The sequence below is a fragment of the Ciconia boyciana genome, chromosome 14 (assembly GCF_034638445.1).
Source record: "Ciconia boyciana chromosome 14, ASM3463844v1, whole genome shotgun sequence".
Classification (NCBI taxonomy): Eukaryota; Metazoa; Chordata; class Aves; order Ciconiiformes; family Ciconiidae; genus Ciconia; species Ciconia boyciana.
The window spans coordinates 7,874,978-8,015,099 of record NC_132947.1 but is presented as its reverse complement, the minus strand read 5'-3'; the positions used below and the strand labels follow the sequence as shown (position 1 = coordinate 8,015,099).

The window sequence follows — 140,122 nt, the reverse complement described above, 5'->3', positions numbered from 1 at the left end:
AAAGGATATTTTATGGTAAGGCCAAGGGTTAAACAGCATTATCAAGAGGGAAAATACTGTCATGGATTTTATTTCCTTTATACTTCTTCCGTGGAGTTTTTCAAATACAGTATAGTTTTACAGACAGCAGAAACTGTTTAACTTGCTATGGCAAAGCAGGAGGAGCTGACAACCATCAAAAGGAAGTTGCATGTCATATTAAAAATGAGCTAGAACTGTCTGTAGTATTAATAGACAAATAGAAAAAGGGAAAGTAGCAAGCAAAACATTACCTGGAAAAAAAAAAAACATTCTCAAACCAAAAGCAGAACTTTTGAAGAGCTAGATCCTCAATTTGTGTCCATGCCTACGAAAAGGCAAAGCAGATCAGTAGACTAATTGATCCTAGAAGCAAACTGAATCCTTGTTAGGGATTTTGTGCTTGCAAAAGAGGGTGGAGGAAAGTCAGGCAAGAATAATTAGCAGCAAGAAACCCTTCTCCTCCCTGAAAAACCCACATCAGGTCTGAGATGGAAATTGTAAGAGAAACCCTGCTTCCACTTAAGTAAATAGGAACATGCTGATTTCTTTCACGAAGATTAAGATCTTAGCCTAAGTGGTGGACTCATTTCTGTAGGTACTGAAGATTTACTGCCTCTAACATAGGAAAAACACCTAAAATGACTAGGAATTCTTAACATTCAACAGAAAAACATCTATTTGATGGAAGGAAACAGGCACTGCCATCAGAGGGACCAAGCTGGGGTTTTGCCAGGTGCAGTATCTTAAACTATCAATGATGTCCTGATCTAAAGTTACAACTGTGCAGGAAATTCAGGCTCCCAGCCTGTCCTGTGCTCAGGGCATCCAAACCCCAAGAGAAATGAGCAACAATGAAGTCAGCAGCCAGCAGAACACATCTATAATGTTAAAATAATATTTGCATTTTTATTTTGTCCCAGTGCAGCAGAATAGTAGGGGGAGTGTGAGATGTACGCGTTTAGACTGGTGAAGTGGGGGGCTAAACTGCAGAGGCCCAAAACCACACACCACCAGTGATTCATATGAATTAATTCTTGTATGCCAATTTTCTGATTTTTACTATTCCATTATCTGGGAAATTCTGGGGAAATCCTGAATCCTTTGGCATCAGTAGCAAAACTTATTAATTTCAAGAGGACAGAGTGAATATTTATACCAAAGACAGATCCCCACAGTTACCAGGTTCCATATTCAAGACTATTTCCAGGATTATGAGAATTAGGCTGAATTTAGATATCTTTATCCCTGTGTGATATTTATTCAAACCAGATGCCTCAAATTCCTTACGAATGCTTACAACAACTATTAATCAAGTATTCATATTGTACAGATTGTAATCGAGTGTTCAGATCTGCAGTCTGCTTCAGATATCAAGAAACAGTGATTTTTTTTAAACTTCCTTCGCCAAAAAGGGATCACGGAAAAATATGGTAAACAACACGTAGCTCCCATGAACTACCACACAGAATCAGCCTGAAAAATTCCTACAGAAAAGAAAATATTAGTAGTAATATCTTGTATGATTTGTGCTGGGTAGTACTCAGGAATCCCAGTGATGAATCAGGACCTCATGAGAATCCTAACGCAGACTGAAGAGGTCCTGTCCCAGAGGCACCACAGTTTAGAGATTACAGGGCTCTAAATATTAAACTACTTACTGGGGTGTGTTTTCTTTAGGGGCCAGTTAAGAAAGTAGTACCTACAAGACAAATGATATGGTATGTGTTCTTTCCAGTGACATAGTATCCTACAGACCACAGCTTCTGCAGTGCGGGCTTTTCATTGACCAAGCTGCGATGCTGAGGAGTCTTAAGCTGAGTAATGTAAATATACCCTGAAATGAATAAAGGGGGCTGACACATACCTTATTCACACCCTGATGCATTGTTTGTGCAATCTTTAACTTTAGAAACAATTCAAGCAATACTACTAAGTGTAGAGGTGTAGGGAAGAAGTATGCCACGGACTGCAGACCGTGGGCAAACAACAGACCTGATGACTGTTCTTGGTTTAGAAGAATATGTAAACAAAATGGCCATAAAAACCCGAGTTATGCATGCTACGTATTCACCTAAGCATAACCGTTCTGTGGAACAACCAAATCCCAGTGTATGCAGGAAATAAAGTTGTCTAACAGGATGTTATCAGAAGGAAATAAAATAACTTAGTTTCTTAGCTATACTTACTGCTAGTTGCTATTCATTTTCATGAATACACACAACCGAGGCCTTCAACATCATACGTCAACAGGATGCTCTGAAACACTCACTGATTTACTTTCAGGCAAATAAGGTAGTAAGTCTATTAGATGGCTAATTAGTATGTTTAGTTGTAAAGCAAGCTGTTTACAAAAAGAACATGTTCACCCCAAAATATAATGAATGATAATAAATTATATCCACCAATTCTTTAAACTCAGATAATAGCCTAAAGAAACTGAGGCTATTACACAGTAACAAAAACCCAACACTGAAAAAGCTCCTTATTGCCTCTCAGGCCTTGGCCCTCTGTTTGGAAATGTGGAAAAACATATTTCTAAGATGACTGTCTTTTGTTACGGCAGCATGATTACATGATTCTAGTGGTACCACAAGCACAAGAGGAGAAAGAAGCAGTGCTGAGGTGCGCTGGCTTTCATCACATGCATGAAAGTAATTCCTGTAATACACTTTTGCGTGAAGAAAATAAGATACTTCAGATATGTCATTGATTGGAGCGTCATATCTGAAGCCCAACTGTTACATCAAGGGACTTTCTATTCTAATTCTTTTGTTGCCTCATAGTCAGTTTTTGTATTAAAAACAAAATTAAAAATATTAGTCTTCTGCTGAATTTTCTCAGGCTGACTCTTCACCCCATGGGTGCTAATTTGGCAGGTTAACTTCTATTCGGCTGTTTTGGTTTTTTGTTTTCTAATTTGCACAACTGAAACTCAGTCAGTCAATAAGCTGGTACACCAGCCCTGACTCAGCTCTCAAGTATGTCGGTGTATCTTGGGTGTGACTCCACTGAAGGCAATCTGGTATAAAATGAAAACAAAAGTGAGTGCGAGAGGTACTCTGAGTGCCTGATGCGTAACAGCCAGGGTAACGTAGCAGCGATGGAGCCCATTCCGGAGGGTCTCCTCCTGATCTCCCGGCGCGTACAGTGCCCCTCAGCCTGGCAGAAGTGTTTCCCACCTCCTCGAGATACAGAGCATGGTGAAGAGCCAAGCTCTCAAACCCAGAGGATGTCACCAGTAAAACATCATGTACACGCACCTAAGAGAAACTAGCAGATAGCAACAAAGCCTGCTGAGTTAAAAAAGAATCATCTTCAAAAGGTCAGGGACAGAGAAAACCGAAATCTGCCAAGTCCTGCCTGCCTGATGGCAGACACCCTCATTTTTTGGTTTCATCTTTAGGCAGCTGTAAAAAACAAGCCCCCTCCCTCCCCCTTCCTGGCCATGCAGGCGTTTGCTGTGCGTTCTGCTGGGACATGAAGAATCTTCCTCATTCCCAGTGCCGCAGCGGGACAGCCGGGAGAAGCGGGATCCAATTAAGGTGGGGCCCAGCCTTACCCAGAGCATCGGCTTCATGGGAGAGGCAATGACACTATCGAGCTCTTGCAAAATAATTAAGGAAACTGTTCTTCATATGAGAGGCCGCTCCTGGCTGTTAGAAAAGAAAAAAAAAGTTCCTTTAGCAGCACAAGAAAATGAAGGTTATTTTAGCCTAGGCATGCCAGTGTAAAACTGTAAGCATTTTAAATTAGACCTGCTTTGAAAGGCATAAAAACTAAATAGGATCACAACTTTTCATTAAATTGTTGCTTAAATTGTTCCTGTTTTCTGGTCTGCAGTTGCTCAGGCCCCTGGAAATTTGGCACCAGAGACAACTCTCAAGTATATAGCTTTCCACTTATAGAAAGGCTATATATGTTCCCCACAGAGAGACGAACCTAAAGCTGAGAGCATTCTCTATACTGTCATTAGATTGTCATCAGTGCTTGCACTGGGAGCTGAAATGGGAAGAGTACGCCAATTATATATTTTTTTACTTTTTTATTTAATAAAACACAGTGAACCATGTGCTTAAAGTTAAGCACATGTTTAAAGTGCTTAAGGAAATAGGAATGGCTTAATGTATGTCTTTGGAGAGACAGAGTTGATAAGACAGATTACAGTTTCACCACAGAACTGACACAAAAATGGATTCAAAACCTCTTTTGAACTAAAACCAGCTATAATACAATCTTTGTCTACACCAAAGACTTTTGGCTTCATAACCAGCAAACTGGATTTTTATTACATAAATTTCCCAAAAAAATGTTAACCGTGCCCTCATACCGTTTTTGTTAGCTCTTCTGAAAACAAATCATAAAATCTTATTTATATGGTTCTGACATCGTTGGTACAGACCAAGTGGTGAATTTAAACCACTCCAGTTATATTAATATAACTTCATTGATGACTCTTCATTTTGGAAAACAGGCAGTCAGCTAAGTACAGTTGTGTAAGAGTAATTCAGTAAACTAGAAAAATTTGCTCATGTAGGCAAGCTCACGTGACTTTTAGTCCTGGCATACAATCCCTTAGTGTTGGCAAACAGGGCTTCTGGGGGAAAGGACTTGTCTTTCTCTTTTAGTATTTTACAGTGTCTAGCTCAAAAGCTCCTGATCCTGCACAGATTATGCAATTTTCCATACAAGGAAACTGCACGAATTAATATTAATAATTTAATTATTAATAACATTATTAATTGGGAAGCTACAGCTAGTCCCAGCACATTCTCTCCACTGCAGCCTACAGCCCTGCAGAGCTTCGTGCTGGCACGCTCCTGAGGGACAGCACAGTATGTGTGAATGGGAAAACACACACAAAGGAGGGGACAACAGGGTCCCCTAAAACGGCAATAGAAGGAGGACCTATCTATTCAGGCCAAACCTGCCTGTCTCCCCTACTTGTCCTGCCAAGGCAATAGCGGAATAAGAACTTAAAGCATGTGGTGGAGTTGCCTGGTGCAATGCCCAAGCGCAGCAGGGCGTTTTGAGGGTCTTCAAAAGACAGCAGGCACAAGCCCAGCTGCACATACAGCTATTCCCTAGCCCCAGTATGCCAAACTGACCCCACATAAGTAAAGAGCAAGATTAAGGCAGTTCGGGAGTGACCACACATGCCGTTATATGGCCAGAGGAGAGCAAGTAACAGCCTCAGGCAAGAAGTAAGGACCCTCGTCCACCAGCTCAGCCAAGCCAGGGCGGCACATTTGTCCACAATCTGAGTTTCTTTCCTTTTCTGCCACCCTTCTCTCTTGCCTACCAACACCAAAAAAAGGTCAGTATTAAAATTAGAGGTTGTTAGGCAACTTAGCTAAATTTATATCCATGCTCAGCACTCTACTGCTTCCTTAAGGGAACAGCTTTCCTATCGGAGGGCTGTTGGTTTACATCTATCATTCTCTTTTCCAGCCTGTACAATGGTAAACACCTGTTCATTTAGCAGCTGATGGAAGACATAATAGCTGTGTAACTGTAAATAGTCAGCAGCTGTAAACGTTGATGCAAATCATACCTAAATGATTGAAAGAGCTGACAGAGCCTATTATGCATCCTGCGAGCAACGCCGCTCCACTCTCGTGGCATTTCATTTTTCCTGAGCAGTGACAAGCCTGGTTTTGCTCAAGTTAGGGGATGGAAGTACATTCTTCATTAGATCTAAGAATCTGTAACACCTTAGTCCTGTGGTTAAAGTTTTAAAGTGATCTTTTGATAAGAATTACTGCGCTCTGGCTCCTGTCCCAGCTCTACTGAGGGCAGAGGCTGAAAGATATATTTGAAGTTGCAATGCTAGAAAATTAGCTGCGGGTGGAGGAGAATGGTGAAACCGCCTGTTCTAACTGAAAATGACACTAGTTTCAAAAATATCTATAGTAACACCGTTTAGCAAAACCATTTTTAAAAGCAGATCAATGCAGGCAAACTACCTCTCCCAGGAGTTTTTTGGCTCTATACTTACTATGCCAAAGCAGGGAACAGCTTTAACTGAAATGCACACACATGCACACACATCCCCCCTTGCATACTGCTTTTCACAGCTAGTAGGAAGCAGTATGGTTTAACAGACACATCACTGGAGTGGAGTTCAGGAAGCTTTATCTGTATCAGGGCTGTTAACTCGAGTTGTGTCCCGCTCCTCAGGAAAGGGCCCTCGGGGTGCTCATGATGCGGGGGACAGGGGCAGCACCCGCTGGGTACGCTGTGCTCTCCTGGCTGCCTGACGTTTATCCTATCTATCTGCCTTGTCTCCTGAAGGCAGTTTTTTGTACAGAGCAATGTTTTGCTGCTGACGGTAAAACACGTTTTTCAAGCAGTTCTTCAGCTGTGGCCATGGCGTTCGTCCTTCCACGCCGGAGCCACCGGAGCTCACCTCTATCAAACTCTTCTGCAACGAGGGGAAAGGCTGATGCAGCATCACCAAAACACACCGGGGAGTTCACCCGCAGGGAACGGCGGAGCGTGGGGCATACTGTGCGGTGGCTGCTCCCACTGAAGCCATCCAGGGTCTGGTCTGCCACGGGCAACGGTGGCACGACCTCTCCCTGTCCTTCCTTGCTCGTGCTTGCACGGGTGCCAGACCGGGGAGCCGATCTGGCTGAGGATGAACACAGACACAGGGAGGATTTATGCCAGATTAAAGCTACTGTAAAACCACAGCCCGAAGGCTTATGTTTACATTAAAAATGCCACCCAAAAATGTCATAACCTGATTCAGCATGATTATATTGACAAACGTTTCTTCTGAAGACCTGCCTAGTATCTTGTAAACACCTTAAAGAAATTAACTAAATTCATCTAAATTCAGAGATACAGGTTGAATATGTTTCTGCATCATTCACTGCACGGATTAAATATTTATGGGCAGGGATTTTATTATTGCATTATCTGTTTTTATAAAGTCTAATCTAAAGAAAGAAACCCATAAAAGAGGAAATTACATTTTTAAGCACTCTTCTTTAGCAATGACTGTTAAAATCTTGAGAATTTTACCTTTTAACCAATGATACAATATTATCCGTGACAACACAAAACCCTGTAAAGCATAATTACTTGCAAAGCATTGCTTGTAAATATTTTTACACAAAATATTGTTTATTTAAACACTGATTAATTAATTTAGTGTCATAAAATAATGTATCGTTATAAATAACTGCATTGTCTAACATCTTTAAGCTGCATGTCTTCTTTCTTTCTGGCTCCCTCTTCCTCCTACTCCAGTAGTGTCAAATTGCACTGAAGTCAATTAAGAACTGCTCATTTATTATACACACCTTGTTAAAGCAAGAAGGATAATTGAATGCCAAGACTCCCTTTCCTTCATGTCCATGATTTAAAGTAACACGATAGGTAATAAGGATTTTTGAGATTAGATGGCTTATAAATAGATGTATAGGATTTTTTTTAAAAAAGGCCCCATTGTAAGAAGGCCCATTTCTTTGATTTTAACTATTGAAGTGTGCATTAACCTGTGGGGCTGATGTTGCAGGACGGGGGGATTAAGCCCTTTTTTTGAATTTCTGTAAGTGAAAGGTTTTATTGGAGGAGGAGAACGAGGAGGGTGGCAAAGGCAAAAAGACAGCTGGGGAATGAATGATGAGCAGAGTCCTTTGTGCCACCATTTGGTTTTAACACTAGGATTGCTGTGAAATGGTGGCTGTTGCTAATGCAGTGGCAGCACAAAAATATCCCAGCTGTGATTCCTTCTGGTTAAGCAAGGTGATGTAAAAAGGAGAGAGAAAAAGAATCCCTAAAACATCTTTCTGAAAATGCTTGCTTTTGACAATTATGAATACAAAATGAAAAATAAACTTCTGTCGCTTATGCATGCATGGCTAGGTCCACCTGTATTATGTCAACATTACCAAAAGGACTAAGGATGAACTATTAAAAAGTGCACTCTGTTGCAACACCCAAACCTGGATTCCATCTAGCAACTTATATATATGTTATAATATAGCGTTATAATATAGCATATATAGGTAGTTATGCTATAATAACGTATAAGAGATTCTGGAGAAGTACTTTGGACCCAGACAGATAGCCAGACTCATGGAAACAAGTTTAGTTTTACTGGTCTGAAAGCAAATGGAAGGCCCAGTAGCCTTATCCACTGTGATGGAGAGAGCTGCCTCTGGGCAGTGATTGTTTGTCTGTGGGCATGCATGAGGAAGTCTCCCTTTCATGAAAATCTCCTATTTCATAAGTGTCTTTTGCCAGAAAAGGAGAAGGATTTAAAACATAAAATATAGGCACTTCCTCCCCCCCCCAGTGCCTGTTTTCATGCTGCCTTCTTTTAGACCACTTTCCTGTACATGCAAAAATCTGAACAGTCACTTTCCCCTGCCCAAGGAATGTACATACAGATCAGATAAAGTAAGGTTCAGACTACTGAAATTTGCACCCATAAATTACAGTCCAGACAAGAAAGCCTTGCCCAAGCCACGCTGAAAAACATCTCCTTAAATGTTCCTTCCTTTTAAGCAAGAGCAGTCTAGTTCATTCAAGGTGACTCATTTAAATACATATTTAAGGCCAAATGTCATTCCACTATTATTTATTAGCTGAACACAAAGTCCCCAAACAGAATTGGAAAGCCCCAATCCCAAACTAGAGGAGTTTGCAATGCACTCACTACAGATTTATTTGGCTGTTTCTGGGAGAGAAATTTACTCCAGAGGCTTTAAAATATTAATTCTCAGGTGTAATAAAAAAAAAAAACAACCAACCCTTTTGAAGAACAGTTACCGGTTCCACATACCAGCTGTCTGGAAAAGTTAAATATGTTAGATGTTTTCTCAACCAATACGAAGCAATTAGGCTCGATTGTGGTTTAATGATTCTCCAAATGCCTTTTTCTGTTCTGTTCCTTTGTCCTGAGGGTTCTTCCTATCACATCGGGCCCAACCGAGGGCGGATGATAAAGTGCACATGTTTGATTGGGAGGTTTGAATAAGAATTCATTCCTAACTGCTTTTTCCCCTCAAGGAAATAATGGTATGAAGTAAATAAATAAACAAGCAAACAATTAAGAAACTGCCTCTGTCCTATTTCCTTGAAGAAAGCAGAGCTGCCTTTTTTTTCCCCCTATTTTATTTGTATTTTGCTGCTTTGCTCGTGGGCCTCTTTCCCCAGACAACCCCTCCTGGGCAGCGGGGCAGTTTAGTGTATTAAAGGTTTCAAATACTGATGTTTAAATGTTTTCAACGAATATGTTAATTACAATGGACGAGCCTTTAGCACTCTGCTAAAACAGCAGCCTGAACATGGTGTATTTAGCAGATCCTGTAAGGTGGTGACAGCTCACAAGGAGTTGATAAACGCCATTCCTCAGGAAGATAAATGTAAACCAAACCTCAAACCTCTGGCAATTTATTCACAAATCCAATTATTTTATAATAACATTTTAAATTTAAGGGACTGTGAATTTTGAAAAACAACAATAGAACTTGGGCTTGGCTTTTCTTTATAAGCATTGAGAAAAACCTGATATAAAATGCAAAAGTCAAACCAAAAGAAGGTTAGGAGGAGGACATTAATATTCTCTACTTGTATGGGTCCTGGTTCCCCGCTGCGATGACTTCACATGCTCGTCGTAGTAACTGACTCCAAGCAAGTTCCTAGCTTTTTCAAAGTAATAGTATCTTTAAAAGAGTTGAAGGAGCAGGTGGATTTCAGAGCTTATCTAGCTAGAGGGCTACAGCATAACTACCATGAGCACACTCATGCTAATGTGGACTCTGAGCTTCATGGGGACCCCGTAGCCCAGATGCCTGACAGCTGGCTGTAGGATTTGGGCAGCCATGAAGCTTACAGGTGTTGGACCGTGTTCGTCAGACTCTGACAAACACAGGAACCACAAGAGGAGCGACCGAGCGTTTTTTAAAGTACAAAACTTCACTTAATGATCCCGTGCTACTGCAGAAGCAGCAGTTGCCCAAAGGTGTGAATATTCTCTCACTTTCCAGGTGAGCAGTCACTAGGGAGCGGGTGACAATACAGATCAGATCTTTCTTGCATGGATCTGCGCATCACAGTGTCCCCACACAAATCTCTGGTCCTCAGGACCATTCGGTGGAGTTGGGGCAATACCTGGAGGGTTTAGTTCTATAAACCATTTTGGCAGCTTGGTACAGGACCATAATTCTGCTTAAAGATGTTTCTGGGGCATTATGCTCTTCTTACAGATAGATTCTCATATAATATTATGGTTTATTTCTTTAAAAAAAAAAAGAGATTACTTATATTTTACCAGCAGACTAAAATATGCCTCAGTGGTTTTAACTTTCTGTGGAAACCTCAGACTTTGGTCATGAGAATGCTAGGTGCAATTCTCTGTTAACTTTAGAAAATGACATATGTGGGAGCCATGAAATGGAAGCTGCTGACACACACACCACAAAAAAAAAAAAAAAAAAAAAAAGGGAAAAGAAAAAGGACTGTAACCCCTGCTGCTTTCCTTTTGAACATAACTGCATGTAAACACAGCGAGACAAAAGCTCAGCCCAGGCTTTGGAAGATGTTTGGTCAGTTGTGCTGTGTAATACTGTTGGCACATACAGATCTGCTTTTTCTTTTTTTTTTCTCCAGTGTTCATACACTAAAGTGCTCATAGGTTTTTGCATACCTGAATTGCATAAGCTAAATATTTGCTGTGCACATACAATGTGGGTCAGCGCAGGATCAAAAAGTTAAGGGCCTCAATTCAGAACTCTGCTTTGTGAATCCTGAAGTTCAGTTAAGTGATTTTTTTTTTGGCACTAGTTCTAAAAGAGTAATCCTTTGGGTTGTATATTTTCAGGAATACCTCCCGTAGCAAAAAAGCCCGCTCCATAAACAAAATGTGCTGCTTCTTGAGAATGCTCTTCTCAATTATAAGGATAATTGTGTTTTGGGATAAGCAAGGGAACACTTCTGTGCTGGGATATCAGAAACTGAAACCATGAATGAATAAGACATGTAACAGAGACCCAAGATACACATAAGCGTGCCTCAAGTCACGACAACACGTTACTCTGCTACAGCTTTGATGAAATCAAAGAAATTGCACCACTGATAAATCTGTCCCCCTGGAAGGACACATACTCAGCCTGCTTTGTGAACCCTTCAACTGGTACTGAAACACTGGGATGTTGCACTTGTGTGTACAATACACCATCACATAATTGCACGAAACATTCTCAAATTCATCCTGGGCTATTTTTTTACTACTAAAAAATCGATGGAGCTGTATCTGTCTATCAGAGCCTGCTGGGAAAGGATGTGTGGGTGTCTGAAGCTGTAAGGCAGTCTGTGTTTTGAACAGGTAGTGCTTGCTGCTATCCCAGACGGGCAGCTCAGAGAGCACATAAAAGAAAACCTGCTGTAATCCAGGGATGAGGTCCCTGAAAGCTCTTGCTTCTGCAGTGCCACCCCAACCACCAGTCATACCTCAGTTAAAACACACTTTTTATTGATTCCCCAAATTGACAATTACATGTAACTGCATTTATATGCTTTGCTTATATAGGTATAGAAGTGCTCATGCAACCACCATGTGAGGCTCCTACAGTGAAAATTTTATCTTAATTGATAAATTTAATTTAATTATTATACCTGTTGACCAAGCAGAACCACATCTAAGGCAGAAGTTTCTCATTCTGATTTCAAGAAGGAGCATGTGATGAGAGAATCACTTGCTCTACATAGTTTAAAATTCTTTCATACCAATTGCTCTACTTATTTGGCTCTAGTGGAGGTTTTGAAATAGGTGCCATGCTCATGGATTTGATTCATACAGATTTCGGACACACGTGTGAAACCATTTAGAGAGATTCAATACTTTTTTTTTTTTAATCGGCATCTTAATGACTCATTTAGAGTGATTGCACACAAACTCACACAAAAACCCCTCAAGCAACGACTTACAGTAAAAATGTTTAGGGTATGTGTCAATGACTGTAGAATGGGTAGCATTACAATTTGTTAAAAGCTATTTGGTGTCTGGGCAAGATTTCTGACTAAGAAATACTTCCTGTTATCTAAAATATTTTGGGGTATTTTCATTGGGAAAATTTGAAACATATTGTCATCTACTGCATCTGCCTACAGAAGGGAAATGTCATCATTCCCACTGATGTTACAATTTGTTCAGCTGCATGCGTGAAAGGTGGGAGTCTTTGTTTAGCCAAAGCTCTACCGAATTTCAGCATTTTTATCCTACGTCAGCTGCTCTGACCACAGACAGCAGAGGCCAGTTCCTGAAAAGGTGCTATGCAGAGTTTGTTAATAAAGCAGTTTTATCAAGGAAGATACCAATGTCCACATGACTGAGGTAGAAACATTGAGGTACAGATTACATTATTTGCTTGAGATCATAAATTCTTTCAGTATCACAGAATAAGAATACAGACTTCCTAACTCTGATTATAAACCCTATGGAGTAGTCTATTTCTAATTAATTTTTAGTTGGTATATTCCACGTGCTGTTTCTATATTCTGAACAATGCAGGGTCTCCCAAATTCCAGCTAAATGTTTTGTCCCACTCAGGACACATAACTGCTTTCTAATTATCCACCCTATTTCTTGTTGCAAGATAACACCCAAATTCTCTTCAGTTTTAAGCACCCTATTTTCTGATTGTTGATTTTTTCCCACATATTAACACTTCAAACTTATGAGACTTATAGTAAAAATTAACATTTATGCCTTGCTTTATATTACATCTACTTTAATTGTAATGTTAGTAAGCATGGCAATAGACAAATAGCAACACAAGCATCGCGGCTGTAAATAGTATATTACTTTGCATAAAAATGTGTTATTTATTATTGTCCAAAAACTCCCACACATTAAAATATTTCTTAGCCCAACAGTCCCTACAGAAAACATTTCTAGAAAAAGCTTAGTTACTAACTAAGAATGATATGTTACTTTTGTTTCATGCAAGTACTGTATCTAATACTGTGGCTGTTTAGATCTTAGGTCATGGAAAGAAGAGAAAAGAAGATATTAACATATCAATGAAACACTCTCCTCAGGAGCCATGGAGTGGGAACAATATTTGCATCTACAGTTTGTTAACAGCACAGGCAAAACTGCTAGTGAAATTAGGGTTTAATGTGATGGTCTCTGTTTTCAAAAGAGAAACAAAAAGCCACCACAAACCCCATGTTCTCAGAAGTGGCTTGTTCTGTGTAAATATCACAGTAAATCACCAGTGAAGACCTGAACCCCTTTTGGTTAGGTAAAGAACAAACTCCTATAATAACAAATTAATCCAGAACTGCCTTGCTGCAGTCATCTTGGGCTCCCAACTAGGAAAATTACGCAGCTAATCAAAAGTAGTATTGCTCAAAGTGCAGTAAATTAATTGTAGTATTTATCTGAAGAAATTACTACTACATACAGGTACAGAAACCACCACACTGAGTAAGACCTCAGTAGATAAGCATCTTCTCCCTAATGTTGGCCAGTTCAATGTCTGGGATATTCAGGGATCTTGTAGAAAATCCCATCCATAGCAGATTTGTTTCCTAACCCACATCTGTTAATAGTGTCTTATGCCTTGGAGCTTGAGAAGTTATAATTTATTTTCTTGCCCTATCTAATGTACCTATGACTATTTCTGATACACATCTAACTTTTTTTGGCTTCAAGAACACCTTGTGATAATGAGTTCCATGGAGTATTTGTGTTGCACTGCAAGAAGTATTTCCTTTAGCCATTTTAAACATGTCACTCATCTCTTAGCCACCTTTATTTATGAAGTACTTCTTGCTGAAATAAGATTGAACACAGTATTCCAGATGACATCACACCATTAACATTTTATATTTTATTTTCTATTGCACTCCTTATACGGTCTAATATTTTAAAAAAGAAATTGAAATCCTGACTGAAAGCTGAATACAGATCCCATTAAACTGTCCTCAATAATGCGCAGGTCTTTTTTCATACTTGTAGAGCTCACTGGAAAAAATAGACCTTTTCTTTGGAACCATATGTCAATGGCATTGTTAGCATATTCACTATCCTTAGTTATATTTAAAGATATTGTTAGAATGAAAACAAATATCAAGACATCAGAGTTTTTCACAAAAGGAAACTGTTTTCTGGAGCACCTTGTCGGCTTGCCTCCATCTTCCAAAACATTATCCCCTCCTTAGGGCCAAAAAGCAGCAGAAGCTGAAGGAAATTCAGTATTTCTGAAGTTATGGCCACATATTCAGGAAAATAAATATGGAATTAGGGGACTCTGCATTGCCAATCGTTTCTGAAAACCCTTAATTGGGTGATTTTATGTAGTGCCAAGAACTTAACTAAAATTTTAACTTTTAAACTATGAGTTCAGGGCCCAGTTTTCAAAGTGATGAGCACCCTTAGGTTCTACAAAAGCCACTGTGGACTATAGCACTTCATAAAAATCAGGCCTCATGTTGTTTATTTAATTTATTTTTTAAAGATTTTTTTTGCTTTAGTCCACTAACAACTAATTAAGCTGCCTCCAGATTAAGAGGCTGAGCCAAGAATTACAGGATATACCACATGCTTTCTCAAGGCAACTATTTACAGTTGTTTGTTGGGTTGATGTCTTTGACATCTATCTTCTACACATAGGCCATTAAAAATGCAACATCACAAAAATCACCACATGACATTATGTGAAAGATTTGCTTTTTGAAAAGCAAGATGTATTCAACGCCAGCTTGCAAATTGTTTTGCAGATGCTATTTCTATAATGCTGGCATGGCTCCTTTTAGCAAGGGGGGTTGGTGGTGGGGGGGGGAGAGAGAAACATAAAAGACTTAGATCAAAGATTCTTTTTTGGTAGGCAAAGGCTTCTGGCTTCTTTTTCCTAATAGAAAAAGTTTGTGATATCAGAGGAGACCGCACATCAAGCAGGGTTATGCAGCCCAGCTTTAGCATTCTCTATTCGTGCTTTGTGCTTGCTGCCGCTCCCTTGTCACTGTGTTGGTGTTTCATGGGGGCCTCTGCGGGATTTAGAGAACACAGGCAGAAAACACTGTAGAAATAAAGACTCCTAGTAATTTGTTTATCATTCCTGTTAAACTAACCCTATGACTGACTGTCCTCAATAAGACTAATCCAGTGAAAGGCTCCAATGGCTTCTCGATGCTTTCAGTAATCACAGAACGCCTTTATGCCTAACGGTGGCATGGCAAATGCATCCCTGCGCAGGAGAAAGCAAACTCCTCAGAGCAAATGCAGCCAGGCACTGCCTGTCCTTTCTAAAATGACATGCATCTCTGATTTCAACAGAAGTCAATAACGGCTTGCTCCTTTGGAAGAATCAGACAGTTATGCAAACAGGAATTTAAGGTAAACGGACATATGTATAGCATGAGGCTGTCCAGAGCACTCCTCATTGCCTCAGTTCTGCAGCCATTCAAGTTTAGGATAAAGCTCCCATTTTCTCCGTGGGCAATGCCTAGTGTCCACATGTCTGGCTGAGGCGGTGACCAAATGCTTTCCCGGCAGGTTGCAGACATGCAGCGTGACCAGATGGGGCAGTTCCCAGCGTCCCCGCGCTGACTCCTGCCGTGGGACTGCAGACTCGCTGAAGGCAGGCCGCTCCACGCACGCCAAGTGTGGATAACACAGCGGTATGTGCCTCTTCCAGCCAGCTCAGCAAATGGAGTCTGTCAAGTTACTAAAGATATTAAAGTATAGACTTCAAAAGCCTCTGATCGGAAGATGGTGACAATGAAGGACACCATGCAAACAAATTATCTAACACTGTAGACCTGTTTAAGAGCTGGAAGAAGTGTAGAGAAGATTTTTCTCTCCCTCACCCCCATGGTTTTCAGGAAAAGGTCTTTGAACTTCTTTATCTGAGCACTTATATTTTTATTACAGGAAATTAAGAGGCTGAATGATGTGTGATTCAACTGTAGATCCCTGGACATGAAATGAAGCCATAATAAAACATTTTAATATGAAATCAAAACCATAAGCTTGACTCTCTCCTACTTCTGACCTCTGCTCTATGCAGGGGCAAGTACACAGCGGGAGCCAACAATTGCTCCTTCATTGTATTTCACCAATAAGTCTTTAGACAGGTCATGTGCTGCTTTAAATTATAATACTGGCCATGGAGTTTCTAAGAGCAGATCTCTGTTGCATAACAGAAGGCAGCCCAGGGATGCCTGGCCAGTGTATGCCCACGATGAGGTAGGATACTAGTGTGGTTCTCCACGACCACATACTGCATGTGCGCTCATATGCCTGGCTGGTCTTGAAACTCAAGCCTGTGAGTCTCAGTCCATTAATTTACTTTGCCTCCTCCTACCACAGTAAGATGATACACTGAGAAGGTCTGAGATACAGATTTTGGTCTTAGCTTCAGAAGGATAAAGTCAAGAAATGAGATTAGGCAAGATAAGGTTGCTTCAAAGATCTTTTTTTTGCTTTGAATATTGCTACTTAGGAAGAACAAATGCAGACACTTGGTGTCATGCTGCTGCTAGCTGAGCTGGCAGAGAAAAACATGTGAGAACTGTAAGCATTAGTCAAAGAAATCGAGCTAATGCTCTAATCAAGTACAGCTAAAATCTGTAATGTCCAATAAAAGACAATCAGCATAACTGGAAGAGTGCCAAACAACCGAACAATACAAATTTAGTTTTCCAGGGAGGGCCTCTCACATTAAACTAAAAAATCAACAAAGGCTTCAGTCTGACATTACAGCTAAACCAGTCCAATGGCTCACCCCACTGCAAGCTCCCTTCCCCTACGTTGTGCCAGCTTCTCTGACCGCAGAGATCTGGTTCAGGGAGCTAAACCAGCCAAATACTAACATTTTTTTCTGACACTCAGGCTCCCTGATATGACAAACAAGTGTCGGTGCCAACGCAAGGGAAGTGGCAAGAATATATAACTGTGCACAGATGAGGAAAACCTTATCATTAGACTGGGTACACTTGATGTTGCCAGTAAGGTGACGAGGAGAACCGAAGCATCCTGCCTGTACTCTGTCCGGGAAACCGAACTAGGATTTGCAACAGAACAGGCCACAGCATGTGTGCAACAGCACAACAAATTTACACTAACTGCTTTGAATTTATAATTGAACTGCAGTTGTAAATCTGAATAACTAATGGTAGAAGCAAAACCTCACGTCTGGACCTCCAGAACAGTTCTCCAGTGGGTCATTTACTTCTGGCTTACTGGGCTGCCTGACCTCCGAGGGAGTGTTTGGAGTCACGCTAACGTTTAAATAGCAATCTGCTTCCAGCAGCCAAATACAGTGTTTCTCTCGGTCTTTGGAAGTCTGAACAAGCCACTCCAAGAGTTCTCTGGCAAATAAATCAGGTGTACATCTGTAAACTGGGCCCCATTTATTCATTAAGACTGTAACAGAAACTCAGGGGAACTTGCATGATAGCAGGAGGTTAGACTAGATGGCCTTCTCTGTTCCCTTCCAATCTGAATTATCCTACAGCCCTATGATCCCATGAGAGTGATTTTGTTCCTACCTTTGTTCACAACAGCTACTTTGGATAGAAACTATTCACCTGCGATCCTGGAGAAAACAGCTCTTCCACCCTCCTCATGCAAGTCAATGAGGCATATAGTGGTCAGTCGGGGGGGGGGAAGCGAAGATTTTCTTCAGATACCTTTTACCAGGCATAGCTAGCTAAATGGGACACCTTGCTGCTGCTCCTCACTCTTCATAAGGCATCCCTCATTCTGCCTTTCATATCAAATTTCTGCTCAGAGATCTGCTCCATATTCATGTACCAGATCTTTTGGGCAGCCCCTTCCTTATTCCTTTATTAAAACGGAAATAACAAGGGTAAACAGGGATACCAGTGTTAAGCCAGTTTTATGTCACCTATATTGAAGAGTCAGAAACTAATAGTTCAAAACACTCCAGACAAAAACCACTGTCTGGCACTCTAAAATTAAATAGTCACTTGGGCACATTATACCAGAAATGTAAATTAGGTGACGCAATGACACAGAGTGGGACAACCATCCCTTATGCAAAAGTCTGTACTTCAGCTCATGTGGTATCTAAAGAAAGTGCACATTACCAACACTACGAGCCTTAGTTATGCAGAGAAGCAACACCACCAGACTTCTCAAACCTGGGTGACAAAGGCAGGCTGTATGCTCACCCTGTGCAGGACGGACGGCAGGATGTGAGAAAGCAACGTGAGAGCACTGAATTGATTAGCACTGAAAAGTGATAGTCAAAGAGGGCAGAAACAAGACATGGAGAAGTGAAGTGATACAGAAACAGAGACAAGGAAACAGAGCAAAATAAAAAAAAACCTCAAAGGTTGTTTTTCTGTTACTCAAATCTGAAGTGAAGGATTTGTTCTTGTTCCATGTGGGCTTTGCCTTCTTTTACACTCCTGCCATCACATATGCTGTCCAGAGCGCTCAAATTTATGGTCAGAAGCTGAGAGGATGCAAAGGACAGGAGGACAGGGACTGTTGGTTTTGGTGCAGCACCTGCAACAGTGTGTTCCTGGTTTGTGACCAACAATTAAAAAAAAAAAAAAAAGAAAGAAAAGAAAAGACACATCTATCGAAACAGCTGATAGTACAGCATCTTTGTCACTGCTTCAGGCTCAATTCATCCACCTGTAATGCTTGGCTTTCCATTTACACTTAAAAGGATGTGAAATATACAATAACAAAACAGTATTAGAACAAATAAGCCCAAGGAGACAACTAAAAGAGGAAGTGAAAGGCTTAAGAAATAAAAATAAGAATGAGACATAGCATTTGTCTCTGGCAATATTTGCTGATATGTTCAAATTGAAATGTCATATGGAAATGGTGCAATTTTTGTTTTAGATATGAGTGAACTTGTCTGTCAGATGCTTTCCTCTTGTCCTCAGTAGTCCACATACAAATGAAACCGAGGACTTCTAAGGTGGGTAACCTGTTGTCAGCTTTCCAGGCATAATGCCATGAAGCCAAGGGTTTTCCATGCTATAGGAAATCTTGGAGTAGTTTTTATTTCCATTCCAAATTAGAGGTAAAGGAAATTTGAGAACATCAGAGTTTTGCCATGAAACCTAATAAATTCTCTATCAGCCAGCTGTACTAGAAATGCTTTTCCCAACCATCTAAGCAAGAAGTTCCCAAGTGTAGCTCAGTTATTTTCTCCGAAGGCCATAACGGTGTTGGACCACAAGAGCAGAAGCACATGGTGCTATGCTGGTTTGCATGACTGAAACATGCCTCCTTCCCAAAGTTCTCCTCTCACATGGCAGAGAAAATAGTGGCAGCTACTGAGCCATGAGTGTGGCCAACTCCCGTCTCCACTGGGGAGAAGATAGCAGGATCCATTATTTGCTTGGTGTACCACTTCAAAATGGCTTGTGTATCACTAGCAGATCTAGGCTTGTGTTTAGAAATTCACAGTTTAGTTTACAACTTATACTGCGATAGCCCCTAGAAGCCCTGAACTTGATCAGAGTCATAAGATATCCCAAATCTTTCACAGTCCAGGTAAAGGACTTGTAGAGAAAATCCAGATACCAAATGCAGGTACCAAACAGAAGGTGAAAGCCAGATAACAACCAGGAATAGGAACCAGTCTTCCCCAAATCCCGGTCATCCCACATTCACTAGATCATATCGCCTGTGCATCCAGCTTGCATGGATCAATCACTAGAGGACTCTTACTTCATATTGGAGCATCTACAAGCTGTCATCAAGTATTTATAGCTTCAACCAGACTTTTGTGCAATGCGAGCAGATTGTCAGGTATTAGAGCGAGTTAACTTATTCAGGAGTTGAACTCTTCAAAGTTTGGGGAATGCTTCTCAATTCATCATCAAAACATCTCCTCAATTCATACTGCATATTTGAAGCCTCAGCCTGAGTTATTGGGGTTATCAGAAGCCCATTGACCTTTTCTAAGCACCTCTAAATCTATCAGCAGAACTCAAGAACAGAACAATGAGGATTCTGACAGTTGTAATATAGAAGTTGTCTTTCCTTAATTTTCATGGATACATGCAAGATACATGGCCTTTTTATTAAAAAATATATTCTGAGAAGAGAGCTGAAAGAAGCCTCCTCCTGCTCCCTAACTGTATTTAGAAATGCAACTCCTAAACCTGAACACTTTCTGATAGATACAGGCTTAATGAAATAACAGTATCACAATAGCCAAAACCAAAGTGTAACAGTTAAGAAAGGAAGGGATTTTTACCTAAATAGCATACAACAAATGGTGTTATTTTTGTCAAACACTTTTAAAAAAGTTATCAACTTACATGTTAATTAAGGGACATTCTGGCAATGTCCAAACTGTCCTGTCACTTCAAGTAATGCAAGAAATGACAAAAAACATTTTCACACTTCTTCAGAGAGGACAAAAGCTTTGTTGCTGTTAAAAAAACCCCAAACTTAAAACAAAAAAAAACCAACACAAAAGAGAAGAAATTAAAGGCAAATAATTTTTAGAAGTGCCTACTTCTCAAAATAAACAAAACCTAAAGCTCAGCAACCCCCTTTTGCCAACTGCGACTTTGTAGGCCTTTATAATTAGGAAGAATAATTTAAAAAGCCATAAAAAAATCCTTTGCTGATCTTTTCAGAGTCTTTTCAGTTATACTGTATAAATCTCCTGAACAAATCTCCTACATTACATACCATCATTATTTAGGAAGCTTTTCTGAGGTTATTTCTAGGAAAAAGAAACTAGGAAATTACAATATTTGCTGTTGTTTCAGTACCGGGTTTTTTGGTTTTCTTCTCTTCTTCTTCTAATGTGGTCATCCAGAGATGACTGGAATGTACAGGAGCAACCCAATACTCAGAAGAATAAAGTTCAAAAATAATTTTATCACAGACCCTGAAAAAATGCAAGCCTGGTAATTTTTCCTAATTCCTTCTGCCAAGAAATAGAAATGCTTTCTGGTTCATTGAGCAAATTGGTGGGTCTGAATTCCAGAAATTCAGATATCCTCACAAAGGCAGCATTATGACCGAACAGGTTACGTGTTCAGAATTCTGGCCGGGTGCCACTTTGTTAATAAATACAAGTGTTGAATTCAGCTGGATTTAAAGCTTGTGTTCTTTGCTTGAGCAAGTCTGAAAGTGCCAGAGTTGTAAAATTATCGTCGTAGCTTGTGCTTTGCAACTTGGAGACACCATCGCAGATAAAAACTGTCTCTGATCCTGCAAAGAGAATCAGATGGGCAGGTCTCACACTGAGCCCAGCTGACTTCAGTGACCTAAAACAGTGGTTTGCTGCATGGAACTATAAAAAGAATGCACAACCTGTAACAAATTAAACACTCAGATAAACTTCAAAACATATTTAATCTGGATTTTAATTTTTTTAATTCTAATTTTAGAAATAGAAGACAAAGCAGCAAAAAACCATGATTATAGATCAAAGCTGAAATTGTTTCTTTTTGGGTTCTCTGTGCTCTGCTTCATTAAAAAGAATTTAATTTTCTTCAATAAAATGGATATATTCCATCATCAACAACAGCAATCAACTAGAACTTCAATAAAACAATAAAACCCTCCCAACAGTTGTTTTTTGGGGGTTTTTTTTGGTTTTTTTTTCTTTTTAATTTAAAATACAGTTGATCGATTGCTTTAAAAAAAAATTCTTCTATGTCTTAATTACACAGGATAAGATTTAGATTTCATATCATACAATGGCAGTTATCAGAGCTGAACAATTCCAGGCAAATGATTTATTTTTCTATCTGCTCCTGTTCATCAAAAAAATCTGAATTACTCAAAATATATTTGTTATTCAAAATTAGTCAGTAAGTACTACTTGCAATTAGTGGTTAATAACTAGACAGCATTTTTTTTCCTGTGTGCAGAATTACTAGATCCATTTTACAGATTAAAACCTGAGGCACAGAAAGGCATCTAACCCTGCACAAAACCAGCAGCAAATATCATCTTCCTGTTGAAGCACTGGACCACAGCGGTCAAGAACGGTCAGATTCTTTGCAGGTACCTGCCTGCGCACATTTACTTAAGGATAGTCATCCCTGGATTTTATGCATGCTTACATATGTATCTATGCCAACACTCAAGTTTTATCAATACCAGTTTCTACATATGCAAGGCTGTTAACAACTCGAGCTTTGTTTTTAATTTTTTGTTTTTAAACAAGTTTAAGTGCCAAGGAACTGCCGTCACTTATGTAGGCTAGAGGCAATTCCTCCTTCATTGTACATCTTAGTTCTTCTAATTGCTTTATACTGTCTTTCACTCTTCCTAAAAATTTGAAACTGCACTGCTATTAGTAAGAAAGAGAAATTTTTGTCCTCCATCCCCCAATTCTGGTACAGCTAGAGACTCAGGCTCTAGTGAAAGCCTTGTTTCATGAGAAAAACAATTATTTGATTTGAAATGACTCAAATAAGAATTCTGTTCTGAATGGCTTCAGGGAAAACTGTTCATAAGATCCTCTTGTTATTAGCAAAGATAGTTTATTATTGGCGTACTGTAACAAAGAAACCCATCTGGACTGTCACCGTCTGCAAGAGAGATACAGCTCTTCCATCAGGTGCTGAATGCTCTGGCCTCTGGATTAAAGCATGTTGAACACAGCACAGCTCCCTGTAGAAAGCTGAACCGAAACTTTACAACCCGTAGTAGCAAGATGCAGACAGGCACCTAGTGGGAAATTTAGAAAATTCCTGCTTTTCCTTACCCTTGAAATGCTTAAGTGTTACAAGGAAAAGATACTGAGCATCTCCTAGAAGAATATGGTGAAGACTCCTGTGCTGAATGGGCCCTAGTAGTAAGGATGCTTGCTTAGTCTTTTTTTTTTTTTTTTGCTTTAAAGTGGCTGTAGATTTAGCAGTGCCCAGATTCCTAGGACGCGTGAACTGGCTATGCACCGACAGCACCCCAGAAGCACGCAGTTTGTCAGAGAATCGGAAGACAGCTTTCTGCCTGGGCTGGAACGGAGTTTAGAGCAGGAGCGAAAGCACAGTTTGAATTCTGTGTTACAGGGACAGCTCAAGCCATTATTAACATCTCAGAAGTTCCTCACAGCCACTGAAGGATTTAATTGCAGCAGCCTAATGAAACTGTCATGCCCCCATGCTTCTTCCTAGGGCCTGGGGGAGGGGACGAGAGGAAGGGAAAAGGAGGAAAACAAAAAGATCAGAAGTACATTGCTTATCTGAACGCTTTGCTAGGTGCTTTTCATTACATTGTGGTAGCTAATCTGGTCAAAATAATCCAAAACATCTAGTGAAAGAGATCACTGTTTGCACAATGAAACCTTGCAAGACATTTGCTCTTCTTTCAGACACCACCCACATACCTTTGAAGATTTCCACACTTTTCCCCCAATTAAGCACATTTAAAGTCACAGATCCTCCAGCTGTACCTCATCATTTACATTGCTACATGAAATCAACGCTTTCTTTGTAAATGAAAGTGCATGTAAATATACATATGCACATACTTACACCCAAAATGAAATACATTTGCAGAAGTGCATGCATGTATTTACCAAGCTGTATATTTTACTTCTGTATTTGTATAGCTCAGAAAAAGGAACAGTGTAGCTTTAACATGGTTATGCTTATGACTTTAATTCAAATACTTGGGAGATGTGTATATTACAACATCTCATCGCAGACATGTTGTACTGTACTGTCTAAGAAGAGTGGGGAAGCATTTTTATCCATAAAAATGTCACTTATGAGAGCTGTCTCACCGAAATGTTTTGTGCTCCTCAGGTGAGGATCAGTCACAAATAATAACTGGTTTGATATTTAGTCAGCATCAAGATGCTGCTGGAAGTTCGTGTCTGTCTACATCAGGGATCTACTGGATCTATTTCGACATTAAAAATACATGGAGAAACTTCTCTTACTCTAAGCTAGAACAAAGAGCTTTTAATTGCTTTACAGACGACTTGACGGTGTATACCACATCAGTGAGCAGGAAAAAAAAAACCTGTAATGACAGCTCAGTGTCTATTTTTGTTCCAAGATACACTTGAATCTGCAGGACAAAGTTCTCAGATCTTGCTTTTTCCTTCCAAATTCACCTTCTACCTCTCGGTCTTTGCAGAAAGCAGTGGGAACTGAAAGGGGAATCAGATATTCCACACAGCCCGGATGGAAGAATTTTGCTGTGGTATGCCTTTAGCTAGAGCTTTTATGGTTAACCTTCAAAAATCTCTCACTTTCTCCTCACTTCTTATCCTTAATAACATTTTCAGTATGAGCACCCCTATATTAAATTGCTGTAGTCAAAACAGAACTACAAGGATCTTAACACAGAGTCAAATGAATGGTTGTTCCTCCTCTTACCTTGTCATCTAAGTAGTAAAATGCCCTTAAACTATTCAAAGATCATTTTCAGGGATGTGAAAATGTTCTGAGGTAAAAATAACTTTTGCCTTCTCTTGACTTTAGAAGGATCAGATCAATTTGATTCAATTCATTGTGAGAAAAAAAGGTTTTGCAATGATTACACACATTGCAGACCTAAATGTCTTTCTCCAGAGTACTTCCTTAACATCAGCCCAGTCTTCTAGCTGTAGGCTGCTTGCCTGACAATTTGTTATATTTACTTTTTGCTCTTTTCCTCCACTGTTTCACTGAAGTGTAGCCCACTAAACCCAGATAAAAGAAACAAAATTATTTAACTTTGAGAGATTTACCAAATATAATGAGACATTAACCTACCAAATATTCAGCCCCTTAGCCAGCTGAGCACTGAGCTTATGGTTTCAGCTGTTCTGCTACTTTTTCTTCAGGAAGTGCAAATTTTGAAAGTTTGGCAGATAATAATACACAGACCCAGGTGTTTTTTTTACCCAATGATACAAAGGAAGTGGTTTTGTTGCTAGCAGGTACCTTGTTTGGGATGTTAAGATAATGAAAGTTCATCATGACAGACAAATTGTGACTGCACCCCATTCAATCTGACCTCAAATTGAGTTACTGAATGAAGAGACATGCATTTATAACAACCCTCCCTTATCCCCCAATAAATCAAATTCACCTCCCTTAAGCTGTCAGAAGAAACTGAACTTTTATATACATAGATTTAAAGGAGGAAAGAAGAAAATCTGTGAGAAAGAGCAGTTTCAATGGTGCTATATGCATGCAAATAAAAGGCCAGTTCAAACTTTAATCACATTTATTTTTTCTTTCTTCCAGCAATTGCTTGGTTACTTATAACAATCATGTTTCCAAAAAGGATGCGCAGGGAGGGATATCAAGAGAAAGGAAACATTACGCATTGACCCCCAGTTCTGCAAGGCCAGTCTCTCACTAAAAGATTAGCTGCCTCCACAGAAATAGTAGATTTTCAAATAGTATAGGCAAATAGAGAAACATCCGCACGTGTGTTAATCACAGCAACTGAATAACTGGGCTGAATAAATACCAATCAAAGCCACTCCTAGATTTTGCAGGCACTCCTATAAAAGGTCTTCTATACAGTCAGTACTTTTCTAGTTATTTAACAGCGTGTTTTAGTGCCTTGCTAGAGTGGGTGTGGTAAACACAAGGCAATCTTGCAGGCTAACCTGGTAACCTTGCTAAAGACACTTTCTCTCTAACCTGAAATGTTCACTTTTCCTGACTAAAATGGGTAAAAAAATAATTTATGTTGGTGGTTACAGATTAAATAGTCTGGTATACTTCAAAAGCCTGTTTACCTGTGATTTAAAACCAGTATCTTTTGATCAAAGAGATAAGCTGTCTCCATGCTGTCTGGTGATGACTACTTTCCTAAGGCCTTTTCCCCATTTAGTGAACTTCTTTTAGTTTTACTGGAGTATGCAGGATGCAAGTTTCAAATTTGTCCATGTAAGTTTACATACAATTTTGCTAGGGTCTATCATACTGCATCGGAGATAATGTTTCAGCAATTTAAGATTTAACAGCTGCTGCCAAGAATTGCAATTGGATAATCTCACGCCTGCCGTTACTTTGAAGTTGCCAAGTCACAATAAAACCCACAGCTTCTTGTGAATGCTGCATTTGGGATTATTACCAGTAAATTGGAAGATCTTTTGAAAATATTGAAAAGAAAACACTAAAACATATTCGTATTTTTCTGCTAAATTCAGCTTGAAACCTGCAGCAAAATGAATCAAAACTTTATTCTTCTTAATGACAGCGTGGAGTAGAAAGGAAGAGATGAGAGTTTGACCTGACTTCCTTTGGTGCTTGTTTATATCATTGGAGCAGAAAGAATCTCAGTGCTTGGCAGCCCACTTCCTGAAGGCAGAAAAAAAATAACCTACATTTACTGCAAATTGTATTGAGATCGTGAAGCTCTGATATCTCAAGTAATTGATCTGGTCAAGTGTTAAAAGAGACATGTGATACTTCCCCTTTTCAGTTACAAATTCCAGCAGAGGAGACAAGAAAACAACTATTTTCCTTGCCACCAGAACGTGTTAACTACTGAGGGAGGGAACCCTGGGATAACATTTTTCCTCCTTGTGAGAAATACCCACATTATTTTTTTCTGATAGCGACAAACAATTTGTTAAATATAAAATGCTGTAACTGAGCTACTCAGAGGGCATCAACACTGATAAATATTTACTCGAAAATATCGTCAGAGTTGAAACTTAATTGAAATGCTAAAGCTTTGTTTGCTTCCCCTGCTTCAGCACAGCTGAAACAACAAAACCAGTCAGGCAACTTTTTTTTTTGGTCAGGTATGTGCTGAATTACCGACAAAAAGCTTTGGGGTTCTCAGAAGAGCTGCAACACCCAAAGGATTTCTCCCAGCTCCAGACAGAATGACTTCATTTAACTGTTTTGGGTGCTCTTTTTGTGCTTGCCTTTCACCGGCTTGGACTGAATGCCTATCTATTTTGTGGGCAGACATAGAATTTAGTGTGAAAACACTACTGGAACACCCTTTTCCAAAACAGTAAAAGGTTTACAAATGAGAGTTTAACGTTTCTACATAAGCAATTTGTGAGTATAAAGGGACTGGGTTTTGTTTTTGCTGTAAACCTCCCCCTTCACATACATGAAGACTGTGGAGATAAAAACTGTGTTCTTTATATTCCCCTCCCTATTTTGTTTGTTTTCTGGATAAAATGAAATTTCTGAAGTTCCATGGTGGGTTGTAACATTTTGTAGAATCCTTATGTTTAGTAGCTTCATTTTTTTAAGCCTCTAAAACTTTTTTTTAAAGCTTTTTAAAGAGATGGCTAGAGTAGCTGTAATTACACAGCGCAGCCTTCCATAAAGTACTTTTACACCTCTTCTGCGTAAGCGTGTTAATATCAAATAAGTGCTACCGTCTCCATTTTACAGATGGAAAACTTTGACACAGATCCTCAAAAGCTACCTAGGCATTTATCTTTTGATCTCCTTCCCAGGCTGTGACTGGTTAGGCAAGCCTCCACTGAGCTCCTCCAGGCAGATCCCGTGGTTGGGCACTTAACATCCTCCAGACCTTACCTGGCTCTTTTCTTGGGTCTGGGGGTTCCAGCTGGAACCAGAGCTTGATGGACATGGATGGAAGAAGAGGTTTCAGTGTGTAAAGGAGAAGGAGCAATGCCTTAGAGTATCCTGAATACACTTAGAGAACTTTTTCTTCCTGCTGATTCTTCACGTTGCTGCTGTTTACCTGTGCTACCTGAATTAAAACCCACAACAGCTAGTATATACTATAATACTATTCTTCTTTCACTCTGGCATAAATGTAGACTTAGTTTCTACTGCTCCAACGCTTATAAGACTTAACTATCTTAGCCTAAAGTAATCCAAACTGGAGAAAGCTTATAGGTCAAGATTCAGGAAAATGAAGTCTAAATAAATGAAATATTCCCGGTATTCCTAGACAAACTGATCTTCCAACTGAGAAGAGGGGGAGTAGACATCTAACCTGCTGAGATGCCTGAAAAAACCCAGAGCTGACCAAGTTCCACAGTGTAGAAAAAATATATTACACTCTGAGTGTATTGTGTATCCTGGCTTCATGTTTTCAAGTTTTCCTCTTAGCTCTGCAATACTAGAAACATATATAAACAACACACAGACACAAAAAAAACCAAACCAAGAAACAAAAAAGATGTCTTAGCCCTGGCAGGCTTGCTCTTCAAATTAAATACAAAGATCTTCATGAAATGGTAGAAAAGTAATGAAAACCATGACAGCTTGAAAGATAGCAATTGTTTGCAACACTAATGTGGGGTGCAGGGTGGGGAGGACTAAAGCACAACAGGGGTTGTTTTGGCTTCTACAGCAGTTACAGTAGGTGAGAAAATGAAGCAATAGGAGAAATATGACATTTTTTTTAAAGAACAGTTGTATCTGAACAGCACACAAACTAAATGGACTGAAGAGCATGCCACGTTCCATAGACAATACTTTTTCAGAAAGGTTTTTGTATAAGACTTTTTCAGTACAGGTATCTCACCCCTCTTTTCTGCAGGAAAGAGGAGAAAAATACAAATTACAACTCTGTGTGTGTCTGATAATATGTAAAGATTCTCTTCTGTTTCATACAGAAAATGTGGTGATGCATACCAGGATGTGGGTGACTCAAAGGTTAGCGTTAATATTGTGCAAAAAACACATGTAAGAGATGGGGAAATAAAATCTACCGAAAAGACGTATAAAAAGATTTCTGGAACCCTCACTAGAAATTCTCACCCACACAAAACCAGACAAATATTCATGTTTTCGCCTATTTTTCAATAAGCTTTTTTTCTGTAAAAAGCTTTTTAAATGGCTGGCAGCGTAATCACCACCATCATCAGAGTGTGTCTCTGATTGCTGTTCTATGAGTTCTCAGGTAAGGGTTTGCAAACAAAGCAGAATATAGGCGTTCAGAGCTTCACAAGGCCATACTCAGTACAGTACAAGACAGACCAGTAAACTCTGACCCTACAATATGAAATCATAAATTGAGATCATTTAGGGACAAATGTAGCATCTTATTCCACATTTATTGCCACCACCTGCAATAAAGTAACTTAGCAAAATGATTAAGGGCAGGGATAAAGGTATTCTGTTGTGAAGCGCTGATCATATCAATGCCTAAGTGTTAGGCAGTGTCTAGTCTAAAGAAAATGACAGCCACAAGACCTGCATCAGAAGTGTGCAGCAGAAGTGCCACAAGACCTGCATCGAAGGGCAGCAGAAGTGTGCAGAGGCAGGGGATGTGTCATCTGCCTTTTAGGCAAAACTTTTGGTATATTAAGAACACTCAGTATCCAAAAAAATTATCTGTAATTCTCCTTATGAGGCTTCCTTTTAGGGTATTCACACCTCATTCTGCAGATTTACAGTCTTCTGCACTTAAAAATTAAACTACAAGATTAATGCTCATTTTGTGGCAGTTTTTCAAGAACTAACATGTTGTGCTGGGGAGCATCGAAAACTCAAGAGTAAATTTATAGAGCTCTGCGTTTTTAAAGTTATGTTCATAGGAGACTGCGATCCATTTAGGAAGTGGAGTAAGTGCCTTGCCATTTTGGAGAATGGCTGTAGAAACCTACTGGCATTTTGATACGCATAAGTGTATTTGTTCTCTGTCTGGAAGCACTTAGGATTTCTGAAATGGTAGTGTAATAGTGGAAACTGTAGCTTTACGTTGTATTTTCGGCCAAAGCAAAACTAAAACCCAAACTATTTATTGGCAGGGGTTTTCCCCATCCACCCAATATACCAGGGAGATTATGGTGATGTTATACAGCATGCTGGAAGACTCTCCACCTGCAAGTCAAAAAACTAAAGGTAATGAGTGGGTGAAAAGAATCACCAATGTAAACACTAGACTGCAGAGGAAGATAGTCCATCTTGATAAGAAAAAGCAAATCAAAAGCACGATTTCAGAGGGCTAAACTGTGCAATCTCAAGAAAAAACAGCGTGTTGTAACACTCTCTGAACACTGGCCCCAGAACAGGGAATTCTGTACTGTCTACCTACGTCCTTCTCCTACCTTCTCTTTTAAAGCATTTCATTTGCCATTCTTAACAGAGCAAAAGTCAGCCTGTGAAGAGCTCCTGCAAATAAATCCCCAAGCTAAATGACAACCTTACGCACCCTGTAGCACAGGGGTGAATTTCACTCCCATTGCTGGGCTAGTCAAATAGTGTGGCACAACTGGAGGCTGAAGAAAAGTGTTAGAGCTCCTTTGTGATACATAATTTGTCTCTGGGGTCTCATGTGCTTTTGATGCCATGAAGACATAGCTAACAGAGGATGAGGAGGGCAGCTAGGCCTTAATGATTTATTTTTCATAATTTGAGAATGTCAGTTGTACCTTCTTTTCCCATAGTGGGAATCCATTATTAATATTTACAAGCAATTCTCTAGTAAGCAGGTGAAGGCTCATAATCAGAATCAAATTACTGTACTCCTGATGATATTTCACAAGATGAGCACTTTATTAGGAAACAAAAGCTTCCAGAGAGACTATTTAATGATAAGTACATCAGTTTCTTTAATACTCTAATGGTAATTGCTAGTGAGACAATTATTTTTCTTGCCCAATGATTTTTTCCCCCCTAGTGAGAATTGTTGTACTCAATGCTTAGAGCATAATATAATTATTCAGAGTTCATTAATAGACAATATTGCTTTTCCTTTCATTAAACCAGATTTATGCATTTGTTTGAATAAGGATATATAAGTCATCAACCATGCAGTACATAGTTTTTAATTTTTTTTAACTGTTAAGGAAGGAACAATGTGAACCTGGCACTTACTATTCAATGAATTGAGGAAACCTGACTCCTAGTTACAGCTTGCTGTTCATGGTAGCCTGAGCAAGTCTCTAGCTCTCAGCACATCTGCTCCGCTTCAGTTTCCCACGTGTCAGACAAGGACAATTCTTCCCCAGCTTTGTAGGAAGCTTTGGGAATTTAGAGATGAATGATAGTAAATGACTTGCACTCTTTCTGAACTTCTGTCAGGCAGTATTGAGGACAAGGAGCAGTGATCAGGCATGATAATATGGCCAGAAAGATGGGATGAGCCTGGTGGCTCTGTAGTTCCATTGGCCTTTTGGTACCAAGAGGAGAGGAGCTATGACAGTGACCATCATTTTGGAGTGCCTTTTGCCAATGGCATTCCTTTCCACCACAGGATTTCCTTATGAAGTCTTCCTCAGCTGGATAAGCCCCTGATACAAACACAGTGGTTAGGCTCCTGCACTGGATTTAGGTGGATGGAAGTAATAGTCAAACTTTTCTGCCTTGGCACACCGACTCCAGTCAGCCACACTCACAGCGGATGATACTAACGAGAACCAAGGGCTAAGTAAAGCGGTGTTCAAAAAGGCAATAGGCAGATCAAGAAAGTGCTCTCATGGATAATATCAGCACAGTGTGTCTCTCACTGGGGCAGGAACAGAAAGAAACATCAGCTATATAGGTAATTTAAGGGACGTGCTTCACCTTGAAATATTGAAACAGCCTTCTCCCCTTGTTTGAGCTCTCCTTATGGCACTGCAGATTAGCATTAACTCCACTGTATGATTAAAGACAGTGTGTACCAATTTTTCTAAAACCTTGTAATTCTTCTTAAAAGAAATGTATTAATTCTGAAGTCCTTTGATTCAATTTGGCCTGTTTGCCCCATAAAGGCCTAGTCTTATTTCAAGTCAAGTTAAGCAATCAGAGTAGTGGGAAAAGCAGTTCTGATGCCGACCAAGCAGACCAAGGCAAGTACTTTTACTGAATGTTCAATGTGGTGCCAGTAATTACTGCCAGTAATGAGGGAACAAGCTAACACATCCATCTGCAGTTGTATCATAGTACCGCAGCACATAATACTGTTTGCATTTCCCTTCTGTATGTTTTGCATGCTAGGTGCTGATAAAGATCTTTTCCTCTAGTTTCATGTTTGCATGGTATTCTTGTGTAATGGCCAAACCTGTTTGGTTACAGATTCCTCTGTCTGTCCTGATTAATGTCCTCCTCTTTGGACCCCATGAGGGAATCTGGGAAGCTTTTGGTGCTTTTTAGGCCATTTGTTGCATTATCTGGGCTGTCATTCTCTATTTCAGCTGTAGATTGCTCAAAACCCAGTGGTCTACTCCGTGCATTGCTTGAGGTTTTACTTAGCTTCTCTGTTCTCTAAAGCAACTTTTCTTTGAATTGGTACTGAAACCAACTTTAGGAGTAATCACTGTTATGGGAGTATAACGTAGATATCCTCATGTCTCTTCAATCAAGGATTTCAAGTCCCATGTCCGCAGGGAACCACGAAAAGCACAGCTGTTACACACCATGTATGATTCTGGGCTCGTGAATTCCCTATCAGCCAGTAGTAGTGAACAAGAAATCCTGGATGCTTGTCAGTTTTTTAAATGAAGAGACATCATCTAGTACCAACAGCAATGAAAAAAGCATAATGTGCAGGCATTCCAGTCCCAGTGTGAGGCAAAGCAGTGGTACCAAAGTCCTCTCCTGGGGACAAACTAACTACCAGAGTGGTTAGATATTCATTAATTTCTATCAACCTTAAAAAAATAAGCTCACTGCAAAATGAGTTACACCTGTCCTGTGGAGTACTATTACTTTAGCCTGAAGAATGCGGCTGTATGGGAACACTAGGCATGAAAAGGTGAATTAAATAAAGTTACTTCGATGTGACATCCCCATAGAGACTGTTGCTACAGCAACAAGACCTTTAGTTTCTCAAGTCACTTAAAAATAAATAATTCTAGTAAAAAGAGACTTTGCTTCCCAAGCCATTATGATGTTTTCAAAAAATAAAATTTCACCCGAGAGGAACTCAGGATTAGTGTTGTTATACTCGCTCATAACACATCCAGCAGGTGTACAGCATTGCAGTACTGTAATCACAACTTTTTTCCTGATCCTTATTCTGAGGCAGTTCGTCATCCTTTTAATTAACAGCATATATTACACCACACCCCCCCCCCCAAATACAAGAGGAAAAGGAAAACAATGCATTTGGCTACAATGTACTATTTTGAATGTCTAATAGAGAAATAGGGGAGGGTATGCATGTGAAAAATGAAAAGTATATTTATTACCGATGCTCGCTATTAAATTTGACAGATAGCATTTGCCTCCAACCTTTCAAGCCAGAAGTGGAACAGATGTTCATGAAAAGCCAGTTAATTTCCTGCCATTTGTGAACTGATTAGAAACTGAAACATTAGCACACTGACACTTCTTTATTTTTAATCTTGCTCATGTTTTGAAAGGAAAAGAAAAGCACCACTGGGAGCTAAGGTCTGGTTTTCAGATAGGAATGGCTGCACATTTTTGTTTCCTCTTTTAACCCAAACCCTCTCTGTTAAGGAAATAGAAAAGAGCAAAACTGACGCCACCCAGCCAGTAGCAACTTGGTGTTGCAAACCGTCTTCTTCTGCATAGCTGATGCAGCGCTGCCAGCACAGCAAGTGAATGAGGAAGAGAGCGTAGCTGCTGCTTTCTCACGCACCTATCTATTGTCACAGCTGCTAAGTAAATGAACAAAGGGTCTAAAGCTGTTTTCAGACACTGCTAGTAAACAGGCAGCTACGCTTGTACAGGTCATTGTCAAAAACTAAGTGTTCTGCCCTGTAATGAGGAACAAGGAATGAGGAACTTTTCCAGTTTTAGTTTTCAGAGGGGTTGTTACTGAGCTGCATTCATAAGAGGCCAAACAGCCTCTGCTTTAATAGTTCCCAGAACAGAAATTCAGGCCCAAGTACAAACCTGGTATAAGCAGGCTCAATTCCATTCAAAACTGAATGGTGTCTCCAGACCTAATTCAAGGACAACCCACTTTTGTTATAAATATTTATGTACTATTATTAATCCCAGTGGGAGAACTTTGGGCATGCATTATCAGTTATTTATATACTCCCTTCCCCAAGAAAGCTGAGGCTTTTACTCTCTTGGGTCAGATGTAGCAAGTTACTCAAAAGTAAAGCCGGTCAGAAACTTTCTGACAAAGCGAGGTTTTGTTGGATAATCACAATTTGCTAAGCCTGAAACATGTTATTTAAAACATCCTGGGGTTTGATGAACAGCCACCGAGGCTGGGGCATGGTCCAGCCCAGCCAGGCCGGGGCAGCTGCCGGGCCAGCCCGGCTTCCTCGCCAGCTCCACCGCTGTTCTTGTCAATTTTCTGGGCGGGCTGCGGAGCCGGGGGCCCAGCTTTGGATAAATCCCTGCCCAAATTGCGGCGGGTTTAGAAAACTTCATCGCCCCAGCACCCAGAGCAAGTTCAAAACGAGCAAGCAAACAAAAAAAAGGAACGAAATCCCTGCAAACTGGAAACCCTGCTTTTCAAGCCAGCTGGACTCCAGAGTAATTAAAACAAAACAAAACAAGATCTCTGTATTTGAAACCCAGATTTAAAAGAGGAGAATCGATCAGGAAAGGTTCTCCCCCTGGTCAGCATGCTGGTCAATATTACGTATCCTTTGCCTGTGTTGTGTGTACATCTACAGCTGGAAAAGCACATGCTTTCGAGCATAGAACATACACTTTGCTTATCTTTGCTTACCTGCAGTCTGAACAGTGCGACTGTGATCAAACAGAAGACTCAGCAAGCAGTAGATTTTGTCTGAGGGTGTGCATGCACGTGTGTGTGCACACGTGTGTGTGCATGAAGTCAGAGTACAAAAATCACAGAAATGCAAAGCTGGCATACAGTGAGAGCTGCTGGAAATGTTTCACGTTGAAAGACAAAAGCTGATGTGTTCCCTACACAAATTTTCTTGGCTCTGCAATTATTTCACCAAAGGTGCAAGTGCACCTTTCTGTATGCATCTGGAAAGGTATGCAATTGTTTTTCTGACTGAGTTTCATGTTTTAGTAACAGGTGGTTGGACTAATCCTCAGAAAATAGTATGCAACACACAAAGCTTAACTCATTTTGAATACTGCTTTTACCATACTGAATCAGCACACACCCAGCTTAAAGGTTATGAAACTTCTTGAGTGAAACTGTCCAAGTTACTTACCTCTCCCCTCATATATGAACGGTGAGGATGTTACACAAATATTTTAATCAGTGCTTTATCCTAAACCTTTAGGCCACACCTTCTGTTAGAATAAATCAGAGTAACTAAACTGATAAACTATAACAGAGTAACTAAACTGAATTTTAAGCAGGACAATGCAGATGCTTAAAATTAAAGGAAATGGCTTGCGAAATCCAGAGTTTTCATGACCTCACAGAATTTAGCCCTATTTCCAAAGATTTGCTAAAAAGTGTACAGTTCCCCTTTAAATTCCTCTCCTTACTCCACTTCCAAGTTTTCTTTACTTTTTAATTCCTTTCTTCTTCCTACTTCTACCACCACTCCTCTGCTTCCTCCCTCCACTGGGGGAGGGGAAAGGGAAGAATAAGTGCTTTGTTGTTACACCCCTCCCCCAGCCTGTAAAGTTTTCTTCTCATATCCCACTGGAAAACAGCATTTCCCCAACCATGTGAAAAAATACTGCAATTTTTAATTGACAATTAGATGTTTGAAAAAGAGAAGGAAAAAAAATAGAAAGAAAGGCTTTGTGGGGACAAAGCACGCATCACTGTTTTGCGGTGGTGGTGGACACGTGACGTGTAACTGCAGAGTGGGACTCTGCATCACATCACGGTGTCTCCATTCGGGATCCTATCACTCCCACCAGTGAGAGTCGAGCAAACTGAACTAATTGAAAAGTGAGCGAAGCCACTCCCTCCAGCCACTGCAGCTCCATCTTCCTCAATTACTCGCTTTTGAGGCCTTTGGGGCTTTTACTTCTCTATTCTGCAGGAATTTCCTATTCCCAGCTATTTCAGGCCCTTCCACCTCACAAAGCGATCAGCTGTTAAACAATTCCCACTGACGGGAAGGGCCACTGCTGCACTTGAACACTTCGTGCTCCAGACACGGAGGAAATGCAGGGCAGCCCGCACCAGCCTCCCTGCCCACTCAAAGACCATCCTAATATCAGTTTAAAATTCCAAGCAGTCTCTTCGGTATTATCTGCTTACTCCTCTTTCAGCCTTAACTACGCTCCAAAAGCCAGTCAGTTGTTTGAAAGGGGCAATTTATTGTCTCACATAAGGTCAACTGCATAATGATAATTTCACATACATCATAAAAGTGCTAAATTAAATCACTATTGAAGACCCTGGAAAAAAATAATGTAAGTCACCAACTAATTTTAGAATCATACAAATCTAACCACTGAAAGGAGCTCTGAACTGACAGGGAGGGGATTGTTAAAAAAAAAAAAACGGCAACAAAAAAACCAGACTTAATTTGCACAACAGTTGTAATCTTTACAGAGAGCCTTCTATCTAAAAAAACCCTTAATCCTTTCAATTAAAAAAAAAGTTTGTTACATTGCTGAGTATATTTTAATATTTATGTATGAACTCACTTTGATTCTAAAAAATTCCCCCTTCTCCCCCCCGCAACGTCCATCTATTTATAGGGTTCTATTGCTAACTCAGGGAAGAGAAAAATAACTAGGCTTCTGGGTAAATTAATTTATTTTAAAAAAAAAAGAAAAAAGAAAAAAGATTACAACAGAAAGGTTGAATGCATGTAATTTGGTAAAATTATGACTAAGGGAGGATGTGATAACAGCCTAAAATATTTGACGTGTGTAAACATTAAAGACTGGCATGAAATAGTGTGGGCTGAAATGAAATTAGACTGAATAGCAACACAGTCTCCTAGACTATGGAATATTTTGCTAACAGGAGTGGTGTTTGAATCACTGAAAACTAGACTGGACAAGGAACTGGAGAACATACTACATGGTTAGAGACACAGCTACATCAAAGGGTGATTTTCAGTCTGTGAGTCACCGTGACAGCTGTGCCCCGCTGGGAAAATGCAGATCACAAAGCTCAGGATGAAGCACATGAGAGCCAGAGACAAAGCTTTCTCTGTCAAGGGGAGCTGGCTCCCCAGCGGTCTTCAGCGAAGAGATCAGGCAAATCCAGAGTCTGAGCATCTTTAGGACACGCTGCAGAACCGTCGCCCTTAAAAAGTCTCTCCACTAGGAGACAAGCGCAATGTTGATAGTCCCTTCTATTCTGAAAGTGCAACCAACTGACTAAAATGAAGTAAAAAAAGAAAACAAAACCCAAACACAGCACCAACCCAACTTCTCTATAAAAAAAGATCTTATCCCAGAAGAACTTCGATCCTGAAACGCAGAAATGACCAACAGTCTGTGAAGTCCACTACAGACTCTCCTTCTGTGCAGTGCTGCCCACATCCCGACCTCTGAATACAACTCCTTAATCCGAAAGAAGACTTATTCCAGCAAAATTATTAAATACATATTTTCTAATAGTTGATTTTCTCATGTAAATAACCTCAGGTCCAGAGCACAGAAGAATCCTGAAATGACAGGGAAGTAAGTGGGCCATTTGCCCAGACTTCTTAAATTTTATTTAAACTCACAATTTAAAAAATTGCACCTACAGTCTGCCCAGTGGAAACTGCTGTTTAAAATCAGTGTATTGAATGAAGATAAACTGAAGCATATACTGATTTACACTCAGGGTCTACATATATGTCACAAAATCGAAGTTTGCTAGCATTGTTTTATTACTTTTATGTTGTATAAATCCAACCTAGTCATCAAAGCCTCACATTATCAGTAAAGTCTGCTGTGATGATTTGTGATGTTTATATACTTCAGGTAACTCACTCTCTGTTTAAATGACCAAAATGAAAGCAACTGTTCCAAACAGGCTCCACAAAACTAAAAGCTGTAACAACAGAAATCCCCTTTCTTCATCCAAAATAACTGCAGCTGGAAATTACCCATGACCAATTTCACAGTTACAAAATTCACTTTCATCTGAAAGCAAATGGCAATTTGGAAATAGACAGTGGTCGTTCGTATTGTCTTATTGAGACAGAGCTACTCCTGGTGTACTTCCAGGAAAGCCCACCGTGCTATAAGTGATGAACACGGCCATTTAACAGGCATGAATTTGTGCAAATAGTTCTCATGTACTAGCAAATTCACCTAAAAATTAGAAACATGTATTTCATACACTGTAGTTTTAAGTGGTAGTATTCTGTTCTAACCTAATTATAACAAAATTCATTTAGCCCTTCCCCCCTTCCCAGATACACCTAACACCAGAAAATAAAACTACAGTTCTGCAAAAAGTTTGCCTTGACTTTGGGTTGAGAGATACTGACTTACTGGATTTAGTCCAAATGTTAAAAAAGTCTCACATTTTTAGACTTGAAAACTCTATATTTCTTTTTAGAACAGATAGCACTGTAGTCTAAACTATAAAATAAATAGACAAAAACAAATACCATGTTTTTCTCCTAAAATTAGTTTAAATGTAACCTTGTCAAACCTTCCCAGTTTTGACCTGAACAGAATTCTGGTCACATTGATGTGATTTCATAAAGCACTTTAACTCCGAAAGTCCTGCATAGAATCAGCTCTTGATTTCCTATGGGTGAATTATCCAGTTTGCAGACTAAACCAGACTGTGCCATCTCCAGGAACACCCCTTGCTGCTAAGTGTCACAGAGTACATGCTACACTGCCTGGCCTTATTTACTGTTTGATAATTTATAGGTTTTTAAAATGGGAATTTAATGTGTATTATTCTTATAACCTGACATCTATTCTATATGATGGGTTTTGCTTTATGTACATGTCTCCTCCCTGCCCCTTCAGCCCCCTTAATTTCCAAAGGTAACTGAAAGTGAACCATGATCAGCAAGTATGATTTTGTCAAATGACTGTGATTTTGCTGACAGCCACTGCTTGAACATTCGCTTTTTTTCTCAAGTATCTTCTTACTAAACACACCTTTATAAAAAATGTCTTTTATTAGCAGACACAGAATTAGTTTAGCGACCTTTGTTTTTTGTGTGATCTTGTGGTTTTTCATTTACATTTAAACCAATGTTGAACAATGTGGCTGAGATTATTAAAAGAAGCATTATGTAGGCTACAGGAAACAAATGTGGGATTTTTTAAAATCTCTTCCTCAACCATCATTCATTTGTACTACTTTTTTTCTTTTTTGGTTCAGCTACTAATAGACAATAATGCCGGGGCCGTAACAGCACACCCACCGCAACTGAAAGGTACTATTTTTGTATGGTCTGACAGGCCTGCAGTGTTTCTGTGGCCTTTGCACAAACAGTTTCATGTCTAATTTAAATTACATTAGTGCATGCAGTTAGTGCCAGTGTGGCAATACATAGCCACTTGTGCGTGTAGCTGCACAGTCTTTATATGAAATCCTCGAACTGCCCTTCTACAGGGAGGTGAAGAAACTGGCCTGTGTCTATGCATCAAATGAACAACTGTCCAGCTTCAAAGTTTCGATGTAGCTTTTAAACCAAAGATGCATAAAGCATTACCAAAGAAACAAAGCAAGGTGCATAAATGCGGTGAACAAAGATTTGTGCATCCTCGTTCTCCAGAACACCGAGGAACAGCAGCTCCATCATTACTGATGCAAAACACATACCGGGTTGAACAGTCAGAAGGAAAAGTGTTCTTGGGCCAATTCTCAAAAGCTAAGGCTTTATTTGCATAATAGATCAGATAATTTGCAAGACTTGCCATCTCATTTCTGTCATCAAACAGGAAACAGAAATAACAGAATGTGACTTGTGGCCGATCATGTGACAAAAAACTGAACAACATGAACCTCCTCCTGGACTGCCTATGGAAAAATCACAGGACAGGGTTTTTGATGAATCATTGTGAACAAATAGACTTGAATCAGGTGATTTAAAACCAAAAAAGGGTTAAATTAGGTTATTCATCATGACTGTGATCAAATCTGTACGTGGCTTATTTTATCCCATTCCACAAAATATTACTTTTTATCTAAACAGATTGCCCAATGGCTAAGTTTAAGGCATTTAAGTGTCTCATGATAAAGTGGGCCACACTGAGCAATATTTTGAGGGAAGAAGAAAGTTTTGAGCCTCCTGCAGTTCAGATTTGGGTCACTTATTTTATTCAGCCTAGTCTGCTCATTCCAAATTGAAACTTGACTCTCACTGACATTATAAATGTCGCTTGCCCTACTCCAGATACTATGAGTCTTTTTTTCTTTTTAAGCACACTAATATTCAAACATCTTCTGTGTGGAAACAAATCAGCAGTTTCTCTTTGTATAACTACCTCTGACATAGACAGCAGCAACGGCTTCTGGCACAAACAGGCAGGAGCTTTCGGATAGGTTATCAGTCACTGCACACAGGCTGGGTATAGATCCCCAAATCTTCCTGGATGTATCAGGTTCCAGAATTAGGGTTTCTGGCTCAATTCCATTGTCACTTGGTAGGCTTTGAAGACGGAACCGCTGTTCCTGCTTCACAGAATGAATCATCCTGCAAAATATTGATCGCTCTGCTCCAATAAACCACTCTGTACCTTGCAAACTATTTTCTTAGCTGTACTTGGTAGATCGTTCTTTCAGTACTCTCTTTCTCCCTCTCTCTCTCCAGAGTTTTATCGACAAGCCTAAAATAAGTGATTTCTCAGAGCACAGACATGCTCTTTCTAAGAACACAGATATCTCTTAAGAAAATCTGTACCAAGATGTTCAAAAAGCATTGCTGCACGTGGGAAGTTGCATTTCACAAGCCTCTCACGACACTGCCTCCGTTATGCATGCCAATAAAACCAGGGCACAGGCCCTTGGAAGTAAGCGCTGCATTTATTTGGTCTTTAAGCTTTGATAGAGTATTAGCTGCTGTGTGATCTTTATTAGAAGCAAGGAAGCACTGTGTAGTTTGTCAGGCAGTGGCAGATGTGAAGTAGTGTGTGGGGTTTTTACTCCTAGCAAGTTCTGACATTCCTGCAAACATTTGACCAAATACTGTGTATCAGTGTACAATGTGCATTTTTTGGTGCTTTTTATTTCAAGCTTTCATTCACTATAGTGGGGTTATGGCCAGAAAAGCACTATCTGAAAATATGCCCTTCCTTACTATGCTTCTTACTGTCTTATTAACTACAAGTTTTACTGTATCTGCTTGTACTACGCAGGTACGTGAACACTGAGAGGGAAGCATATAAACTAGATTTAAGCTGGTTGCCCAGATTCACCCTGGTGACACTCCCCATTTTATGTAATAAATCAATAGCTCCCTGTGGAGGAAAAGCTGGAAGTAGCTTATCACTGAATCTTAAACCACAGGCAGGTCTCCATCCCCACTCAGCTGCTCATTGCTGCCATCTCAGAATTTGCTGGCAAGCTGCTTTTTATGGCTGCCTCTGGCTCATTTGGCCTGAAACCAATGAACTTGAACACGAAAGTGAGCAGTTTTCTGCCAACCTGGCTCCTTTTGCCTGCGGTGGGCTTAGGACCAATCCCATAAGCAACTTGGCCCCCAGACAGGGCAGGGACAGCGACTCTTCAGCCTCAGCTGGGCAAAGGCGTGCGTCCGTGGCCCTTGCACATGGTACACAGCATCCGGCAGTGGAAGCGGGAGCCTGCGTCCATCCTGGGCACTGCTCCATACTCCCCAAGCCCCCCAAAAGCTCAGAGCTTCAGCCTGTGCCCCCTCTTCCCTTCCAAGAGGATGACTGACTTACAGGAAGGGCAGAACTGAAACCTTTTGCTTGACAGAAATGCAACAGAAACACCTGAGCAGGTTATCCCGCCCTTCCTTACCCCAGGCAAAGCTACAGGGAAATTAAATACTCTTTACTAGGCCAACTGACAAATTATTTTTCTTCTTCTCCTTCCAGACTGTGTTAAAAAATATAAATGAAAATCTTTCTGGCTCTGGTAACTAGGCCTTTGTCCATCACAGGATTCAAATGCATGGAGAGTCAGAAATACATATCAAACTTTTCAGGGATGAAAACACAGCAGTTGTAAGCACAAGGACTTCAAATTAAATTTAGGGGTTTTTTCCTGTTATCTAAGTACCTGCCCCCTTCCAATAACTTATCTTTTAACCTGTGAGTTGTGATTAAAGGGTAAGCTGCTAATTGCTTCAGCCAACAGGCTTAAATACTTATTCTTATCACCAAAGAAATCTCAGTGCAGTGATGTGCCTGTCAGAACCCACCAAAGAACCTGAACATTTGCCTCATTTACACAAAAATTTGATCTGGATCAGTGACTCATATCTGCCTGAACCAGAATGCTGACACCGAATACCAGGAACTTCAGACACCACGTTGAGTAGGAACCATCCTTTATCTTTAAAGAGAGAGTTCAGAATACACTTTTTCCATTATTAAACTGAAATATGTATTAGTCAGTTTTAGAAGAGTTTCACCATTTTCAGTCTCAGGAAGTACCATAGTTCCTAAGAGCCACAGCCACAAACTAGAACCCTATTGTGTGAACTATTGTACAAAAAGACCGAGATACTTTACCAAGACAATGCCCTCTCCGATTTATAATGAAAGTAGGCAATTAAAAATTTTCCTTTATGCTGCAAGGACGTAACTGATAATGCACACTCTATATGGGTCCTGCTGAATGTGCTTTTTAAACCCAGTTGAATTTGCTCTAGAAATAATACCGGAAATGCTGGCAAATTATTTCTCAGCTTTAGCTTAGGGCAGGGACCTTGAATACTTTGGACTGGTACAGACTGCAGGATAAGAATACTTCCTTTTAGAAGCGACAGCTATTCTGCTGAGGTTACACAGGCGACAAGTTTAAGGACTGCAGTTGTCCCAGTACATGCAAGGCTTTCTCATTAATAATTCAGCTGTCTGTCCAAGCTCAGCCTATTGTGACAGGTACGACTGCACTCCTATTTTACTCATGCAGTTATGACTGCATGTGGTACTTAATTAATTATGTACGTAACTAGGCAATTATGTATCTCACTAAGCAGTTATACAGTTATCTGACTTATACGTGAACTGAAAGCACAGAACTGACTGTACAACTGTATATACACTCATGACAGATGTAAATCACAAAGCAGTTGTCTTTGCTTAACTGTGTGCAATTGTCAGCCGCCAACCCTATTTATATTTTGTACCAGACATGCTTCAGTTACTTCTATTAGGTAACAGCTTTCCCAATTGGGAGGCAGTGTTAGGAGAGAAAGGTTTACAGTAAGAGATTTCATAGTGTTATCCCACAAGACTACAATAGGGCTCCAGCAGAAAATTGAAAGTTGCTTTCTGAGAAGAATATGGTGAGAGTAAACAGTGTAGTTTTTCTTCAAAGCAATGTGGTAAAGCACACAGGTAAGCATGTTTCCTCTCAGACAGCCATCTGTCCCAGCAGGGCTTTGTCCCTCTCTTGTCATTAGCATTGTTTTTATTTCATTCTTAATATGAACAATGCAGTAAAAGAAGAACAATAACACATCCACAATAGCACAAAAAGTGACTTCCGTGTTATAGTGTCGACCAAATCTCTCTTGACCTTTTTGTTTCTTCTGCATTTGAAAGGCAAAGAGAGAATGGAGTGGGGAATATGTCTTTTCATATACATAAGGCACTTATTCTCATTTATCCTCTCTCTTTTTAATTTAAAAGCACTTCTGTGGCACTTGCTTAACATTCATGTCACACTGTGCGTAGATACATTTTTGGCACGTTACTACTTTTTTCTGTCCTAAGTACATTGGTTTTTGCAAGGCACCAGATGAAGAAGCCAGAGCTCTCTCATTTCCCCTTTATCATGACTCCTCTCCCCTTCAGTGACACTCCCTTGCTTTGGCCTGCCCCGCTCCCACAGTCACACACCCCACATCACCTTTAAATTAGTGGGATCCCAGAACAGGTACCAAATGAAACCCCATCTCCAGTGATACCCTGAACAGTGCTGAGCAGGAGCTCTCCTGAGCCAAATATTAAGAATTACACCATACAATGGCATTGCTTTATTCTTTGTGAAGGAAGGTAGGATTAACAGGGAACCTGAACAGAAATTACTGGACACAACATCCAGCCTGAGATGTAAATCCTGAAAAAAAAAATATCAAAGAGCAATCAGAGGAAGAAGCAGGGAGGTTTGGAGGTGTGCTGTTGTCCTGCGCTCAGCGCTAAGCTGGAGTGAGGATAAGCCACCATTTCGCTGCGGCTGCAGAAGCGTTATTTACCCAGAGCACCGCTGGGAAGAAATTGCTCTGAAAACATTTTGGAGGACCCTTTCATTAGTCTCCCTCTATGATCAGAAAGATCCTCCTAAAGAAAACAGATGACTTGGAGTTTACCAAAATGGTGTTCCCCTGTGTGACCCCTGCAGTGACATCCCCATCCCCGGCACATCTGCACCTACAGGCACCACTCTCCCCTCCCTGATCTCTGTATAAATTTTGATCATGTAGGTTTGGTTTTTGGTTTGTTTGTGTTTTGGGTTTTTTGTCTCCAGGTTTCGAATGAATGGGACGACAGGAAAAAAAAACCAGCAAGTGCAACTGCTTGAATAGTTTTAGCGACTTAAAAGCCCGAGAAACTAAGTCCAAGTGCCCTCTACTGGCATTGGAGAAAAAGAGGTGGCTGGATAACGTGGGCGGGGAGAGAAGAGGGTGGCAGAAAGAGGAGGGAAGTGATATTAAGCAATAGTAAAAGGAAACTGTGTCAATAATAAAGTGGGTATGGCCTGAAAACTGTAATCACATAGCAGAACTATTAAATTGTTGGCAGGCTGGGTTGTTAGTGTAATGTACAGTACAAGCCAAAAAGCATATTGCTGGTATGAAAGCAGTAACAAGCCAGGATGTTGAAACAACTTCTGTTTTGGGGGTGGGGAAGGGGGAGATAATGAAACTCTTCTTAATGTAAAGTAATGTCTGTACTTCTGATACAGAAGATCACTTTTTTCCTTTTTTTTTTTAATTTTTGGCTTTTAAGTTTTGCATTGGAAAAAATTAGTGAGGGAGGTAAGGAGGAAGACTTTTGATTATTTAGTACTTTATGTCTTTATTTTAAAGCTGAGAAAAGCAGTTGTGCAACAATGACATTACCACATGAATCTGGTCCTGGAAGAAATTATATCATGTGTGCTTATGGGAACTTAATCCATGAGGTCCCAGGAATGCTGGGATTGTATGTGTGTACATGCACGCACACACACTGACAAAACAGTTCATGGAAAAAATCTGTTTCAGACAGTCATTTTTGGACAGACCAACTCATTCTTGCCCTGTTAGAAAAGCGGCGTGTATGATTTTATTGGTACCACTGTGCTGACATTTAGTGAATTTGCGAGGTCAGGAAGTACTGTGTAATATACAATTGTAGGGCATACAGGTTTTACTGAGTTCGGTAATCCACAGGATCTTATCAACTGCCTCAATAAAAGCTAAACAAACCTAACATTTTTGTAGACAAACAGATTAACTGCAGTAGAACAGCAGGGCTATGTAAGGAAAGAGAGTTTAACAGAAATTCAAGCAGCAAACTTTGATGAACAGGTGGTTACAAATATATGCAATTCTGGGAAAGTACTTTGCAATTCCTGTAATAACAACAGCGACTCTTTCAGATTTACTGAAGAGACCATGTCAAGAATGGAGAGTCACACAGCATTCACAAGACACAAAGGGGCTGGGGAAGTGAAGCCCAGAACAGGAGAGCTGGTCGGAGATGGGATTCAGCTGCCGCATGAGGAAGCAACTTGGGGAAGTGACAATTTTGTCTGTTTTTCTGCCAGGAAGGCAGGGGAGGAGACTCCTCTGTACAGTCTGAATAAAGTGGATGGGATTGCGATTACTCGCTGGAAGATCGATGTGACGATTGCAAATCTGTGTACAGTGTCCTTTTCCCTCTGCTATGTCCAGAATCAGTTTCAGAAATGTCATATGCTAAGTAATTCAGTAAGTAGCTGCAATATTTATCATACTGGGAGAGGACAAGCGCCACTCAAAATTTGCAGCATTGCATCTGTTCTGCACTCTGTGATTCTACTAAATTCAGTATAGCTAACCCTGATGTATACCCACTTAATTGCAGTAAAAGCAAGTCAGTTTTTGACATCTAAATTATCCCAGTGCATGTTGAAACCTACCAGAAATGGTGACAAGACCTTGTGTGAAGTCAGGTTCATGCACTATACCTTTTCTTAAAAAACCATGTATTATGCATTTGTTTGTTAGACTGGAACTTGAGGTGAGGATCACATCGAGTTCCCAGTAACCATCATCAGATCAGACATACAGTATCAGCCTAAAAAAGCTTAAAATCTTGGTCACTTTTCTAATATAAAAATAAATAAATACTAAATTTCTCCTGCTAGCCAGTTAGCTTAGGGTCTCTTTCTGCATGAAACACATGCTGATATTTGATTACTCCCTTTAATAGTGTCCATCTGTGGAAAGGGCTGCAGTGCTAATACACACGCATGAAAGCAGTAATCTTATTTTCCATACCAAGGATTGTTTTATCTGCTTCATCTTTAATATTTCACTGCTGAGAACAGGTTGTGCATATGGCTCTGCAGCAGCTTGTTTGCGGTCCATTTCATTGTGAACACCTCCCTTTTCGCACCTTCCTTTTTCCACCTGAGCTGATTTTTTATACAGTGCAGCAACATTAGCTTTTATATAGTGTTCATCATCTGGCCCAAGCCTAAGCCTCCTTGTGGGCCGGATATTAAATCATAAACAGCTCAGGACTAGTTCTGATAATGAAAGTTAAATATCCCACCAAATGTAACAGGGGGAAAAAAAAAAAAGTCTATCTTGCCTAAGCGTGGACATATCTCACTTGAACAAAAACCACATGTGAATCAGGGACATGGTGAGGCTGGAAACATTGTTCCCCGGAGACAGTTACCAAACCTGTCTTGTGGAGAAATGTCTCAGGTATCATATACACTGGGAAAAGTGAAATTAAACACATATATGTAGCTATCTTTTTACATGTTCCTTGCATACTATTCTGGGAAGAGCCTGGCTTGTCCCTGCATGGTTCAGGGTCTTCCACTTGGCATGGAAGTCCCAGGTTCTGCGAGCTCCCGCAGCAGCAGAGGATAAGCAAGCCCCGCAGCCCCATTTTGGCCCCTTTGCAAGAGGTGGTGTATAAGGCCTCCATCTGTCTCACATTGCATTTCGAGGAGGCTATGAGGAAAACAGCCATCAACAGGGAAAGGCCCTAAGGGTGACCTGCGCTGCTCTCCCTGCACTGCAAACTCTCCTCTGTTGGGCAGTATTTCAGCGCTTTCTGTATCTCTGCCTTTAATGTAAGGAAGCCCAAGTACAGCTATGAAGTACAAATAAGTGTAGGAACAATAATGCATCATCTTACTGGAGGTGTCTCTTTTCAAGGTAGACATTGCATTAACCTGCAAAAACTGATCTTTCCAGCCAGAGAATAATTTTTTTTCCTCTATAGACAGTTAACAGCAAGATCCAAATTCAAACTAACAGCTGGAATAAAGATATCACTTTAAATATCTGAGATGTTTGTTGGTGATAACAACTGGATTACTCACATTAGTTTTAATTCTCATCTCAGATTGCAAATTGAGAGCTTTCCGAAGTACTTCAGTACTTCATATTCTCTTGTTGGTAGGGCAGAGATCAACTAATGTATTAAGAGGAAGTCAGATATAAAATAAGTACTTAGATAAATGCGATCAGTGCATGGAGTCTGACAATAAATTTTTGATCCTGTAGACATAAAAAATATTCCTCAGAAACAGACAGTAAATTTTCCCCAAACTTACAAATCCAGTTCTAAACTAACATCATATTTTTTCAACTTGTATAGGAACTAGCACTACAGTCTCATGAACAGTCAACTTGGGGGACTAAATTCAAAATAAATGAGAAGGTTGAAAGCATGCTAATAAAGTCAATTTGGGGTGACCTTTACAATATCTCACTGCCAAAGAATCAGCATTCATAAAAGGTTAAGTTCTTTGAGAAGTTACAAGCTGAATACCCTAAAATTGAAGCATGCATAATCTTTAGTTGCTTAGGAAATTCTTGGCAAACGTGTGTACATAAGAACAAAGATACATCTGTGAACAAAAAGCTTAAGGAACACTTTCTGCAAAACCCTAAATACTATTTCCACCCTAGAATATAGACGTTTACAAGTAATTCTGCCAGTAACCAGTAGTAATTTTAGTACAATGTTTGTTTCCAAGTACTTGAAAGCACCTACTCTTGTGTAATGGACTAGGAATAGTAACTACCATCTTTACCCTGTCTACAGCAATTACTTTTTTTTTTTTTCTTTCCCTTGAAGCTAGAAAAATGAGGCACAGACTTGATGGAAAGAGAGTAAATTTTTCTAAATTCTTCCACTTTCAGCATATGGTTTAGTTTCAGTTTTCTCCAAGCTAGAACAATATGCTTTACAGGAGACAAGATGATGAATGCTTAATTTTGGGTTCAGTTAAAACAAACAACTTTCTCTAAAAGCACATGCTTTGTTTCAAAGTGACATTTGTTAAAAGCCTCAGTGTCCATATTATATTACATCACCGCAGGTCAGCTACCATGACTGACACGGTGACATGGGACAATGAAAGAAGGCAGATTTGCCTTAACTCTTGCCACGCCACATCTCCTGTACACTCTGAACACACCACAGACTTCAGGTTCCTTTTGCACTGTTTCTAAACTTCTTTGCAACAATCAAGACAGACTACAAACTCAAGATATGTAGAGATTTTTGCTTGTTGAGAAACTAAAAAAACCCCAACCCCCCCCCCCCCCAAGATCAACCCAATAAAAATAGACTACAGAAGTATTTACTATTAGAGCACACACCAAGAAACAATATTCCATGCTGTCTGGCACAGGCAGGCTTTCCGATGCTGACGTGCTGAAATCCACCATCATTCTCTCACATCAAGATACTCAGTACAAGCCTTGCTTGGGTCTCTCAGTGAGGCTTTAAAGTGACATACCCCTACTTACAAAACAACAGCACATTTTACAGGGAAAGGCAACTTTAAAAAGTAAGCTTGTTATTTTTGTGATGAATGTTCCTATGTACTTCTGGGCTTGAGTAAATTTACATTTTAGCATTGCCATTCACCTTTAAATAAATATTGATGGAGGTCAAAGTTGTTTATGTTTTCAGGGTTGAAGTTAGGTGGCTAAGTCCACATTTAGGCTTCTAACAAAAAGACAGGAGAGCACATCACTTCACTGGGTTACAGGTGTGCAACACTTCCAAAAGGTCGGTTTTTAACGAGGGCTTGAGCTAAGGCATTGCCACAGCACTTCCAGACAAATCACACCACAAACTCCAGAGAAGGCTAAACCCAGAAAAGTTTATCAAGGGCTGGTATCTCCTTGGGAGGCCATAAATGGACTCCATGTGAAAGGCTGAGCACATACTCCAGATTGAAAAGACAACAAAACAATCCCAGGCCAGCTGGTCTGCCTGAGGGATGGTTCAGCAACACACAGCTCCTACCTGGTCCTGTCCAACCTGGCCTTTCTTCTAGCAGCTAATGTGTTAGGTCTATCTTCCTTCCCAATGCCTTTCAAAGGAGCTTAAACCTTCTCAGCAACTCATACATGAAAACCAACTGGGCTGACTCACCCCACTGCAGTAATTAACCCTTGCTAGGTCTCTGGGGGACCTGGAGACCCCACTGCAACAGCAGATTGATGGAGGCAAAAACCTAGATTTTACTTGGGAGTTTTACTGGCAGGATTGCGTGAAGGCGAGAGGGTGAGAGAAGAGAGCCAAAAATTACTTTCAAATATAGCCACAACATTGATAAAAGCCTTAAGCGTGGATTTAGTCACACTGGAGTTAAATTTGTGTAGCTCATGTCTCTGGCAGGGGTGCTCTGCTAGCACAGTCGCAAGCACTTAGCTGCAATCACCAAAATGCTTCTAGTGTGCACCATTAGTGGGTTCTCTGGCTACAGGGAATTGTTCCTATAACATCTAAGACCAGATTCTGCTCCATGATTGGGGATTTGAATATACATACAGCCATTTTGTATCAATAAATAGGTGCTAATAAAGTTATCTAGCCTTGATTACTGAAATTAATGATGGATGCCTGCTAATTTGTGCTGCAGACATTTAAGAGGTTATTGTCTCCACCTGTTTGCTCTCCTATTCTTCTGGCAGCTGAGTGAGAAGATATCTTTCAGTCATCTCAGGTCACACCCAGGGATTTTAGTTTACAGAGATAAATATCCAAGGCTGTGAAATACTTTAGCTGAAGAGCTAGCATAGGTTTACTTCTGCAAGTCTCCTACAGTACTTCCAGTGAGAATCGCCAGGCTTTAGGAACTCACCAGGTATCTATTTATCTAGATGTTTATATGAACCTGATCTCCTCAGCAACAAAGCATGATGTGTGTTCATACATAACATAGTATCACCCCCAGAGTGGTGGCAACAAGCACGTATGTTAATATATTTACTAGAAATAGTGTAAACTATGTAGAGATAGGAATTTATGGCCTCCTATACAGAGGCTGAGTGAGAAGGCTTTGAGAAGGAACAGACGCGGGATCAGAAGCCAGCAGCAGGACATCTGCAAACTAAATTCTTGCTGTTCCTACAAGCCTCACATTGTAGCAGTGATTACAGCACTGCCCACTGCCCTGTTAACCCACGCTCCCTCCCAGCCCACACCGGTGGGGGCTGAAGCCAGCTGCTGGCAAAATCCCACACTTTCTTCCAAACCCTCTGTTTGTGCCCTTGAAGGGAGACGCTCCCTGAATGCAGTGCTCTGTGACAACCTGCCTGCAGAGGAATCGTGACAGCAGTGTTTTGATTTGAGCCTTCTAAAGTGAATGAGTGATAGGAAGATTTTCAGTTCTACCAGACAGACATATGTTCTTATTTCTATCAGTCTTTTGCTTATCAGGGGTTATATAATCTATTTGTGTAGGAACAGGGCATTCGATAATTACATGCTTTTCCAATACGGTGAATCAGTGGTCAAAAAAAAGAATAAAGATTGCTTCAGAGGCAAGCTCAATTTTACAAGCAAATTTTTCACAAGCAATTCTTTTCCTTCATTTACGACAGCCACTGCCAGCACTCAAAAGCTGCAAAGAGAAAGCTTCCTGTGATGACAGTGCCTCAACATACTGGATTGCTTCAATATCTCATTTACTCAAGTAATACAATTTCAGTTTATACCAACTAAGAAGATATTTCTCAAATTGACTAGAAACTGCTGACAGAAAAAAAAATAGTGAAAACTCTGCAACTTAATCCTCGCTTTGCTTATGTTTTCCAAACAACTCTAATGAAGAAATCACAAACATCCTTAAAATTTGTGAGGTACTGCAACACAGATGAGTCTGCGAAATTCTAATCATGCTTTAAATGTCCTCAAGATTGTGTCCAGGGTCTGTCTTTATCATTCCCCATGCATTGCGATAATCATAAGGGACCTTATTCCTACTCTGTGTAAAGGTACGTGAAGGGGTAGTGTTGAATGCAGCATCACCTGCTTACAGTGGGATGTGATAAAGAAGGAATTTGGACTTTGTACCTTCCGGTTTAAAGTCAAATTGCGAATGTTTCCTGTGCGGGAGGCTATTTTCCTATGCAGTTTAGTAGGTGACAAATTTAATAGGAAATGAATAAGTAAAAGCAAAGAGTGTTGATAAGGGATTTATTCTTCTTCAAGGCTTTTGATAATTTGTTTTCAGAAAATAATACAATCTTTAAGGAATTTATACACATCTTCAGCCTCCGTCAAGGCTGCTGCAGAATTTCCTGTTTTTGTGTTCTCAGAACTGCTAAACTGCTGAAGTTGCCAGTAAAGACCTGGGTGTGTTATCCAGAAGAGGTGGAGTCTATAGCAAATCCAGATTCTTCACTGATATCCTCAAATGAGTATACAGAAATTAGAGCTATTCCGTCTCTAACCTCATAAATGGAGTCACTTCCTGCAGCCACAACTCATCTGTGCATTAACACTGGCTGTTTATCTCCTGTTGCGCTATCTTTTCTGTGTATGAAACCATGGATTTTGTTGCATAAGTTGCCTCAGAGTCAGCTGTAAACATTTACATATAAAAAGGTATTAAGGTAGTCTTAAAACATGTTCTATGCCCTGGGTGCAAAGCTAGCAATGTGAAACACATATACCCTGGAAGCAGCTTTGTACTCCCTCAGATGTTAGATCCTGGTCTCGGTGTTAGCAGACCGTCTCCTAAAGCAAAGAATCTCGTACTTACAAGGGGCAAGATCCTAATCAGATTCCCAACTGGAAAGCTGCTCCAGCTTAACACCAGGCTGAGGGTAGATACAGGCCTGGCATGGTCAAAAGGGAGACAGTCTGTACTTTCTAGATACTCTCAGAGGTGTTTATCGCTCTGCAAACCTCCCTGGGAATGCAAATACAGCGTGATTGATGGATGCACAAAATTCAACAGAACAAATGCTTTCAGCAGACAGGTGGCCCAACAGGAACCTCGGAAGATCCTATTATGCAGGAACGAGACTGTAATTATGATATTTTCAGGCATATATTCTGCAGGAGCTGGGACCCGCAGAAACTCCTTGGCAGTCCCCCCGCTTTGGCCGAGGCAGGAGCAGCAGGCAGAGGAGGCTGAGAAGACCTTGAAAGCATGTGGAGCAGGTCGTGGGGCACCGAGGTGTGGTGCCTGCCCACACAAACAGCACTGGCACCAGCCTTTAAAGCAACCCTTCAGCCCCTACATGTCGCATGCAGCAAGGTCTCTTTCTTTCTGCGACCCGCCAATCGATTCCTTACACTTTGTGGCCATTTTGCAGCTGCCAACAGGCCCTGTCCCAGCACTCCCGCCAGAGAAAAGCCAGGCAGCGTCACGGCAGCCATCACAAACCTACTGTCCCTGAGCACAGACACGGGCCAGGCCCGGCCCTCAGCACTGCCTCAGTTTCCCTCTGTCCCCTAAAATGTGGGGGGAAGTGTGACAACTCTGCCAGTCCCCCTCCCCACCCCGGGGACAGGGACAGGCAACTTCAGGCCAGGTGGTCAGCTGGACGTGGAGACAGGCCTGGCCATGGAGATGGGCCTGGCCATGGACACAGGCCTGGTCACAGAGACAGGCCTGGTCACAGAGACAGGCCCGGTCACGGAGACAGGCCCAGTCACGGAGACAGGCCCGGCCATGGAGACAGGCCCGGTCACGGAGACAGGCCCGGCCATGGAGACAGGCCCGGTCACAGAGACAGGCCAGGTCATGGAGACAGGCCTGGCCAGGCCTCGCTGCAGCCACCCTGGCCATGGCCTCTAACGGGGCCCCTCAGAGACACCCTGTCCGAGACACGCACAAGACAACCAGTGGACAGGGCAGGCCGAAAAACCACCAGGCTTTGGGGTTTTTTTTAGGCATGGGTCTGTAGACAATGCTTACACCAAATAAATAATAGCTGCTAAAGTGCAATTACCTGTTTTGTGTGTGCTGGTAATTAGCTGCTGGTTACGCGCACAATTAATGGACGGACTGTTTAATACCGGAAATCACATTGTTCTACTCGGGCTGTGCATTGTAAGAGTCAGCGCAGGGCAGCTTTGCCAGGAGTTATCTATAAAAACCTTCTTGAAATGCAGTGGAGTTAAACATCTGGACAGCTTCCAGAGAAGAACAATTGAGCTCAGATACACTTTCATGGGAGATAATTTGCTTTCAGGTTACGAAAACCTGCGGCACCCAACCTGCTGTGAAGCTGCTCGCTTCTCCCTGCTTCGATGGCGAGCTTGGCTCACTGAGGGCTCATCCTGGAGACAGCGGGACACGTATGGCAGAGCCCTGGACCTCACCCAGGAACGTGCTCTTTTACAGAGCAGGGGGAATAAACATCTGTCTGTTGGAGGGAAGCATTTCTTACACAAAAAGCAGCAATTTTAATCCATTGCCTGCCATTTTTATATTTATGAGATTGCATTAGCTTCTTAAAATTCTTCCAAAACGCCTGCATGAAACACACCTTAAGACTCTTGAGGCAGTCTGATCTGCTTCAGTTCCCCTCCAAAGATCTTATGCATAAAACCAGAGCTTATTTGTTGACAAGAGTCTAAATGCAATGTATTGCTTTGGCTGCTCTTTTCCTTTGTCTTGGATGCAGCCTCTTCCAAAGCTTTGACTTCCAAATGACTTGTTAAGCTCTACCGGGCCTGAACATAAAAGCTGTACTTTTATGTTTCTTATATGGCATGTGGAATGCGGAAGCTCAACTTAACTGTGGATGCATCTCCTAAGACCTTTCTTCCTCTTGGGGCTCCATGTGTTGCTGCTTTATGAGAAGGCTGACTTGCTTCTTCAAAGCTTGTGTTGTTCCTGTTATCAGAGAGGAATCAAACAAAATGGGGAGTTTCTACGTGGGAGGCGGTGCCAGCACTAACCGTTTTTTCATCTGCAATAATAGCTCAGTGGCATAAGGGGCATCCACAGCCAAACTTACTGTTTTTCTTGTTTTTCTGCCAAGAGGATTTCCTGATTCCTGAAATTAGCCCCATTGCCAAGTGTTATGGTCAAATCACGTGGTCAGCAGTCCTAATTGCCTCGGGAATACAGAATTCAATCAATGCAGACCTGCTCCTAAAGCACGGACTAAGGAACGAGTTGTTCTCTTCCACAGAAGGCCTGATCTATCCATAATATAATATTAATATCTACAGTGTCTATAATAATATATCTATACAGTCGATAATATAATTAATTAGCCAGAGCATATTTTTGTTTGAAAATTGCTTAAATACTATTCTAATACAGAGGCAATTACAGCAGTATGAAGTCAGCAAATAGCATGATAGCTTACTCCTCTTTTCTGATAACACTCACTATGCTGACATCTGGCACTTTCATACCAGCATGTAACCATGGTGGTTGTCTCACTGTATGTAGCTTTATATGCACTGATTTAATTAAAGCTGTATACTCTTGTAGTGTAGACAAAGCCTAAGACTTTTTTCTGGAGCAAAGCTGTATATAACAAGCCCAATTCTTCTCTCATGCTACCATAAATGGGGATGCACAGAAGTCACTGGTCCTACACAGATGTAGAAGTAGGTCGTTACAAACCAGGTTTGAAATCTGTAAGCAGTCTTGATTGATATCACTTTATATGGCATCAAAGGCCCTTTGTGCTAGGGAGGAGAACAGAAAGTACTATTATAACTAAAGGACCTTTTGTCTGTGCTCTCTGCACATAGAATCAGCGGCAAGTTTTGGTCATCCGCTGCAAGTCCACAGGTTTGCAGAGGCCAGTGCAAAAATACCACCTACCTACAATGGCTCACATGGAGAAACAAGGCTCTTTTACCTCTGTCTTCTATGACTAGGTAGAAATGTAATTCCGCAGATTTTACAGAATTCTCACTTGATTTCCAGTTATAATCTTTACTAAAATAAAGAAAGAATGACAGCTATTCACTCCACAGGCAGGGTTTTTGTGTGTTGATTTACGCCTTAATGTCACATCAGTCATCAGAAAACAGGGATGTAAATAACAAACTTTGTTTTAAGATTAAAGCAGCAAGTGATTTTTTTGAAAGGATTAAGTATTTGTTTATTTAATCATAAGGAGGTCAAAATATACAGTACTGTATCATTCAGATGCCAGTGTGGATTAAAATGTCAGGCCCACAGTTCCCCGTCCAGGTTAGCCCAGGGTTGAATAAACCACAGGAAGCTTAATTTTCTGTAAAATTTATTAACTACAGTTGTTACAGGAGTCTTGTGAAGCAGGGAGGTGCCTGGACAGCCTTGATTTTGGTTTTTATTAGGATTAATTACAAGTATGGATATAAACAAATATCTGCTGAAACAACTAAGTTTCCTATCACCTGCAAACCATTAATAACAGGATTGTAGGTACAGACTTGAGTTAGGACTACGGTGGGGACGCGGGTGCCCCCTTGTGTTCCTATTAGAACCTTAAATAGTTTTTAATTTGTTATCCCACCTCACCAAGACAAGAGAGAAGTCGTCTCAATCATGTAAAGCCTTTGCATTTTAGCGTTTTAATTTACATTAATAACCAATACGAAGCATAACTTTATAACCACTGATTCTATTATACTGCAGACTTCTTGCTAATTTCAGCTCTATTGAAAACCACAAAAGGTGACTTGGTTGTTTTTACATTTAACTATAACATTTATCAAAGAAGATTTTTTTTTTCCTGGCTGCTTTAAAGCTCTCTAAAGCTGAGGATTTGTTGCTCGTGCCTTGCTGCACAAACTGCATTCCTTTGTCACATGCATTTTTTTCTGCCATTTATTTAATTCACTGCCACTTTCTTACCTTACATACTCTACCCTCTATAGACTTAAAATCATCCATATGACCTTTCTTTAAATATACTACGCATTGCTTGATGATCTTTAGAGTTGCCTTCTAACATTTAGTGAACAAACCCTGTAAATTATATACCTTAAATGATACACCAATGTTTGCTTTAGCCTCAGGCATTCGATGACAGCCTTGTAAAGGAAAATAATGACTCATCTCTACTGCAAGGGAGCTTACAGAGAGCTGCTGATCCTTCAGCAGGCACGCGTATTCATTACTTGGATTTCCCAGCAGGTAGGATAGACACTGGATCTGTTTGCACTTCCGCATCAGACATCCTTTTGGAGCCCTGGTGGAGTAAGATATAGAAATTTATAAAAATTTTCAAATATTTCAGAACACTTAAGTCTGGAATTATGTGTTAGTTTTGCTAGCAGATATTTTCTGCTCATTTCACCTCTCTGCTTTTCTTAATTTGCCCTTTATTTAATATGCATAGGTGTATGAGCACCGTCTGTATCATGACAACCCCAGAAAGCTACTGCTTGCTACTTTGCCTAAATGTGTTGGTTATTTTAATATAATTTTCCCAGTCAGCATGGAAAGCAATTGTCTTTAGAAACTGGACTAACATACCAGAGACATGTTGCTGTGTACTTGTAGTATTGTAGTTTTGGCATAACTTTCTCTAAAATTTCCCTGGCCTAAACGGTTCACTGAAACCATGCTAAGAGTCCTTCAAGCATGATTAATAGTGTATTATAGCCAGCCTTGGTCTGCTCTAAGTTAAAGGAACATTAAATACTTTTATGCATGACAGGTATTTGAAAATGTTAGAGTGATAAAGCTTTTTTACACTACAAAAATAATTATGGTTTTGGAACCAGTTCAAGACACTAATCCAGTTTAGACGAAGGAAATGTATAGACCTAGCTATACCAACTAAATTTTTGACCAGTAATAGATAAAAACTTGGCTTTAGTTAAGATGCCTTGACCTGATTTTACTGGCCTTGAAGTCATCAAAACTTCAGAACATAACAGCCAAATGGATCCACAAACACCATTTCAGAGGTCACTGTTAACATTGCGTAGGATGCCAATCCCATTTGTAGCCAGATGCCTAAGCCATTACATGCTGAACAGAAAGACAGCACGGCAAAGCTAAAGGTGACTGCTATGTGCTTTCCCTGCAATAGGAACCGTGCAAAATCATTTGCGAATTGTCCTTTCACACAGTACGTTTCACACTGGAAACCTGACTCATCACCACCGTAAGACTATTCTGTGTCAGACCAGGAGAGTGAAAGATCTCAAGTTCCTCATCCCTTTCAGGGAAGTAAAAACAGTGGGTTTTTTATACTGATTAGACTCCACCTCGCTGATACTCTTTTAACTTTTCACCTCTGAAAATCTAAGTATAAAAAAGAGTAGCCAAAAATCACAATGGACTAAAAGAATCCCCTGTCTTAAACTAACTGTAATCTTGTGCAGCTCAACTGGCTGCAATGGGTTGCCTCTGCTTTACACTGATGTTGAATTTGGAAGACGTTCTAAAACAGAATACATTTTTTTGGCCACTTATATGTGGCAGCAAATGGAAGACATAAAAAAATGTAATAGGTTCTAATATCCATCAAACAATACCAAATGAGCTAGTAATTCCAAATTTATCCAGCAACACTAAAAACCTACACATCAGTTAAAAGATTTCCCACATTACAAGAGTAATGGAGTCTGTCACCTGTAGCTGTTCCTGTCTGATGCATGAAGATATTAAGCCATTTCTAGACTGATCTAGGAAACAAGATAATACTATTTGCCATTCTTCCTATAAATGGATGGAGGGAGGAGTAGAGGAGGGGGAGCTCATTTGAGATAATCCCCATTTTGACTCATTTAGCACATTTGCAGAAGTGTCGCGTTATTTGCTTACACTACAGTCTCCCTGCTGCACCCATTTTCAAGGTGGTTGCTGATTAAAGCAGGAAGCTTCGAGGGAGCCTGGCTGATGATTCTTGTTAAACTGGAATTTCCAAGCCCAGTCTGAAATAAAGAACTTTGTTCCTGCCCTTTTAACGGACAAATTCCAGCTCTGCCCTCAGATTCAGAAGCACAGGTACCACTGGCTCAGGTCTTGCTCTCAGTTACTTTGCATAACCCCTTTCAGTGTGGTGGAAGTTGCCTGCACTTGTGACAACTAAGCTGGAACATATTATTTTGGGCAGAGCACTTTAAAGTGCATACACAGGAATGTCATGGTATTGGAGTGTATTTTTTTTCCAGCTTGTGCTCAGGAGAAGTTTGTGTCAGTATACCAGATACTCTGATCAGAATAGTTTCCGTGTGCTAAGCACTCTCAGCTTCTGACAACTGCAGTACGAGTTATTCCAGCTCAGAAAACAATGTCATTAATCTTCTGGTTTTGTTTTTTTTTTTCCTAATCTAATCTTTCTAAGACTCACTAAATACCTTTGCATTTTATATAGCTTATAAATTAATCTCTTTTACCATAGGAACAGCCACTGGACCTTATCGTCTGTGCTAAAACCACACAGCCGGGCCATAACACTGTTTGCTTGCATAAGTGGCTCCATTTCTATCAAAAGTTTCAGTATTTGTTAGCCCAACTGGGAGCAGATGCTTGAACTGAAGTGTTCTCATCAGCTGCATTCCTGCACTATGACATCCTCTTACTCTGTGCCCTTTCCCAGAGGAATCGATGGATTCAGGAGAGAGTGGTGTTAAAATAGCTGCTATTGAAATAGCTCACCAGAATTTAGGAGGAGCTTGGTGGGCACAGATTACATGAGCAAGTAAGGCCTTCTGCATCCCCTCTTAAACATCTCCTGCTTCCATTTTATGAGCATAAAGCTTAATATTTCTGCTGAGTTGTTACCAGATATTTAAGCTGGTATCTTGAAAGGGAAATTCTGGCATTGGTTTGTGTGTGATCTAATACTTTTAGATTAATCATTACACCTTCCTGGGACTTAGTATGACCACCTAGGAGATGTGTAGATTATTTTTTGGAACCATTGCAGAACTAGGTTTCTTAGGTGTGGGTAATTTTCTTGGGGATATTCAAAAAGAGGTAGTCATTTTCTGTGAGATATTTTCCATGCACAGATCTCATTGTTGTGGGTTTGGTTTTTTTCCCTCCCAGTTCAAAAGCACAATAAACTTACCAAATCAGCTATACTGTTATCAAAAGCTTCACTTTTTTTTTTAAGTGCTATCTTTTGTTAATGGGAGAGGGAAGCTGTAGGAATACCATTGGCCTCTGTAATTGCAACAGAAGATAAGGGACTCTGGCGTACTACTCGAGCAAGCAAAAATATCTCACAGAACATCTCTACTTCCTCTATCTTTAGTCTGCATTTTTTTCCCCAAATGGTCTTTTTACCTCTTCACAATCTCCTGTCTTGATCAAAAAGCTTTTTCTTGCCCTTAGCATCAGAGACACCTTTCCAGCCCCTCTCTGTGTCTTTCATGAACTTGCACTTGAAAGTGTGTTTCCTCGCTAGCTCGCACTTCCTTGTATCTCCCTTTCTGGAATAATTCTAAATTTGTATCTATTGTTAAACTCTGTGAAAGATTTCTGGATACAGCTTGGATGAATGACACCATACAAAATAAAGTGCAATTGTCAACAGACGAACCCTTTCTCACACAGTGGCTACAGTGAGATTTTTGACAAAGAAGGGCTGTCAGTGCTTAATTTCAACAAATCTCCAGACCAGAAAAACAAATCTCAATTATCTCCAGAAATAATAGAAGTAGTTAAAATTTGCCCCATTTCTAGATAACCTATGCCAGAAAAAACGTGGCTGTCTTCCTCCCCTCCAGTTGACGTAAGAGATCTGTTACCGTCATCTAAGCGGTTTAAGTAGCAGCACTCCTGATTCCACTGCTGGGGGGAGGCTGCCAATACCCAGAGCAGAATAGGACACCTACACACCCTGCTTGTAAGTGTGGATCAGGCGTTACACACATGCACCGATGTTGTGCACAATAGAAATTTCATACAGAATTTGGAGGCAAGGCAGGTCAGGAAAGAAAAGTGCACATGAGCGTGCATGTATTTGATAACTTCAATCAGCTAGTATAATTCACAGACACATATAAAACAATACCCTGGCTTTTTCACATTGTGCTAAGCAAAAAGATTTCTCCTCTTGACTTTACTGGGAGTCAAGATGAGTGGAAACCAATGCAAGTTGGTAGTTACTCCAGGTGAGCTCCAGGACTTCCTTGCTCCGTTGAAACTACAGCAAAATCCAACAGGTTCATGGTGGACCAGGATTCTGCCCCAGAACAATGGGGTGAAACACAAAGCAGAAGTGGCTGAACTGTTGCTAATCAACACTGCAGAAAGTTATTTTTCTTTTGTTCTTAATTCCCCTTCTAATATGTAATTATTTTGGTAATGCAAATCACCCTCTGTAGGATACATAGTAATTCCGTGAAATGTGTGCAAATTAAACACTTCTTATGATGTGGAAAAACATCTGCCTCTGAATGAGTCATACTGGTCTGCATGGCAGCCTAACTTTATAACCCGGTGTCCTAACAGGGCTAATTTTCAAATCTGCATTACCATTTCAATCTATATTGCTTGACTTCTCTTCTTTCAGACCTGGAGATTGCCTAGCTCTCTCTCTTTCCTGACAGCCTTAGAAGTAAGGTGAGGAGGGAGGAAAAAAAGCTGTATTTCTCTCATGGGAGCCAGATTCACTAGGAATCATTGCAGGTAACAGTTAAATCTGTTTATGATGTTCTTTGCATCACTTGAAATTTGTGATGAAGCTCAGTTTACACACAGGTTTTCCAAAAGATGTTAAAAATGACCCCATAGCTCTGTGGATTCATTGCTGTTGTGACAGTGTGATGAAAAAGGAGCAAACTGCATCCTTCCAATTGATCTATAAAAAGCAATGGAAATCTGCCCTCTTGCCGAGGCTTGAGAGACAGTCCCAGGTCTAACTTGTGCTTTTGTTTCTACATAGGCCCCTGAATATGGACAAGGGGAAAAAAAGTTCACATTTATTTAATGCCCCGAGGAACCCCTAGCTGCATCAGTAACACCAAGCCTTATAGAAACTCAGATATTTAGTATGCTGAATTCTTTAATTTCTACATTTCAGATTTCAGTGAAGGGGGCATAGCAAATTTATGGTAAGATTTAATAAAAAAAGCAGGAAAAAAAATACCACGTGTATTTTTTTGTGTGCTTTAACTAGTCTATAGCTGATTGCTAACACGAGGAGCTTATCTTGTGACCACTATGGTTGTCTGGTTCCCACCAACCCAGTGATCTACCTTGATTTTTTCCTTGCAGGGATGTCCTGCCTTGCAGGGATGTCCCAGCTGCTCTGAAGCAGCAGCTGAACCACCATCATGACAGGCAGGTTACTCTGGTAAACCAGCACCACCTCCACTTTTCCTTAATAAACACGCTGCAATTTGTAGGTGGTTCAGTACCTGCTACAGGAATAGTTGAGTCATCCCCGTAGCCGAGTCATCCCCATAGCCGAGGCATGAACCGCTACAACAGGGGTGTGGGAACAATTATAGCTCTCCCATAGTAAACCAGACCTGCCTGTGAATCAGTTCCCTGAGGCCCAAGTTTTCTCACCTTTGCCCAAAAACTTGCTGTTGTTTGGCCTTAGTCCTGCAAGCTGCTTGTGAAGTTGCACTCCATCCGAGCACAAATCTCACATGCTTAACAGCTTGCAGGCTGGGTGCTTAAATCAGCTGAAAAATGACTAAAAAGGTAAGATTAAGTCAACGTACAAGGCCCTTAAAAAACCCTCCAAGTGACTGCCTCTTCTCTGTCTTCTTGAAGGAGGGTTCCTTTGAAGCATCTCCTCCGTTCTGGATGGAGTCGGTCTCGGCTGCTTGCTGCTCCCTGGAGTCTGGCTGCTCCCTGGTTTCCTGTTTGCTGCCTTTCTGCTTGCTCAGCTCCACTGTAGACTTCTTGTCTTTTGAACTCTCTTTGCTCTTTTGGCCCACAGGTTCACTTTCAGCTGGGGCAACTGGCCTCTCTGTGGAGTTTAATGTCTAAAGCAGTTTCAAACAATGGTTATTTTTAGTGTGAAATGTAAACATTTTGGAAGGCGATCCATAAATATATTAAAAAATGAAAGGCCACCTGGCAGGGAGAAATCCTGCTGTCCAACAGGTTTTCATTTACAGAGTTTGGGATGAACTCCTGCAGCCTTGACTTAGGGAAGGACTCCCAGGGAGCCGATAGAATTACTTACACGAGCAAAGACTGCAAGATCAAACCATCCCGGCATAGACTTGCTTTATTTATGTATATGTCTATGCTGAAGCTGTTTTAGGAGGCAGAGGACATGCATAGAAAGATGCAGAGCCACAAGCATGCACTGCCAACTGAGGCTCCCCCAGCTTTTGCAACCCGGGCTGTGAAAGCACCCAAAAAGTGCAAGGGAAAGATTTGGGAGAGAAAAGAAGTAAAAGACACCATAAAGCAAAGGATAAAAACAACTCCGCTATAAAACTGCAACACTCCCCCAAAATATTAGTAACGTAGGGTTTGGCTATAGAAGGCCACAGCATCACAGAAAATTTCACATACAAGTGCGAAAGAAGAGATAGCAATATCCCAAAGACAAACACAATGACAGACCACCTATTTATAGCAAAGGAAAAGATTCTGAAACTCTGAGAAGTACGGGATATGTTTGAAGTTCACAGGAGAAAAATCAGATCTGGCAAACAAAGGATAACACAATGAAACTGTCACTGTTTGCAGAGTAGCAAATGACTAGATATGGTTTTGCTAGGAGATCTGTTTGCAAATGGGATTTTCTTTTTTCTTATGCAAAAAATATTGCCTTATTTATTAACATAATAATAAAATAGCACACAAATTTGCCATGTTGAAAAGCTGGAAATCTTACATCTGCCCTCAGGGCACAGCCCAGAGCTTAATGCTGTGTAATTTTTCCAACTTTGGGGATTTTACCATTAGTCTTGAAATATTTGGTGTTCTTCTAAAGGCCTAGGGTTATACACTTAACATGACAAGCTTAGCTTTCATTAAAAACAAATACATTTTTAGACATCATGATGTCAGAGAAAAACCTGAAAGCAGAAACTCTAGAGAAACAGAATGCAAATACAGCTCTCATATCTATTTTAAAAAAACCCTCAAACCACTCTAATTTTGGGGAAACAAGAATGAGAGGGGGTAGCAATACTACCACTGGCCTTTTTAACTTGATTCACCTTTCTTCCCCACCTAATCTTAAAAAACCCCACATTTAAATTATAGAACCTGCAACCATTTAATACATTCAGTCTTGACCAGTTAGCTTAAGTCCTCAACAAAATATGTGCTTGTATTTAATTATATCCTTTTCCAAAGGACAGACATACATGGGTATATATTTGCTTACACCTAGACTTGTCTGCTTTTAGACTTAAAAAATACAGTCATGAAGCTAGTCTTTGCTCTAGTTCTGCAGGAGATACGTGAAGACAGCACATGAAATCTGGAGATGCAGGTGATCAGTGGCCCCATACACCACCAGCAGGCACCATCTGAGTGTCAATAGTTTATTAAAGCAAATTCAATAACCTCAGAGTACAGGAGAACTGTCGTCTGGGGCTGCACAGACACCACACACTACCTGCATCTTGTTGACCTCGCTTGAGGAGAGAGACCTGCTTGGATGCACTTCTGAGTGCCCAAGGGATGCACGAGCTCTCCCAGCACAAGGACGAACAGAACTTCAGAAACCCCAATTTAATTCTGTCTCTTTCTGACTCATTTTAACTATCAGATGGGAAGCTCTCAGTTGCTGAACCCATTGGTTAGTTTGACAAGATCCTTCTTACTCTTATTTGCCTTAGCTCACTCTTGAAATCTTTCTCTTTGGTACAATTGCAAATGTGCACATTCAATTCAAAAATAACCACGGCACCCAAAACACAGCTATGAGACTGGATACGTCTGAGTTAAAAGGTGCCAGAATAACTTCTAGCCTTTATTAACACTCTGTGAAATCTGTGGGTTTATTCTGTGGGTGTAAAAATAGAGTTGAGTCTTCCTCACCACACGTTTGATTGTGGAGGTGCCTCACAGTTACAGTATTGCAGCCAAATCCGAACTGGATGCAACAGGACTATTTCTGCGAGCAGGTTTGGGCCTTTGATGTTAGTCAAACAAAACACTTAAAAAAAAATATTCATAATACATTTTCCAGGCAAAATAAGAAAAAAAATTCCAATCAGATAATCTCTTTGAGGTGTTTCATATTAACCTTGAAAGGCAGGAAATTGGCATATTTTATATTGATGGGAGCAGCTCAGGAAATACAAAGTGAAGCTTATGAATAATGAAACATGTTAATGTTTCTTATTGTAAAGGGTGATCTGCACCTGACAGATTGCTTCTACTCTCTCAATGTTAACAGTGCCACTGAAAAAAAAAAAAATTAACAGGATAGTATTTTTCCCTATCATGTTACAAGAGACCTTAATCCAAGGCTGCTTTTTAAGCGCAAAAGGCAGATCCCCTGAATTTCCGCAGATTTTGGATCAACGTTGTAATGCATTTCTGTAGCATACAGAATTGGCAGTGATGAAAAGCGAAGAATCACAGCATTCCAGAGATGCGATAGCGTAATATAAGGACATCATTTCACAGAAATTCTAAAAAAGGAAAAAGTCAACAGCAGATACAGTCTTCCTTGAGCTCTTCTGTGTAATAAAACTGTGCTAATTTACACTAGTGCAAGCGAGATAAGAAGGAAGACTAATAAGTTGGTTTAAAAAAATGGAAGGAAACTGGCTACTAATTAAAATAATATAAAGTAGATCCAGGACTGTAACTTTTACTCACTTACCCAGACCATTTCACAAAGCTGCTGTATGAAATAAGGAATAAATGCCACAAGACAAGACCTTCTATATTTGGGATGCTTTTAGAGAAATAATTCATAAAGATTAGCCTTAGTATCAAAGGACATCATGAAAACAGGAAGAGCGAGAAAATAATTTTACTATTAATTAAAAAAGGAAATAAAAAAGGAAGTTCTGAAAGGTCAGTTTTCAACAACTTCAGTTTTGCTCTCAGGTTAAAGGAAACCCTATGTCTATACATAGAACCTGTGTTTTATCTCTCATTACAGAATGTAATTATTCTGGATATCTTGTCTTGCAACAGATGAGGGTTTGACTCTCCGAAAAGGTAACAGTATTTGTATTTCTAATGAAAATGTGATTTTTCTGAAGCATTTTTAAAGCCATAAAGAATATAACGTAAAGGTCACATCCAAAGATTTGGTTTAGCTTTTATGAACATAGAATGAAAGAAACAAAAACAGAATAAGAAAAAATATTTTCACGGCTTTTGTTAAATTGCAGTGGACGGTTTTCATTCTCACTTTAATTTCTCTTCTATAGAGTTTCCACCTCAATGATCCTTTCCCTCAGCAGACAAGTAAATCAACAAAGTAAAAATTATTCTAGCTGTGTGTATTTAGTTTCACTGCCTAAGCCAAGGTACACGCAGAAAGTAAAATAATAGCAAGAGAGATAGGAATAAAATTGAACATAAAAACACTAATTATTTTAAGAAAAGGAACACGCCTGGAAAAAAGCATTTTTTAAAATCTAATAGTGACCCTTTAAAATCTTGTTTAATAGTATGAATAGGTAAAATAGATAAGAAATATGTAAACATATGAAGCTCACTGAGCAAGTAGCAGGTTTCTTTCAGTGATTTTTACATTTCAAAAGCTAGAGTTGTATGGAAGTAGGTGACAACAACCCATCACCAAAAGATGAAAGAATCCAGGCACTTACTTGGTGACTGGGGCTTGGGCCATTTACCTCTTCTGAACTGGTTGTCCCTCCATCACCCTTGACTGACTAAAATAACAAAGGATTATAGGACTTCTAACTGGGTTCCTGTTTGAGGCATTAATTCAATATGAAAACACACATGAATCAAAAAATGCAAGGTTTGATTTAAGGATACTCTTTACAACACTAAAACAAAACCAGACGTTTCAGAAACTCTACCAACATTTTTGAAATACCCACAACTCCAAGGCAGATTTTTGCTAGTTCTTTTCTACGTGAAACGATTGCTTTTTGCAAGTCAATTTTCCCATTAAGGCCTGAGAAATATGAATGAGGTCGCAGTGAACCAGAGATCATATCCAGCCAGTGAACAAGACAGTGCTCTCAGCCCTGCCACTGCAGGTTTCCAGCAAAGAGCTTTTGCTTGCTTTTCAGAGACAAATCTGTCTCATAAGATCTAGGGGGACTTCCTTTCTATTTAACAATCATACTAAGTGCATATCCCGTGAATAATTAAAACCCACTCAGCTTTATGGATATATTTTTATATTTTATCATCAGCATCCATTTTTCACAATTTTCGCTTTCCAGTTTATGCCTCCTCTCTATATACATCTAAGTAACGGCCCTTCTTGGTGCCGTTACTCTTCCCAGCCAGGACAATGGGAGCAGACCCTGAGGCTGCGGCACTGGCAGGTCACTCAGAACAAACCTTGACTCTGAAATATGTTTTTCAGGTATGGTCCCCTGTTTCTATTGAGATTTAAAAATGAGAAAAACCTGTTTGACAAAACTAGCTCAATGAAAAAAAATTACAAGATTTGTGACACTTAGATTAAGGTTTAGTTATAATTAGTAATATAAAAGAAACAAAAGGAATAGTATCTACATATTTAATTAAAAAGCGTGTTAGAGGGTTCAACGTGGTATTCTCCTGAGTACCATATAAGCCACAGAGCTTAGCAGTAAAGCATAAAATAAACTCCAGAATTTCAAAGTGCCCAAATTTAAATGTCATTTTTCATTGCATAAGTTTGATGAAAACAATGAAAGGATGTGACTTTTGTTCTAAAGATAGATCAGGCGGATTTGTGGTTTTCTGCAGCTTGTAGATTTGTTACTTGAAGCACAACGGTATCAGCTTGATCCTATGCATGGTGTTATTGCAAGGATATATTTCAGTCTCCAATTTTCCTGTAAAACCGCAGAAAATCAATATGTAGCAGCAGCATGATAGAAAACTAAACCACTCCATGACAATTCATTACTTGTCACAAATTGTGGGAAAAATTCTCTTTCTGTAACATGCCGCTGCTCAGTCTCTTGCATGTTTATGCTCGTGACTCTTATCTGTGTAAGAGGTTGCAGAAATGGAGGGGAGGAAGCACAGTGTGGTCTGTCTTAACATTACAGGATAGAAACTCAGTCCAGAGTGTACGAAGATGTATTGCGATAAGATCTAGTTTGCATTTCTATTCCAGTAAGTCTTTAAATGCCTTTAGAAAAAAAGAGTTTATGCTATAACAGCAACTACTTTGTTACCTTTCCCCCTAAAAAAACAGAAAAAAAGAAAAAAACCTGGTTTAACCAACCTTTAGTAATCCATCTTTTTTTTTTTTTCTTTGTTTTTTTACCAGAACATAAATAACAGAGTAAAGACCTTGAGGTCTTTGCCTAGACAAAGTTCCCTCTTGCCTTCAGTGAAACGTATATGTAATGATCACAAGGGTTTCTCTCTAGAGCACTGCTGACCTCTTATCCTTGCCTTTGGTCATTTAGGATTCCTGCTGCTGAAAGCTTCCTGAAAGGGTTTTCTGCTTTCTGTGGCGATAAGGGTGGATCAGCATATCTTTAAATGGAGGAGGGCAGGGACAGGCAATAGACTTGCTGCATTTGCATGAATAATGAAGGAAAATTAAGGTGGGACAACATAAAATAGTTATTCTTGATTCCAAATGCCATTTTATTATAATTGATTCCATTGATTCCATTTTATTATGTAAAAGTTTATTTATGTGGGGAAGCAGGCCAGCACAGACACTGCAGACAATTTGGAAATAATCTTTTTTGTTATTCCAGAAAGAGATATTCTCCTTGGGAGCACTATCATTAATCCAGAAATAGGACATTTTATTTGCAGAGACCATACTCAACGCCATCTCAGACCAACTGTGCTGCCAGTCAACTTCCCGGTTGAGGACAAGGGCTACAGCCTTGGTTTACAGTTGGTAATTCTGCTCATTCTGATTAAAAAAAAACATTTTACATGCTTCTTATCACCACAAAATATCTCAAAACAGACATTTTGAAATAATTTATCTTACCTAGCTTTGCATCTGTTTATATTCTATGGAGAAAAGCAGGAACTTTCAGGGCTTACATCATCTGACATGTCCTAGATCCTAAGGGCTCTCAGACCTGCTCACCTCTACTCAGTGCCTTTAAAGGAGACCTGGGGTGACTAGCTCAGGCGTAGCCATTCCTGTCAAGACATCTGCGTTGGGTCTGAGGTATCCCTACCCTGTAAATATATATAATAAGATAGCTATTTGATTTTGATTAATGAGGCATGAGTGACTTTCAACTGGAAGCACAGGATTTCAGAGTCATGTGGGTGTGGCTTAGATAAAAGACCAGTGGTATTTCTTCATCTCTTACTGAATCACAGGGCTTTAAACTAATACTTTATATCTTTCTATAATTTCCCAATAGCTTTTATAGCATTAGTTAACCCTCTCCCATTTAAACCACAGCAATGACTTTTGTGACCTTCGCAATTGCAAACAATTCATCACAAATAAGAAGGGACATCTGTACTGAGCAAGTCAGCAGGCAGTCTTCGAGATACACACTGCCTTTTCCAGAGTAAATTACTCCTAGTTCTCGCAATGGCTATCCCTGTGTCAGCAGTGGTACCTATAGTGCTATGGATCTAAATGTCTACTTGCTGTCAGGCTGTGCTTGTGCTCTGTGGGCAGAATATGTCAAAACTGAGGCACATGGAGAATAACGGACTTGCATCTCTGAGACTCAGAACAGACTGAAGTAGAATTAAGCTTAATTTCTGAGTCCCAGTCTCGACTCCTAAGAAAATAAGCTACCTTTTCTTAGGCACCTGGATGGTCGACCTGTGTAACATAACTGTGGATGTTATCAGCATACCTTGGGATCATCTTCTACAGGCAGAAGAGAAACCCAGTAGACAATCATATTAATGTAAAATTAGAAATCAATCTCTTTCAGCAGCCAGAGCAACAATCCATCTATTGCCAGAACGGAGACCAAAAAATAAAGTCTATCAGTAAACAGGAGCCTAGGTTGTATCGAGGAAGTCCTGCCACATTCCTTCCCATTGACAAGCATGGTTTGTTTCAGGGACCATAAGTACCTGTGCTTGTTAAGATCCTATCTTATAAGAATTCAGGGCTCGCTCCATCTGCAGCAAGGCAGGAGGAGTGCTCCAAGAGGACCTGCTGGATGAGTCAGTGAACCTGCATCACATGGATGGCATGGTCTGTACATGCTCTGATGCCACTTCAAGGCATTTCCCACACCTCCAGGAGCCTCCCGCCCCAGTGTCACCTGTGGGAGGTGGAACACCACAAGGTACATTTAGGCATTGGCTGAGGTTTGTCCAGATTTGCAAGTGAAAGAGGTTGAACAGATGCAACCACATGAAGACATCATTTTATCCCCAGTTCTTCAGGTAAGAGGTGCTAAGGATTGAGTTCTTCACACAGGGAGAAAGCACAAGGGGATGGTCTGATGTCAGGCCCTTTGCTGTGCTCCTCAAATGTACATTCATGCTGTGGCTAGAGCTGCAGTGTAAACTCTCATATGTCTGAGTTAGTTTTAAATTAACAAGCATTAGTACGAACAGCAGACTCATGACTTTAGCACGAGGACTAGGGAGGCTGCAAATGAGCCCCCCCAAATGCTCATTTGCTCTGCTCTGAGCTCCACGGTGCCAGGACTACGCTGCTACCAGGACGTGAGCTAGCTATTGCACCTCTGGCTCAGGAATTCCTCCACTTTACGGCTGTTACTGTAGGGTCGCCAGATCTCAAGAGAAAACTACGGTGGAAATGGACCTTTTCTAAGTAGAAATTATACCTTCCAGTACAGTCTGCCAGTATAGCTATTCTGAGCAAGAGAGCCCTATTAGACATCTCTACAGTACTCAGCTCTCAGCCCCACAGCACTGGAGCTTCCCCCACTTTTCCTTGCGAGAAAATCAAGCCTGTGTTGGAGTCTTAAACATTTCATGCATTTTTAGCACTCACCACTAGTTCAAAAGCTTCACAGAAGCTAGTTGTTTAGCAGTGGCTTAAAATCCTTCCGTCTGCCTTAGGAATCAGAAATACTGATTGACCAGTTGGCACAAAGCTGTAGGGCAGCTACATAGCTCCAATTGTGCGCAACAGCGTGGCAGCAATCCAGTAATCCAAAAGTTATTCAGAGGAAACAGCCTAGGACGTACTTCAAGGACAATGAATACATTAAAATAATCCACAATCTGTTTGGAAATCGATAGCCAAAAGTAGAGCAGATGAATACTAAAGGTTTCAAAAAGCTGCAAAACCAGTTACACAGTTAATACAATTCTGTTTCCCATATGGGTAGATGTTTGCCTACACACTAGTTCTGTCTTGCTAGGCCAAAATCTGGATTAAACCCCTGCTCTGATTAGAGCAGCATTACATCTACTGCTTTTAACACAACTCTTGTTTTCTTCCACAGTGACTAAGATGGGTGTGGAACAGCTTTATTTTTTAATCGGTGCTATTTTTTTTGGTAGGGTGACATGATTTGAAGTCATGGTTGCCACAGACAGCAGCGTCTGATATGCATTGCTCCTGAGTCACCTTCTGCACGCCTAGCGTGTGCCATGGTGACGAGCCTCTATGCAGGATGACCACAAGTCCCCCTGGATTTAGGAATAAGGTTGAGATTTTTCCAAACTGACTAATTTTGTAAAGTGTTATTTGGAATTAAAGGCATGCTGGGTGCACAATTGTTGGCTGATACTAAGAATTTAAGCTTAGATCCTCAAATATACCAGAGTCGCTATGTAGTAAAGTGACTCTGAAGAAGAAAAAGCAAATGCACCCATCAAGGGTTGGGCTGAGGCTAACAAACAACTGAAAATAAAAGAAACACCAATTTTTTGGAAATAAAACATAAATCAGGATTTGGAGCGTTGCTTGTACCTTCTAGGGTCTGACTCACAAATTTTAACCTTTGACAATGTGACTGTTCACAGCTGTATGTACCAGCATGTACCTGTGAGCAGACAATTCAGACAACCTGGGCTGCTTATTACATCGTGTTATAAGAAACTACGTTGTTCACATTTTAACGTATAAGCTACTCTGACACCCACACCATGTAGCCGCCCGAAAAAAACCCAGAATTGTTTAAAAATAGAAATCGTTCATACACATTTGCAAACCTTGCCAAAATAGATCAATTGCTATATAAATCCTCGAGGCCTGCTACAATTTTAATCGGAGAAGTGTTAGTTCTAGACTTGGATTCTTTTCCTGGCCACTTTTCTAGACTCTTTTGAGGAACAGTCTGGCTGCTACTGGCACACGGCTCCAGCAGCACAGCTCTGCGCACCTACAACCACAGGCGGTACCGGCCACATCACCTCAGCGCGTCCCTTCTGCCCTCCAGGCGCCTTCTGGGAAGGAGGATTAGATTCTACTTTGTGCCGTCCTTCTTTCCCTCTAACGTACAACGTCTTTGAAGCAGCAATTGTATCCTTTTACGTGCCAGTGTAGCTAACCTACGTCCGCTGCCCAAAAAAGCTTCACTACTGAAAACAGGACTCCCTGAAGCAAGCGCAGGACCTAACGATGGCGCAGCGCAGGGACGCTCGATGCTAACAGTCGACGGCTCCCCCGACGAGCAGCTGCCCCCCCTCCCACCACCCAGGGAAGCGGTCTGTGGAGCCGAAGGCTTCCCCGGCGGCAATCACGGGTGCCGGGTCAAGCCCCTCGCACGGCCCTGCGCCGCCGCGGCGCGGGAAGAAGGGCGGGGGCGGGGCGGGCAGCGCGGAGCCGCGGGGCTGCTCCCGGCCGAGCCGCCAGAGGGCGCCGCAGAACGCGGAATGCGCGGGGGACGCGCGGCGCCCGCCGCGGCCTCGAGGCGGCGGCGGCCCCGGGGCGAGGTCGGGCTTCGGTCTGCGCTCGTACAGCCGCTGGTCTTCGAGGAGTGTCAAAATGACCAGCGCCTGCCTCGCGGTGAACCCGTCGCCCCCGGCTCTTGAGAGGGAGTGTCTTGCTTACCAGTTTAAAAAACTTGCGCAGGTTTGCTTTGGGCGTTTTACTTTCTTCTCTTCTGGGTTTCACTTCTGCGGCTTCTGGGCTCTTACTCTCCTCTTTGTCAGGAGCCACCGCTTCTAAAGACGTGTCTGCTTTTTCATTGCTTACGATCTCTGCTTCTTCGAATGCGTTCTGGGGTTGTTTGGGGCAAATGGAAAGTGGAAAAAGTGGAAAAAAAGAGAAAAAAGAGGAAGTGGAAAAAACATTCAGACTTAATCAGTGAGGTCTGGGTGTTTTTTAAAGAGGTTACAATCAAAGTGCTTCAGCAGTACAGTCAGTTGGTGCATCAGGAACAAGCGTGGCACGAAAGCGTTCTCAGCATCCCTGTATCTGTACAGGTTTCTTCAAGAATTTGATTCATCCCAATTAAAAAAAAGTATATAAGCTGGTGGGATTTTAAGCACTTGTTTAAACTGAAGAAAAACCCTTTCTTGAACCAGTTCCCAAACACAATAATTTATCTTTGATTATGATTTAAAAAGAAAACTTAAACAAAATTACTTACCCTTACACTGGTATGAGTACCATGAGTAGATGACACTCAGGTAAAACCAGTAAAAATGAGAACGATCATACCCAGGAGTTTGCACACAAAAGAAAGAGGAGGATTAAGTAATTAAAACACCCCATGGACTTTATTAATTGTTAAAACTCTGTTTAGCACCCTTAGAGAGTGAAATACAGAAGTGCAGTGTCCCAGCCACAGCGTTCGTTCTCAGGCTGGTCACATTCGCAGCACTAGCTCCTCTTCCCAGTTGCAAAGATATAAATGACTTCTTGAGGTACAAGGTAGTTAAGTAGCTCATCTGTTGCTTCACTTAATCCCATGGGTCACAGTCAACCCCTTTGATAGTGATGACCCTCATTTGAATTGAAGAAAAGCTGCTGGGTACTCGGCAACATTGCCTTTATAGAAGGATTTTGGGTCCCACTGAGCTTTTGTGAATTACTGGAAAGTTCCTTCTATTATAATAGCACTTCAACCAGAGGCATGCAGTTTGTAAATTCCTCTGAAATATGGATCCCCGTAAGATTTATTGATTAATCTCCTGCATGTCTCATTCCACAGCTTTCTCAAGGCTATCCTGGGAATGCTCAATGTGTTTAACTGAACGACCTGTGCAGAGCAGAATATGTGAACAGGAGGCACATTTCTGCTGTAGGAGGTGGAGGCACAGCTGGGCAGGAGGCTGAGCGTGCATTTCCTTAGCTGACTTTTCTGCCCTGGTAAATAACATCCTTCTGTGCCCTGGAGAACTACTAATTGATTCCCATCCCGCTGCCATAAGAAGAAGCTATTATGCTAATAACCAGGTAATTTGACCTGAAGCAAGCCCTTTATCATTCTGCAGCTTATTGCAGAAAGGTACAGAACCTTATAAAAGCAGGAGAAGTTGCACCCTCAGCCTCCAATACTGAATCAAATGGAAGCAGTTACCCTAGGTGTTGGCATTTCAACACATGCTGCTGCTTAAAAAACCAGCATAGTTACAGCTGAAATGTATACTGTGGGTACTATAGGAAAGAACTCCTGTAAATAGGTCTCAATTATTTATATTTCACAATTTTTACATGTACTTACAGGAACTTACATGTAATGCATACTCATAGTTATTTTGACCAAATTAATTTTAGCCACATGAACATGAGAACAATTTAAAAGATAACACCAAAGATTCTCTGCAGCCCCAGATCCTGACTCAGAGTGGCAAAAATGGATGCCTCCTCCAGCAGCAGCTTACAGTACTACTGCCCTCATATACTTCGCTAGTTGTCTTCAACTCCCCATGTAGCATCTTTAGTTTAATAGCCCTTGATGGATTTTTTTTTTCCTACAGAAATTTAGCTAAACAATTTCTGGATTCATATAAATCAAGCAGCATCCTGTGGCAAAGAATTCTACAGCTAAAGTATGCTTTTTAAAAAAAAAATACTTTTTTTGTTTGTCACTAAATAATTTCATGTGATACTGTCTACTGCTTTCATTTTGAGCAACGACTGATCTTTCCTGTTCACCTTTTATGTTACAATAGTCATTCTGTATGCTACTGTTATCTTTCTTTCTGCCAACTCCTTTCTGAGCCAAAAAAAAAGAAAAACATCCTAATTTATGTAGGTCTTGATACAGAAGCCATTCAATATATTTAATGCATTTTTCTCTCAGTATTTTACCTTTTAGTTCTGTCATATTCTTTTTGAGTTGAAGGGACCCCACATGCAAGATGGGACTCACCATGGACTTCTACAGCAGCATGAGAGATTTTGCTTTGTTCTTTACTCCTCTTTTGTGGAAGAAACTAGCATTTTTTGGGGTGGGGTAGGGGGGAGAAGAATGATGAGGGAATAAATATTCATTATCCCCTGCTGCCTGAGATGACTGCAGCACAGCCCGCTTCCCCATGGAATTGTAGATTTAATTTATATTTATGAACATTTTTGAGATAATCAATCTATAATAATTTTAATCTATATTTCTGCCTATTCACACATACATATAATCAATTCACCATCTATTTGCTTGAAGGAAATGATTCATTGCATGAGTCGAAACAGTGGCTCAATAAAGCAGCAATCTAGCTTCTGGGAGCTCATCATTCAAAGATTACAGTTTGGGATCATATTACTGCTACGCTGTTATAGCTGCAACCCAAATGAGTTTTGTCTCTCAAGCTGTGTCTATGCAATGGTGTTAGTGTCACTACTGATAACAAATGCATCCTGTGGCGAGATGCCAAACTCCGAAACGCACTGTCTATTTAAATAAAGGAAAGAGCTAAGTGATAGTCAACTATTCAGAGAGATTGATTTGTTTAAAGTAATCAGTGACTTTTTGTACATTTCTCGATGGATTCCACAGGCTGCTTTAGGAAAGTTTAAATCCTGTTTTAGAATACCTTATTTTTACTTTTTTTTTTTTTTAAAACTTAGATATCCAATGTACCTATGCAGTTAGTTTAATTTGGTACTATTAGGCATATCAAAGTTGTTGCAGAAGTTACAGGTTATCTTGTTTGGGATCTTAGGCTTGCTATCTAAAATGTTATGATAAATTTCTGGTAATTTTCTCCAGGAATCATTCTTGTATACCCATCTCCCTCTGTAAGACTGAATTAAGAGATGTTGAAGATTCTTTTATGATTTTGTGATTTCCAAGATATCTCTGGAGGCCTAGTCCAATGTCCTGCTCAAAGTTCCTGAGGAACTTGTCAAGCTGAGCTTTTAGTATCTCCAAGGCTGGAGGTTCCACAACTTCTGTGCAATCAGATCAGGGTATTCAAATATACTGGGACAAAAGGAAACTCTAGACACATCACAAAATCCTCTCAAATAAGACTGGTCAAGGTGACAGATTCTTGGAGACTGATGACACATGACCACGATATATTGAGTACTTCAGAGATGCAGGGAATGCCTGCGCATGGTCTTTCAGTAGAAGGGAAAACCCCTTTCAGCTAAGAAGGTTTTCTGACATACTTTTCAGAACAGAGTTTTTAATTTTTGTTCCTGTTTCCCCTAAGAAACTGGAAGAAAAATTTGCATTTGTGCATTTAAGAGAATTGCCAAGGTGTTTCTGGCAGGAATTGGAAGTGTAATAGGAAGAGCTTGACAAAGATAAAAAGTCAATAAACTTTGAATGATGTTACATTAACCTAAAAGGTTCTCTAGAGCAGTGGGCTAAGTTACTTCTTTACTTCATGTGGAAGAAAGACAAAAATTATATCAAGTTTCGTGACTAGTTTTAGGATGAAACTGCAGTTTGTATATAATAATAATTTGCAAACAGCCAGCTCTATCAGCTTCGTAAGTCTTTAATGCGTAAGTGTTCTCATAAATGTAAGTTATCACCTTATACCTGTAAATTGCATCAACTGAGGGTGCTGGATTCATGGGTCCAAATTCTGCCTCTGGTTTCCTTAGACACAAATTGTAATAAATTCAACCTAAGTCAGCAGTTATTGTGATGCACCATGGAGAGTATTTTACTTTTTACTAGGCTTTTTGTTTCACTATGTTTGGGACGCATTCTTCCATCTCTTAAACGACAGTGTCTCTAGTTTTCTCCTAGTAATAAGCTTACTTAAAACAGTTACGGTGGAAAGTTTGTGTCTACTCTTTGAGTCTTCTTCTGGTTCTTGTTTTGGGGAACTATTACTACACCATTTTCTTATCTAGGTTCCTGACCATACAAACTGTTGCTTTATAAGAGTGTAACTTATTTTGTGACCTGGATAACTTTAATAGGAGTTTTCCTTTTGCTTGCTGCATCTTTCCTCAGAATTGAGGTAAACACTGTACCCTGCTTTGATCTTGTGCTAGAATCTGAACTGGCACTCTCCACTGCATTTCATTAGGCTCAAGGAACAGTTCTTTGCTTTTCCTGGGTCATACCTTCTTTATGAAGCAGCTTTTCTTTTATCTGAATGTAGATGAGAGATGACCTTTTGCTCAAGAAATTTCCACTTAAAAGAGCAGTCATGCTTGAGATCTGTTCCTGCTGCTCACAGACTCACAGGCAGGAAGCAGAGAGGGTTAGAGAGACTTTAATCCACCTTTCTGCCCTCCTTTGCCAGTGCAAAGATGACAGGTTGCTGCAGTTAGGTGGCTCAGCTTCAGCCATCAACGTGCTCTCGGACCTTCACCCTGAAGCCCCCTGTGACCCACAGCTGCTGCCTGGAGGTGCCACTCCGCAGATCTTGAGCTATAACAGCTCAGACTATTAACTAATTGTTATTAGCCCCTGCCAGCTTATAGTTAAAGCACACTGGTCTGTAAACAGCCCAGGAGCGTGGCGCTGACTCACAAGTCCTGTTGGTTTTATTCACTGGGTTGAGGAGGGTACGGGCCCTCCCTGCTGTAAGGATGGCACCTATGCCAGCAGCCGGCTTGTGAGATGGCCCCCAAAAGCCCATTGCTTATTGTCCTCCTCACTCCCTCAACCAGGGGAATTCTCGTTAAAGTTTCTTCATCCATTTACCCAGCAAAAAATGGCCAGAATCTCCTTCTCTCCTGCCTGATAGGTGATATATTCCAGAATGGGAGCAGGTAAACTGCTCCCATCCTGGAATATATGGGAACTTGGTAAGTCCTCGGTAATTTTAACACTTATCTTGCACACTCCACCCAAATATTTATCTTTGCTTTCCTAAGGCAGAGTATGGATGCAGGCTCAGCAACAAAAGGTGTTATTCTGCTTCACTTAATAGCTAACCAGTTTGCTATTTCTATTATCAGTGTATAAATACCTCTCAGTAGAAAGGGCATAATTTTTCTGTGTTAGTATGGCAACAGAATTGCAATGGCTTAAAATTCTAGTTTTTTAAAAGCAGATATATTTAAGATAATTCATAGAGCAGCCTAAATAATACTCCCTCAATCACTTTCCTCTATCATTTACCAGCATGCTTTGATCAGATATAAATGAAGTGTCATGTTTCTCTGCCCTGATCAGATATCTACAAGGTCTTGAAAACCAGGTTTCCAACACAAATACGTGAAATTACTAACTGTAATTCTATATTAATATTCCTTAGTATTTGGAAAAAAAATATGCTAGTATGACAAACATTTGAGTAACAGTTATAAAAACTTTTGTGCAGACTGATCAAGAAATGGGGCAAATACAGTCAAAGTGGTTTCCATCTGAGAAGCTGAATAAGGATTTATTTTCTTTTTCTTTTACATATTTATTTGTCTGTAGTCAGAGCAGTGGCATTAACTACAACGTGTTGATGGGAACTTCATTAGCTTTACTTTGAAGTGAAAGCTCATCAGAAGATAGATATTTGAGAGACTGCCTGAAAAGAGAGAAGCTGGATCTGAATCCTGGATCTATTGAGTGTTGTGGTTGCTATTTGTTAGTTCAAAAGAAAAACTACACGACTGAATTATACACCTATTTGTAACAGTTGCTAGCTTTGATTCTCTATCCTAGCAAAAGGGCAGTACATTAAGGGTGCCAGAAAGAAGATAAAAATCACTGCAGGAATGAAAAAAAAAAAAAAAAAAAGACAGAATCCTCGAGCCAAGCTGAGTTTGAAGCTAACCTGTAGTCTAAGGACTTTTTTTTTTTTAAATCTATCCTAATTTTTTTTTTTTTTAGCTTCAAGCTGACTGGGTCACCAAGGTCTTTCATCAAAGGAAATATATTATTCTCTGTCAAGAAAATCCATTAAAGCAACATCAGCTTTTTACAGGTAAGGATTCAATGCTCAAGCAGGCAGTTTTTTTTTTTTTTTTTTTTTTTAAATCCTTAGGACCAAATTAAATTCTCTGCTGCAGAAATTTACTTCAGAAAACTTGCAAAACCATTTGGTCTTGGGATGATTCCAGACCCAAGAAGTTCTAACTAAGCAGAAATGGCCTCATTTTACAAAGTTAAAAGTCAGATTTCATGTACTATTGTAGGTCAGTGCATTTGGGTAAATGATTTAACTAGCCCTTAATATTTTTGGTAGCAACCAAAACCTGGTCGGAGTTGTAGAGAGTTCTCTACACTTTCCATTCACTGATGTAAGCAGCTTTATTTTAATGTTGATGTAGGATAAATTAAGCACAACATTACAAACAAACAGAAGTGAAAGGCAGAATTTTGGTACAAGGTTTGTACCCCTGAGATGTTTGAGGTCCCGGGACTTCAGTGAAGATTGCCGTAAGGTTAGAAAGACACAGGGTAGGTACCTAGACCTGGTTTAGCTTAGCTATGAGATATGGGGAGCTGGTGTTCACTGTGGGCAGAACCTACATTATACAAAGCAGTAAAATATCTATAACTATGTAAGGTTTTGGTAAGATTTCAAAACGTTATTTTGAAAGATTAACCCAAACTAATCAGATTTTTTTTTTTTTTTAAACCAACCATCACCACTAATCGCTCCTCCACAGGAGTGATTTTCACTATTTTTCTGCAAGAAAATGTTCCCTTCTTACATACTTTTTCAAACACAAAAGGCCTTGTTACTTCATTATGAAAATACTGAACTTCAGACCTGATTTATTACTCTCTGTTTTACACTGAAACTGCATACAACCGTTTGCCAGAAGGCCTCTTTGTTTCTTATTTTATCCTGATGTTCAGCATACATCCTGCTTCCCATCTCTGTTTTCAAATAAGCCAGACTACTCAGACAGAGGAGGAGGTTTCCGTAGCAATAACAACTGTATTAAAAACCTCCCTCTCCCTCTTCTTCACAACTTTCCTCTCATTTTAAGTACCTGATTAGCCGCGTTCCACAGGAAATTAAGTCCCAAGTAACAAATGTTTCAAGCTTAGATTGTTTTCAAGCATGTTTACTCTGTAAATACCTAAACGACTTCTTTTTCTTAATGTAAGTAACATACCCAAACTCTATCTCCAGTATCACTGCGCAGTAGGGAAAATGCAGCTAAAGAAGCTGCAGGGCTAGCCGCTCAGTCAACATCTGTGTGTTTGGAAGCATTTCATTTCTGGGATTTGAACTTGAACAGAAGCCCAGGAAAGCAGTTATTCAACATACAGTGATTCAGTAAAGTTTAATACAGCTCTTCTCTTAAGTGAAATGAGAAAAGAATAAGCTTTCAGCTTATAAACCACGGAGGATCATGGAAACAGGGACCATGTTTTCAAAGTTAGCCCTAATTTTAGTTAAAATTGCTATTTAACCTGAGGAAAAATATGTCTTCCCAAGCAATCGACCTCCATCCCTGAACTTAAAAACTGACCCACTCTGGTATGAAACTTTTTCTGTTGAGTGAGAATAAACCTACCAGGTTCCAGGTTTTCAGACATTTAGAACTAAATCAAACAGTTCTCATAAAAATGAAATGTGTTTTTCTAGCTATCTCTCTATTAATGATATAATTTGGTAAAGAATATTATAATCTCCATAAGCTTTTTAACAAGTGCGTTGAATTGACAGAGTAATATTCCTTCTTCCATAATACCATTCAAAAATAGTACAGACAGGTTTGAAAGGCTACAGTTTTATAAGATCCTTCTGCAGGAGTCTAACTGCCATCATTAGCCATTGTATACGTGACCGCCCAAAGCTCACGTACGCATTTGTAACTGCATATGTCATTTGTGCCCCTCATGCCTTTAGCATGTGGGACATGCTCAGCTTTGCAGATCTGACTGCTTTACTGTAACTCTACGCTTAGCAATAACTCCAGTCGCTGTGTGAAGATGGAGCTGTGGGATGGGCCAGCTCCAAAACCCAGGCGTACCTTTTTCCAAAAGAGCTTGCTCAGCGGCGTGGGAGTGGATGATGCTTTCTCCTTTGTCGCCTCTTTGGGGGCTTCGGTGGCCGCTGCCTGCTGTTGGGCTGCAGGCTCGGGGGCTTTTGTAGTTTGCTTAGTTGTCTGCGGCTCTTGAGAGGAAGGGACATTTTTGTCTGATTTTGCAGAGGTAACAGGCTGCTGTTCAGTGCTCTAGAAAGAAACATGAACACATAGGCTGTTGGAAATGTGCGAAGGACAAGACACTTGCAGCGTGTTCAGGCATCACCTGGTACAAGAGGTAAGCATGCAGCGGACCAGCACTGCACAGGACACACCAAGCAACGAGGTGCAGCTCGTGACCGCATTGCCCTGTCCTTTCAAATGAAGTAATGGCTTCAACAGAGGAAGCAAATTACATAGCAACCCACCCTTCGTAGCAGAGATGATTAATTAAGAAATTAAAACAGTGTCTTTGAGACCGAAAAAGACAGTGAGAATAATTAGCCTTTGACTGTGTTATTCATACAGATAACTTGAATCATCCTACTCACTTTGGTATTAGTTGTCTGTTGCGTCTCTTTTGCAGCCTGAAGGGAAACAAAACACAAAGACAAGTCTGTCTCGGGCAATGTCAGCACTCACAGTTACACAGTTCAGGAATTGTCTGTGTCACAAATTATTTTATTTTTAGTGAATGTTTGTGAAAGTCCTGGCTCCTGCAACCATGGAAACTGATCTCTGGCAGAGGCGAGGCTGCCTGAAGGGACTGCCAGCTTGCATCCCTCTACCTGCAGCAGCCTTGCGTTGAATTGCTTTGCGCTCATGCCACCGTGCTTGCAGTCCTCAATTTGTTCTTTCAAAACGTGTGTTTACATATGCATTCCCAGTTTCTTCGGGTAAGACTTTACACAGGATTTTAAGATATTAGCAGAGATTTTTTCTGAGCTGGGTCTGCGTGTGCAACTTTCAGTGCACACATACAAGCCAGAGCTGGGTCTTTGCCACTGGGGGAATTGCACACCAGTCAGCGACGTCACCATCAAAGCAGGAGGCTTTGCTTTCTGCAGTACAAAACATAGGCAGATGACTGCCTGGAAATGAAGGGCACAGAACAGCAGTGGCTTTATAACTTAGAAGCAGGAGTTGCAGCTCTACAAAGAGAAGGTCTGCAGGTGCTGGAGGTTGGTTTAGTCCATCCACTCACACTTTTGTGTGTTAGGTGGGATTTACTCTTTTGTTAAAAAAAAGAAAAAAAAAAATCATTCACAGTGATGGGTCTCCTGGTTTCATCAAAATATATGAAGCCAGGAGTAGATCCAGTTTGTTAAACTCCTTTCTGGCCAGTGATATATATCAGTATCTATTGACCAGCGTTGACATCCAGCATAGCTTACGCTGAAGATGAGCATCTGAGCCGTACAAAGAGAGGAGCAGCAAGCCACAAACTCAAGTAAATGTGAGCCCAGCACCCCTGGGCTTAGGCAGCCTGCCACAGGCTTTGCAGATTTCTTGAAAGAATAGGTGAGAGTTATTTTGCAGGAGCCAAGAACTTCTTTTTGTGGTTAGCTCTAATGAACAAGATCCAGAGCAAGTGGTAAAAAGTAGTGTAATGCCACAAGCTGGCTTCAGTACTAATGCTGAAAATAAGTGATGAACCCTTCCAAGTCAAAATTCTATAAATAAGTACAGTTATACTGCAAAACTGGCATGCAATGCAAGGCAAATATACACGGATGGGACTAAAAGAACTGACAGGGACCCAGCTGCCAAATGCCATCCAAACTCAGGGTTTGAGGTCAAACGGCCAAATCCCATTCCATCAGCTTATGTTATGCATTTATATTAGGATGCACATTGCTGTTTGAAAACAACATTCACAGGTTGCTTTACAGTTAGTATTTATGTAAACACAGGACACTGAAATACAACATTTGTTAACCTAATAGTAAATCTTCTTAACTAAGGTACTGAGAAGTGCATTTTGGAAGACTTGCAGAGACAGAACTTTCAGAGGAGAGGGTGACATGCTTAAAATTAAATATGACTACATATATTAAAATGATCATTTCAAATAAAGGAATTCATTACCCATTCATCTAGTTGACACATCATGCTAAGGCATTTCAAATGAAAAGAGATAAACAGAACCACTTTTTTTTTTTACTAGAGGTGATAACTTCAGGGCTTGCCTGTCACATCACTGCTCTGATTTGAATTTCCACTTTCTATCAGCCTTACAAGCAAACTGTTGGCACCATTTTAATCCATCTCCTTTTTCTTACTATGTCATAAATGATGCCCCACTTAGTGCTTCTGTATTTTGTATGTGGAAAGAAAGCTGTGAAAATAAACTTAGAAACAAGAAAAAACTATTTAAAAGTAATGGCATTTTATAAGACATTTTATTACTGTAAAAATTTAGTGCTGTTGCATTCCTTCAAGATAACTAGTTTCATTCCAAACTAAGAGTCTTTAAAATTCTATCAAAAGCCTAATGAAAACCAATCATCTCTCCCAACAACTCATTATGAGATTTTTGAACTGTTGTAGAAGAAACGTAGCACCTTAAAAAAATGCTAGCCAGGTATGTTTTTTACTAGGAAGCCTTAATTCATTATGAACAAGTAATTCATATTTTAACTGTATTAAATATCAAAACTATTAGCTATCAATGTAGTATATTATATACAAGATGAGATCTTAACTTTAAGCTGTTGCCAAGAACTGTAGACTTCCCATTGGGAAGATTATTATTCCTTCAGTAATATGCAGATGACATTTTTATCTCAAAGATGAGACAGTGAAAAAAACATTTTTGTTTTGAAAATATCTTAAAGAACTCCCTTTGCCTTGTGCCCTTGATTAGAAAGCCCCCTACTCACCAGAAAGTCCATATGGGTATTTTGAGTGAGCATTAAATATTAATTACTTTCCTCCCCCAGTAGAAGGGTCTCTGCTTCTGCATTCTTTGGGCTAAAAAGCTGTAATTCTCTGCTTCCCTGCCACAAAACATCATGGCAGATTATCTTCTTCAGAGAATGCAGAAGTGCCCAAATATGGACCTTGAGACAAAAGCTGATTAAAAGTTTTCGGTGATTTTTTTTTTTTTGAAGATAAAAGATAATGCCCTCTAAAACAACCATTTGCACAAAAAGCATGCATTTTGAACAACTTTAAAGTATCTGTGAAAACCAAACTTTCTCCATCTAAACTAAACTTAGAATCCAGTCAACAATTACTTTTCTTGTTTTGAGTGAAAAGTAACTATTTCTGAAAGAAATGCCGTGTTCCAACCTTGTTTGTGCCATATCAGATGCCCCAGTTTACCAAATCACCAATTTTGACTACATGCAGTGCATGTTAAGGCATCGTGGATCATAAAGCCTTAATTGTAGTTGGACTGAGCTCTTAAACCTGTCCTACAATTGCAGGCGCTGTTTGTATCTGCATAATTCATGGTTTGTCAGTACCTTTTATTTTATTTTAAGTGGCCAGGGAAGCTTAGTCAGCATTAGTAAGTGTAACTGGGAAGCACATAGCAGGGAAGGTTAGAGGAATTGTTTCAGAATCCTGAATTCACAGATGGTATAATGAGAGAAATGTTGCACATGAAGATTGTTTTCATAACATGGCACAGAAATGCTCATGCCTGTAGTTTTCAGAGCACTGCACAGCTGGCCAGATGCTGATTTCAGTTACCAATTAAATCACTTTGCTCTGTGACAGGAGCCATCTGTTACTGCTCAGGGTTCTGCTCTTGCTAGAGTTTCATACAGACCTTATGCCTAAAGAGTTTACTAAATGTACTGTGTCCTAGCTTGGGACTCTCTGCCTTCTTTTTCTTGGCTCCTTTAGTTTGGGATTCTGCCGCTGTCTTCGGAGCAGGTTGCCCACCATGGCCTTTTTCCACTTTCGATCCCTTTTGTACAACGGCATTTGAAGTTGAGTACTTATTGCAAGGTTTTTATTTGGTTCATGAAAAACATTCAAACAGTCATATATGCTATATTAAAAACAAACATTTCCTTTGTGCCCTGGACAACAAATTATATTTTCTTCTAATTACTCAGTTCTCCTTAGACTTTCACATGAGTGGTGAAATAAATATAAAAGCTAGGGCAATCCAGTTGACTCACAATTAAACCACAATTTGCCCCCGCAATTATTCATTAAATTGAGACCCAAAGCCCACAAAGACTAAGAATTCTGTACTTTAAATTCATGAGTAAGCAACTGAATTTGGGATTTATAAGTTTAAAATAAGCAGATATATAAATCTTTGGAAATACCTTCATTCTTTTTATTGCAGTATTGTAGGGACTTTAAAATGTTTTGTGTAATGCATTATTTAGGAAAAGGGCAGTATGAATATTCATGATACATGCTACATGAAATATTTCAAAACTGCACTAATGTTCATGAAATATGTTAGAAATAAAAGTATCAGAAAAATAGTAATGATATACTAATACGGAAGGTGTTGAAACAGAAAGCGCTGCTTCCTTTTCACTCCATTCTAAATGTCTGCAGAAGGCACTTGTTTTGGGAATCATCGCCCACTGACATTAGAGACTGGATCTCTAAAAAGCTAGGCATCACATTGAAAAATCCACTACAAAGTGCTATAAATTAAAGAAAAACATTGATACTGATGACTAGATGGAAAAAGCAGTATCAGGCTATTTTTAAAAAGACTACCTGCAACTCAATGCCGAATAAATTACCCTGCATAGTGGGCAGGGCAGAGGTAGGCCTACTCAAATACATGACTTTGACAAGTCTTGGAAAAACTTGTGTAACATTTGCTAAAATGTTCCATTTAACTTTTCACAGCATTGGAAAAAAATACATTTCCAAATTCAGGAACCTCTTCAAAATTTAACTGTTCAAGTTTCCTCCCCCCCGAGTCTTCAACCCAACCCTCAGGATTTATCAGTGCAGGAAAAAAGCTTAAGTTTTCGTGTTATGAACAATAAGGGTTTTTTTTTTCCTTCCTTCCCCACCATTTTCACCTTTTCAATAATAAGAAAGGAGTGGGACACAAAGCCACAAGTATCCGAGGTTGCTTAACTGAGCTTTATAACATAAACAAGTTAACACAAGAGACTGTTCTATGGTAACTGCACTGTACATATGCCCATAATATATGACTAATCACAAATAATACAGGGCAGTATTCTTCACTCTTCAGTGTTTCACAGTGTCAGGTTTTAAAGCAGTAAGATGCCTTTGTGATTACCTAGTAGAAAGGAGGATGTAGTATTTCTTTTACTTGCTGCTTGCTAGTATCCTGGACTTCATTCTCATCTCCCTTAGGTAATTTATTTCCTGATTTAATTAAGCATCAGGCCAATATATAATGAAGAAATACAAATTTAAAAAATTATATTTCAATGACAAGTGATTCAAGTGTTCACCCTCTGGGTAATTAGCTTGTCCCTTCACAAGCTTCATTCTGTTTTCTTTTACACTTGAACAAGGCAAAAATAAAAGCTTCCAACCAGTAAAAAGCTTTAAAACGAGTTGACAAAATTTTCCAGGAACTATGGAAGCATGAAGAGACCCAAATTCCAAAGAAACAATCAGCCTGCAGTGTTTGCCATGTGAAGCGTCAAGCGCTGTGGTTGACCACAACTAACAGGGTAGGAGGAAAGGCCCAGAGTACAGAATGTAACACTTGGGAGCACGTGAAGTTGAGGTCTTGGTCTAAAGATTGTTTCATGCAGTGCGATTACATGCTTCCTACAAAGTGCTTTGTACTATGGAGAGGCTGTGGCCAGTCGCATCAAAATTGGCCATTTTCCCCCGCAGTACTCTGTACCATTCTCAGTATTCCCAAACATACAGCGGTGCGGGAACAAGTCAGGATCCGCTACAGAAGGGTCAAATCGGTGGTCTGGGGCAGATCTGATCTGAATGCCATGTTGGTTAGTATGAACTTGCAAAGGATCAATTAATCTAAGGAAGTATGACTCAACTTATATTAAACTCCTGTGTTTACATGGATGAAATGACAATCATTAAGGGTGTGCCCAGGCTGCTGAAAGCATACATGTCTTTAGCCAGCTGATTAAAGCCAGAGGCATTGCTGATGACAGCATGTTGCTACAAAACCCACCAAGTTCAGCTTCGCTGATGCCGCACACCTCTGCGTTTCAGCAGGAGGGAGTACGCTGCTGTGCTTTGCAAAGCTGAGGTGGGCTGTGGCTCTCTCAGATTTATGAGAAAGCTTGTTTGTCCTCTTAGCCATGGAGAGCACTGCTGAGAGACACTGGGAATGTACCACCCCTTGTGTGATAAAACCCAGCTCCTCCCTGCCAAGGGGGTGCACGAGCAGCCAGAGTGAAAGCGCGCCCATGACTCCAAGGCACAGTGGTCCCTGTGCCAGCCAAACCATGCAAAAGCACTCAGGAGAGCTCAGACTGCACGAAGGGGAAAGCCTCACTTAAGAGCACAACTTTACCGTTAAGATAGAAGTTATTTCTCAGAGGAAAAGTGCCCATTATTTCATTATACATATCAGGTGAAAAATCTGCAGCTTTTCTATATGACAGTTGAGAAATTAACCTTTTTAACATATTTTTCCTTTAATATAGTGAAAATGGCATTCTTTGTATCAAGAAGATAGCGAGGATAAAGGAATTCTTTGTAAAAAAGCAACTCCCACGTAACCTCTATATAATGAGTTTGTGTATCCTGCTAGTCACCTGGGTTTGTTTGCCCTCACAGGTGTGATAGCAAACCAAACCCCAACAGCATATTTGTTTCCAAACAGCAGTACACCTGCACCAACAGTCACCTGTTGTAGAAGCACATGGGTGCGCTTGATAAAGTCAGGTATGCAAACAGGACTGAACAACTGGCTTTTTCAGAAGCTGCTGAAGGAGCTACAAGCCTCACTGAAACAGTGCAATTTGATAACTACCTTTTCTGGATCTGTTGGAAGACCTTAGCCCTGGTTGATGATTTCCAGAACTATTGAGCTATAATCGGGGAGTGATGTGTATCCCCCATGTACTCACCAAGCTTTCTGGAAAGACTGACTTCACCATTTCAGTACCAGGCTATATGAAAAATTGAATGGGACAAAAAGGATAAAAAATAGGATAGAGGACAAAAATGTTGATGCCTAGTGATTTTGGCTACCTAATAGCTGCATGGAAAGACCATTTCCTTTTTTAGGGTTTTATTCTTTATGTGTTAATTAAATTTTATCACAGGCATTGCAAGAAAACTTTAGTTATTATAGTCATAACAATGTGAAGGACATTTAATCTGGAAATTCCCAGTTACGCAGTCAGTGATATGCCTGTAAGCCATTGAAACATTAGAAGATAGACAGCTTAATACAAATTGTCTCACTTCTGCCTCTGTTGAAACTATTTAAGTTTTGGCACTAATAGAACAGGAAAAAAAAGAGGAAAGGAGAAGTCTTTAAACACCTACATTTTTCAATTTTAGAAGATTATGTTTTCAACTTAATTTTTACAGTTTAGGTTTTTCTATGTATTTGTGTTTTTTTTTTTTACAAAGTTGTTAAACATTGGATCAATCTGATATTTTCAGTATCTCTAATAGCAAGTGAAAGCTATAATAATGAAGCTTTTCTGAATTCACATATAAAGGACCATCGCTGCTCACAGACACTAAAAGTTTCCTCTTGTCAGCGGAATCCAAGAACAAATGGTTTGCAAGAGGAAAGCAAGAGGCCACATCTGCCTGTTACATGGAAGAGCGTTTCTCAGACTGGTTCTGTACCTGTCCAGCCAAAACGGATTTCAGTTCCCAGTGGGAATATCACACACACTTCCAGCCAGCCTGGTGCATTGTATTAGAACAGCTTGAGTGTTCAATTCACCCCACTTAAAAAGACCTGATCCTCATCTCTGCGTGCAAAGGAAAGAAGCCTGAGCCGTCAGGGAAGGACAGCTCTCCCTGCAAGTCCCAGTCCTGCTCAGAGCAGCTCCATCGTCTTCCTGAGGTTTCAGCTGCTGCACAGGAACAGCCCCTCAGCCCTGACTGCAGCACAGTCCATACAGGGCTGCTTCAGCCAGAAGAGCCCCAGAGAGGCAATGGTGGGATCTCCTGCTTTTTGATTTCAGTGGGAAGCTGATCCGTGCCCATCCTCCTGCACCCCAAGGGGGGACCCGGCAGCAGCTGTGGATGCACTGCAGGGCAGGCGGGGGGGCGCAGGCTCCTGCCCACCTAGCCACAGAGCTGCCACAGGCAGGGGACCTCGCGTGTCCTCCCCACCAGGACATGGCAGCTCCAGCAGGTGTGAGGAGAGGTAAAGGAGACATGTATATGCACAACTGGAAATGAAAAACCAGAAGCTTTGCACAGCCCTATGAGCAGATGGAGTTTTCTGTGGAGTCAGGAGGATTTCACTGCAGGGACCTGTAGTTTCAGACCAAGGACAAGTCAGAGTAACAACCAGAAGTGTTACCAGGTCATCACCAACCTTGCAGAAAATCACAGAATCGTATAGGTTGGAAAAGACCTTTAAGATCATCAAGTCCAACCAAATGCTACAGTTCAGATCTTGATTGTAACATATGATACGAAGAATTGCACTGTTTATGCTCATCTTCCTTTCAAATTTATTCAGGGGAAAAAAAAATCTTTTAAATTACTTCAAATGATAACATCAATTGGGGGAAAAAGCAACACGATGAAGAGGAAATACCCGTGTCAAAAACATCTAGTGACCAGTGACAGAATGAGGAATTTGCCTACCTTGTCTTCAGAATCACTTTTGGGTTCAGCTTTGCTTGGGGAAACCTTAAATGTATTTGAGAAAAAACAAACAGTCATACCCAACTCACTCTTTCAAAAGATCTGAAAGATCATATGTTTGAAACTAGCAGTTTATTCCTAGCACAAAGGTGAAAGAAGTACAAATAAATATTGCTTTCCCCCCACATGTAGGAAAATTTGTAATATAAATGTTTCTCGAGAACAGCTTGAAGTCAATGGCTAAAATGAAAAATATCTGGACCAAAGATATATTATTCAAGCTTATACATCCAATTAATCCATAAAAATGAACTTTTAGAGAGATATCACAAAATAAACTTTCGTCATGCAGAAAAATCCTAGACACAGCTAAATACCTCCAGATCTACAAGTATCTATGCAGAAGAGGAAGTTTCCAGAGCAGGTCATCACCATTTGATCATAACTGCACTGTGCCTACACATCTCTCTATCACTCTCAAGTCATTCTCTAAGGCATCTGTTTGCCTTCATTACTTCGCAGTGCCCATGACAGCAAACATGTTACATTTAGCTCAACATGTCCACATGGGATTTTTATAAGCAATTTAAAGCATAGCCTAGAGATGAAAAGGAAAGGCAAAAGCTTACCAGTGTTTTAAGGAAACTCATGACGGAGTTATCGACTGCAGCAGCTGGTTGGGGGCTGTCTTGTTTTACCTCTGCCTTTTCAGGTTGCTCAGCAGTGAGACCGTTGACACCTGCCGAGTCCTGCCGTAGGTCTTTTTGGTTGCAGTCATCTATCTCCTTAAAAAAAAAAAAAAAAAAAAGAGGGGCAGAGTTTCCTCAGTCCTAGCTTGCTTAATTTCCAGTGGAATGCAAAAGTAACATTTGTGACTTGCATTATGTTGCCCTGAGAGTCACAACCCTAATTCCAACCATACTTCTCCAGCCTACATATTCAGAACAATCAAGCATTTATACGTCTCTTTCCCCTCTTTTCTAATATATTCAGCATTTGCCATTGGTTGGAGGAACATTGTTCTCAGCTACCAAGTATAACAAACACAAGTAAAGTTGCACACGGCATCCCAAACAACACCACTTTTCTCTTTTCAAGGCTGAACTTGTGAATAGGAACAAACACCGAGATTTTGGCCTTTGATGGTTCAGTGTCTGATTGTACCATACAAAGATTGCTTCCGATACTCTGTATTTTGCAATTCCAGAAATAATTTTTATCTAGCAAACACAAACATGGTACGGATTAAAAGAAGGAAAAAAGCAACAACCCAAAGTAATTCTTCTGAGCCAGATGGAGCTGCCTCCTCTCTTCCTGGAATTACAGTTCCCAGAGCCCAAAAATAGTTTTCCAGTGCTCAAGCACTCACAAATATGTAATATTAGGTTACTCAGTTTCTGTTTAGACACCTAAACAAGGGTCTGGTTTTTAAAAAACTCTTCTTGGACTGGTTTTGGAGAGCTTGGCATCCTTTTATGCTGAATTTGCCTGCCATTCTGGCCACTTCTGCCTTGAGCCTGCACAGGTAAAGCCAACACAAATGCTGTGCAGGAGAGAGCAGCTTGAGACAAGTCCTCATGTCCCATTCAGCATTTCCTTTTTTAATATTTAAGAGTACTACATCTGGCTAGTAATGTCTGAGTCTGTTACCAATAATCCTCCTCCCTTTTGTCTGTCTACATTGTAAGTGCAGGGCTGGATCTGTCAATTATTATTAAAGTAAATTGTGCCTAGCACGATGGTGGCCTTGATTTTGGCAGGGGATTTGAGATGTTATTGAACAGACAATCATAGCAGTGCCATAATTCTTCAGCAGAAGTTATCATCCCCAACTATTTAGACAGCAGTACATATCTGGTCACTTAGGAAACAGTAACTAGAAGCAATTGTTAGGATACTAGATGCCCAGATTACTCCAGAGGAAAAATCAGGACAAGAAATAAAACTGATGAGCCTGTCCAGGTGTCTCCAGTAAACAGCATCTTTGAATCACTGCTCTCAAAGGCTGCCTGGAGGTCTAAGTGACACCAAGGGGTTTTTTCCTAACCTGCCAATCAGACATAGTTGTTCAGTGCCATTTTTACTAGGAAAAGATAAAATAAAATTGTACTCTTGAGAACCTTTCCCTGTACTGGGGAATTAAAGAAACCACAATATTCGTATAGGATTTGCAGAGGACATACATTTCTATAGGTCACTAAAGGAAGGAGTAGACTAAAGATGCATAAATGTTTTAAAACTTCAGAGGGCTAATTGGGCATCAGGAAAGATGAGCATGGAGTGGCCAGTCTCCATGCAACATTTAAGGAGTTAAAATACGCAAGGTTTTACTTGCAAGAAGAGACTTCTGTCTTATTCTCCACCCACCGTTTTCCAAGTTTACCCAGGAGGAAACACAGCACAGCAGTTCAGAGTGCTTCAACAGGCTATTTAGAAGTTTCTTACAAGGGTCTAACACACCACTTTGTCCAGCTGCCAGTTATGGGCCAGAGTGGCTCCAAGAACAATATGTCCCATGCAGAACACGCGTGGCCACGCCAGCTTTGGCAGCCCTGCTTCCAGGGATGCCATCTAAAGAGCTCGGGTCATATGAAAAATGCTGGCTCTATTTCAGATATTAAAGGGGCAACAAAGGCATGAGGCAAGAGACCAAAGAAGCAGGAGGCAGAAGATATGTTGCTAAACAAAACTAGCTTCATAACTGAAGTACTTGATGCTATCAAACTCTTTACTACTTGATGTTATCAAACAAAAATCAGCAAACGGGTTTTTTTTTTTTTTGGTTTTTTTTTTTTTTTTTTTTTTTACACACACACAAGCCCAAGCTCTGGTGTTGGGCTGCACTCTGTTTAGGAGGAAGGGATCTTTTTGCCAAGCACTGCAGCAAACAGCTGTCACCAGCAGCAGCTACCACCTGGGACAACTGCAGAGGGGACAGGTACCGCTACTGGCAGCACTAGCTGTGCCAGGGTATCTCCCCGCTAAAGCCAGCTTTGCCCTGCAGAAGTGAAAGCTATTATGGACTGTGCAGAGCTTGAGGCACAATGCCATCCAAAAATCCCTGAACTCCGACTTGCAGAGCACAAACGGGCCCCGTAATGACCCACTGCTGCACCAGGAGCCCTGCTCCAGGATTCCCGAGCCAAGACTGCCGTTAGCTGCCGAGATACAACTCGAATCTGGACTTAGATAGATGCTGTGATCCATCTTGTGCTTTCATGGGAATACTGCTGTAGGAAGAAGCACAGACTCAGGTCATCAGCATATAAATCAGGGAGAGATAATGTGGAGTCCTACAATATCACATTGTCAGAGCCATAGCCAAATAACCACAAAACCCTCTGTAGCAGCTCACTGCATAATATGCTGCAGAAAGCCCTGGAGGCAAATAATGAAAGAAAACTCTAGAAATAACAGAAGAAAGTCAGTGTTAGAAGTTAACAGATACTATGTAAGTGTTCAATTCATTTCTTTGAGGAGCCAAATTTGGGGGTAATAAACACCTTAAATACTTATACTGTCGTTTCGGTTCAGTCATTAGAAAAACATATCAAAAGAATGTATTCCTGCCAGCACTTTTGTTTGTATGAATCATGGCTCAGTGAAACATTTCAGGCATATAATTTATCTTTTCTTTGGCTTACATAGTAAATGCTTCATGAATTCATGAATTCTGTCCTTGTTTTAATTATGCTGTGTTCTGAATGTAGTTTTGTAGACCACAAAAATAAAGAGTGGTTCACCAAACACAGAATGTTTGTGCAGCTCTTAAGCTACAACTGTGGAGCCTCTCTCTTACTTACCAGCAATGCTGTTTGTTTTGTGTTGGCACTCAATTCAGGGAAACTTTGCTTTTAGCTTTTACAGATACTACAAGTCATAATCCACCAAAAAAGAAAAAAAGAAACCGTTGGCAGCAATATCTGGATTTTTAGTACAATTATTTGGTAACAGTTTGTAGTTACTACAGTAACAGCAATTAAATTAGGCTTGGTCATTCTCCCATCCTACATGAGAACTAGCAACTTTAGAGGGAACAGAAGGCAACTGTGCTGCAAGGCAGAGCCACAGCCTTTGTTTTAGAAATGGAGTTAAAGTAAGTTTGGCAACATATCAGAAGTGTTTAGTTGATCTATTTTTCCCAGAAAAAGTCCTTAACTCCTCTCTGCCTCCAACATATACTCCTTTTCATATCTGAAGAATGAAAGGCAAAAATTATAGTCCAGACATTCAAGGGTAAGGTTAAAATTTCACTCTTCCCTGTGATACAGTTCTGCCACTCATTTACGCTGAGCAATTTGAACCCCGATTTTGTGAGTCCTCAAAGATTTTCAGAGGTACAGCTTTAAGCACACGTATAAAAGACATACAGGCACTTCTGTTAAAGAGGAGACCTGTCCTCAAGCAGGCCCCAGAAAGCTGCTCTGTGGGCTAGGGTCCTGCAAACACTTACACGCACAAACATAACCTACAGCTGATGAGCGCCTGGCATTTCCAGATTATTCCCGTTACTGAGGTTCAGTATGTAGATAGGTATAAGCTGAAGACTGGAACAGAATTCAAAATTAATAAGAAAGCTAGGCATTATTGATATAAAAAAGCTTAATCTCAATGAACAGTGCTTCTAGTATCTGTTTGAAGGGACAGAATAAGATTTAGATTTTGTTCTGTCCCCTAATGGTTGCTCATTACAAACCTTTGCTTAATTGAGCTTTCCCAACATGACTATTTGCTACCAGCAAATGTTTAACTCTGACTTCTGGTTAAAGCTACTTCAGATTGTTATTTCATTACAGAGTTTCACACTGTACTACTTCAACAGCACCAGCTGTGACCTTTCACACTCTGTCGTTTGCAATCACAGCAAAATAGGAAATTATGAACTTTGCATTTGATTGTAAAAGTAACAATTCTTGCGAGCCATAGGCAAAACTTATTCTTTGTGTGTATTAGTAAAAAATATCTGCAGGAATTTACAGTGTTGAAAAGCTTCAGTCTTATAAGCTACAAACAGAAGTGCCAGTACACACTGAATAGATTATTCATTCTGAATTATTCACCCTGTTCTGTTTCTGTAGTAAATGACTTTATATTCTGCTAGGTTGAGACTACTGATTCTTTAAATGCGCATATATAGCTGTCTGAAATACTACAGACAAGTGCCACTTTTGAAGGGCAGTGGTCAAAAATGCAACTGTTCAGTCTTACAAATGACTCTTCAGAAAAAATATTACAATTTATAAGTTTATACAAGAAATGCTATCTTCACATTTGAGGAGGCATAAAATAGAGAAGACAAGGTAGAAGAACAGAAATTGAAGAGACTTTTGGGGACAACCTGCAATGCCATCAGTGCAAGCAGTGAGCATCTTGTGAACTATGTTCAACACTATTCAAAGCATTAGCGATGATACAGCAGTCTTATTTGTAAGCCTGAACTAGGCCAATAAAAGCAGTTGCTATTAAAATGGCATTTACACATGGATTCTGATGAGGGGGCCAGGCAGCTCGTTTCTCCCTCCTGTTCCTGACATTGGACAGGATTTGCGCTAGATCACTAATTAGTGTATACTGGCACCTCTCCAGCGGAGCTAATAAGAGTTATGCCACTTATCCCCATCCAGGGGATGGACCCTTTTCAGTAGTTAATTACCTGAACATTACTCCTATAATATCTGCTGATATAAAACTTCGCAGGAAGTGTAAAATCTAAACTTATGTCTGTTTTCAGCTCCTTTCTTTGATTAGTGTGCTCTCTCAGATAAGTTACTTAATTTCTTATATCACATTCTCATCCTGTAAAATCAATTCTAAAGGAACCATGTTCCCTTGACTAAAAATCACAATAGCTAAGAGTGCAAAAATTGCTACTGCATATTCCTTATTGTGGTATGTAGCGTATGCAACAAGCAGCTATTGCTCAAGAAGAGTGACTATTTTAAGAATGGCACAAGACTTCCTAAAAAACTTCTTTAAAACCATCCAGTGTCAAACTCCAAGCTCCTAAAGCATAAGAAACAATTTTACTTTCAGGTATTTTTGCTTTCATTTGTAGCTGGCTGCTGTTCATCATCCTGGCAACTGGAGCATGAACACAGCTATCTCACCCAAACCTTTCAGAGAAATAAAGGAATTTAAACTCGAGGTCAGATGCCAGCATTTAGTCATGAGGCGGACATCAGAGCTATTACCACTCTGCCATAGGTTCTTCTCCCGTGCCTCTATTCAGCCACCCCTGCACGTGATTGCCTGCAATAACTTTAAGAGCAACACCGATTCATTCACACAGCCATCATGACATCAAGGTGTCCTGCGCTGTTAATATTCCTAAGAAGTTTCATTAAGAGCGAAATGGATATTCCTACTCAAGCACTTGCCTTCCCCTGTGGGACATTGTTTGATGTGCTCTGTAATCCAGCAGCCTCTTGCGCTGTGAAGTGCCCGTCAGGAAGGTCTGAAGTCTGCCTTTCCTCCTGGGTATCAATTCGCGTTTTACTCTTTTCCTTTCCCTTCTCCAGTTTGAAGATCCTGTCAAAGAAGGTTACTTGTTTTGGCTTTGAGGCAGCCACATCATCTCCCTCAGGTGTCACCGATGCCGCGAGATCGATGTCACAAAGCGATGCTGCCGGCGGGGCCCGGGTCAGGTTTTTATGTGCGCCTTCCTCCCGCGCAGCTGCTGCGGGAACCTCCGTGCTGTCACTTGGTGCTTTGTTCAATCCGGGCGCCTCTGAGCTGACATCAAGTTTTGCCGATCCAACTGATGAATCTGTAGCTGGATCTTCAGTACGCCCTGGTACAGACCATGAAAACCCAAAGACAGAGCGGGATTTAGCAGATGGCAGAGCTCTCCTGGCAGCGCTCCCGAGACTCTGCCCGCCCGCGTCGGGAACGGGGCTCTGCTCCATTGTCTTCGGAGAAGAAACGGCCACATTATCCCGTGCAACACTTGCCTTTGCATCCACTACAAACAGAAGCATAAAACAGTAATTATCCAGCGCAGCAAAGAAGTTATACTGGTTGCACAATTAATCATGGTGACCTCGCTCTTTAATAAACTAATTCTGAAACGTGGAGCCGCGGGGAGGACCACACAGCGTGCAGCTTGTTTAGAGACCCTGTTGTCTTCCTGTGCTAAATACGAGCTGCCGCTCATCTATCAGACCTGCCCACCTGATTTGCTTTCCTGTCAATCCTCATTGAAGTCGGTGCAAATTTTATGTTCTCCACAGCCCCCTCTCAGCTGCCAAAGTCAGATAACGGCCCAGGTTTTTGACTGCTTGGCCCAGTGGACATGCTGAGGATATTTGACTTTCCGATTAAAATTAAAGAAGTGGTATGCAAAAAAACCCAATAAAACTTGAGACAAAGTTATATATTAACATATTACACTTTCCTCTGTCAAAGCTAAATGGGAAAAAAAGAATGGAAACTCCAAGAACTGATTTTGTTTCCTGGCTTGCCAAACTCCCCGCAGGGCTTTGCAGCCATAACTTATTTCATTAATTTTTCCAACGCTGTTCCTTGCCTTGCTGCCTTCTCTCCATAGTGCAGTTTCTACTTGCACTTCTCCTCTATTGTCTGTAGGTTAGTTTAAGCCTGATTTGAATACTTATAAATCACATCTGAGCCAGGCTTCTTATCCTTACATTTCTTTTTACCCACAAACAATATGGCTCTTAATCACATTTCCCCCCCCAAATTCTCACAAATAATTCCCCCTTGTGCACACATGGCCATCACACTTTAGATGTGAAAAAATCTTTCATCTTAAAAGTATATTTTATGATTTTATATTACAATGGCACTTTGATAATACAGCTGAGGTGAAAATCCCTAATACTGTATATGTAGCCAGGAAGAGAAGGCTCCTGCTTTACAGAAGACAAAAGAAACAAGAGACAAAAAAAAATCTTCCTTGTATCTGTTCTGTGGATGGGAGACTGAATCACAGATTATGTGGTGTGCAACCCCAATAAACAAGAGGAGACGTCGAGAGGTAAACCTTACAGCTCCCCCTCAGCTTGAGCTTCTCTTCCCTACTTCGACTAGAATATATATCTGATTTCCCTGTCAATCATTGCCACAGTTTTAAAGGATGAATTTAGATCTACTAAATTGTAACTATGAAAAATTGACAGTCTCAAACTGACTTGCTAAATTAGAATTAAAATTGTCAGTTTCAGTGTAAAATTGAAATGATTTCAAATGATAATTGTGATAGTCTAGTCAATATTATGCCCTTCACATTTTACTCTAACAGAAATAAAACCCCAGATACCAACAAAACCTGACTAAAATGTCTGTCTTCCACAGTACAGATCTTCAGTGTTCAGCTTCATTTTTTAGATTGCTTTTTAAGATAAGGAAAGCAGAACATTTTGAGATCACAGCTTTCAAAACTACCCCTTAGCTTTTCACAGCAACATTACCACAACTTTCCACCACCACCACCCCCCCCCCAGAAGGATTTTGCATAATAACACGCAAGCATCAGCAGGCACTGTATAAGTTGTGTCTGTATCCATTTGATACGGTCCTCCTGCAGCAGTGCCCAGGGACCCTGGTCATGTCCCTGGGAAAATGCAGGAGGGGAACAGAGCCCCAGCATCCAGCCGTGACACCCCCTGCCCCACAGCCTTAACTTGGTGACCGAGAGTCCCCACGGGACCCTTGTTTCACAGTTCAGGGTTGGTCCCGACTAGCAGGAGGTAGGAGCTTCCATAAACCCAAGAGATGAGAAGTGCCGGCGAGTGCCAGCATGCCGGTGTGAATCTCAAGTGACTTTACTGAAACGCTTGCCGGGAGCGGAGGCAGCAGCTAACAAAGCGAGGGCTGCGGTGGCAGGATTCACAACTGCGGCCAGCATTTTACCAGCTGCCAGGGAGCTGGCTCCTAACTTCTCTGCTTCTAAAATTTTTATCTGACATTTGCTCTCTTATTGTGTTTTGGGCATATGCAAGCACGCAGAGGGGCTGGAGCACCTCAGTACAACCTGTTCTGTCCAGGTAAATAGAATTTCACTCCATCATGGACACTCTAATAGAGACAATTTCTTTCCCTGGATTCTCTCTGTTACTATTCATGTAAGAAAATAACTCACACTGGCAAGAATCCTTTGCCAGTAATATTCTTCTGCAATATTTCGTAACCAGCTGTTGCAACATACTGACACGCAAAGAAAAGGTACAAATAACTAGCTACTCAACCACCTCTTCAGCTGTTCAGTCAGGGCCACTAACTATCAGTTACAGTTTCCTGAGCCTCCTGTAGTACTATATGAAAAAGAACTAAAGCACTAACTTCTAATTATAGTTGGAAACTTGGGAAGGAAGCAAAAAGCAAACCCTTCCCCAGCTAAAGAAAGCAGAAACAATATCCACTGGAAAATAATTGTAATAGATGCTGAACTTCTGCTTTGTGTAACAGATAAAAAATGAAACACAGGAAAACTGTCTTTAGTATAAAAATAGGAATATAAGCTCATCATTAAGAAAACCAACCAAACAAAAAGTAGCTCATGAACCTATCAAGCTCCTTTTATCTCTAATTATCATGGAAGGAATGAAAGACCTGGAAAATATCACCGGCATGAGCTCTGCAGTGTGTCTCTTGTGTCAAAACAGTTCAAACTGTTTCGGGGAAAGTCTGCTCAGACACCAGGCAAAGCAGATCCCACCACCAGAGAGGAGACACTACTGTGGTGGGCTGAACAGAAGTTTGACTCAGGCCATATTCACAGCAAACCGTGAAGGAGAAAGGCTTTGAAATTGCAGTATTTGGATGAAAATTGCATGATATTTTTGTTTTTAAAGAGACACAAGTGCCATTCTTTCCAAAATTGTTCTACAATCCAGAGGCAGGATTAGGAATAGAAGCAAAACCTCCCAAATTCTAGGCCAGGTCTGCAAGGAGATCAAAGCTGCTCACTCTGAATGAGATTAATAAGTGCTCTGAAGCTAAAATCAATATACAATTTACAGCACTGCTGTGAGATTGTGTTTCATACTTCTACTACACAGGCTTTTTCCTTTCAAGTATTTAACAAAAGACAGTCACACTACAGAAGATTTGTCCTTCCTTTCCCTTCACTTCATCAGGATATGTTAAAAAGCAATACTATATCTGCACAAAATCCCTCTTCTGTAAGAACACACTCAAAATATGAATATTTTTTCTGAAATTTGCTAGATTAGACTGATATTTTTTCCTGGACTTATAAGAAAAACCGTACAGAGAAGAATAATGGTTAGTGCCATGGTCAATACCATTTCCCTGCTCAGAAGTAATTGCTGACAGACTTTCTCCCCCTTCCTTTTGGATCCTGACTTTAGCATTTTAAGCACTTCCATAGGGTGAGGATGACGAACAGTACTGTGTTTGCCGACACAGAATGGGACCCAGAATTAGCACTGAATTTGAAGAAGTGCTTAGGTTTTAATAGACAGAGCTAGCAATAATGGACAAAGCCTTAAGACGAGCACAGGCTTTAAGTTGACCACGCGAGCTGCAAAACTGACCATATAGGTATGGAATTAATTCTGTTCATTATGGGACCTAATGGACCCAGAACCCCACAGGCAGGCAGCAGAGCTCAGAAAGCATCCGTGTAGAGTGCCTGCAGCAAAGCACCTATTTCACATGTGTTTGCGACCAAGATGCAGCCTTCGACCAGAGGGAACGGCCATTGTGGGCAGGAATCCTGAGGATGTGACTGACATGAAAGGAAGTCCAGAGCCGCCAGTCCAACATAAACAAAAAGGCTGCCCAAGGTTTTGTCAGCTGATTTGCTTTTGCTAATCAGTGGGAATATAACCAGACTTCAGCCTGGTGCACATAACAGATGGCAGCCAAACTCCCTCAAGTGGGACCAAAAGCAATTCTGTCCAGCGCTTCCAGATTGCCTTCCCCCCTCCTCCACCATAACCTTATCTTCTCTGAAGCTTAGTTTGCTCTTTTTATTCCTGGCAGCAGCCGAAGCCATGTACTATGTAGGCATCTATTTTTGATGCTCAATTTGCCCAAGGTAAATCCTTCAGATGCTTTCTTCAAACATGCCCCTTTCCTTAGCCTTTGATTGTTAGCCTGGTTCCAGTAGTTATATGCACCCTCATGGCTAATACTTACACGTAGGGAACATATAAATTAAAGTCCTGTGATGTTTTACATTGGCAGCTTCTCACCTCCTATCACTTATCCTACTAACTCTTTCATAGTGCAAGTAATTTTTAGCTGTTGAATGAGGAACAACTTGAATTGGCAAGGTCTTCAGCATAGATGTCTCCTCCTGTAGGCCACTAACATGTGAACATGCCATAAAATAAATGCTAGGAGAAAATGTTTTCTGATGTTGTTGCTTTTGACAACAGAAAACAATCAGGTTTTTTTGAAACCAAACTGAGGAAGTCATGAGCTACAAATACGGTTTTAGTATCTGTGACTATTTTGAATACAAGCCAGTTACAAACAGATATTTTGCTTAGCAATGTAATTATAGTACCACAGCATTATCTTGTTCCCTGGCGTTCAGATAATCATGGAGACAATAGATTTTAATGGCCATGAAGGAACCATTAAGAGCTACAAGGCAACATTTGGCACTAAGAAGTCCATCAGTGTAGACCAGCACAATGGGTTATAATAGCCCTGAATGAATTACTGCAGCAAATACTAGGCTTAAAAATCTAAATACCTAGCAACAAAGAGTGAATTTTCTAATTTACATTTCTGATATATTTTATAGATATCGTGTAGGTTAATTTTTTCTTCCGTTATTTAGAACTGAGTTGGTATCATAATGATATATAAGCCATATGTACATGTAATGCTTCTGAGTTTTCAGAAGCATTAGAGAATTCCAAAATAAGACATTTTCCCCCTTTCTTTGAAAAGAATATTAGAATGTTTTTTCTTTTTTATCTTGCTCAACTATTCCATGCAAATAAAGTTGACAGGACATTTATGCTCTAAGAATAATTTTGTTTCACTAAGTTAACTAGCATTGTTATTTACGTAACAGATCTACTGAAATTAATGGAAATAGGGGAAAAGAAGCTAGCAGCAAGAATAGTAATGATCATTCTTTAAAAAAAAAAAAAACAAAACCAACATTAAGTTTCCCACCTTACAAGCACACCGAGTTATTGCAATACACCCATTTCTGTTAGATACTGGCTAGTAGCAGAATTTGCTGAATCAGATTTATCCTCTGGAACAAAGGAGTAGCATCTTAACTGAACTTTTCTTCCTTGTGTAATCTTTCTTTTTATGAGCAAATCATTGTTTTAATCTGCATGTAATTGCCACCCAATACAAACAAAATTTTTCCCATTTTGTCCTCCTGATACATTTCTGCTCTATGTAGTACAAATCTCAGAGATATACAGCTTTTAATTCTGGCCTTCTTCCCTTTACCTGTTGTCCCCCAAGTACTTACATTACTTAAAGTTCAAAAAGGCCAACACAAAACATTAGGAAAAAGTCAGGCTGAAGTTTGCTGTCCTTTTGCTTGCAAAGCAACATGTCATGATGTAGCAGTAAGGGCACCACTACTATTTAAATGACATTACAGGAGGAGAACGTGGATGCTAGCACTCTGTGCAATGTCTGCAGCCCTGATAATCAATAGGAGCAGGAAAGGCAAGTCATGGAAAGAATCCTTAAGTCCACACATCTGTCAGGCTGTTTGAGCAGAAGCAGCAAATGTAGGGAACCAGTCACCAATCTGCTCACCCAGATGTGAAGCAGATGGTGACAGGGCTCTTCCAAATAACATTACTTCCTTTGGCCATATTAAGTTAACTCTATGGATTCTTTTTTTCATTATATTAGCAGATCTAGATTTCATAGACTCATTTATCAACTATACCATTTAATGCACAGCACATGGTCAGATCACGGGCAATCACAGAAATGCAAACTAACAAGACAAAGACCACAAACATACATCTAACACTATCAATAAAATCCTCTTGCTTCACTTGCCTTTTTTGCAGCTCTTTTGTCTTCTCCAGAAGTGCTCACTTTATGACCGTAAAATAGATTACAGTACTATTGCTTGCATGATTTCATTTTAGAAATGCTATCAACTACATTTTCTATAGGAATAACTTCTGTCTCCAAACAGCACTTGCACTTATTTCACCAAGACCTTGATTACATTACACAAAGCAGTGAGATTTCAGTGGTATCTAAATAGTTAATGATTTTAACTGCTTTTGAAACATTAATAAAGTTAAAGTACAAGTAATATCAACACAGGACAGTCCAATTTTTCAACTTGCTACTTAAACTGATGTAGTAATTACATTAATTATGTAATCCATTTAACTAAAACAATGCCATGTGCTTAATTTTTTATATAAAGAGTAAAATGTACACTTATTTTCTAGGTCTTCAGTGTAAGTCATCTGGCTTTTATTTACTTCCCAGAACTCTGCTGGTTTACACCAGCAGAAACACACAGCTACAGGCTTTTAGTTTCTAGTGGGCAGCTGTTTAAACTGACTTATTATAGCTTGATAGCATTAGGAAATTAGCCATGGAACAGAGATTCTGAACTGTAATCAGTACCATCTGCATATTTCCATACCAGGCTTTGATTATTTTTGTCTAAGCTTAGATTTTGCAACTGGATGTAACAGGCTGAGAGGGTTCTCTTAACAATGAATAATAAAATAATATTTTCTTTCCTTACAGAGATTAGAGAGAATTGCTAGGTTTTATTGTATTTTGAAAACAGAAATAAATCCAATGCAAGGAAAACACTGGTAAAATTAATGTGGCTGAATCTGCAGAGATATGAACTGAAGCAATGCTGCTCCAAATGAGTGCTGCCTGAATGCTGCTCAAAAAGGCTCCAAAGCCATCAAGAGGTGGAAGGAGAAATTAATGAGGTGCTGAAAGGTGAGGAGAGACACATGTCCGTGGATGAGAGCAATTGCCCATGAATATGTGGAGATAACTTTTCAAAACTACTTGGACCCAAATTTTTAAGGCTCAGGCCATGTAGCTCGCACCAGCTTTTCCAGATGTCAGGACTGGAAGCGGGGCTCAGCTGCTGACAGGCACCTTTCCACAGGGAGCCCAGGGTCCAGCCTGCCACTGGTGCGATCCCGCCAAAAGCCGGTTGCTGTCCTGCTATGAACACCACCCAAATAGGTCTGAAAATGGGATGCACTTACTAAGCAGTGATTTACCCATACCCCCACCAACTATTCAACTTCTACACTAACACCCACAGTTATATACAATAGGGGCGTATCGATTTTATTTCGTTAGTGTGCAGAGAAACAAGTCATCGCCCCCCCCCCCATGCTCTTGTTGCCCTGGCAGTAGCTGAGTAATATCCAATACATCCTGTAATAGGAGAGAGGTGGTCAGGGTCACAACATAAGCCTTGTGACACAGTTTGAATAAATTCTGGTAAATAGGCCTGACCTCTTGGCAATAATGTTGTCAGCCATGCTGCATTCCCAGTTGTCATCTCTCTAGCTCTATAAATTACTGTGCTATACCCTATATTCTCTAGAATTTGAACACAGGCAGTTGACACAGTTAAATTTTCTTTATGAAGATCTCACTGCAGATTAGACGTACTCTGCTCTCTTCAAGAAGGTCTACCTTCTACCTTTCTACCTCTAAAATGAGAGCAAGTTAGGTTTCTCTATATGAAAGGTACATTCAGGCCCAGCTCAGGATCAGAAGTGGCATTTCACTGCAAAACCTCAGGTCCAGAGGCAATTCTGTTATAACAACATCACTGCAGGCATAATGCCTACCACCTTACGGTACTTTCCCAGCCAATCACTTTTTCTAAATGACAAACAGGACTGAAAAAAAAAAGTCTCTATACATATTTCATTGTTAACAAATAGTTGTTTTGTATCTTTGAAGTCAAAGCAATGCACCTACCCAAGCATACAGGACCAGAAATCAGGGAACAAGGTGGAAATGTTTAGATGAACAAAAAGGTGCTCACATTTCTGTCATATCATTTGTTGAAATTGCTACTGAAAGGATCAGAAATATAGTTTCACAAAAAAAATGCAAAGGTGGTTTCTAAGACTTTACAACCTTGTGGATGAGAACATGTAGCTAGGACCTGGATTTTATTTTATTTTTAGTTGTTTCATTTTTTGTAACCAGCTTGCAGAGAATTTTGCAAAATTTTCTTTTATTAATGTTAAACTGCTCAAAACACCCCCAAGAAGGCTGAGTCCATGCAGAATGTTTCAAAATAATGTCTTATTGCAGTCAGTAAAAGAGTCCCCCCAAAACAGTTTCCTACTCCCTTCTTTTTCCCTTTGTCACCTTAATACAATATTACTCTGGGCTTTAAATAATTTACACTAACACATTTCTTTTGGGCTTGCCTCATTCCATCACCCTTTTCTACACTCAATATTGTAACAACCTGGGGCACTTGGTAAGCACCCCTCAGAGTCATGGAGCTAAAACGCCCGATCAGCAGGGTGAACTCCTCTTGTGCCAACCTCAGATATTCCGGAAAACACCCTCCTCAAGCTCCTTACAAAACTTAAATCAAGTGAGACACACCAAGCTCGTTGGTAAGCAGGTCAGTGTTACCTGGAGCAATACAATAGTCATTTTTCTGGCCCATTACTGTTTTACCTCCTCTGTCCGTCTCAAGATACACCATTTCTGCAAAGCTTTGTACTGTTCCAGCCTGCCTATCTTTAGGCATCATTATTAGGCAATTTGGGGATAGACCCTTAAGTCTAGGGCACATTGTTGATGTCTTTTATAAAGAGAAAATTATAGTGGCTTTCCATATAGCAGCCCATTTTCTGTATAGTGCCAGGGCTGTGCCCACTGTGACCAGAGAATGGGTTTGGCAAAGCAAAGCAGCCTGATCAACAGCACAAACATTTGCCTCGCAAAGGTTACTCCTCCACAGTAGTTGGGGAACATTTCAAAGCTCAACAAGTTTAGTTTCTGGTGTGCATAAGTTTACTTTTTCAATGCATTCAGTCCTGTTGTTTTGTGGGGGGGGGTTGGGTTTTTTTCTGTTTTGTTTTGTTTTTTTATAGTGTCCTACATCCCCTCTCAACTATCAATTTCCACACCAGTGGATATTTCAATCTGGCATCCAAGCACAAGACATCACCTGGTAACTCCCTGCTAGCAGCAGGGATGCTGTGACATTATTTAAAGACAACTTGCTCTCCCTTCCAACACATGAACTGCTCTCTTATTCCAGTCTGCAAAACAACGTCTCATTGTGTCCCCCACAAACACAAAACCTCACTAACAGGCCACTGATCCTTGCCTTGGTGCCGTTGCTGCGTTATGCCCCTTTCAAGAGCCCCAGTCTGTGCTCCTTGCAGCAATGATTCCTCCAAAGCTTGTTAGAGGCACTATTTCCACCAGAGCCCAAGCAGAGGTCTTTTATCACAGGACACCCTGAGGTTTGCGTAGCAACCTGAAAGGGACCAGTGCCAAACCACTCCTGCCATGTAATACTTCATGCTAACAAAAATATTCAGTCTATAAAACCACTTCTTGTGGACCAGATGCAGAATCAAATTCTTAGAACAATTAAACAAACAGCTTCCAGCAGACTTTGGAAATATTTTCTTATTTTACTCTTTGTTATCTGTAAACTTCCAAGCTTCTGAAAAACCACACATACTGATTCACAAGTACGAGCTGAAGCATGGGCTCATCTTTTGATGCACCAATATTTATTGTTGCTCCACTGTAAACCTCTCTCTGCCTGTCTGGTGGCAAAAGTAGTGCAAATATGCCACCCTTTCCTAGTACATACCTTCACCATTCATTGCAGGAGAATGAGTCTGAACAAGTACAACAGATCCATTTTTAATATTGTCAGGAGATTCAGATAGAGCCTGAAATAGCAAATAATACAGTTCTTAGGACTAGGTACATGATGGGATTTGAAAATTGCAATATGCAATAGCCAGAGAAGATGAGAGCGTGCAGCTCTTGCTTACCTGATAGCTCTTTACTGTGCACGTATTGTCTTCTTCAGCTTCCTCTAGGCCACTCGTTGTATTCCCCATAGTTCCTGTAAGGTAGAAGGGAAAAAAAAACCCCAATAACCCTTTCTTTCTCATTCATATTAATTTACTGCCTAATTCAGATTAAGAGACAGCCAATGGTGACAGCCTTTGACAGCCTGTTGGAATTCCTAAGGAGCCCCACCTGCCTTCCCACAGGCACCTGCCCTAGTCATCGCTCTGCACCCACCACTCACTCAAACCCACGTATGCGGAGGGGCTCACAGCTGCTCACCAAAAATGGTACAAACTAACAAACTTTTCTTGTTTGTTGAGGAAAACTGGATGTGATCACACCTGCATCATTCATTAGGACTCGGTAGATAGTAACATGGAGTTAGCAGCAGAATAAAGTGAAAAAGACCAAAATATATGAATAAATTAGAGCAGCTTGGTGGGGTTTTATATTCTTCTTTGGTTTTCATTTTAAAAAAAGAAGAGAGAAGAGAGGCAGCCTGTAAAGACATTGTGCATGTAAACTCTGAAAATTAGGCCCTGTATGTCCTGCAGTTATGTATAACAAATCCTCTGGGGAAAATTCTCACCCGTGGCTGTGGAAGTATTTGGCCTGCTCTAGACAGCTTCACCAGTTGACTGCAGCTCACAGGAGTAACTGAGTTCCCTTTCCTTGGCTAGTTCGAGCACTGCCAAGACTGTACCTGCAGCAAGTCAAAGACATGAACCGGCCACCGCGGCATTCATCTGTGGTCCTGAATGTGTTTTTTGAGCATCTCGTGTTGCCAGAGGTGCGGCACCACTGATACTCAAGCTAGTCAGTTTAAAATGGCTTTCTTCTATTCATACCTACTGGAGTCACAGCTCTGACTACAATCCAGGCATAATCTTAGCTAGTTAATTACTATTAGTCATTAGATAATTCAACACTTAGTGAAACTGTTCTGATTTCTTTAAACTTTGTTTCAGGAGCAATGTGTTTGATTCAATTTTAGTCTTTCTCCTATGTACAAGTACACATAAACCTGTTGGGGTTTTTTGTTTTGTTTTTTTTTCTTTTCTTTTCTTTTCCCCTAATTTAAAATACATTTATGTACCCTCTGAGCTTGCTGTGCTTTAGCACTGTAAATTCTTTGGGGCCAAACACACTCCCTGCAACACGGTTGAAGGGCAAACCAGGCTGAATTTAAGAGGAAGGTTCCTATTGACTTTGGCTCAGGATATATATGTATATATACTGTTAAAGCTACACAAATAAACAATGAGGAGAAACTATTCTGAGCCACACCTTGAAAGAGGAAGGTCTCCAAAGAGAGGAAGGCAGAGGGCTGGCACTGGCTCCAGCCTCAGTGCTCATCCTGTTGGATGTCCTGCGCAGCCACCATGGGTACCAAGTGCTCTTCTGTTTTATTGTTGCTCTGGTTTATGCTTGTATGAATCAGTGAAGCTGCAGAGGTATGGATGAGAGCAACTTCTTTAGTGTTTTAATTAAACAACCCTTGGCTGTTGGAGAAAAGAAGGAAAAGAGTAGTTTTGCTAAATTATGTTCATTGATTTGCTAAATCAATTTGAATGTGAGAACTGGGGCAGCTCTCCTTTCAGCCCACAGACCCAAGTGTCTGCTTCCAGTTACTGTTTACAGAGCTCAAGCTGGTTGTGGTTTTTTCCTAACCCCAGCCTACAAACCTTTGCTTTACAGGGATGGTCCAGGTCTGGCTTCTATTTTATGCTGCATCCTAGCTGACGTGAAATCCAAGCCAGGCCTCTCTCCAGAGATGGTTATTGTTCTCTGCTAAGTGCCTAGTGCCGCGCTGGACACGGAACGGCCCCCGCTAATGCTGAAACATGAACTGCAGTCGTGCGCTGCTGAGAATCGCTCCATAAATAGTGGCTGTGGGACTGAGCCCTGATTTCAGAGTGCAGAGTTATTTTACAGGGGTTTTATCTTCTCAGCTGATATTTCCACTATAAATCAGAACTTCTGATTTATGGTGGAAAACAGCCAATGTCTCCCCATGGAGGTACAATGGCCTCTTGTCCTTGCTATGTAATTCTGTTTCCTAGCAACTTTAAGCATTATCCTATCGGAAGAGAAGAAAACAAGATTCAAATCCTACTGCTTAGTCTTGATGGTAAATTTAGTATCTGGTTGAATCTGGAGGATTTACTTTTGTTTTCCATTCACAAGGCCGCCTGGTTTATGCCAGGAGACAACTTAAGCAGAGGATGGAATATTTGCAGGTTGCGTGCTTCCTTTTTCACATGTGCTGTAAAATCAGTACATATCTGTGGGGAGTGAGAGAAGCAAATCCTTTATTTTTTTTTTATTTTGACAATGATTTGTAGCTTGATTCTCAATTACTCCAGTTTCCTGTTGATGCAGCTCTACTCACGTCAGGTAAGTTATCTTTAACTGATACAGAGCAGAGATCATAGGCTCTGATCTCTGGCATATTTTGCTCTAGGAGGGATTACCCGTTCTCTGCAATCAAGTTTGTAATTCTCACTGAAATAAAACACACACAGCGGTCATGTGGAATTTTTAAAGATTTTCACTCACCAAAACCCGCTTTCTCATAGAAAGCTGGACAAGGCTTGGAGGCTATTTTTGCTAAAAATAGGGCAAACCTGCTATATCACCCTCTTGGGAATATGATCCCAAAACACTAAATGCAGTTCTCCACCATACACCTATATAATATGTCTTCAGACTTTTTGCCTCCTTGCAACTGTAATTGATTATTGTATTGCACTGATTTTTGCATTGTATGGGCAGTATTACAGATACACATTTGGCATGCTCTGGGGCAAGGTGGCTACTGAAGAAAGGTGACAAGTCTGTGGCCATTCCTCTGGGTGCAGAGCTCAGTCAGCGGCACAGCCTCGCAGTCCTGGCCCAGATCCTTTAGTAAAATTAGGAAGATATATATGTATGTATGCTTCTGCCCTATTTTAAAGAAAAAATGAAAGGTCACTGCCACCTATAGACAAAACTGAGTATCAGCAGAAGTGGTAATACACACATACAAAATGGTATCAAATTTGCAGAGTTTCAAGTTTCCAAGCAAGTAATGTCACAGCTATTCGCTTCTGCCATTGCATCTAGAAATTGCTGCTACAAAGACTGTTGCATCTGATCGCACCCATATGCGGCTCTAGATTTGTATAAATGAGCAGCTCCAGCTTGGTCATTAACATGAAATGGTTGCGCTTTTCCCAAAGTGCTCAGGACTCTGGTTTATATGAACAAATCCATATTTCTCTCATTTGAAACACCTTCTCTTGAAGCTAAAATTATTAAATATGGAGCCAAGGAGGTTTTCAGAAAAATAAGGGACTCCCACAAGGCTCTCATTTGGTGCCTTTTTTTCAGCAATGCGTTTACAAAGACCACCATTTTGAACGTGGGCTGCCAAAAGCTAAGCGCCAAGCCCCATTTTGGCACCCAGCTAAAGTCCTCACACAAGCAAGCAGATTTTCAAAAGGTGCTGAGGACTGCCAGTGTGCAGTGACTTGCCTGAGAACCGCCAGTCTTGGGGAGCACTCGGGATCTGGCCACGCGCTCGTTCCTAGTGGGCAGAATCAGACCCTGTCAACCACTGAGGACCTCTGTGCAGCTGTGAGCCCTACACGGCCTCTTCGGATGCTGACTTGGTCTCTCCATGGGTGGTTTTGGTATGTCTCGGTTATTAATCGCGGTTCTATATTAGCGGTACAACCAGCAGGCAGGACCTATTTGTGCCCTTTGTTCTACATCTGAAAAGCACAGCGCTGGGCTCTGTAGTAAGCCGTGAGTATGGAGCAAACCTCCACCAGACCTGGGAGGTGTTGCTGGCCAGATGTGTATTTGATGAGGGGAGGTTTGACAACTTTTACAGAGACAAGACAATTTTCAAGGACTGAGAGGGGAAAAGAGATGATCCTGATGCAAGAACACTTTTCAAAATGAGAAGAAAACCCTTAGAAGTCGAGAGGAACTGGAGTAAGCTCATTCTCATTCTTAGGCTTCCTTGCTAGGTAGAGATTTTTCGATTAAGTTTCAAGGATATTATCTGCGCCGGGTGGGGGGGCTCATTCAGGCCAGCTGGAATGCAGCCCGACTGGTTTAAAAAGGGACATGAACCACCAGCCTCCAGATCAGACACAGCTCTGAAACAGTTCCTTTCCCAAATTATGCTTCACCGCTTCTATTGTAATGCAGAAAACATTAAAAAAAAAAAGTATTTTTTAGATTTTTTTTAACGATATATGAACCATAGTGTGCCCCAAGCATGAGCTCAAGGCTTGGTAAAGTTCGCCTTTTTCTCTCACTCTCAGAAATCATTGTTTTGGCCCTGGCAGAGTGGTACAAGCTTTGAAAACTACGAGAGAAAATTACAGCAAAATCCGTGATCTACTGTGTACTCTGGCTAAAGCTGGGTAAACCTGACCTTTCTAATGTATTGACCAACCTCGAATATTACAATCGCCTGTGTCACAGTGTCTATTAATATAAAAAGTACGCAATTAATTCCTCACTAAAACTTGCCATATGTTGCACTTAAATGTCAGAAAAAATAATCAACTTTACTTGGTTCTCTTTGCATCTCATTTCATTATAGATACGTCCACTCTGCAGGGAAAGACTTAAATAAACGCGCGTATATTCCAGAGGCAGAGGAAGGACCTACCGTGCATTAATTAATGCAAAAAGCAGCCTGCCTTGTGGCCGCAAGGCAAGGACGGGATCCTCTTTAGTATGTCCCTGTCCCTTATCCTGCCTCTTGGAAAAGAGGTGAACATGGGGACATGTCAGCCAGTGTCCAGCTAGAAAGGTAGAAGCTCCTGCTCTGATTCATGTGGAGCCAAGGAAGGATTCATAATAGGATAGGGTTTTAGAAAGTCTCCTTACCTTCCTTCAGTGCAGCTCTCAATTGCTCTCCTGCAGAAAAAGGTAACTCAGACACGTGTTGGGTATGATGAAACCAGGGGACAAATGCATCTGAGCATTGTCAGTGGCTAAGGAGGAGAAATGGACACACAATAGACAGTGGTGAAGGGACAGGAGAAGGAAGGATTGAGATGACTCACCTAGAGCAAACAAGAAACACCCAAGAACAATTTGAACAGCAACCTGGCAGCTGGCCGTGCATCCAGGACATGCAGAATTACAGTCCTTAAGGCTCTTGGGGCAGTTTTTAATACAATTCTTTCAGCCACTCTGCATTGTAGCCAAATGGGAAAAGCAAAATAGTTCAAACATTCACACCCTGGGCATTCAGGGAGGGAACAGTTCAGCAATGCCACAAAGGTGAACAATCCCAGCCTCGCTGGTAGAAACACTCTGTTCGGAAAGCTGATCTTTTTATTCTTGTGTCCTTTTGCAGAAAAAGCCAGTGCACCAAAAGGGAAAATTTATACCAGGCACTTTAAAGCCCAAACAAAAAAAGCCAAGCAGTTGCAGGAGCTCCCAGGATCATTTAGCATGAGAGCACATGCAGGACTAAGCTCAAGCATGGGACAGAAGCGGCAGCAGAGGAAGAGCAAAAGCAAAACCCAAGGAAAGCCAAACCAACAGCAGCCGCACGAGTTCCCTGGGGGAGGGTGGCCGGGGCACCCAGCGCCGCTGGGAGCCGGACCTGGTCAGGGCGAGGTGCTGCTTGCCCAGCCGTGGCAGCTCTGCCCCTGCCCCTGCCCCTGCCCCTGCCCCTTCCTCCCATAATCAGCCCATGGAGTGCTCACAAACACTGGCTGCAAACACGCAGAGGGGTGGAGTAGTCCACCTTCCCAGCCCTTCGCGAAATATTTTCTGTTCTTGAGCGTTCTGGCCACCCAAACCTGTTCAAATGCATACTTTGCGGCAGCCCAACACGGACGCTCTGTTGTTGGGAATTACAATGTTGTGCTGAACCCCTAAAAACCCCTTCCAAATATGGATTTTTCCCACAATGGCAGAAAAACCCAAAGTACATTTAATGAAATGACTGTTTGCTCTAGTCAAACTGGATCTTAATAGCCTTCCATAATGTGCAAACTGACTAAGTGTTTATATTTTAAACCTATTGTCACAATTTACTGCTCCCTTACATGAATCACTAAGCCCACGCTCAGACTGGAGGTGTCTGGAGCAGGGAAAGGCTTTTTGTTCTGAGTTTTCACACCACCTCAGCCAATAGAACTTGGTTTCGGGAACTGGAGTTCCCACAGACTGTCGTAATACCAACAAAAAATTCCTTATTTTATAGTTTGAGAAAGTGATAGCAAAGAGTTGTGAAAGGCTCACACAGGGTGATACCATAAACCAGTTCGGGGACTGGCTGGAGCTCCTGCTACAAGGTGACGCAAGCACGGCGAGCGACAGCAGCAATGCTGTTAACACTGTAATGATGTGAAGATACTAAAAGCACCATGTCAACTTCTCCTTAATTATTAATGAAATATCCCAAGGCCAGGGGTTCCCAGAAGTTCTCTTTAGGCTTCCTTTCATCCAAGCCTGGTGTACATAGATCGCTTGATTGTCAGCTTAAAGTGTTCAAATATATTAATCAGTTTGTTTCAAGTAGTGTGTTCTCTGCACAGTATGTGTCTCAAGATTCAAATAAACTGGAATACCATTGCAATCCCCGCAATCTTTTTCCCTGTATACTTGCTCATATCATCCGGATGGCACTTTTATTTCTGTGTTGCTTTATGGTTTTGAATATAATACTGTTACTAGCCATGATAAACAAACAGATCTGTAACAAGGGTGATGTTCTGGCTGTGAATGGTGTCAGATGCTTAAGAGGACGATGAAGAAACTATAAGCATGAAAACAGAGCTTCTGATTATGTCCACCAGCTCAGCAGTGCATGGGAGGATGAGTGGATATTCTGATCCCCTCAGGTCTTCAAGCATGAGGTCAAGCAGCTTTATAATTTTTTTCCTTATTTTATCACATTAGATATTGGAAATCTTTGCCTACAAGCTTGGATGATTCCCCACAAGTTCAGTCTCATAATCCTGTCCAGAGAAAGAATTTGATTTTGGGAATGGTCTCTGGATGGCACATGTGGTGGTGGCAACAAAACTTATCTGCAAGCTAAGGTACAAAATACCAAGCTGGCTATGAAACCAGTCACCCATTGAGTGACTCTGGACTAGTTTTTATTCACTGTTTTTTGTATTTTTTGGTCTTCTTCCTTGGGTTTAATTATTATAATGAAACAATTTTGAAATGTAAGATGTAAACATTTCATTCCAGAAATACTTCATTTCTTTAAGAAAATGTCATTAAGATTCAGTATATGTTTGCACCATATTTTGCTTTCCATGGAGCTATTTGCTCCTAAAAAGTCATCACATTCAGTCTTAAAAACTTAATGATGTGCATCATGAAAAAAATAATTTAGACTATCATATACTTCACCTTATGGTGTGTGCTGTGAATATAAGAATAAAAATCTCCTTTTCCTCAAAAAAGGCTGTTCTTAGAATTGACCCCAAACAGATGGTAGTATTGCTGAAGGATGTTTGTACGCTTTCCTTTATTTTCCACAGAACTGTGTTTGCCATTATTAATCCAAGCATTTTTTCCCCTTCATGACTTGAACTAGGCAGGAATAATTTAGATACTTTTGAAAGAAAAGGTCACTGCCTAGCTTTGGGTATTTAACATAAGTGCTTAAGTGAGGGGGCAAATCTCCTTTGGATGCTACATAGGCTGTGCTGTGCATCTGCGTTAACCTGGATAAATCAGGAGGCTGTTGTGACACCCACCTGAAGTGCCTTTCTCTCTCAAGTCCGATCCCTGAATTTTGGCAACTGAGTTGGATACTTGCAACCAGGCAACGTGAATACTCTGTGTCCCCATGTGTCTTTCCACAGTATCAAGGCTATTTGTGTTGAGATCAAAGCCGTTTCTCCCTCCCCTCCTCTTCATAGCTCATCCTTCTCTGGCCTGGTTTGGCAGCACTTACAACAACAGAAATAACTACAGCAAATATCAGAGGAAATATCTTTCTGCTGTGACTCCTCCAACATCAGTGCAATTATGCTGAGAGCTAATTTGATGTGCAGTCACTCAGATGCTCTTCTTGATTACACTGGTGTAACTTTATTAAATTAGAGAGATCAGAGCAAAGTTTATACCCATTTAATTTTTCCCAGTTATGTGATCCTAATGGACAATTATCCATCCATTCTTTGAGGCGTATTTCAGCTCCGGTTTTATTATTCTTTTACAGCCATTTCAAAGACATCCCATGTATCCATGAAGGACAGACCAGACGTGCACACAGTGAGTTTCGTTTTGCCTTGTGCTCAGGAATTATTTAGCTGGGTGGCAGTGGAGGGAGGACGATGGCCACAGAGGAGAGTCCTCTCCAAAGCAGAGGAAACTGGGTGTTTCTTTCATGATTTTTCAGTGATCAAAATGCAGTTTTTTCTACCCAAAATCTATAATGAAACTGCCATCAAATAAATCTTTCTTCCCTGCAGGAAACGCTCAGCTTGTGCATCTGACAGCTGCATAAAACTTCCTGTTAATTAATGGCACAGAGCTCCCAACAATTATATATGATTAGCCAGCTTCTTTTATTACTGTCCAGAATGAGAGCCAACACCATTCAAATGCTGACAATTGAAGAGTGGATTAATATTGGTCTATATTTGCATCTCCTTTTGCTATATGTAGTCTTGACAGGGGCTGACGTTAATTTAAGGTGAGGACTTCCATCTGGCTGTTACGGTCAAGTTTTATTTAGCAGAGCAGGAGGGATGAGCAGCAATACACTCTTAGCAACACTAGAGAGAGCTGAGAGAAGGAAACTGCAGGAGAAGAGCTGAGGAAAAAAAAATTAGGCATAACTCCAGTCAAATTCTGACAGTTTTAGACAAAATACAAATGAAGCTTTGACTCAGCCATTCCCATTTCAGTCCCAAGAGGACGGATGAAGAGAGCCATGGACTTCCTTCTTCTTTCAGATGAGGGAGAACCAGCCCAACATTTGCATTGCTTAATTTACTCCGGTTCCCAAGCAGGGAGAGCCATGTGAGCCACCTAAATCCCAGAGCCAGGCCAGTCCCCGGCAGGACCCGCCTGCCCTTGGCACCCGGGCAGGTTTGGACTGACTGCCCGGGAGGTGACACACCGGCCTCCGAGGTCTGCAGGGATTGCCCCGCACTGATGGGTGAGTAACAGCCATAAACAGGGATGAGTTGTGAAATAAAAGATGCTTCATTTACAGTGAAAAATTCCAAGTTCGTTGAGTTCAATTTCATTCCTGTCCAAGAAGACTGTGGAAAGGGTAAATTGGGTATGTTTCTGCCTTCTTTGGTCAGAGAAGCAGGCTGAGGTACAAGGAAACCAGCAGGATTGCAAGTCTGAAGTAGGTGATTTGGTTCCAGCCAGTGCTGGAAGGAAGTAGACACCAAAGTAAATGGAGTTGGTGATGTAGAGTCATTTCTCATGGAAACTCAATAAATCCATCAGGGGCTACATAACCATCTCTCTTTCCACCATTCTGTGGTTTCAGCTTAATCTGAACGTCCAAACCACATTTAATATCATCTGAATATCCCAGTGGGAATTTTCCCCAATGAAAATGTTGGCCAAATGCATAATTTAATACCATGTTTCTGGGTAGGCTGTTGTGGCAGTGATGAGAGCTTTTGCATGCTGGCACAGTAATTGCAGAAGAAAGGGAGAGGCTCTGTCCCGTCCGACACTTCGGTGCAGACGGCAGATGGCAAACAACACAGCAACTCTTAGTCTTCAGATGTAACCTTGCATTTCTAAGAAACTGAGTGAGACCTCTGAGGTTCAGATTTGTCAGGTCAATATAAGTTACTTCAGGAATCCACTGCAGAGTAGGTGTCCAGAAACTCAGAGGCAGTGCAGTGACTGATGTTACAGACCTGGGGCTTCAACAACTGACGTAGCCCAAAATAAGATGCTGGCACTCCTAAACACCTGATCCATGGAGTGAAATCCATAATCTTTGGGACAGACATGAGCTCGAAAGATGGTGCAGAGGTAGACTGAGACACATCACACCAGCAACGCAAACATCCCCATCTTTTGGAGAGCAGGTGCTGTTTTGAACTAGACAAAGAAAAGCATATCTGAACTCATGTGCCTCCAAAGCTGGAATGCCTGACTCAGAGTTACAGGGAAAACTGTTTCTGCTTAAGTTCTGCTTAAGTTTTAAGCTTTATTGACTCTGGCTCCTTTACAGTTAGTGAGTCCTAGTGATTACTGAAGAATTATGTTTTCAGCAAGTAGGTTTTCCCCAGTGTCTGTTATGGAGTTCATATTAATTGTTGAATCTGTCTTGTATTTAGCCAATGCAGTCTGAATGGGTACTGAAAAGGAGAGAATAATTGCTTCAGTGCAGGGAGCTCCAGGGAAGCAGAATCATCAGTAATTATTACCATGCTCCCCATACCTCTCAGCAGGGACCGCGAGCGAGGCTGCAGCCTGAGTTACTGTGGTCTCGCTTTGAAATAACTCCACCAAACCCAGCGGAATCCTTCCAGATTCACACTAATGTGAAAGCAGAATTTGGCTCACGCGCTTCAGCTGAAACACCATGCTGAATGAGAAACATTCGCTTGTGCTGCTTACCAGAAAGAGCCTGAACATGGTTTTTCAAACTATGTATTGCAGCCTCTAGTTTCTCCAGACACTGACTGTGGTTCATAGTGTTGATGTAGGAAGGGAACTGGTAATCTGTTATTGTCTCTCCTTCCCCCATCACAAAAAAACAGGTTCCTGCTGTCACTATTTTTTTAAAGAGGGAGAATTACAAAATATATACCAGCTATTTCTTCATGTGGGAGCTTCTAGAACAGATAAAAGGTTACTGTGTCAGGATTGAAACAGAGAGTTATTGTATACATAGTGCCTTGGTGGGTGGGACAGGCATTTGAACCACAATTATTCTCCTGTATGAGCATTTTATGTTTCCATCAAATATGCACTGATGATAACAATACTATGTTGAATATTTCACTTCATTAATACAGCTTCTGCAAAGGCTGGGTCACAACTTTCGCCAGCTGTCACAGCTTCGAAGCCTGCTGGCTGGACTTTCTTCCCCCATCAGTCTATCACTCTTCCCCTTCCCAAGCCTGAAATATAAAATGTGAGGAGCTTGCCTTACTAAAAAGAAAAAGTGGGGGAAAAAAGGCTTATTGTAGACCACGTATTTAATTCTTCACTTTAGTGAGAAACTAGCCGGGTCACAATCAATCAGCATGAACCTGCAGCAGCATTAGCAGTAAGAGAAGTAATTATCTTTAAGAGGGTGCTTGACCCATGTGGATCATGTCTATGATGCTTTTCTGTCCTGAGGAGGAGCCGGGCGTGAGGTTAAGACTGTACCAGCAGACGATGGGATGCGCTGAGCTGGGCATAAGTGCTGGCTTTCAGGCAGAGGGCAAGTCCCCACAGTCAGGTTTTGGCTTGGCAAATGCCTGATGCCAACTGCCATGAAGGTGAAGCGGTGTCGGCAGTCCTGCCTTTCTGTCATGGGGTTGATTGTAAAACTTTATTTCACCACCAGCTGCCCTGATGGCTTGGGGCTGAGGAAAATGTCCAAATTTTCTTTTCTTTTCTTCCCTTTGGACTTCTCCCAGCAAAACAATATTGACTAGCCTCTTAGGCACCTTGTTTCGATGCTTCACACTCACAGGGCATGATCTGGGAAAACTCTACGTACAACTCCAGTTGTGAATTCCTGCAGCTGCCGCGGCGTGCAGAGTTAATACTCCTCTTCAGCTCAGGAGAGGTCCCTTAGGTCACTGCAGGATTAGGACAGCTGGAGCCAATTTTTCTTCCTGGAAAAATACGATTTGCTAAACTTCCGTCAAGTGAAAACATAAGCATGGATAACCCTAACTTTAGTACACTGAAGGGATAAAAGCTTTAAATTATTAAGGAAACATTAATTTCAGTGAATGGCTGTGAGGTATGAGAATATTATATAATTTTATTGCTACCGCTGGAGATGAGCTTCCACTGAAATATCAGATGTGACCTCTGCCAGCTCCTGCACTGCCCCTTTCCCTTTCTGAAATCACCATCTCCGCACTTCAGTTAAACTCTGTGACCCTGCCGCATTACTCAGCAAGTTCTTGATTGTTACAAGCTAAAGCTTTATTTCAGGATAACTCCCAGCTTTAAACAGAACGGGCCTGTCCTTCAGCACAGCTCCACAGAAGTCAATGACATTGCACCAGCAGATTAGCTCAGCAGATAGTGAACGTGACACAGGTGAGCTGGGAGAAACAAGGCAGGAATTTCAAGCAGAACAGGAGGACTTGTAAATCCTCCTGGTTCATGAAACCAGTTGTTTCATGTCCAAAAAAATATGACATGCATCTTGGGATTTCATAGTTTTATTGATTCAGTGGTGCTTGTGTTTGAATCCATTTAGAAACATTTTGATAGGTTTGAGGTTTTTTTAAATTAATTATCAACGTGAAAAAAATTGTCAAGATGTAAAAAGGAGGCAAAGAGGAGTTATCAAATATCCTGAATTCATACTGCAATTCAAGAGATCTACAGTCTAACTGTAACTTATTATCAGTAATATCAGTAATACTCAAATCCAGTAATATTTTACATTTTTTGCGGGGGATGATATTACCAGATAGTAACTTCATGACTAAATTTAATATTTAAAACTGTAAATTCTCAATAGCAAAAGTGAGAGCTATGCATAAGAAAGAGAGCAGCTAAACAAATTTCTCGCAACCACAGTTCTGACATTGCAGTTGAGCTCTAACCTCCCAGTGTGATTCCTCCCACAAGTGATCAGTGCTGCATGAAAGCTCTCTGATATTAATTTGGTAGTGAGGAGCAATATTTCTGAGGCAGAAATGAAACGGAGTTGATTTTTATTTGTCACATCTGAATTCAAAATTAGTAAAAAAAAAAAAACATTAGAAGATTTCTAGGTCTGATGCAGCTTGGAGTAACTACTTCTGGATTCAAAATCGTATATCAGCTTTTGTGCTTTAAATGAAGAAGATCCACCTAATTTCACCTAATCTAAGTAGAGCTCTCCAGGAGTGACAGGTTACTATCTGACACACTGTGCCGTTCGATCACCCGGGTATGATGACCTGGCCTGTCCTCCATGACCAAGGCTTGGGATTTCCACTTTCTAGGTAACCTTCAACTTTGTGCTTCATTTTTCCCACTTGTAAAATGGAATGACAACTTTACATCAACCACATGCTCAGCATCAGTTTGTAGAGGATAGGGAGGCACTAAGATATTACTGCAAAGGGACTCCCAAGCATTCAGAGAGATGCCAAACCTGACGTGCTTGTTCTTGGGCTTCAAGAAAAAAACATTCAGACTCTTGAAGAAGTGCAGAAATGTTTGTTCTTTCCCCATTTCAAAGGTGCATCCCCAAACACTGTTGACTGCTTGCTCTTCAGTAGCTAGTTATTTTGTTCCTTCACAAATTAACCTGAATGTCTAGGATGCAGTTTTTTAAGGTGAGAACTTAATGCCAGGTCTTTTCTTTCCTGCCCTTCAGGACCAGTTGTCATGACATTCTCCTACCTGTTGCCCCACTGCAGTCCTCATAACACTCAAAATTCAGTTCACAGACAAGCTTTGGATGGCAGAGAGGATGTTCTGACTGCCCATTAAAAACCCTAGCAGGTATTCCTCCAAGGGCAAACAGTGGGGATTCCTTCCTGCCTGTGGCAGTGTGCTCCCCCCGCCCCGCGTAAGCAGTAACCATCAGTGGGAGTTGTCCTGATAGCTGCATCCGACTTATGCTGGACCTTGAGGACGGATGGCAACACAGTGGCCAAGGGCTGCCTGAAGCAGTGATCCAAACGTCTTGCTGGTATGCAAATATGACTATAAGTCAATCATCTTACCCCCATAAATAGTGAGCAGCCCAAGAGCCTGTTGAACTCTCCTGCATGGCAGCGGGCTGCACGCCAGGATCTGCCCTTGAGCAGGGACGCCTCTCAAGGTTACTCCTCAAGGTTGAGAGATTCGTTGCCACAACAGATCCTCAGTAAGCGACTAATAGCATGCTAAACTTTGAAATCTTACCTAAGTGATATAAAGGATTGGTTGTGCATATATAATCCTTTAGACATAAACCGTTGACCAAGTCTGGGACTAGGATTGGATCCAGCCGCACCTAGACTCCTCTCTGAGAAGTTTAGAAAGCAAAGGGGTCCTTTCTGAACCTCATGACTCAACGGGAGGGTCTCCCTGACAGTGTTGTCTGACCCTGTCCTCTGTGCAGTAAATAATCAAGTGTGCCTTGCCATCGAATCTTGTTAAATCACTAGCACATTGAACTTGTTAACTCCCTGTTCTATATCAACAAAATATATTTCTGCTTCTCTCTTATGAGTGAAGTGCACTCTCAGTCCATCCGCAACACTGGCCTCTCTGGTAGGCATTAGAGGATTTGTTTGACTTCAGATGTTGCATTAATTTGTCAACATATTTTAGAGTATGTTAGCAACTGAATTAGAGGTGCAGATATCACCGTGGCACAGGTTTTTCTAATGCAGAACAGGTGACTGTGGTATTTAGAAAATACACTTTTTGCAGTCGGGCTCTTTGGAATTAGCTCATTATACAGATGCATGACCAAAATAACATTGCCTTTGATTTCATGGGCTTGCAAAGCTCTCCCATTATACGTCTCTAGCCAATATTGTCCAGATTCCTAATGCTTTGGTATAGCATCACAAAGTTGTGCATCTCTCTCAAAATCAACACTGAGGAAATACAATAAAACAATCCAGGTGATAGCTGAATGAGTAACGCTCACAAAAGTAAGCAAATTATAGATCAGATAAACAAAGCCCAGAAGCAAATGTGGGTTGGGTGAAAGCACCTATCAGTCTTGTTAGTACAGAGTGATTGCACTTTGCCGTTGGGAATGGTGCCAAAGGGAATGCCTTCTGGGTGGAAAAGCATGTCTCCTGGCGAGCTTCAGTACTGGCTTGGGTCGAGACTATGGAGTGAATGCCTCCACTAGTTTAAACCTCCAGTGGGGTGGTGAAATGTCAGCAGCACAGATCTAGGCACAGCTGATTGTAGGAAATGTGAGTTAGTCCTCCCCTGGCAATGAACACTAACCGATACCTGGAAATGGCCAGAATGTCTTGGCCAGCCACACCACGTACCATGAATCAGTCTGCGTGAGCGCAGGACAGGACATCCTCCTGCCTTCCTGTGAACCCCGATGTGTATCTGGCTGCACCTAGATGCTCACATTGATAATTAGGGCTAAGGAAAGATATAACTGTGTGAAAGCAACTATACTTAAAAAACCACACACAGCAACATAGGGTGGGTTGTTGTCAGAGAACTTCAGCACAATAGGAACTATACAAAGGTAGATGTTGTGAGATGGTGTGGTCAAAACAAGCGATCCAGAATTTACAAGCGCCTATTCCTCTCTCATTTCTTGCCCACACAGTTGCACGGCTTTTACCGAGGCTACTCCTGGATGGGGCTGTTGCAGAGCTGGGAGTTGGTGCGCGCCAGTGTCCAGCCCTGCCTCTGGTTGTGACTAAACTGGGTGGCACCGTGCTGCATCCCCGCTCAGGGCAGGGGTCCTTCGGTGGCTCCCAGGTAGCCTCAATGCGTGTGTTTCTTTCACACGAAGGGAACAGGGAATGTGTGCCTGGATGTGGCACTGGGAGCCGTCCTGCACAGCACGCTCTTGCAGGAGAGCCAAAACCCTTCCAAAAGATTCCTGGCATTTTCCCCATTTTACAGTAGAAAATAAGCAGTCCAGCTTTAAAATATTAAATTAAGAGGATTTCCTTACATATCTTAAAACTATGAAATGCAGGGTGCAAATATTTGACCCCTCTACCAATTTTTTTCTCCCAATCTGCCCTTTGCAGGAGTAGCTTAATTGCAAGAGATGTGTAGGAGGTGGTTTTGTTGACACCTTCCTTTTATTGCTTCTAGTAAATACTCAGAATATGTCTTCTTCCTCCATGATTTATTTTAATTTAATCATCCTCAGATAACCACGAACCACCCAACCTTTCCTTTGATACTTAAACATGAGGAGTTCTTTTAATATTTCTTTTTCTGCCAAGCTCCAGTTCATTTCAAATGTTATTCTTGGGCCTTTCTCTAGTTTGCCAATTTGGAAATGATGCACATAGACTAAATGCATAAATGTCACCTTAATTCCAAAGGAGACTACAAGAAGGTTAACTTGTTTTTATGAATGCAGCTTGATGTATATTTAAAAGCCTTTTATGTACTTATGCTGATTAATTTGTTATTCTTTGCCACTTGTGCCTTTTCATGTTGATTGTATCCTGCTTTTCTTCTTCCCCGCAGGTCTCTACTTTGAAGCATTTTTTTTGGCATAGTTAGGTCTGTTTTGTTTTTTTCTAGTGTGAACTATTCTTTATCCTCTAAACCTTCTATCCTCTAAGCCTTCTTCATAGGCTCTTTACAGCAGTGCAATAAATGATGGCTGCTCCCCACACAATTTTTTCCTGCTAATTCAATAAAAATGAAAGTTTACCTTGAACAAGGTGAGTCATTGTCAGGTGAATCAGGGCTAGTGAGAAATCACATGCATTAAACAAAACTAATACTAAAGCCAGGCTTTCTATAGCTCTATTGTGCCAAACAGGAAAAAAAGCTCTTTGTGCACCAAGGCTCTCTAATTTTTGTCTTCCAGGTATTTCCAAGCTCAGACGGCCCTCTGAAAGAGGGTCAAGATTTCACCTAGGACTTCTGCTGAGAAATCAAGAAGAAATTAATTCTTTGCTAACTAATACCTCTTCCACTACAGAGGCTTAAGTATCTTCCTGTTAGTAAGCTTCTCCAGCTGTTAGTAAGCATATTCACTTATGGAAGTTGATAACCTTTGGCATCTCTTTTCACAATTACGAGAGGCCTGTTGCCTGCTTTGCACCTTTTACTCCTCTCTGCTCAATTCTTCTCTTGCCTTTGGTCCCACATTAAGATTAAACGGGATAGGAAACAACTGGGCTGGTGTTTATGTGGCACAAAGCGCAGGAGAATGCAAGTCCAGAGCAGTGGTTTGAAGGAACTACAACATTAAAAACTGTAACTTCTCCTAACAGCATTTTTTAAAGAGACACTGGACTTTTTTTTTTTGTTACAAAAAATAAGAGCACAGATCAGGCTGTTGCTGCTACTGACATAATTCATTCACGTATAGAAGGTAGTTTACCCTATAGATTTTATTTGGAAACTATCATCTAATTATAGAATTACCCACACTACTTTTGTATTGGTGTGGTTTGTTGTTTTGTTTTGTTTTAAATTCTGAATTAGGGAGATGGTGGCAACTATAACGCATGAGACAAAGCAAAAAAATACATAAAACCCCACAACTTCCATACTGCAACAGTTCTGAAATGGGAAGACGGGGATGAATTCACCCTGCTGGAGACATTTTTCCCATTCCGACCGCAAAAGCAGGGAGATGGGGCCCAGGGATGAGCGAGGGCTGCTGCTGCCTGCGCCGGCGGGGCCGGCCCCTGGCAGCCTGACGGCAGATGGCAGCCTTAAATCACCGTGCATCTGGCTCTGGGTGCGGTGCCTCGGGCCGAAAGAGGCAGCAAGGGAACGGTCCCTGGGATGTGAAAGGCAACATCCACTTGAGAGGTGTCAGGGTCTGACATCGGCTCTGGAGCTGCGCCTCGCTGCTGCCTGACCGCCCCAGCCTTCCCCAGCAGGTAAAAGCACACCTGGGTGCCGCCGCCTGGGCTGCAGGTGCTCACTTCTGCGCCTGAGGAGTTCAGCCTGCTCCGCGCTGTTGTGAATGGTCAGAGGTATTCCCGGTAAGAGAAAATGCCTGCAGATAGCAAAGCCTTCTGTTTGGGGGGTTAGACTGAAAGGTGGGAACCCCTTTTTCTGCGTAGTTCTGTCGTGCATTCACTAGGTGATCTGGGAAGCATCTCAACTCTTAATAATGAGCATTGCAGTTCAATGAGTGAAAAAATTACTCAGGGATGACTCAAAATTAAAATATTTCTCAAAAGAGTGAAAAAGAAACCCTCAAATGAGCGAGGTCATCTGGAAAATTTTATTTGATCAGAAACTATGCATTACATAACCCACTCTAATTCATTTTAAAAATAACAGATGTCAAGAATTTACAAAATGAAAACAAAACTTCCGAATTTATTGGAACACTTTTCCTTACTTTTTTTCTTGCCAAAAGCGTTCACAGGATTTAAGTAGTTTCATCCACATCTAGGAACAATTTCCCTCCTACTTTATTTGCCAAAGTAAGAATTACCTGCTGAAAATAATTTGCCCTAATCCTTATTAAACACAGGCTGATTTTGGCTAGACACTCACACTCAATACACTTTTGCCTGTGTAACCTTACCTGAATCACTTTGTGTTCATCTGTTTACAAACTGGCCGAGCCCACACGTGCCAGTTGCAGCACAAGACCTAATCATCTGAGGAGGAAGAGCCAGACAAAAGGTCATTCTCTGTTAGCACTGCTGGGATGACAGATACGTAACTCTTGCACTCCTTTGTACTTACAGAGAGAATGCCCTAAATCAATGGGAGCCTGTTGTCTGGCAATGCCGTTATTAACTGCTGCTGCAAATGGATTTGGGAAATTATTTGCCTCGCTAGTTACAAGTGAATGAGGGAGGCAGCCAGAAGGAGCGCGGTCTCTCTGAATCACAAATGAGGATTCTCCGAGGCCAAACTCTCACTTGAGTCGCATGGTGGCATTTCTGAGTTACTCTGAAAGCTGGTGAGAGCTGCAGGCAGATGGTTGACAGGAGGGAGCTGTTCAGAGGAGTTCGTTCAACAGCGTAAGAGAGATTTGTGAAGGGCAATGTTAAGGAAGCAATATCTGGGGGAAGAATGGAAAATTGGCAATCACCATTTCTTATTGATGTTGTCTGCTGCAACAGTGACTCATTGGGGAGTGCCTGGAACGCTGTGTCTGGTTTGCATTTCACTTTCCCCATCAATCTGATTAGTAAGGTCAGCTGCACATGTCATGGAGTGAGCCATCACAACTAGCATTTCTTATGGACTTGGGGTTTTTTGGATTTGATCATTAGAGCGGTACTTCAGATACACATAGCTGTGTTATCATTTGGCTCCTTTATATCCCTGATAAGCTGTAGAGTATATCAGTTTGGTAAATGCTGTTCCTCCTGCCACAGCTGTCTCCTTCATGTCTTCGCGTGACGCACTTTTAGGCTTGGTATCTCCTTTTTTCAAATGCTGGTGTGTTGGTGAACACAGCGACCATTACAAATGGCAAAGGTTAAACCACAGCATGCATGAAGCTAAGATTTCAGAAACTTTCAAAGGAGATTGGCTGCCACATGAAAAAAAATCCAGGATAACAATGGCTACTGCTGATGTGCTTTTGAAATAGTGTTAAATAAAACATTTCAGGATTTAAGACAATCTCTTACTAGAGATTAAGAGACCCCTAATAGGGAACAGTGTGTTTGGTACCTAGCTAAAACCATCTTTCTCCTGCCTTGCTTTGAAGGTCTTGGATCACTCCTGGAGACAGCAGGATCATTGACTGACCAAAGGTCTCACCTGGAATAGTAATTCCAATGGTCCAATAGTCTCATTGTTCAATAATTTAAATGGCATCTAGGTAACTATAGTAAAAAATAGAATCATAGAATCATAGGATGGTTTGGGTTGGAAGGGACCTTAAAGATCAGCTAGTTCCAACCCCCCTGCCACGGGCAGGGACACCTTCCACTAGAGCAGGTTGCTCAAAGTGCCACCCAACCTGGCCTTGAACATTTCCAGGGATGGGGCATCCACAGCTTCTCTGGGCAGCCTGTTCCAGTGCCTCACCACCTCATAGTGAAGTTTCCTCCTTATATCTAATCTAAATCTACGCTCTTTCAGTTTAAAGCCATTACCCCTTGCCCTATCACTACATGCCCTTGTGAAGAGTCCCTCTCCAACTTTCTTGTAGGCCCCTTCAGGTGCTGGAAGGCTGCTATAAGGTCTCCCCAGAGCCTTCTCTTCTCCAGGCTGAACAACCCCAACTCTCTCAGCCTGTCTTCATAGGAGAGGTGCTCCAGCCCCCTGATCATCTTCATGGCCCTCCTCTGGACTCCCTCCAACAGGTCCATGTCCTTCTTATGTTGGGGGCCCCAGAGCTGAACATTCCTAGTAACAAGCCATTTTCTTTCATATTCTTTCCACCAAATGAGAGTATTCTATCCACCAAAAAGTTCCATTGTTCCAGCAAGCTTCAATTTTGTCCATTATTTGGTATTTTCTTCCAATCCAGGTTCAAGTTCCCAGAGGACATTACAATCTGAGCATGTGGACTTCTGGCCTTCTCAACTCATCCTGCAGGTATGACTTTGGAAGTTTGCCTTCCCAAACCTGTTTGGTCTGGTTCGTAGCTGTCCACTGTGTTTATCTTTGAGTAATTGTTTTGCAGTCAGTTTATGATTTCTGGATTAGAAAGAACTCAATGCCTCAAGTGAAGTCCTGTTAAAACCACCAAATTTTTTCCAAGCCAGTATGATTTGCATAATTTCCCCAACAGAAACCACCTTTCAGCCATATGCTGTCCTTGACACCAAGCTAAAGGCCATCTGAAATGTCAGACCTAGGATTATCAGAAACACAGATTTGGACTGTGTGGGAATTTGGCAGAGGTCACCTTGCCATGGGATCTCAACTCATTTGGCAACTGGTATAGGGTAGTCTGCAACTGAGTTTGCCTAATCTGTCCTCAAACCCGAGTGTCAGCAAGGGGCTGAGTTTCAGGACACACTTTACACAACTATTTCTGACATCTGTGTCCTACAACTTCCATTGCCAGAAAACAAGCCATCCCCTGCCTTGCCTTTTCCTCACTGATAGTAGGTGGCACAAGGTAATCAACCTCATTTTTAAGTTTCTGAACATTTCTGTGACTTGAAATGAGGTACTCTCATGCAGTCTCATGCCCTATAACCCTTCACGGGTACTTCCAGCCACTTCCTCCCTCCTGCAAGGGAATTTTCTATCTGTTCTCTTTTGCCTTCAACCAAGGACAAACTTGTCTGATTAATTGCACATGTATGTGCATGTTTGTACAACTCAAACTGGAAGCGATATTTCTATTTAATCGCCAAGCCCTAAAAAAGACTCATCTTTGTAAGCACTCTGATTTTTCTTCATGCAGCTACAATGCACACTGTTTCCCTTGTGTTATTAAAACAGACAAACTGTGGTGACTGTGGTGACTGAATGGAGAGTTTGGCTGCAAAAGAGCTGTTCTTGTCATGACATACTCATGGCCAAGTCTGTTTTTAGCATCTGTAGTAAACCCGTAAGTCACAGCTGTGAAAATAATATGTAGGTATCATCAGGTCAAGGTCATAAACATACATTCTTAAAAAAAATTAGGTACTCCCCACAGCATGTTATCATTTTAATTGCCTTTTAAATAAAGAAATACAACCAAAACCCAGGATAAGCTAAGATTTTTCTTTGACACTTGGCTAGTTAAGAGTAACTTAAACATTTCTTCAACTGACTGTCAAATTTCTCTCTTTAGCATAGACTGGACAGGACATGAATACGCCAGCTGTTATGATCAACTCCTTGGGCAGCCAAATTATTTCCTATTCTAGCTTTATTCTTTTGTTCTCATTTTGAACAAAATGTCCAATTTAGGCATGAGAAACTTTCTGAGGATGCATCTACCTCCCTGTCTTGTCCAGCCACAGCCCCATTGTGTGTAAGCCATGACATGATTCAGATTGTCTCTCAAGCCACAGGGCTGGCTATGTTTGGTCTGAACTAGTCTCATTCTAAAGTTAGCTTTTTCAGATCAAGTTTTTGTGTTGTTAAATTTGTTCCCTGGGGTCATAGAGTCCATGCTGACATTTTCAGGTGGGGTTAATGATTTAATGTGACTCATATGTCAGTGCTAACTCACTCAGGTCTCACAACAAATCCAACCAATGACTCAGGAAGCCTTTTTATCATTGTATTTAGATGATGTATGCTTACAGTGTCCAAGATTTCTAGAAGAAAGAGAAGTAATATATATTTGGCAGGTTTTTTGTCCCTACTATCTCTTTTCAACTTTGTGAAGTGATTAGATATCCCTTATCAGAAACAGACCACATCTCCCAGAAAACACCAGGTTATGGCCTCCCTGCTGTTGATAGTGGGTTGGGTTTAAAGAGGACATAGTGGTTAATGTTTTTGCAGTTAGCATGTGACTTCAGCCAGAGGAGACACACAAGAAAGAGGAGAAAGGGGATCTGCATATCATATGGCACCGTCAGGGTTGCTGAGTGCAAAAGACAGAATCATTTCAGGCCTCATCTAAGAATGTTCAAACCCAATAGAAAGGAACCCACCAATTTTAGTAGCTTTGGAAACCACCTTTAATGTGCATGAAGGTTAATAACAAGAACACCATAGAAATACTGTTGTGTTTTGCAGGTGATGGTGTGCACAACCTTGGCACTCAGATCCGTGCTCAAAGAACGGCCCCCAGCTTAGATGTACGAGTGCATCCCAAGTCCATGCCAGGATGAGACCTTTGCACAACTCTTTTCCCCTGCTCCTGATTTCCCTGGGGTATGGTACAAAAAGGAGCCATAGGATGTTCCAGGTAAATGTAGTCACCACCTGACCTGCAGTTCAGGTATAGCCAACAACAACTCCTAGTTCCACTGGAGAAACATTTATTTGGTAGAATACCTTCAAGTGTATTTCCTTCTTCATTTCTGAAAATGAGCTAGAATAGCTTTTTCTGGACATAACCAAAAGGCTATTGAATGCTGCAACTAGACACTGAAGCTTTCTTAGCATTTTTTTTTTTAACAACTACTACAAAGTAAGAACTTGGTTATGAAGCATTGAATTGAATTAATTTTCAAAATGGTGCTGAGCAGATATTACAGTAGATATGATTACCATGTATGACCCCTGTTGATTTGCCAGAGGCAGAGACAGTATAAATAGAAGCTAAGTTTTTGGTCAAAAGGAAAGAATGAGCTTAAAACATTGAGTCATAATAGATACCACATAGGAAAAGTATGAGCACAAAGCTGAGACCTGGGGGTGGCTCATAAAATGGGACTTCTTTAGCATGTGTTAGCAATAGTTTAAATATCATGTTATATAAATGTAAGTCTTTGTTATGCTGGTGAGAGATAGGGACTACTTTTTTCTAGAAAAATTTTAGTTGGGAATTCTAAGAGCATCTTTATTGTGTTTGTGGGTCCTGCAATTTCATATTAAAATACTTCGGAAGAGTGATCTTGATATTTACCTAACTCTGGATTTTTAAGAGTTATAAATAACTGGTAGGAAGTACCACACATACCACTAGTTTGTGTAATATTTAAACGAGGTCAGTGTGCAATGAACTCTTCAGGTAACGGAGTCCAGTAGACAATTATTGCCTGACACTTCAGTTTTCTATTTGGATAATTTGACCTTTTAATTGAGCACTTAACCTGAAAGTTTACACAGTCTGGGGCCACTTTCAGGGAAAAAACCCTCTATTACATATATTCTCCAAATTTCCAATTAAAAGGAAAAACACTGAAAAATGTAAGAGTTTTCATTTAGCTGATGACTGGTGTTAAAGCTCACAGGAAAAATACAGGGGTGTGTTTTACCTCAGGCAGTAGTGCCCATATTTTCCGGCAGGGCAGAGTGGGTCACATACTCATGTCGGTGTTGGGATAGGCTGCACTCTTTGGCCTTTCCCTTATCACGTAAGGGATTTGTGCTGTATATTTGTTCTGCACGCACATAGTAGACACAGTGTGAGCTAGGTTTGCTGTGCATACATAACAGGACTCTATTTCGTGTTTTCCCAAAACTCGATGCTTTCCTGGAAGCACTGGACTCACCATGTATATGCAGTTAATTCACTCAGCAAATTCTTAAGGACATGCTGGGAAAAGGCTTGAAGAGGCAGCAGCCAGGACTGGGCTGTTGCTGCTGCCCATACAATCGAGCCTGCCTGCAACCTGCTCCCTGTGCGTCCCCAAATTGCCTCCAAGAAAAGGTGTTCCCAAGACTGGTCTGAGTACTCTTTTAATTGTCTCGATGGTCTAGATACTGCTTGCAAGTTGTAGGCTGAGTTGCATACCTAAAGATTGAGACTGGTTATAAAAGAGAATTCTGCTGAAAACATTGTTTATTTAGCAAAGCCGCATCTTGAAAAAAAAAAATAAAATAATTCTTTGTGGACTTTCTGCAGCAGCTAGTTAATTTTACAGCTCTTATGGGCTGCCCAGCTGGTAAAATGCGTTGTAACACTACCAAACAACTAGCACAGGGTTTCTGAGGCCTCAAATTCCAATGTTTTTTTTTCCACCCTTAATAGTGTCTAATAAAAGATAAAGGATGAGAAGCAAACTGTTTTCCTTTAGATCAACAATTGCTGAAAGCAAGGGCAGTGCTCTCACTTATAAGCAAGCTTGATAATCCCAGCAAACTCACTCATCCATTCTCTGAGACAAATATATTCCAGTTCAGATCATGCAGTTCATTGCTGGTAAGAAGGAGGGACAAACTTTTGCAATAAGTTCCTATGAGCTGATCATCATTTTCTACTAGCTTTTTTCTAACAGGTTGCCCAAGAAAATGAAAGAAAACCCCAATGAAACTTTTCTACACCACTGACTACCCAATGCTTTTGTTGTCTGCAACAAAACTGGACTTGGAAGACTCTGTGCAACACGTAGATAGAATGGGCGGTGGGGAGAATAACTGAAAATGCAAAACCAAACTCAGGGTTTAGGATGTGGGATTTAGGATGCTTTGGGTGAGAGACAGAGAGAGAGAGAGTGAAAGAGAAGTTTGATTTGACACAGAACCAGTTTTAGCAGAAAATTCTCAGTAAACTTGTAGGGAATTCAGCAAGAAATGGTTGTGGGAGATAATTTTTATAACAGTTCTCAAAACATTGGCTTGGCATGGTAAAGGAAAAACAGTGGCTATAAAGACACTCACGTCTGTGTTGCCAGTTAGAGTCTGAATATTTTCAGTATCCTCTGTGCAATAAGAAAGTGGTCTTGACTCAAGCCTCACTGGACAAGATGTCCACAACTGTCCTTACTGGTAGTTCTAGCCGAAAAAACAGGCAATTAACATGCAAAATTAATGACAGTTTCTCTACTAGAACAAGACCATTCACGTAAAGGCTAATGGAGCTTTAACAATGCCTATCTAGAAAATGGAAATGGTCATTTGCAGCACAGCCTGCCATATCCCTTTTACCATCAAAACTCTGACCATTCACAGCAGTGCGGAGCAGGTTGAACTACTCAGGTGCAGAAAGTAATGTTGTGCATCTGGGATATTGTATGTTGTCATAAGGTGGAGGTATACAATTAATGGAGACACAAGCTTTAAATCAAAGTAAATGTAAAGAATCTGGTGGAGCAAATATAGTAACTTGAACCTCCTCCTGCTGGGGCTAGTGACAATGACCACACGCATTTCCTTGTACTTGATCGGTTTTCTTTAATAATAAACCATCAACTAAACCATGAGTGGAAAACAGAGAAAATGGCTAAAAAACACTTTTCAAAGAACAGCACATAGCTACATTCCTTTTTCACACACCACTAGTAAGTAACTTGCACTGACTTTCCACTGAGAGTGAGGGTCCTCTGGGCTGGCTGAGAACAGGCAGGGGCTGCCCATCACTCCTCTGGGTGCGGGCTACATCGACTCCTGCTTCATTGATCGGAGCTGGAGGAGTTCATGTGAGCTAGCAAAGGAAAGTCATAATCTACACGCATTTATTATACTGTCAGCCAACTCATTCTGGCTCCAGCCTAGCCCCGAGACACAGCCACCCCAAACCTTGCGCTCCCGCTATTCTGGCTGTTAAGAGCCTTTTCACCTTTACCCAAGGAAGGGTATCTGTGTGCTCTGACCTGATAAGAGCTAGTGGAAATCTTGCTCTGAGAGTGCCTGTGAGAAGAAATGTTTAACTTCTAATAGCAGGGAAGAGCAACCACTTATTCTGTATGTTTTTATTATTTGTGTCTTAATCCTGTCCAGTTTGGAAAATTTAAAAACAAAGGATACTTTATTTCTTATGTGAACATAAATATGGATTAATCCCTCTAACCTTACAGGAAAACTGGGGGTGTAGAGAGATCAAAAGGAGGGGAAGTCCGCATGGGCCTACAAAAATGTTAACATTTTCTACAAATAAACATAATGTGTAGTTGGGTGATCAATTGCTGGGTTAGTTCAAATATTATTCTTGGAACAGAGTAGCAAACGCTTCATTTCTGTTTCTCCATTTCTTAACCTTTCAAGTAAAAATACCGTTAGACATGAGAGTGTCATATATTGCTCTGAAATAAAGGCAGCTCTCCTGGCCTGGTTTTCTTACTGTTTTTCCTCTTTTCTTCTGAGGTCAGGCAGCTACAGCGTACCGGTTACCTACACGCTGACACTGACTCCCACTTGCTGCACCATAACCCGTGGCGGCATTTTTGGTTTACGCACATGACCCACATTATCTTTGTGCAACAAGGCATCCTAAAATTATCTGGATCCTTTATTTCCTCTTAAATCATGACTCTTCCCTGCTTTTCAGACTCAAACCAGCTCCTAACACACTAATATTGGGCAATCTGGGAGAAATGTGCAGCTGAGACTTGTGAGCCTGCATCTGCCACTTGTCCCTGCATCCCTGGCCCTGGGAGGCATCCTCCTGACAGCCCCGTGCTGCTTCTCTCCTACATCAACAGACAGGTTGAGGCAGGAAGTTTGTGGCAATATATTCAGGCTGTGGCCACTCGGTCACCAGCCAGGGGGAAGTTTGCCACCTCGGGACCAGCCAGCCCCGGCTGCGCTCCCGCACGCGGCATGGGGCCGAGTCACTGCGGTGCTGCTGGCAGCACTGCAGGCACATGCTCCTTCTTGCTCAGGCACCCTGGCAGAGCCCTCTATTGTTTTTTAAGTGGGTATCAAGTCATAAAGTTCACAGAAGCAGATTGCAAAGAAGTGGGAATGTATTATCACGCACTGTGAGACTGGTTACTTATTAAACCCTTTTTCTATTAATAGTAAAACACCATCAAGAGGTTAGGAGTGCAAGTTCAGCCAGTGTGTTTTTCAACTGAAGTATGCCAAAAATAGACACACAAAAGTCCAATCTTGATAAAACTTTAACTTTTTTAGTAAAAAACACATACTATACTAATTCTGGGAGCCCTGGAGGCACTGATCCCTGATACTCACTTGCTAATTCCTCGGAAGCTATAGAATAAACATTGTGTTAAAAAAAGCAGGTGAGCAACCATCTACTTTATTTGTAACCTCTCTTTTGGTAGTATTTCCGAATTGATATATAGCAAAGGTTTTTTCTACTTTTCAGTTTATGAGTTGAAATGATGTTCAAGTGTGTTTTAATGTATTTTATTAACTATAGTCAAAATGAATACAAAGCAACTGCTAAGTCAACTCTAAACAAAAAAAAGTATTAGATTTCATTTTCAGTGTTATGAAGCTGCCAGTATTAATCCTATGACTGCAATAATCCCTAGTTTGTCACGCGCTGACGTAGCTGAGAACCTACCCGTTCCAGAAGATATTACACTTAGGACTCAAACCTACATTTCTTGGACACTTCCCAACTTACAAGAAAGTTGACAAATATTTTCAGCATTCAAGAAAGACAGGATTGAACACTGCGGTATATAAAGACTAACCAAAAAGTTGTTCTCTGTCTGAAGAACTGTTCACCGTCAGCACAGGGAAAACAACATCAGATAAATGAAAGAGAAATTGCTATAAAACTCTCAAGCCAATTAGCAAAGCACAACTAAGTAGCAAATTGTTGACATGAGGGAAATTCTTCCTCCAGCTGGAGCTCAAAGCAGTTGCAGAAAATGTTTTAGAGGTGGCATTGCCAGACATATCTTCCTTCAGGTCTTTCTTCACAGTTGACTCTCAGGTTGACTCACTCAGTATAAGCGTTCTGAAATAAGCCTCTTAGGACAAAAGAATTCAGCAGATGACACTAAGTAGTGTCACAGGTTATTTTAGGAAAACACTTTGCACAAGTCAAACTATGTCAGTGAAGAAGACCTAACAGACGTGTGGGTTTTTGCTGGAGAGGAAATGTACACCACCCCAGTTCATTCAGCCTAGCCTTATCACATAGGAGTTATAAAGGAGCTACCATGTTTCATTAGCAACATCACAATAAGCTCAAAATTAAAAATACAATGAAAATACAGTATAAAGTCTCTTGACTCCTCCATGCAGCTGAGATGCACAGGTCATTGTCTGGCTTTCCAGTCGGCAGCCCTTATGTCCTGTAAATAAGGATCTGTAACAGCTAGACTTTCACCCAATAATTAATGCCACTACAGCACCTTCTGTGTTTATTCAGTTGTAGGCCATCCAAAGGTATTTCATCTCAATGGCAATACTTACATGTGGAGTCATGCCTCTGTTCTCTTAAAATTCAGTCAACCATCGGACCCAAATCTAATGAGAAACAGGCTACATTAGTAATAGTTCTCATGCAACTGATTCATTATTATCTGAACTTTCAGGGATTAACAGTGGAGTAGTTAAATCTGTTTCTGGCATGTGCTGAATAGCACAAATATTTGGAGTAAGAACCGCTCCAGATCCCTCCAAACACAATCCTGACTAATTTTTCTCCATGCCCTTCCACAGGAAGAAACAGCGATGAAAACAAAAAGCAGAAAGGGCCTACAAGAAAGGAGTCGTACTGGCTATACCCTGTCTCCCCCCAGCAGTTACAAGACATTGCAGAGATTATGAATCATCACTTTGTCTAGACACATTCTGTAAATTTTTCCTCTCCTTGGAAAAGATCAAAAGAGATGCTATGTGGCACATTCCCCCTTTTTTTTTTGCATCTCAGCTACTGGATGGCATTCATCAATGGCAACAGGTTCATATTCTTTTGCAGTCTCTCTCCACAGGCTTGCTTGGGCAATAACTGCTAAAACAAGCCTTCTGGCCATAATTTGATAGTCCAGTCATGGACATGGGCAGTGTTATCTTCATTGCCCTGTCTGGTTTTGCTCAGCTTGTCTCAAGGAAGATATGGTATAGGCTGAGAAAACAGCCCGGGGAATGCTAGAAAGTGGGTAGTTAGGTGAAACATGCATGTGGGGATTATCCAGGAGCGAAGGAGAAAGGCGTCTGACAGGCTGAGATAAGCACCGAGGGTGAGAATTGATGGATCCACGATTTCTATCCAATTGCATGAGATAAATCTGGAAAGGTACAGCATGAAATAAGAGGACAGTACTCTGAGGGGAATCAAAGGAGATAGAGTCTGCCTGCTTTTGAGCAAATACAGAATTAACTCTGAGTCAAATGCTGTTACCTGGACTTTTAAAATATCCACCTGCTTTAGGTCACTAATAATATAATATTTATGACTTCTGTGCAAGCTAAGAATACTACAAAGTTGTACACAGACTGTTGGAAATGTTTTAGAGGACAGGCTTCCCCCATGAATGACACTGCCTAATTAAAGTGTGGTCCTCTGTGCCAGGTCTCATGTAAGCAAAACTCTAGCTCTGGATTAGCAACTGAAAATAAACTAGTTGATTCTGTGTGCACATGCTAAGACAAGAGCATGTAGGAAAGGGACCAATGGTTGTATATTTCTGAAGACTTAAGTGTTATCCACACACCAAAAAAGGGTGCAACCTTTGACAGAAGTCCAGGGTAAAGTTTTCTGATGAATACCCTTACTCAGGTCAATGAATGTTTTTTTCCTGCTAACTCAAACAGTGTTTGTGTGAAGCCTTGCATATGTCTGGCAAGCATGGTTAATAAACTTAACCATCTGCATCTGATCACAGACTGTGTTTCACTAGGGTCTTCTCAACTGTATGAACATAGAAAGGTTTCACAGGGCAGGTTGTCTATCCAGTCAATCAGAAGTTTGGTGCAGAAGGAACTAAGTATATCAAGAACATATCTGTGGAGGCGTATAACGTACCTGGTGTTTCACACACAAAATATCAATAGTTTAATCAGCATCTGCAAAATTTTAGATGGCTATCATTCATGCTGCAATCATTAATCAAAGAGTAAAGGAGTGTTTACCATATAGCTTGCAGAGATTTAAAAGTCTTTGGGGGAAAGGGTGTGTTTGAAAAGCAGGCTCAAGAGTTTCTTGGACACTGTCTACTCAGAGCAACATTGTCCAAGGCTTTTACACAATTTAATGCTGCTGAATTGTGCCTGATGATGCTGTGCCTGAAGATGTTTGAAGATGGATCTACTTTCTTAAAATCAAAACATGCCATGAGATTAAGGCAGCTTTCATGAAATGCTCTTTCAAAATGAAAATGAAGAGTTGTTGACATAATAATGTTGAAAGCTACCAGTTAGGAGCTTGACTGCAAGAAAAATCTTTGTCCTGGCATATTTTTTTCTAACAGCCCTGCTATTTCTTAAAAATAATTCCAAGTTTTCTAAAAGATTCCTTTTCTCAAAGCGTAATATTTGCATTGACCCCAAAGTATTTCCTCTCTCCCAAACTTGATTTTGCAAAAATATTCTTAATTTTCCTTTAAGTTCATTTCGTTTCATTTTATGTCATTTCATTTTCCAAACACAAAAGAACTTGAAATTTCAAGATTGTCCAAAAAAATAGCAAACCTAGTTCCCATTCTCTTTCAGCTGCAATACAAAGCACCAGCGCTATGCAAGGTGTGAAGACAAGGAGCTGTCAGCTTCAACATACATCGCACAGAAGTACAACATCCCTCCAGAAAGAAGAATAACAAGTGGAGGAGTTTGAGCACGGCCAGCGTTAGGCATGTGGCTTCACAGGGCTGCACAGCCACTTTGTTGTAAAATTTTGAGCATCCCGTGAGACCATTACGGAAGAGAGCAGATGTTCATGCTTTGAATAGTGCATTTTGTTATGACCCTACAAGCACGTTTCTCAGCAGTTTAACTGTCCCTGCGTGTTTGTGCCGTGCAGGCCCTGCACCCGTCTCCCTTCCCAGGGCATCCTGCCCCGGCTGTGCCGCTGCTGGGCGATGGGGAGCTGCGGGATCGCAGAGCCCGGCCGAGGCTGTCCCGCTCGCCGGCTGTGCCCCGACAGCAGGGCTCAGGCTGCCAGCTCAGGCAGCCAAACACAATATCCATTTCCTTTCATAATCCCCATCATTCTTGTACCTGATCTGTCTGTTGAGACAGGCATGTTAGTGATTGCTGTGTGATCTGTCTGAACACCCTCTACTTTAACTTCCCTTATGAGCATGTTATTTCCATTACACAGAATTCACACCTTTGTTTATTTGCCCAGGAGCTCTGATTTTCCCCAGAACTGCCAGTTGCTCCTTCTATTGCTTTTCCCTGGATCCCACTGATTTCTACACATAGCACAATACTCTTCATGTCCTCAAAAATCTATTGCCTTTTCCAGTGAAGCACACTGGGTGCCAATCACAACCCAAGAGGGGCTTGGAGGAAACAGTGGCTTCCTGAGGAGCGACTGAATATGCAGAAAAATGCGTGCTGTGTTTTTCTAAGGGCACCTGCCAGAACCCTGTTGCTGGATGAAAGCACAGATCAAACATTTGGCATCAGCCATATCCCTCCCTGAACACCTCCACCTGCAGGTAGTATAATATGCTATTTTTAAATATTTATTCCACTCATTTGTATCTACACATAAATAAAACTTCCCCTCCCACCCCCGCAGTGAATGCTGAATATCTGCACGCCATTGGCTCACAGCTAACTCTTTGATTCCTCAAGCTAGTTTCTCTTTCAATTCTGCCTTTGGGCAAGAAAAACTTGGCAAGAGTTATGAATCAACTCTATTTGAAGCTACCCTGCTTCCTGGAAAATGTCCTCAAGCGCATCTTCCCATGCATTAGTTGCCACACTTTCCTCTGAGTGTGCCCCTTTGCTGGAAATTTGTTTTGCCATGGTTCAGCAACAAGGACATCTTTTGCAATTTGTTCTTCTTTTCTGATTTGTTCGAAACAGAAGGAAAGTTCCTGAGAGGTTCTCACATACCCAAAGTGAAACTTTGTCATTTAGGAAAAAAAATATCCTCCTGGATTTAGATGCCTTAAGTTCACCTAAAGATTTAAGAACCTGAGGATCTGCATCTCCAACTAAATGGTTCAGCACCCATCCTTCTCTTAAGAGTGGTCTTGAGAATCACTCCCTAGGTCGATCTGTGCCGCTACAGGTACAATTACATGGTTCCTTTGACTAATATAAAGCTATGCTGCAGCTCAGAAAGAGTGGTCTTGCCCTTTCCAGCTCCGTGGTGTCATCCCCCAGATACATGTTCATGCCACTTTCCTACTGTTGACTCCAGCGATTTTGTAGCCAAGAGGTGAGTCAGAGAAGCTCTCTGATCCTACTAAACCAACCCTGCAAAAAAGGTTTTTGTCTGGATCAAAGTCTCATGGTTGGAGAGATCAGGATACATGGTCATGAGATGGGTGGAGGACAACAGCCCATAATTAGTCTGTGAACCCACGAAGTTCCCTTGGGGTGCAATCTCCACAGGGCTTTTATTGCAGGTTAGCTAACCACACCTGAAAAAATTCGCACAACTACCCTATCTATTCTTCCGAATTGGTGTGAATGGCTTCTTTCCATTTTCAGAAGAGGCTGCAGAGTTTAACTCTCATTGGCAGCTAGTTAATGCTATTGAAGCCCCAGATGTCTAAATCAATGATGAAAACATAATTTATAAAGAGGCCTCAAAAAAATAAATATCTTTACAATTAAGAGCCTGCATTCTTCTTGTAACTCTACTGCAATTTCTCTCCCTGAAATGTCTTTTTCAATCTGCATGTAAATAGATATTTAATAGATAGGTTGAGCAGAAGCCTCCACAAAGATGCAGCACTGCTTCTGGATTTAATAAAGCTGATAAAGCAATATTTCACTTCACTGCAAGTGTTTCCCTCAGTCTGCACTTTTTATCAGTCCTTTCAAGAGAAAGCACTTAGATGTGAACTTGGAAATATTACATTTTCTTAGGAAAAGCAAATACCTGGTATCTTACAGAGCCAAATTCCCATCATAAGTCTGGAGTAAAATATCTTTCAATTTCCCTCTCTTCTGGGAGTTGGTGAGAAAAAGTAATATAGCTATTCTTAGTCTAATTAACATTTCTTTCTTTTATTCAAGCTTTGGAATGGATAAATCTTGTTTACTGAGCATTTGTATGGAGTACTCTTTTGAATTGAGCTGGTTCCCATTAATAGCAAAGCGTACTTGGATCCTTGTTATTTAGAATGGTAACATCTTTTCACTAAATAAATCATTCATGGCCAGAAATTATCTTTTTCCTCTTAAAAATACAACGTTTATTCTAAGGCTTCTCTTCAGAGAGGTATACTTTTGACCTGTACCAAAATGTGACCTTTTAATAGCTTCCTTGATGACAATCCAGCATTATTTCGCGTTATCTAACAAATTGCTATTCCTCTAATGATTTGTCCATGTTCTTCAAAGCTAAATGTCAGACACTGTTGTACACCTCCCTTACTAAAAACAAACACCCCCAAATTCCTTTACTTATCACCTCACAAGTAATGTTTTCCTTATTTACTGATGAATAATTTGCATTAAAATGTAAAAGTGAAATTTTTTAGCAGAAACTCCACTTCATAAATAATTTTATTTGGTCACTAGCCTTGCTTGGAAAATATCCTGAGTTTTTACTAAGTATCTTTAGAGATGTTACCCATGCTCCATTATAAGCTTTTGAATTTTTTATACACACACACAGAAACAAATGTTTCATTCACTGTGATTTCTGAAAAATGTCATCAGTGAAACACTCTTATGAGAAAATACATGTCTGTTTCATCCTGTAAAAATATTTAAACAGAGCATTGGTTTCAATTTAATTTTAAAGCAGAAAAACTCCTAGTTTTTCAAAGCTAGAAATTACAGTTAACACCTACAATTAGTATGCTGTTTAATATAGTAAAAGT

General features: G+C 40.8%; 1 protein-coding gene across 2 annotated transcripts; it reads right to left on the bottom strand.

The window, feature by feature from the left end:
* Positions 1-55,523: 55,523 nt before the first annotated feature.
* Positions 55,524-106,219, bottom strand: BCAS1 (brain enriched myelin associated protein 1). Of its 2 annotated transcripts, XM_072879459.1 has the most exons (11): positions 106,151-106,219; positions 105,964-106,045; positions 95,555-96,138; positions 89,807-89,962; positions 89,178-89,222; positions 80,993-81,028; positions 80,448-80,651; positions 72,210-72,377; positions 65,917-65,982; positions 61,873-62,139; positions 55,524-56,426 (listed from the first exon to the last, which is right to left on the bottom strand). In XM_072879459.1, the coding sequence occupies exons 1-11, from the start codon at positions 106,217-106,219 to the stop codon at positions 56,352-56,354; spliced, it is 1,752 nt and encodes a 583-aa protein (XP_072735560.1). In that variant the 3' UTR covers positions 55,524-56,351. The 2 variants fall into 2 exon arrangements, 1 of the variants encoding a protein (XP_072735560.1); XR_012045172.1 differs by lacking the exons at positions 55,524-56,426; positions 72,210-72,377; positions 80,448-80,651; ... (4 more) ...; positions 105,964-106,045; positions 106,151-106,219 and adding an exon at positions 68,241-68,395 and having other exon boundaries at positions 62,071-62,139.
* Positions 106,220-140,122: the final 33,903 nt, after the last annotated feature.

Excerpts from the sequence above, each read along its gene's own strand:
- BCAS1 (XM_072879459.1), bottom strand. The coding sequence starts at position 106,219 with ATGGGGAATACAACGAGTGGCCTAGAGGAAGCTGAAGAAGACAATACG. Across the intron at positions 106,046-106,150 it reads GCACAGTAAAGAGCTATCAG|GCTCTATCTGAATCTCCTGA; the intron begins GTAAGCAAGAGC and ends TTGCTATTTCAG. Across the intron at positions 65,983-72,209 it reads TGCGCAAGTTTTTTAAACTG|TCAGTCAAGGGTGATGGAGG; the intron begins GTAAGCAAGACA and ends TTGTTATTTTAG.